General features: G+C 39.0%; 7 protein-coding genes and 4 non-coding genes across 18 annotated transcripts; 6 read left to right on the forward strand and 5 right to left on the reverse strand.

Moving 5' to 3' along the window:
- Nucleotides 1-26,916: 26,916 nt before the first annotated feature.
- armc1 (armadillo repeat containing 1) lies at nucleotides 26,917-34,672 on the reverse strand. 2 transcript variants are annotated; one of them, XM_053611655.1, is made up of 7 exons: nucleotides 34,519-34,672; nucleotides 33,602-33,809; nucleotides 30,629-30,720; nucleotides 29,992-30,181; nucleotides 29,771-29,887; nucleotides 29,607-29,681; nucleotides 26,917-28,580 (listed from the first exon to the last, which is right to left on the reverse strand). In XM_053611655.1, the coding sequence occupies exons 2-7, from the start codon at nucleotides 33,761-33,763 to the stop codon at nucleotides 28,389-28,391; spliced, it is 828 nt and encodes a 275-aa protein (XP_053467630.1). In that variant the 5' UTR covers nucleotides 33,764-33,809; nucleotides 34,519-34,672; the 3' UTR covers nucleotides 26,917-28,388. The 2 variants fall into 2 exon arrangements, with proteins under 2 accessions (XP_053467630.1, XP_053467629.1); XM_053611654.1 differs by having other exon boundaries at nucleotides 34,414-34,669.
- Nucleotides 34,673-34,792: 120 nt separating this feature from the next.
- mtfr1 (mitochondrial fission regulator 1) lies at nucleotides 34,793-44,665 on the forward strand. Its single transcript, XM_053611656.1, has 8 exons — nucleotides 34,793-35,064; nucleotides 35,944-36,047; nucleotides 36,182-36,280; nucleotides 40,886-41,004; nucleotides 41,188-41,405; nucleotides 41,515-41,770; nucleotides 42,265-42,439; nucleotides 43,002-44,665. The coding sequence occupies exons 2-8, from the start codon at nucleotides 36,012-36,014 to the stop codon at nucleotides 43,047-43,049; spliced, it is 951 nt and encodes a 316-aa protein (XP_053467631.1). The 5' UTR covers nucleotides 34,793-35,064; nucleotides 35,944-36,011; the 3' UTR covers nucleotides 43,050-44,665.
- Nucleotides 44,666-44,963: 298 nt separating this feature from the next.
- On the reverse strand, nucleotides 44,964-85,690 carry pde7a (phosphodiesterase 7A). 6 transcript variants are annotated; one of them, XM_053611282.1, is made up of 14 exons: nucleotides 84,195-85,690; nucleotides 59,544-59,604; nucleotides 56,862-56,894; nucleotides 56,152-56,238; nucleotides 54,542-54,693; nucleotides 53,732-53,795; nucleotides 52,820-52,915; nucleotides 51,939-52,039; nucleotides 51,679-51,810; nucleotides 49,952-50,043; nucleotides 49,720-49,864; nucleotides 49,512-49,608; nucleotides 49,344-49,424; nucleotides 44,964-48,256 (listed from the first exon to the last, which is right to left on the reverse strand). In XM_053611282.1, exons 1-14 carry the CDS (start codon nucleotides 84,330-84,332, stop codon nucleotides 48,066-48,068), a joined length of 1,470 nt encoding a protein of 489 aa, XP_053467257.1. In that variant the 5' UTR covers nucleotides 84,333-85,690; the 3' UTR covers nucleotides 44,964-48,065. The 6 variants fall into 6 exon arrangements, with proteins under 6 accessions (XP_053467257.1, XP_053467256.1, XP_053467260.1 ...); XM_053611281.1 differs by having other exon boundaries at nucleotides 56,152-56,241; nucleotides 84,195-85,689; XM_053611285.1 differs by lacking the exon at nucleotides 84,195-85,690 and adding an exon at nucleotides 64,924-65,005 and having other exon boundaries at nucleotides 56,152-56,241.
- A 5,790-nt stretch (nucleotides 85,691-91,480) lies between these two features.
- dnajc5b (DnaJ (Hsp40) homolog, subfamily C, member 5 beta) lies at nucleotides 91,481-96,395 on the forward strand. 2 transcript variants are annotated; one of them, XM_053611807.1, is made up of 4 exons: nucleotides 91,481-91,533; nucleotides 91,952-92,074; nucleotides 94,083-94,296; nucleotides 94,484-95,661. In XM_053611807.1, the coding sequence occupies exons 2-4, from the start codon at nucleotides 91,968-91,970 to the stop codon at nucleotides 94,787-94,789; spliced, it is 627 nt and encodes a 208-aa protein (XP_053467782.1). In that variant the 5' UTR covers nucleotides 91,481-91,533; nucleotides 91,952-91,967; the 3' UTR covers nucleotides 94,790-95,661. The 2 variants fall into 2 exon arrangements, with proteins under 2 accessions (XP_053467782.1, XP_053467783.1); XM_053611808.1 differs by adding an exon at nucleotides 96,217-96,395 and having other exon boundaries at nucleotides 91,513-92,074; nucleotides 94,484-94,658.
- A 502-nt stretch (nucleotides 96,396-96,897) lies between these two features.
- trnay-gua (transfer RNA tyrosine (anticodon GUA)) lies at nucleotides 96,898-96,983 on the reverse strand. The gene is given in 2 exon segments: nucleotides 96,898-96,933; nucleotides 96,947-96,983. It is a non-coding gene; the product is annotated as a tRNA-Tyr (tRNA).
- A 113-nt stretch (nucleotides 96,984-97,096) lies between these two features.
- On the forward strand, nucleotides 97,097-97,169 carry trnaa-agc (transfer RNA alanine (anticodon AGC)). Its single transcript has one exon. It is a non-coding gene; the product is annotated as a tRNA-Ala (tRNA).
- A 1,011-nt stretch (nucleotides 97,170-98,180) lies between these two features.
- trnay-gua (transfer RNA tyrosine (anticodon GUA)) lies at nucleotides 98,181-98,266 on the reverse strand. The gene is given in 2 exon segments: nucleotides 98,181-98,216; nucleotides 98,230-98,266. It is a non-coding gene; the product is annotated as a tRNA-Tyr (tRNA).
- A 453-nt stretch (nucleotides 98,267-98,719) lies between these two features.
- trim55b (tripartite motif containing 55b) lies at nucleotides 98,720-109,028 on the forward strand. Its single transcript, XM_053611806.1, has 8 exons — nucleotides 98,720-99,393; nucleotides 100,346-100,515; nucleotides 102,079-102,256; nucleotides 102,724-102,819; nucleotides 103,424-103,657; nucleotides 104,486-104,508; nucleotides 105,922-106,046; nucleotides 106,183-109,028. The coding sequence occupies exons 1-8, from the start codon at nucleotides 99,274-99,276 to the stop codon at nucleotides 106,338-106,340; spliced, it is 1,104 nt and encodes a 367-aa protein (XP_053467781.1). The 5' UTR covers nucleotides 98,720-99,273; the 3' UTR covers nucleotides 106,341-109,028.
- trnaa-agc (transfer RNA alanine (anticodon AGC)) lies at nucleotides 98,795-98,867 on the forward strand. Its single transcript has one exon. It is a non-coding gene; the product is annotated as a tRNA-Ala (tRNA).
- crhb (corticotropin releasing hormone b) lies at nucleotides 108,966-110,586 on the reverse strand. The gene is made up of 2 exons (XM_053611810.1): nucleotides 110,337-110,586; nucleotides 108,966-109,491 (listed from the first exon to the last, which is right to left on the reverse strand). The coding sequence occupies exon 2, from the start codon at nucleotides 109,476-109,478 to the stop codon at nucleotides 108,966-108,968; it is 513 nt and encodes a 170-aa protein (XP_053467785.1). The 5' UTR covers nucleotides 109,479-109,491; nucleotides 110,337-110,586.
- Nucleotides 110,587-138,504: 27,918 nt separating this feature from the next.
- On the forward strand, nucleotides 138,505-141,933 carry rrs1 (ribosome biogenesis regulator 1 homolog). Its single transcript, XM_053612071.1, has one exon. It carries the CDS (start codon nucleotides 138,623-138,625, stop codon nucleotides 139,667-139,669), a length of 1,047 nt encoding a protein of 348 aa, XP_053468046.1. The 5' UTR covers nucleotides 138,505-138,622; the 3' UTR covers nucleotides 139,670-141,933.
- Nucleotides 141,934-144,179: the final 2,246 nt, after the last annotated feature.

The following is a 144,179-nucleotide window of genomic DNA, read 5'->3' on the forward strand; positions in this document are numbered from 1 at the left end:
AAAGAACGCCAGCACTGTATAATAGATAGTAAAAAGGTTTTTTTGTTGTTGTTGTTGTTGCCTGAATCTAAATCTAAGATTACGGTTGCGACTCGATCCACAATGTGCGGAAAGTACAAAATGGAATCTGTCATAAATGTTTTGCGTAAATGTTTCCGTAGTTCAACTTAAAAATTCCTGCCAGATTTACACACTTTTCTGATTTCCATGGTAATCACACGAGTCTGTTGATAAATAAAAATCACCCATAAATTACCAAGCACGCTCACGACGCAGCTGATTCATGTTTAGCCACGCCCACAAAACTCCATAAAGGGCAACGCTCACAGTGACCACATGGCGATTAAGCGATGTAACAGTCAGTGTCACCAGTAATGCAGCTCAGCCACCGCAGCGCATCACCTACCACAGACACACACTAACTCTTCCTCCTTTTATGGGGTGCCATTACTTTTGTCCTAATTGTATGGCACACATGCCGATCAATCCTAATAGTTCAGAGCCATTACTACTGTGAAGTTGATTAGTTGCCAGTAACAGCATCTTTTATATCTCTTATACCACAACAGCGTGCAACATTAAACACGTTTTAATGCACTAATGAATGACATCATAGCTTTTATCCGTTTATAGTTGCATTTTAATGTTGTGAAAGATTCACGAGGCAAGTTAGTTCCTGTTAACACTTATAAACATGTGATCCATCACCAGAACATGTCCTCCATACCCAGGAGATGTTTGTAAGAGCCCAATGTTTATAGCAGGGACATTCAAAGGAGCAGAGTTAGGTTTTTTTAGGAAGTCTGATTGAACTGAAATTTGGTAGACTGCATCTTTGTGCTAATCTAATCTAATAAGTGAATGTCTGATGATGACTCTCAGCAGGCATTTTACAGGATCAGCATTGTGCTACTGTCACAAAAATCGAAGACTATTGTCATGAAACACCTGAGAGCACGGTACACAGCCTCCTGACTGTGTCCAGATTGTGTGTTTTGTGTTATGCCTAACATGACAACTTGTGGCGTTTTTGTGCTTTTTTCCCGGAAACCTACTCGAATCTGCAAAATCGCAATCGCACGTTATTGTTTTGCAATAAAGTTATTCTTTCGCAGTGATGTTTGTTGTTAAACAAGACCTGTTAGCTGTACTCATGTTCGACACACATGAATCGAAGAGCACTTCGGCTGAACGCGCATTGCAATGACGTCACACGACGCGTCTCGGCTCAAATCTGCAGAAAATCTGCTGTAATTTTGAAAAATTGCACTCCACCGAATATTACAGAGTTTGCTAGCTTTTGCATTCATTTCCTGTTTATCCGGGACTGGTTTCTATCTTATTATTCTATCTTATTAGTCTATATAATATTCATGGCCACTGTTTGTGAAAGGTGCTTGGACCCCAAAAATCACTTCTTGCAGGTATATTTTTGGATTGCTTTTTTTTTTCTTTCCAAATTTGTTAATATGAAATGACAGATTTTTTAAAAACAAAATTCATTCAATTTGTGTGTGTAATTGAAATGGATACTTATTAACATAATCCATATATAAAATTTGAGAATGATTTGAAACCGATCATTTGAGGTCCATGTAAATTTACACAAACTCAGGAGCTCTTATTGCTTATGAATGTTTTTTTTTAACTAACTGGATTTTATATGTGTGTGTGTGTGTGTGTGTGTGTGTGTGTGTGTGTGTGTGTGTGTGTGTGTGTGTAAATGCTCCTGTGAACAATTTTACAAATAAATTAGTCCTGATCCAGTTAGATAATCGTGCCTACGCTCACAAACAGTATGGCAGTTGTTCTTCAGACTGTGATCATGAAGTGGTTTTTATAGATCACACACCATACCAGCGGTCTTATACTGCTGGATTGACTGAGCAATTGTACGCTTTAGATTTCTCACCCAGCGCATTGATGATAGGAACTAAAAAGAAGGTGGCGTCAATAAAAGGAACAAACCTCCCTCCCGTCCTTGATTTTTTTGTGTGTGTGTTCTTTGATTAAAGAAGAACATTTGCCATTTGCATTTTAAACCTTGATGATCAAAAACAATTACCGCCCTTCCTGCGTGTTTCTTACAACAAATGAATTAGATTATAGGCTTTGGTGAGCGCCGGCGTTGTATATGCCTTGTTGCGCTGACAGTATTTGAAGTTTCCTGTGGTAACTTCATTACCCGTATTTTGTCCAGAATTAGTGGAGCGTGCTGGAAATTGCTAATGACAGATGTTTCTCCACTCTGTCACACTCCTTGTATCATTTGATTTGGAAAGCAACATACGGTGTTCTGCTCTATCAGTATGTCACAGACTGTCTGCAAACAGCTGGTCATAACTCAGTTCAGTGAAAACCATTACTTTCCAATGAAGTGCTGGAGCCAGTCCAAATTGTGTTTTGGCATGGCCTCGGCACCCGTAATGCGCTCGGCCGGATGCTGCAGGTACGCAGGAGCACACGGAGAGCCGGGTACAAACAAAGCACGTTGCCAGTGTGGAAAGGAGGAGGGGGTAAAAAGGCAAAAAAAAAACTGCTAATGACACAAAAAACAACTGTGACGGTTTATCAAAGGGATCGAGTGAACACTGGGACATTATTTACTGTCTCATTTTAAATAAACAGTGCAAAGACAACCGCTGTGCACTGCGCATTATCATAATCTGATCCATCAGCTATTATATACTGTCAGCTACAGTAGTCTAGTTGCTATAGCAACAACTTGTACAGGAACGAAATCTAAACCTAATAACAACTTTTTTTTAAATCTGTGTAATCATTGATATGAGGAAGTTTTGTGTTAGGGGGCTGTAAGGAGTCTCCAGCGTCAGTACGTTTTCCACCACAGAAAAGTTTTCAAGTAAGGGAAGACTGTTTATAGCTGTTATACCTTAAGTGAGAACAGGAACTAACTTCTTTTGCAGACGTTCCACAACATGAAATGTAACTATAAATGTATAAAAAGTATGACGTATTGTTCATATTGTTCACATATTGTGTGGTATAATCGCCGTGGTACAAGACAAACAAATCGCTTAAGTAAACAAGTAATGCTATCTTGTCGTACACTCTAGCTAGCATTGCAACAACTCCTAAAATAACATTTAGAACCCTTAAGATGTCTGCAGTTGTCCCTCTGGTGAAGGTCTTTCTACAACTTACTCTGCCGGGGAAAAAAAAACAAAAAACAATAGAAACCATCACAGAAATTCTAATGGTTTCCTCTACAAATACCATTACAAACCATCAGCTAACCATTAAAACCGTTACCGTTACCATTATTGGTCCGTAATGGTATCCATTAGATATATCATGCCACCAATAGAAGGCAACACATTACCAGTAGAGACACACAGGGACCATTAGAGTTTCCATTAAAATCAATACAATTCCCATTATAACCACTAAAACCATTACAAATTATATGAGGGCTTCAGTTGTTGTTGTTTTTTTCAGCAGGGTAGTGCTTTTCTATCAGAAAGGGTTCAATAGAAACCCCTTTAGGAACCTAAGAACCCTTAATTACCCAGTGAAACCTTAAGGAACCCACGAGGAACCTTTATTTCTAAGAGTGCATGTATTAACCATAGTAGAAACTCATTGGTTATTATTTACTTCATAATACATAGAACCTGTCAGGTGTTTAACATTGACATCAACTGTCTTGATAACTGGTTCTACAAGGGTTTTCTTAAGGGTTCATTGGATATTTAAGAGTTCTTAGCCTCTAGTAGATCTTATTCTCTAGTAACCTATAGTATAATAATGTAGGCACTATAGGGACTACACGTGATGCTGTAGCCAGGGTAATAACTACATGGCTGAATGCCATGTATACGGTAAACGACACTAATATAGAGTATAAACACAGCATAGCAGTAATGACAGTTTCACCAACAGCGATGCTTTATTATTAGGTAATTTACTGCTAGTAGTCTTTGCTGTTACATTATGTTACCTATTTGGACTCATCTTTATTATGAAGACACGCCAAACATGACCTTAAGTGCGTGGAACTGAGTGGCAGTTGGCGTACGGTTGGCAGCCTGCTGCTGGCAGCGAGACCCACAGCAGAAGTCGTCACTGCTTGAAGTTCTCGACAATGACAAGGTGGTAACGAGGAAGATGATTTCATTGCGGGCTGCGAGGAAAGAACACCACCGCACAAGCATACCAAGGAATCCTGCGTACGGTGGTGTGCAAAAGTTTGTGCACCCCAAGGACATAATCGACTTCAAACAAGTGCGTTAGGTTTCGAAGCTGCTCTTACATTGTGAAACGTTTGCATGTGGTATAAATATTCTATAATAAATGTACACCCAATGTTTTTCACAAGTTCTGAGCAACAAAATAAAGCGTTTTCAGTCAGCCCTTTATCCTGGTCAGAGTTCTGGACCCAGAGTCTATCCTAGGAACACTGGGTGAATGGTGGGAATACGCCCTGGATGAGACGCCAATCCAACACAGAGCCAGCTTCCTTTTGGCTAGTTTAAAACTATCACAATTGGGGGTTTTTTGGATTTTGGATTGTTCACGTTCTTTTTTTCATCCAGAAGCCCATCCATCCATCCCTCCATCCATTTTCCATACCACTTATCCAACACAGGGAGTCCATGAGGGTCTGGAGCCTATCCCTGGGAACTCGGGGGAACAAGGTAGGGGACACCTTGGATGGGGTGCCAGTCCATCTCAGGGCACAATCGCACACTACAGACAATTTTTGGAAACGCCAATCAGCCTACAACACATGTCTTTGGACTGGGGGTGGAAACCAGAGTACCCAGAGGAAACCCCCGAGGAAGCATAAGGAGAACATGTGAACTCCACACACACACAGAGTGGAGACAGGATTTGAACCCCCAACCCTGGAAGGCCGAGACAAATGTGCTTTGCTTTTGGTCTCTACGTAGAAATCGTGCTTATTCAAATACTGTATGTTATTGTTTCTATAGTAACACAGCCTTGTTATAGCACAGACTTGAACGGTGAACACTAACGTATGTGGTTTTTTAATTTTTTTTAATGTGAAATCGTTGATGTGGTGACATTTTCTGTGCTTTTTTTGAAGGAGTCTCCAGTGTCAGTGCTTTATAACAGTCAGAGATAAAGCTGTAACGTGAAGTTTTCCGACACGTGAAAGTCTCCAGGAGAGACGAGTACGCTTTGTGGTTTCTCGTTACCATGATGCCTTTAAGAACAAAAGAGAGGCTGCTGATGGAACAGCAGTTTATAGAAGAAATAACTTCAACGGTACTATATGTTCATTAATAGATTTAAAAATGAAAATAAAAAATTTGCTGCGTTACAACAGGATTCCCTCGACATTGTCAATTATCTTCCTATGACAGCATGCCCTCATGTCTTTCATTCCTGTACACATTTATTCTAATACCTCACACTGTCTCATCACCAGTAATCAGATTTGATAATGTCATCAGCTGCAATAAGTTTCATAATCATATTAAACTGAATGGTTTTTTTCCCCATCATACACTGTAATATCTTAATTAATAGTTTAAGTAATTATTATTAAACAAGCTTTAATTCCAGTTATTGACAGAAAACAGGTTATGAAAAAGATCCCAAAGTGGTGCTGATGCTCCGTTTTCCTCTTTGACCTCTTTGGTGTCTCGCTGCTTTATTAGATATAAAGCTCAGACGTTCATGCGTGGCAGGACTGTCTCGGTCTTGCCAATCAGCTCGGTACGCCTGAAGGATTTCCCTTATTTCACACCGAGGATCCTCCAGCAAACACAGCTGATCAGGAACAAAAGTCACATTTATCTCCGTAATTGCCAGCATCGCAGTATCCAAGTAGATAATGTGCTTGTTATTATCTTGTTCCTTTTTTTCTTCACCGCTTCACCCTTACTGTCTCCTTTCCCTTTCTTTCTTTTTTCTTCTTCTTAAAGAACGTGTCCGTGTCCGACTCAGAGACACGTAAGCACTCTGGAAAGGTAATTTAAAAGCGAGTTGAGCCATGACAAATGGGGACAGCTGGCCTAATTGAATCATTTGAGCTAAGACAGCTCAACTTGGTTATCCTCGGCGCGGCCCACAGTGATATTAGCGTGAGAATCATTAGCCATGAAATCACGTCTGCGCTATCCGACTGCATCCTTTTTTTTTTTATGACATGACAGCTAGCAAGGCGTTTTCATCCTCACACCAACGAGAGATTTTTCATTACGCTCCAAGAGCACACCCGACCTTTCTTCACCTTACGAAATGTTTTTTTTTTTAATCCCCATTCGTGTGCCCCATTCGAACGTTGTACAGTTCGCGTTTAACGTCGTACATTCAAGATTTCGATTTTAGCGAGAATGAATTTCATTCTCATCCGTTTATCGCGATGGCTCGCAGGAGCCGGGATGCGTGGCCTCTTTATAGTTTTGAGGCGGGAAAGGCAATCTCTGTTTTAGGCGTCGTCACACTCCAGAGCTCGTAATGAGCTGCAATTACACTCATTCCCGCAGAACGCTCGGCAGTAATGTAATCAGGTGCGCATGATGGGCTCCTTCATGGCGCTCAAGCGTCTGGGTGGCGGAGAAATTCAGCCGTTTCAGCCCCCTCACTATCCCCCCCCATACACACACTGCATCTCTAGCCGGCTCGGGAACGCAGCCACGGCGACTCCAACCGCCTCCACACACCTGCTGGAGGGACTGACGGGATAACAGACCGGGGTGTGAGGCTCTGATTGTGTGAGATGTCTGGGAGAAGTCAATCGACTGCGTTTGTGTGCAGATATTTAAGACGTTTTGACATCAGTTTGAAGATTTTCATCATTTCTTCCATCGACGCTCTAGTCTCCATGTCATACTACTACTGAACATCCAATAAATGACCCTGATGACTGAAAACCTACAAAAGCTGCTTGGTCATTTTGGCATTTTTCTGCCAACTCTGAGAGCATTGTAGAACAAGTTCAATATTATTTTTGACCAGCTTCTGATCTTCTACTTAATTTGTTTATTTATTTATTTATTTATTTATTTATTTGCTTGTACCTACATGTTGGGTACCCAGTTTGTCCATGTTTCTCAATATATTAACTAATATGTCGTTCCAGATGAATGATTTCACTTGGTCCACTTACTCTTAGGCTATACAGTAAGTCAGACTGTAATAATAATAATAATAACAATAATAATAATAATAATAATAATAATAATAATAATTCCTTAGATATATATAGTGCTTTTCTAGGCACTCAGAGCACTTTACATTGTGTGGGGGGAAATCTCCTCAACCAACACCAGTGTGAGGCGTCCACCTGGATGATGCGCCGTAGTGTGTAGGGTTTTTGTTTTTTGTTCAGCCTGCACATGTAGTTTGATGTTAGAAGTGTGATGGTTGAGGGTGTGATGGTTGGGAGTGTGATGGTTTTGGGCGTGATGGTTGGGGGTCTGACGGTTGTTGGTGTGATGGTTGGGAGTGTGATGGTTGGGAGTGTGATGGTTGAGGGTGTGATGGTTGGGAGTGTGATGGTTTTGGGTGTGATGGTTGGGGGTTTGACGGATGGGGGTGTGATGGTTGGGAGTGTGATGGTTAGGGTTGCGATGGTTCCGGTGTGATGGTTGGCGGTGCGATGGTTGGGAGTGTGATGGTTGGGAGTGTGATGGTTGGGAGTGTGATGGTTGAGGGTGTGATGGTGTGGGGTGCGATGGTTTGGGGTGCGATGGTTGGGAGTGTGATGGTTGGGGGTGTGATGGTTGGGGTGCGATGGTTGAGAGTGGGATGGTTGGGGGTGTGATGGGGTTAACCTGAGATCCTGCACTGTTTGCATTCATTTCACTTGCAGACATGCGCCATGAACCCGATGAGACGGCTGCTTTAGCTCGGTGGTGTTAAATGATGCCCCTGAGGCCCTGATCAGAGCCACATAAAGACTTCTATTCACTGGATGAACATGAGTAACACACACACACACACACACACCTTCAGGCCCTTAGTCAAATTTGACATGAGCAATTATTGAGACTTTTATGATGACAGGTCTATTCCAGGTCAGAGAAGAGAGAGGAGCTGACAATCTCCTCTCTCTCTCTCTCTCTCTCTCTCTCTCTTTCTCTCTCTCTCTCTCACTTTGTATCTCTCTCAGTTTCTCTCTCTATCTCTGTCTCTATATTTCTCTGTATCTTATTCTACCTACCCCCCCCCCCCCCCCCCCCGAGGCATGCCAAGTATGTTGCTCTGTGGATGTTTACACATCATTAATGGCCTCTTCCTGACACTCTTTAGGAAATATGGATGTGCATCAGGAGGAGGGATCGGGAGAAAGAGACAGTGGCGCTGAAGCGTGAGCGAGAAGGAAGCTAGTGCTGTAATATCAGATTAGCGGAGAGATGAAATGGTTCCGTGACGGCAAGGTGGGGAGACGCAGTGAGACAGAGACAGACAATGTCACAAGACCACAGCAGAGACGTTTTACACCAAAGACTTCATCTTATGACTCTTACAGCAGTTCAGGATAAAAGTCTGCTCTATTCTTAGATCATAATAAATAATCAAAGATTTACTGTAGTTAAGAAAATATTTTATATATATATATATATATATATATATATATATATATATATATATATATATATATTTCTTTTGAAATAGTGCTATTTATGAATATGTAAAGAGTTTTATGTGTTTTTTTAAATATATAAGGGTTTATATATATATATATACACACCCTGTCCAGGGTGTACCCCGCCTTGTGCCCGATGTTCCCTGGGATAGGCTCCAGGCTCCCCGCGACCCTGAAAAGGAGTAAGCGGTTGAAGATGGATGGATGGATGGGTATATATACGCAAAGTTTGCTGAGAAATTAGAAATTTCTACAAAGAAAGTATGCAAAAGGTTATTTTTATGAACATATACTCTGGTTGGTTTTTGCTGTTGTTGTTGTTTGTCTTGAATGTTTCCATGTGATACTGTTTATGTAGTTGCAAAACAGGAAGTGGCTCAGGTGATGTCGTTACCTGGTGAAGTTTGGTGGAGGAAGCGCGGTGAGACACGTGTGGTCTGCCACAGACATGTTAGATGACAGCGGCAATGAAGCATTGGCAGAAAGTGATAATTATTTTAATTAATGATAATGGTTTTAATGATTCAACATTTTGGCTAATTGATTATGATTGATTGCACGTTAACAAACAGGGAAAGTGAATCAGGGGATAATCAGAGAGCTGCCAGTGCGGGTCAACACTGCACCATGAGGGAGCTACACACTCTAATCACCACACACACACACACACACACACACACACACACACACACACACACAGACTGAGAGAGAGAGAGAGAGAGAGACTGTCTGTATATTCGTCTGTCCTTCTATCTCTCAGCCTGTGTATTTTTCAGTCTGTGCTTTTCTATCTCTGTCTGTCTGTCTGTCTCATTGACTATCTGTCATATTGCCTGTCTTGCTATCTGTCTGACACAGTGTCTGTCTATCTGTCTGTCTGTCATATTGTCTGTCTATCTGTTTCAATGTCTGTCTGTCATATTGCATGTCAGTCTGTCTGTCTCATTTCTATCTGTCATACTACCTGTCTGTCTTTCTGTCTGTCTGTCTGTTTCAGTGTCTGTCTGTCTGTTTCAAAGCTTGTCTGTCATATTGCCTGTCTGTCTGTCTGTTTCAATGTCTGTCTGGCATATTCCCTGTCAGTCTGCCTGTCTCATTTCTGTCTGTCATATTGTCTGTCTGTCATATTGCCTGTCTGTCTGTCTGTCTGTGTGTCTGTCATATTGCTTGTCTGTTTCAATGCCTGTCTGTCATAATGTCTGCCTGTCTGTCATATTGCCTGTCTGTTTCAATGTCTGTCTGTCATATTGCCTGTCTGTCTGCTGTCTCATTTTATATCTGTCATATTGCCAGTCTGTCTGTCTGCCTGCTTTTCTCACTGTGCATATTTGTCTCACTGTCTCCAGCTTTTGCTCTGTCTGTCTGCCTGTCTGTCTGTCTGCCTCATGAAAAGAGACCAGCACTATTATGAAGACACTAATGTAATAGTAAGTGAAGTGTGAAGTGTTGGATTAATTTTCTATAAAATATTTCCTCGCAGTGCGCAGGCCTCAAGCCGCCAGTGTTTAGCTGTTTGTTTATTTTTAGATTTTAACACGTCGGCTTTTGGAAATTTAGATTCTTGGAATGAAACAAATGCAGGCTGCTGCCAAATATCTTTACACAGTAATATCTGGAACATGTTTTATACCAAAATCAGAAAGAATTCTGGCCAATGCTCGGCTCAGTGTAGAACTGCACGCACACGCACACACACACACACACACACACACACACACAAACACACACACACACGATGACTTACTAACTTACAGAAAATTCACACAAGAGAAATGTACACTAGACACTTCATATGTTATATTTTCACACGTAATTTTATTTTTTATGTGATTTTTACACATGATTCAATCATTTTTTTATTTATATTTATTTTTCTGCATGTGATTGTTACACATTATTTTTTTATTTACACATATAATGTTTACATGATTCATTTATTTCCACGTGTGATTGTTACATATGATGTGATTTTTACACAATGATCCATTTAAGGTCACAGAGATTGTTATACGAGTCACTTATTTTCACATGACTTTTACACCTGACTCCTTTATTTTCGCATATGATTTTTACACATGATTCATTTATATTCTAAAGTGATTCTTATGATTCATTTATTTTCAAGTGATTCTTACATGATTCATTTATTTTCACGTGATTCTTACAATTCATTTTTTTCACGTGATTCTTACGATTAATTTATTTTCGCATGTGATTCTTATGATTCATTTAATTTCACATGATCTTTACACACGATTATTTTTTTACACCTGATTTTTACACCTGATTCATTTATATTCAAAAGTGATTCTTACACCTTATTCATTTATTTTCAAAAGGGATTGACACATTATTCATTTATTTTCACGCGATTCTTATATGTGATTCATTTATCTTCACGTGATTCTTACACATGATTCATTTATCTTCACATGTGATTCTTACACGATTCATTTATTTTCACGTAATTCCTAAACATGAATAGTTTCTTTTCACATGTGATTCTTACATGATTCATTTATTTTTCACATGCGATGGTGACACGAGTCATTCATTCGTTTAAGTTTTCAGATGTGGTTTGTCTCATATACAGTAAACATGTCACTTTCACATGTGATCACGTCTCATTCACACGTTTATTTGAGTGTATGTGTGCCATTTCAGAGGATAACACTGAATGCTGAATGCACAGCTTTGCATGCCTCACGTCGTCACAGCACTGTCAGAAATCCTTACGCACGTCGATCTCACACGCTCTTCACGTGAACACACGTGGAGAAACTCATGATCTCACGTGAAATGCGTGTGACTTTTTTTGTGTGATGTCATTCTCGTGATTCCATCTTGTACACTTTTCTGACTCGTGGCAGGAGAACTCTTCACGTTTACACACGCTCAGATGATTAAATCTGATACACCTGACCCGGGATCTAATCATCCGTTCGTCCTTCCTGCACTCACTCCGGTGTTCACGGTGCTGAGAGGACTCTTGTGTGGCAATGGCCGACCCCTAAAACCTCTAAAAACTCTCACATGCAAATGTCCTCTTGTCGTTCATTTCACTTTGGAGAGGCGATGAGTAAACCAGCGCTGCTCTTCTTCTCCCTCATCTCTCTGCCACTCATCCCACAGCGCTCTAGCTGTCGCTCCTCTTTTGGACTTAGAAATGTAATTAATGACATGTATGATAATGTGATTTCTTTAATACAATGATAGAATGACATCGACTAATGGTGTTGTCTTGATTATGATTAATACACCGCTTTACAATGTGAAAGCCTCCTGCCAAGAGCTTTCTATCTTTCGTGTGTGTGTGTGTGTGTGTGTGTGTGTGTGTGAAATCTCTAAGAGTTACTCAAAACTTTTCTTCCAGATTTTTCAGGGTCAACCCAAGGAGACATGCAAAGTGCTTTTGAGGTTGTTGGGTTTTTTTTTTGCAGGCGACCGCGCCAGAGCGTTTGTCACTCAGATACCAAGCGAATTCCATAATTAATACCGTAATTCGAAGTAAATCCACTCGGCGAGAGCCGTAATGAAAACTGATGTAGCTACTTAGCACATCGCGCATCACAGGTGGGCCCAAATTAACGCGCAAATAGAGCTAAATTGCCTGCGCTCAGTGTTTTCGTCAGCGTCGTTTCAGTTTGGGGGAGGCTTCCGTAATTAATTCTGATATAACAAAGCCGTAAATCTAAGGTTAAACGCGTGTGTTAAACCTTGGGGGTGGGGTGGCGGGGTTGGTGGGGAGATCTCATCGCAGCGTCCCAGCTGGGACTGAAATCTCGAGCGTTTTAGCGACACAGAGACACGACAACTGTTATAAATGCTGTCGACTTCATTTAAGAGACGGGAAAACACAGATAATGCAGCGGACGTCCACAACGCCGATCAAAATCTGTTAGCGTTCCTCTAAGCAGATTTGATTGCAAATGCAAAAAAAAAAAAACTAATCCCTAATTCAGGCGAGATCATGAAAATGCTCGTGTATATTTTGCATCGACTTGAAAGGATTTAGGGGGAGGGGGACGGGGACGGGAGGGGGGTGTACAAACTTTCAACACCGTGCTGTTTCCCGCCTCGCACTGTGCAACTCCACTTTCCTTTAATGAACACGGTGGTTGAGACCAAACCTCAGACAAATCAGAGAAAATAATCACACATTTATGAATATTTAATATCATAGTCACGGCAAATAAGGGGTGTAATTAGTGGTTTCCATAAATTTGCAAATTGTTATTTCATGTTAATGAAAGAGCTGCGGTTTTGCCTCATGAATTATTCATACGTCAACAACAAAAAACAAAAAAAGTTTGACTGAAAGAAGCGGAAAAGAGGTGCGAGACACCAAAACGACACACACAACTCCAGTGAAGTGGATGGATTTAAACACAAATACACAGCCACGTATCGGTTTATCCGCAGCTTGGATTCTTATCGCTTTTACAGTTTGTAGGAGAATAAAATACGTTATAAGTACATTTTTACGTCTTACGTTTTCATTTGAGACCTTTGCTTCAAAGCTCAAATCTTCGGCTAATATGTCCATGCATTTGATCTTTATATAGGCCTATTTATATCACAACACTGTTGGATTCTCAAATCTGATTGGTCAGCTGGCGTCGATGCTTTTTCTGTAACAGCAGCTTCGATCTATGATCGAATACAAAAATTAATGAGTTAAGAACAGACAGGCTGGTGAGGGCTACGACTGTACGTAGCCGCTATAACGTAATCGATAACAGGAACAGTCTACAACCTTAAGTGTAACCGTAAACGTATAAAAAGTACCATGTGTCGTTCTTTAATAGAAAAACAATTGCCAAATTACTGTTGTTTAAGAGGAAGAAAACATTTTATGGTAGCAACAGTGACTCCGGTTCATCACACCAGTCCGTCGTTGATTAATTTCCCGTAACGGAACACCCCCGAGGTGTTTTACCCTAGGAACAGGGTATATATTTGGTGGTATACTGTATGTTCGACCCAAAATCCATCTGAGAGATGGATAAAAGTGGGACCAGACGCCAAAAATGCAGTAGCTCAGTTCGAAACAGTGTGTAAAACCAAAATGGCAGAGGAGGGGGCTCGGGATCAGGGGTTAACATCTCGATGGAGGGGGTAAAGAGGCAGCGAGTCAGAAAACGGGGAACTAAACAAACCTGTGATCTGGAACTTCCTAAGCACCCACTCAGGAGGGATTAATGAGGAGTGCGCTGGTGTGAAATTACGTGCCCTTTCGAGTCTGGAAAATAGTCCTAGTGGTGCATGACCTTGAAATGAGGTGAAACAAACTTCACCTGATCCACAATTAACGACGTTACACGCCGAGAACGGGGAAGATGCAGGGACTGCGACGATAGATGATAGGTGAAGAATACGAGGTTGTAAATCAGTGATGTTTGTGACATCTATACCTACACACGATTTTTATTTTTTTTTTTAAAAGGGGGGGGATTACAGAAGAGGAAAACGCTCGCCCCCTTTGTCGTCTGGTGGCCGCATTCAATCTTTGTGTAAATTCTCCATCTGATGAAATGTGCTTAAAAAGATGAATTGGGATCGGAGGAGCTGTCCTGACATGATTATGAAGGATTCATCTGGAGCCATCTGCCATCGTTATGAAAGGAGGGGGGGTGAGGATGGGTTAGTCGTGAGAGCACACCGAGACAGCAGACCTTCTGTTCAGCAGCCATGCCACTAGCACACAATAGACATGCAGAATTAATAAACCCACCTCCAAATAAGCGTCGGAAACAGACATAAGATATATATAGATATATATATATACACACATACACACACATCTTCACTTCACTTCAAATTCACATTGCTTTACATTGATCGAAAAGATATCACGAGGAACGAATATATCAAATATACGTCGCATTCACACATCAGCTGGAGAAATGTCAGCAGCAGATGGGTGCCGTTGCTCATCAAAGCGTTCAGTTGTCATAAAAAGAAAAAAGGAAACCGGAAATGGAGCCGGATTGGTCTTGACACGGATTTCAGCATCATGATACAGATATCGGACATTGTTTTCCTTGCACAATGCTTTGTGTAGGTGGGAGTTTAGTTGCTTAGTGTAACTCAGGCCAAAATCATGTCATCATACCCAGGGATTATTGTATCAGAGGAACACATCATACAACAATTTTTTGCTCAATGGGGCATTTTCAGATTGCAGATTTTTAAATTTATTATTATTTTGGATTTGTTTGTTTAAACAGAAAGACAGGTTTTACTATGTAATAATGATATACTAATGCACCATATGGAATTTTTTTTAATATAGTTTTTATAGAAGTCAAATTTAGATAGATGTACCAAATTGCAGTCATTTTCTAATCAATGGGAAAAGTTAGTACCACATTAACTGGGGCAGTGTTGTCTTGATGGTTAAGGCTCTGGATTCAAGGTCAGGGGTTCAAGCTCCAGCACTGACAAGCTGCCACTGTTGGGCCCTTGAGCAAGGCTCTTAATCCTCTCTGCTCCAGGAGCGCTGTATCATGGCTGACCCTGCATTCTGACCCCAACTTCCTAACATGCTGCGGTATGAAGAAAAAAAATTCACTGTGCTCTAATGTATGTGTGACCAATAAAGGCTCATTATCATTAAATGTAAAACAAGTATCTATTTTGTCATCTGCATACAAATACAGAATTACAAGAATGTTAAAATTGAAACTTGGGCAGGACGATCCAGATATAAGTTCAAGTACAAGTTTTGCCCTGATGTCTGCAAATATTACATTAAACCTGAGATTCCAAGCACTGTATGAGAGGATAGTGAGGCAGGAAAATGGAGGGAAATAAGTTGTTATTGAATATTTATGTGTATAAAATGTGGTTTCTTTTAAACTAATAATATTTTTATTTACATACATCATTTGACTATCTTCTTGCTCTAAATTGAATTTGGGTCTTCTTCATTTTGTTCAAAGGGTATGTAAACTTTTATACTTGACTGTAAATGTCACTTTAAAGGAACAACAGTGGAATTGAGCGTCCAGTTATGTACCTTAGATGACCTTTTAAAGATACACTTTATTTCCACATTTGTTGAACATGTGAATTGTTCACATGATTCATTTCTCACCTGTGATTCTTACACACGAGTCATTTATTTTCACATGATTCTTACATACGATTAATTTATTTTCTCATGATTCTTACATACTATCCCTTTATTTTCTCGTGATTCTTACACACGATTAATTTATTTTTTCATGATTCTTACACACTATCCCTTTATTTTCACGTGATTCTTACACACGATTAATTTATTTTCACGTGATTGTTACACATGATGGGCACACACTTAGTGGTTAGCACGTTCGCCTCACACCTCCAGGGTCCGGGGTTCGATTCCCTCCGGGGCCGTGTGTGTGGAGTTTGCATGTTCTCCCCGTGTGGTGGGGGTTTCCTCCTCCAGTCCAAAGACATGCATGGTAGGCTGATTGGCGTGTCTTAAGTGCCCGTACTGTATGAATGAGTGTGTATCTGATTGTGCCCTGCGATGGACTGACACCCTGTCCAGGGTGTACTCCGCCTTCTGCCCAATGCTCCCTGGGATAGGCTCCAGGTTCCCCTGCGACCCTGAAGAAGGAGTAAGCGGTAGAAGATGGATGGATGTTACACACGATTCATTTATTTTCTCGTGATTCTTACACACTATCCATTTATTTTCCCGTGATTCTTACACACTATCCATTTATTTTCACGTGATTCTTACAAACAATTCATTTATTTTCACGTGACTCTTACACGCGATTCATTTATTTTCTCGTGATTCTTACACACTATCCATTTATTTTCCCGTGATTCTTACACACGATTGATTTATTTTTATGCGATTCTTACACACGATTCATTTATTTTCACGTGAATAGTACACGATTCATTTATTTTTACGCGATTCTTACACACGATTCATTTATTTTCACGCGATTCTTACACACGATTCATTTATTTTTACGTGATTCTTACACACGATTCATTTATTTTTCGAATGTGATTCTTGCAAAGGATTCATTTATTTTCAAGTGATTCTTACGATTCGTTTCTTTTCACATAATTCTTACACGCGACTCGTTTACTTAAACATGAATCTTACACACGATTCATTTATTTCCAAATGATTCTTACACACGATTCATTTATTTCCAAATGATTCTTACACACGATTCATTTCTTTTCAAGTGTGATTCTTACACAATTCAGTTATTTTAATGTAATTTGTTTCCACATATATGACGTGATCAAATAATGAAACATTGAAATGTAAAGGAGCTGTTCAAAACCTGACTAAAACGTGTCTCTTTTTGCTTTCCCATTCCTGAGCACATTTGTTCCTATCAGGTCATCACAGAGTTCTCAGAAATCATACTGGGCCGTATTTCGCCTCAGACAGTCGCTGTCTCCTGTGTCCGGTGCGATCAGCCAAGCAGCACGGTGATCCCCGTAACCTCCGAGCGAAGCGGTCAGAAATCGCAGCGCCGTTCCTAACATCTTTATGACAGGCCGTTACAAAGATAAACCTGGCGAGAGCTTGTGTAAAATAATCCCAGACGATCCGCGGAGGAACTCCCGTCGCCCCTGCCACTTCAACCCAGCGCCTGTTTCATTCCCCTCTATTACAATCCTGCCATCACTTCCCATTCCAGGTCAAAGTTATGGTGCTTAATTATATGCCGGCTGCTCTCGCCTTCTAATAACCTGTCATTTGGGGCAAATTTGAATGTCACACCATATTGTAGAGGCGTAATGGTGTCCGGCAGATCCACTGATGGGACATTTTAGGACAATTATAGCGGAATATTCAAATCGCAGGTGGGATATTGAGCTCCCTCTCTCACCTCCCTCCCTCTCTCTCATACACTCTCTATCACATCTTGACCCCTGCACTCGACGTTGACAAAATGAACGTCCCCGCTCACAGAAACAGTTTTAACTGTAGCTTGATCGTTTTTATTATCCTCTCTAATCCACATACCACATATTTCATCAGCGGCGGAAGATATGCACATCATGAATTATTTTGACACCGGGACCTTTTCATTTTCTCCGGCAATATTTCATCTTGCCAATCAGGGTCTGAGATGCTGCAGCAATGCGGCGGTGGTGTCGGATGAAGGCCTTATTGACCAGCACCAGCACCATATCCATCACTGCCACCTTCACCATCACCTTCATCACCACCACCACCACCATCACCACCATCATCTTCACCACCACCATCTTCACCACCACTTTTGACACCATCACCACCACCTTCACCACCACCACCCCTTTCCCCACCACCACCTTCACCACCACCACTTTCTGAGCCACCACCACCACCTTCACCTCCTTCATCACCACTTTCCCCACCACCACCAACACCACCTTCACTATCACCACCAACACTACCTTCACCACCTTTACCACCACCACCTTCAACACCACCACCACCACCTTCACCCCTTCACCTACAGCTTCACAACCACCAACACCACCTTCGCCAGCACCACCAACACCACCTTCAGCCCCTTCACCAACACCACCTTCACCCCCACCACCAACACCACCTCCTTCCCTTCATCACCACCACCACCTCCTTCACTTCACCACCACCATCCCACCCCCAATCCAGCACCACCATGCCTCCAAATCATGTGGGAGTTTTAATGAGGTAAAGTCACAATTACTCTCCGCTCTTGTGCTCACGCATTTCATTAACTCAGCTGTGGACTGCAACACACACAAAAGCACAGCATTTGGAAACAGCTTCCTGCATGAGTATTCAGCCCTCTTGAACATTTTCTAGTGCTCTCCAATAGGCAGGGTCATGGTTATTCCACATTCTTTCCATTTTTTTAAATAATGGATTTAACGTCACACTGTTGGATGTTTTAAATTTTGAATGCATTTGATAAACAAACCCTGATTGATACTTTTCCAAAACTTTGTCCTGGATTTGTTCTGATAGCTTGTTCTTCATCCTGCTGTTTGTTTAGGCACGATCTCTAGAAAACAGATGTATAATTCTTGAGATCACGTGACACTTTAATTACACACAGATTGACTGATGACACACAGTACTAACTAATTGCATCACTTCTGATAGCAACTGATTTAAGGGTTTCCCAATACACCCACCTCACCCCCAGCGTTCCGGGGACAAGTGGTTACCGAAGATGAATTAATGAACGAATGTTCATCAAATATATTATATTATATTATATTATATAGGCCCATTAAAATATTTTATCTGAAACCATTAAAACACACAATTAAATTAATTGATAAAGCACTTACTGAAGATGAAGGAACGACACTAAATCATACTAAACAGTATGATCACTTGTCACTGAAAAGCGCGTTATGGTTTCTTTTAAAATGCTCTTTAAACGCGATTTCCACATGGTGATGGAAGTTGAAGGGATTTTTCCAGTTCTCCAACAGTACACTTACATCCCAGGGATCGGTCAAAGGCAAGAATATCACGTTTCCAATGATGACAATTTGTCCCGTAGGTGCCAATACTTTTGACACAAATGTTTCGGCAAGAAAGCACCCATTTTCAAACACCGACGTCCTTATGAGAATTATTTTCTGGGCAGAACAAACTTCAGTTGTTCGGATTCATTTGTATTGTATGTAATACAGTGATGTATTTTATACAGTCATTTTAAAGGGTGCCAATAATTATAGACAGCACTCCAAGTACACATCATCAAAGCACTATATACTCCATATATATGTATATATATGTATATATATAATATTATATATATATATATATATATATATATATATATATATATATATATATATATATATATATAATATTATATAAAACGTCATGCATACACCCTAGCACACAGAATTGTTCATATTTAGCTGGTTTTAATCATGTTTGTCATGTCTCGACTCCACTATAGAGTTGCATCAGATTTGGTCTCCATGGCCTCCGACTTTCTCACGTCCCGGGAATCGACTCCACGTTCAGAGTGACTTAAAGACCCCGTCGCTCTCTACAAAACCTCCACCCCTCCCCAGAGCTCCATCATCCCAAACGATAAAGAAAAACGTTCCAATTAAACCTCTACCCGGCTCCGGCGCCGAAGACTCATTGCATCCGATCTTGCCACTTTTACGTCCTCGAAAGTTATTTGACGTAAATTACAGGTGTCACATCATTTCTCCGGCGCACACTGGATGTAATTTACTGGCTGAGAGTCACAGACTCGCAGGGACGCACCTTTCTCTCTCTCTCTATCTATCTCTCTATCTTCTATCAGCCCTGCAGATTAACCATGCAAATACACGTGACACTTTCACGCACAAACATGCGAGGCTGAGTGATATCTCCGAGAGCCAGACCAGGACATGGCTCTTTATCTGTTCTTCTGGAGTCAGGAGATGTGCACGATACAGTAACGCACTCCGTGTTGTGTTGTGCTGTTAAAGGAAAATAATCAACAAAAGGCTGGGGGTGGGGGTGTTGCGGAGGGGAGGGGCATTGATACTGGAGACTCCTTCCATAAATGTTTATTTGAAACAGAATAAACGTCTCCTTAGATAAAACTTCATTTCTCCGTTAAGGATCAGCACGTAAGCATTTATATGTGAGGCGTTTGCCGTACACATCGCTGTGAATGAGCTGTTGCCATAGAAACGGTAACATAGCCTAGTACAAAACATAACGAGCACATTAATATAAAGCTTGTAGCTACAATGGTGTAGGATTTAGAGGATGGTTTGTTTGTAAATGGTGTTCAGAGACTGTGGAGGACTGAGAACAGACGTGTGTAACGGGAGGACAGGGAATTTCCTAACGAGCGAGCCTTATGAACACTACAGTAGCTCTATTGTCAGCACTATTGTAAAGTGTATTGTTTATAACATTCCTTATTTGTTCCCTGGTGTCATAACTAAGCTGTATTCACACAGTCGAGTGCAAAAGTTTGTATTCCCAACTGGTTTTTCAACGGAAACAAGGAATAATTTATTTATTTATTTATTTATTTTAAAGTTTACTTGCAAAAGAATAGAAGTCCAAAATGGCAAAATTAAGAGAGGGAAAAAAAATGAAGGCAAAATCAAGAGAAAAAATATATTTTTTTAAATGGCTCCTGGCGTGTCATGACTCTTCCAGTCTCTGGAACTGATAAGTTATTAGAGAGTATTTATATCATATTCAAAAAGCAAGATTATTAATATCACCATTTCATATTTATGAATTAATCATTGTATAAATAAATCTAAAATATTATTTGATAAACTATTATACATTATATAAACTAGGGGTGCTCCGATCGATCGGCCGATAATCACGTTCTATGACTCTATCGGTAGTCTCTAAATTTGTCCAATCTCACGAACCGATGACGTAAAACACACGACGACGTTAAACTTCAGTGCTGCGGACTTCGCCTGTGTGGAATTATTACGAGGTCTCAAGAAACAATGAAAAATTTGACATTTTAAAATGTTCATTGTAAAATGAAGATTTGTTGTGCTTATTTCTTTGATTCCCAATTAAAACAACAATCTTCTAATAATCTAATAATCTAATCTAATAATATAAGCAAGGGAACATCTGTGGTATTAGTTTATCTGGAAAAAAAGGTTAACAGTGACAGTCACTTATATAAACCTCGAATGATCGGGATTGATGGATCATGATAACAAAAAAATCGGTAATCAGCATCGGCTGCAAAAATCCAGGTCGGAGAATCCCTAATATGAACATATTAACAAAATATTAATATATTAAAAATAATTTAATAATGACTTTTACTCATATATTAACAGTAAGATTTGCCCATAATTGCCACTTGTACTAATTAAATTTAATAACTTATGTTATTATTAATGAGTTCGGGTTTTTCTTCTTTTTTTTTTTTTTGCTTTTGGGTGTACATACTTTTGCACTGACTTTTATAGTGGGGTGTAATACTGAAAAATATCTCTAAATACTTTTATGAGACAAGAAATACGAGCAGAAGTATATAAATGTCTTATAATATAGTGTATATGTATATGCTAATATTTATGCATATTAATAATTTTCAATGAAATTAATGGCAAGGTGTGTTTCAGGTTTGACCTGCATGATTTTCTTTGATATATTTCAATGTTAAATATGAATTTTATATTTATTAATGTATTATTATTATTATTATTATTATTATTATTATTATTAAAGGAAGATTCAGGAATAGCACAGCTGACTCACGCCCCCTAGTGGTCTCTCCAGCCATCACCGACAGCAGGCCTCAGTCTGGCCCGGCGTTCCCCTCGCCTCTGTTGGCTCCTATGACACTAAACGCCATTCAGACACACACCTCTCCTACTGTACTGGGCATATGGACCCATGACTCCATATGGGCACAGCACTCAGGCCACTAGTGAAGGGTCTTCCAGGAGCAAAGCCCTACCGAAGAGGCTGACCTACTTCACCGGCTGCCGGAGGGGTGGAGGTGAAGGAGCAGCTCTACTGGACACCACGCTGTTCAGGCACGTTGGGAAGATTGATGGATTTCCCTCCAGCTGTCTGATCTCGGTCTGGTCTTGGAAGGATTTCCTCCTGCATGCTGCCAGCGGAGAGGTGAGGTGATGGGAGGAGTGCAGCTGGAGGTTTGTCAAAGACAGGAGGGGAAAATGTGATGTTAAATTAATAAAGTAATTATTCAACGTCAGTGCAGGATACCCGGGTCGGGTGAACTCTCAGGCTGAAATCCAGCCCCTAGCGGAAAAATGTTAAAGAATGGTTAAAGAAAATCACTGAAATGTAGTCAATCAGCCGAGATATGATCAGTGCCTGACAAGTTCGAGTTCAAATTCAGGTTTATTAAAAGTTTATTAGTGCATGAAACGAATGAAACAATGTTTTATACGATCAAAAAGATACTTAGTAAGAAAAGTCGAATAAATATTAAATCATTTAAATAAATATGAGTATGCAATGTCATTTATACGATATATATATTTTCATTATTATAAGAAATAAACTGTTAAAAATGTGATATTTGATAATTGATATTATTTAAAAGTCCAGTTAAAATGAGGAGTTAACTCTAACAAGTAATTATAATCACTCAATCCCGGTTCTGAATGTGGTTTAGGACCATTTTTTCCTTTAGTACATTTGGGTAGATCTCCACCCCCTAGGACCCACCCACCAAATAAATACATTTTAAATATTTTATTTTATACTATAACTACACACAGCTTTCGTTTATAATGCAAGAATTGTGTTGCTTTTTTTTTTTTTTTTTGGTTGTTATTGTTGTTTTTTTCATTTTTCAGGTCCAAGTGCAACATCTCTCTCTATCATCTGAAATTAATTGGTAGAGCAAGGTCAATTCTTTTGTTTTCGTATTTCTTCACAGCTCTCACAATGTTTCTGTCATCAACTGTCGTCGTTTTTCTTGGCAGACTGTTCAACATCTGGTGGTGTTACTGGTTCCTTTCTTTTTCAGGAATTCCAAATTGTCATATTGGCTATGCCCAATGCTTGAGCAATGGCTCTGATAGACTGACTTTCTTTTCTCAGATTCAAAATGGCTTGCTTTTCTCCCATAGACAGCTCTTTGATCTTCATGTTGGTTTATCCTTTTTAACAAAAAACGCAGTCTCACAGGCAAAACCCAGGGCTCAATTTCCCCAAGGAATGTATTTCCCCAAAACATAATGTTCAGTAGTTCATGTACTGATACACTCTTACATAACTATGATTCATTGCGAATGTTTACTTGTAAAGTACAGGGAAAGAATGCAGGATAAATTATAAGTCTAGTAAATGTCAGCGGAAAAACCTAGAGAGTTCTATCTATATCTCTCTCTCTCTCTCTCTCTCTCTCTCTCTCTCTCTCTCTCTCTCTATATATATATATATATATATATATATATATATAGAATCAGTTCATGGCTAGTGGACATGATGTATGAGCTGCAGTACAGAGGCTTCGTGTCATTTCGGGATTATGCAATCACAGTTCAGATAAAGCTGAGCAAAAAAGCTGAACGTCACCTGGTGTGGTTTAAAAATGGTTCAATCCTGCTGTAATTGTATAACCCGGCTAAATGTGTTCTCCAGTGACATGCCATAAGGCAGACGCAGACACACACACACACACACACACACACACACACACAGTCTGTCTGTTGATGTGGTCTATAAACATGTGGGCGTAGAAAAGTATACTGATGTTTACATTCATCACCATGAGGAAACGACAAAACTGTTTGGTCAGGATGTGACACAGTCTTTAGCACTAATTTCTGCTGAAAGTGTGTGTTCAGGATGTACAGTACACACTTCCAGCAGCAGAAATTACTGATAAAGACTGCAAATCAGACTCATACAGTAAATCCTGCTGAACATAGAACTCCAGTACGGTGAGTACATCGTCATAATGGGAACTTTTTTGAACTTTGACCCCTTAACTGTATATTTAAAAAAAAAAAAATTATAAATAATTTTTTAAATTCCACTGACCTCATCAATACAAATATGGGCTGGGCGATAGGACAAAAACATCAGATCACGATTCTCAAAGACATTTCTACCATACATATGCACAATATTTAGGTTTGCGAAGAAGCTGAAAGCGAAACAGCAGTGTTAAAAAAACAAACATTTTAAAAACTTATTTAATATCTACAAAAAATATATATTTTTTATTTTATTTTTTAAACTTTTTTATGTATTTATTAAAAAAAAGGAAATAAGGAGTAAAAGCTTTTAAAATTCTGTTAAAAGAAACTATCAAATCTATTTAAGAAGGTTTTAATATAATTTTAAATATGAAGTAACATCAAATTAGCTGCTTGTGGTCAGTTTTTTTTTTAAATTTTAAATTCATAAAAATATATCACGATATCCACATCATCTCAGAAAAATGTATTGTAACATAACTGATCAGAGTATCAATAGATTTCCATCACATTGCTCAGCAGTGGTACAGAAATCTTTTTTGTGAACGTTATAAAACTATTCAAACATAAAAAGCTTACATTTCTCCAGTAAAATTCTGACTGTTTAGAGGAAGTTTTTCCTTTCTTTTAAATTCCTGAACTTTCCAACAACAGAACACATTAGATCCAATTTGACATTTGATTAAGGTTTGGATTGAACCCATTCATTTCCAGGCTAATCTCTAGAAACGATCAATTATAAATAAAAACAGCTTTGATACTCGTGGATTGTGATGTCCAGAACTGTAAAGAAATCTATCAAAGTTCTCCTGGCTACACTTCATGGACCCAATTCTGAGTTTAAAAACGCCAGGATTAAATATACAGAATTTAATCATGGATTTTTAAAGATTTCCCACAAAACAAAAACCTCACATTTTTCCATGTAGAGCGATCGCTCCTTTAAATAAAACTTCAGTTTAGCGGATAATCCCATGTTTGACTTCAGTTTTTCCTCGCCTTTAGGAACTTTTGGGGTGAAATGGGTCTTACATAAGAAACTAAGCCAAAATCTCTCCCCAGCCCCCCTGCTGTTTACAATGACAGCCAAGCCAATGTGTTTGGGTCTGTAAACATTAATTAAGAAATTTCTCTGGACAAATTCTGAGAAATTTTAATGCAACACACCACGTAAGTTTTCACACGAGGACGACCCGTGGAGTAGTTTATCGGCAGAACTGAAATAGTTTCGCAAACAATTTAAATAAATTAAATAACTCTTTCCTCCAAAGTCACGTTGTTGTCGAATAATCTGACGCTCATTATTATTGTGATTATAATCGTTATAACTATCTGAAAAAGAGCGAAGTCCTGTGCCTTTTTAAGTGAATTAGCAGCGATTTAACCTTACGTTTATGACTTCTAGAACTCTAACTACCTCCAAAAATGTCCAAAGCCAGTTTTACTAAAGTTTCTTTAAGCTTTTAGCTTCTGCTACTGTTTGCTAAAATACCTGTTCAGCTGATAAAATGTTTGTAAACTGCTGTTACTAGCCACAGGATTAGCTAGCATCACTGCCTCAGCAGCAGCAGCAGCTATAGTGAAGTGTAGCTTTTCATGAAAGCTAGCTAGCGTTAGCATGATGAGAAAGCAGTTCGTCCTCAAATGCGAACATGCAGATTTATAGCAAAAGTATGTGCACTATGACGATTTTTCAGAGACATATGACGCCATTTTATAGTAATATATAGCACTTTTCTGGAAATTCTTTACATGCAAACTTCTAGAAGGTCGTAAGAAGGTATACATTGCGAAGTATGTTAAAGATCTAATGTAAGTAACTGGTGAATACACTGTAAATCTATCCACAAATTCTCTGCAAAATCCAAAAGATATTACATTAAACAAGTAAGATCGGGTAACGTCAGGTAAACTGGGCCGTTTTGTAGCATGCCATTTTCTTCACCCGTCTCCAAATAAGGTCGCGCCACGCCCACTTTTGACCAAATGAAATCCTTTGTTCCGTGTCAGATAACGTTATGGCAATAGTATACGCAGCAACCGGCTTTGAAAATTCTTTGGCAAAACATCCAACACTTCAGAATTAGTGCATCTGCTTTACGTTACCTGACTTATCATCCTGTTCAAAAGTTTACACCCCCCTCGGCTCTTAACGTATCGTGTTGCCTTCATGAGCGTCAGTGAATGTTTGCACCTTTTATGATAGTTGTATACGAGTCCCTCGGTTGTCCTCAGTGTGAAAAGATGGATCTTGACATCATATAGTGACTGTTGGAAAGGGCTCGAATATGAAGATGATGCTGGAAAAGCAAAGAATGTGCAGGACCCTGGAGGATTTTTCAGAAGAACTAAATAAAAAACAACATTCAACATCAAGTACTAAATTAAAAAAAAAAAAAACAACAACATGCAATTTTAATGATCCCTGTCATATATAAATTATTAACATGATGCAGATTCTGCAAGGCGCATGTAAACTTATGACCTCAACTGTTTCCAAACACCTAGTACCAGGTCTGAGGGAAACGACAAGACGCAAAAATTTACCAGAGAAGATCCTCAGACTTTCTTTTCCCTTTTGAAGACTTAAGCTGTTGTGTTTCTCTAAACTAGAAAAAAAAAACTACTTCCTTACAAAGACAGTCAGATATAAACACATCAAATCACATCAAACAATCTGCTGTAGAAGTAATTTCTTACTTTATCTGTTTCTCAGATGTGAACTCATTTTAGAGATCGGATTTGAAAGGAAATCAAAAGGACAAACCCACATCTCAGATTACACCGACGTGTAGCTTTCGCTTTCGAAGCGTAATGAAATTGCAGGAGGACTGAACACCCATCATCACTGTTCGTCAGAAATTAAGCTCTGAAGAAAAAGAAATGAAAACACGATGGACACGTTGTAGTGTTTAATATATTTAATAATGTCGTTACTGTGAACAGGCAATAACTCCATGGTCTGAAATTCTTTACACACGTAACAGCGGACGTATTCTGTACAGGAGAAGCTTCTACATCTACACATGTGCTACGGTCTCGAACGGCCTTCCTGATGTCACGGACGTTACCTGGGGTCAGTCTAAAAACTAATCGGTTCACTCGACAAACTAACATCATTTAAATGCTTTTAAAAAAAAGAAAAAAAAAAAAAGAGAAAATCACTCAAGCACAACAGTACAAGAGATATTCAGCGATTATTCCGTGGATCTGATGCTGCATTTAAAATAACACTGTTGGTGATTTTTCCCCTTGTCTTTTTGTTCATATACTCGAGACATTACTCTATTATCACGCAGGAGTAACAGGCACTGATTGTGCGTTTTTTGTTTTTTTTGGCGATCACATCGGGCTCAAACGAAGCCCGATGAAATTTCCGACTATACCGCTTTAATAACCGGAGTAATCGAAACCGCTAATACGCATGTTACAGTCAGTCGATGATAAAGAAAAAGTACACGCAAGAAAACGAAAGCTCCCAAACGAACCTAGCCTTCCGACTCGAATCCAGTCATCAGGTCTATAGCATTAATCTTCAGAGCGCTTACGACAGCGGTTGGCACGTAGCATGAGAAACTGTTAGTAGTCCGAGTAGCAATAGCGGGGGGGGTATTTTTTCCCTTATTTCCTGCATGCATCGATGACTCGTCAATGACTCTACAGCAGCCATCGCTGGTGTTTCTCCTGTTCCCTTAACCGTCTATACGGTGGTATATGCCAATATATGAATAAGGATGTGGTTTCATCAGAAGTTGAGATGAGAACAAGAAAACGCACTGCAAAGTCACACACACACGCGCTTGCTAAAGAAGATGGAAAAGGCATCGAGTAAAGCAGAAAATTTCGAGTGGTTTTCTTCAAATTAGCAAAGAGCGAGTACGGCGGTAAAACACACGAGAAGTGAGACACGAAGGCAAAACACAGGAAAAAGACTGGAAACCAAGCACTCAAACTTCATGCAGGAGAAAAAGTTCCTTCGTACAAAACTGAAAATCCATTGCCAGGATGATTATGCAACCTGGCAGAGCACTGAGTGTCCTAAAAAAATAAAATAAAAAGAAATACACAAATACCCAATGCTGTTTGGTATCACACATGGACCCATGAGGAGAAACTGGACCAAACTGTCTTTTTTAAAAAAAACCATCTTCTGGCTGAAGGGAAAACTGAACGAGCGAGTAAGTGAGAGAGAGAGAGAGAGAGAGAGAGAGAGAGAGCGCAGCTACGGAGGAGACGTTCGTCGTGAAAGCCGTCTTTGCTGTTCTATGGCTTGATGTCTCGTGGGTGCTAACGTGAGCTTTAGGTGGACTGGAGTTAGTTTGCAGCAGCCTGCGGTAGTGTTCTGCACTCGGTGCGGAGGGGTGACAGCGCGGGGTCACCAGTAGAACGAGCGGGACAGGAAGTTAGCGGCCGTGTTCAGCCAGCCCATACCGTCCTGTATGGAGCCTAGGCGAGACACGGCCTTGTGCTGCTCCTGAGCCGGACTCTCGTCCTCGGGGAGGTACTCCGGCAAGTCCATGTTCTGCTCCACCTCCACGTCCGAATCCTCCTGCAACGGGATTACCATCTACACGAGACACAGATAAACAAATCACTGCAATTCACCGTGACTGCACAGAGACGGACAACGAAGCAGCTCAGGTTTCATTTAATCGTAGTTTCCAGACACACTAGATAGAAAAAGACTAAATAAATAAATAAATAAATAAATGAAAGGGGAACTATTATGCAAAATTAATTTTTAAATGGTGTTTGAACATAAACATGTTTCGGAAGAGTGTGTACACATCCACCCTACAATGGTAAAAATCCAGTCACTCGTATTTATATATATATATTCCCAATAAATCATGAACAGTGTTTCAAAATGAGCCATTTTCATTTTCGCACTAAGGTGATGTCACCTTGGAACAAGCCCCACCCATAGACTGCCCTATTAGCATAGCACCTCCCCCTGAGTGAGTATCCAAAAGCATGAGCTGTGGAGAAAGGGGGCAGGGATCAGCAGCTCATTTGCATTTAAAGAGACACACACCAAAACATCGTGTTTTTGCTTCCACACAAAAAAGGGGCATTTACAGCATGACTGTCCATAAATGACCCGTGGGGTATTTTGAGCCGAGACTTCACAGACACATTCTGGGGACACCTGAGACTTATATTACATCTTGTAAAAAGGCTTAAAATATGTCTCCTTTAAATCAACGGGAAAGGAATACAACGTGAACCGTAACGCCACCTGCTGTACGGCAGAGGAACGGCGGAACAGGCTATTATAGGTCATGAGTGTGTAGCTGCAAGTAAAGAACACCCTTCCAATTCTGGGAGAGAGGTCATGTCTCTTAATCAGCACACACGACCTGTTTAACCGCATGCTGTGTGTGTGTACACAGACTCCCAACATTAAAACATGTGTCTGGGGTAGAATTGAACAGATCTGGGAAAGTGGTGTGTTTTTATTGTGTGTGTGTATTGAGTGTTAGAAAGAGAGAGAGAGAGAGAGAAAGAGAAAGAGAGAGAGAGAGAGTGCGCCAGAACCATTCAGGGCTTATTTTAATGTAAGTAAATGGTTCAGTGTGTCACGTTTGCTCACCTCACTACCGTCTTCTCCCTTCACCACTTGCTGCGCTTTCATCACTTTGGTGGACGCGATGGCTGTTCCCAGAGCCTGCAGATAAAAACTTGAGCTGTTTGTATAAAAAAAAAAACGACTACAATCTCATTCAAAGAGGTTCTCTCATATTTTACAAGCCTCACCTCGGCCTTCAGGTCGGAGCGGATCCTGACCACACACCTCTTAACGGCCATCTGGAAGGTGAAGCTGATGACGCCACGGATTTTCAGCAAAGCCTCCTCACACAGGCTCCTCCGGGTCTGATACGCACCCAGAACAGGACGACAAAAATAACAGCAACGAATTCAAGACTTCAATCAACATGCCAGATACTGGATAAAGACTCTGGGAAACGTGTCCTCACCGGGTCGTCCAAGCCATCGATCTGCAGCACCACGGTCTTGGCCCGCTTGTTGGTGGAACCCAGGAAGAACTGAGCCTTACGGCGACACGAGGCGGCCGCTTCGGCCTGTTCGGCCTCAGCGTTGCTCGCGTTCTGCAGGATCTCATAGATTTCCGAAGCCAACAGTTTGGTCTCTCCGGGGGATGTGCTCCTGAACACATAAATATCAGAACGATCAGACATGGCATTATATTAAACACACACACACACACATTAGACAGGCTAGAAATACAGCTCAGTGTAACTGGGGCTTTCATATTTAAAAACAATCTTCAATATGAAGATTGAGATGAAAGAGCTAAAAATGGATAATTTCATAACAAACAGAAAGTGAAGCAACAGAATTCTACTCAAAATTCTTAAACGGCACAAAACATAAAAAAAAAAAAAACAAGCCCCTTGTAAACATAAAACACTTATAACACAGCTTTAAAGTACATTTCTGGCTCTTGATTTGATTTTCACCGGCTCTAACCCTCAAGAACGCCGATGCTTATCCAAAGCACAAGTTTTAATCGGTGATTAATTGGCGCCCCCTAGTGCCCATAGTGTGTGTGGCGGGGGCAAAATTATCTCGAGGGCGATTTGAGAGACTCACTTCTGCATGACGTTCTGCAGACTCAGCATCATTCCCAGAACGCCCTTCAGCTTCTCCCTGTTGGCTCGACATTCTGCCAGGTAGCGCACGGCCTGATGGGACCCACACACACACACACACACACACACAAAGGTCATTTAAAGATCACTGCCTTGCAAGGTACTGCTGTGTTTACATATGCATGAAAAGAACAGAAGCACTTAACGGCTGCACACACCTGATTACTGCCAGGTGTGCCAATACTTTTAATCCTGAGTGAAAACAAAAAGTTCGGATTCGAATTCAGAGTTCGATGGAGTAGGACGCGAAGTTGGAGGCTCCTGCTGATTTCGATTAAAATTGTAATTAATTAGCGCTTTTCGGTCATACAATAGATTTCGACTCTACTCCGTTTCATTGTTTGCACTTTTAACTTTGTGGTACGTTAAAATGTCTGGAAAGAACACGAAAATCCGTGTTAGCATTCAGACACGACTGAGGCCAAGTGTGCGCGCTGCAAGCAAGTCTCCTTCTTCCCCTGAATCCGCACCGCCGAGCGGTGACTTTGACTTCGCCGCACTCCAGTTTGAGTTGCTGGCTTTATTGAGGAAGGATATTGCCAATACTTTTGAAAAGGAGCCCCAGGAGATTCTCAGGGATGCGCTGTCTATTATCCAGCTTGACCTGTAGGTTGTGAAAATATAGCTGGCTAGTGATAAAGTTGCTACCGAGGTTACCATGTCAACACTGAAAGGTACTGTTGTGGAAATGGAGTATGTTTTCTCTGGTTGCACCGATGACATAGCTCACATGAAGATTACTATCGAGTCTCTCATTGCGACCGTGACTCAATTAGAGAATAAATGTGAGGATTTGGAGTCGAGGTCACGGCGCAATAACGTTAGGATAGTGGGAGTTCCAGAGGGCCCTGAAACATGTATAACTGCTGCTGTAGCGGTCTTGTTAAAGGAGGCGTTTGATCTGGAGAAGGAGCCGGTTTTGGACCGGTCCCACCGGACCCTTCAGCCGAAGCCCAAGCCTGGTGAACGATCACGAGCTATTGTATGCAGATTCCACTATCACAGTGACTGTGTTGACATTTTGTGCCGTGCGAGAGAGCTCCAGCGGATTAAAGTGTGGGATTTGATCATCTCCGTTTTCCCTGACTACACAGCCAAGACAGCCCGGGCCCGGGCCGCATTTAACGAGGTTCGGAGTCAACTTCGTGGTATTGAGGGCGCTCGCTATGGAATACTTCACCCAGCTCGGCTTCGCATTACATATAACGGTGTTTAGAAGGACTTTATTTCAGCGGAGCAAGCAGGAGACTATGTTAAACTCTTGATATCGGGGTGAACTGTATCACCTACACAGCGGCGTCTTTTTCGCTCTTCTTTTATTTTTTGCACTCGGCCTTCCAGCTCTACAGTATTTGGATTGGTATTGAAGATATCGTCGTTGCATTACTTCGCCTAGATTTTGTGGACTTACTCCTCTTAAATCTACTTCAGTATTAATGTGCTTCTCTGTTTTGATGCTCTGACCGGGTTAGAGTTTCTGTTTATTTAATTTTATTAGTGTTTTTTCCTCGGCTTTACATCCTATACTGTTATATTATTTGTTACAAGTCTTTAAAAGTTAAGGACATTATATTTGTTATTGTGCGCAAACTGTTTATCAGACTTGAAGTCAGTAGGGGCTTTTTCTCTTACTGGAACTTTTTGTCTTGGTAATTTTTTTGGTTAGTTCAGCTTACTCTCCGAGTTGTTTTCATATTGTGGACAACTTTTGGTTATTGTGGGAAACACTGCTGTCTCATTTGTTTTATGCAGACTTTGGGTGTGTGTGTGGGGGGGGGGGGGATTGTGAGAGTAAACAAAACATGCCAATGCTTTGAAGGATGTGAACTGGAACAGAGTAATGTTAGTCAATTGCGAATCTGTTTTTAGAGGATTTAAACCTAATATGGTGAACAAATTACATTATAGAATTCAGGCAATTTTATTGGGGTTATCTCATATAGTGTGGCAAGTAATAATCTGGAAAGGCCTTTGTAATATCACAGACTAAAACTGGATTTAAAGAGAAGCGAATCAGTAAATGAATCACATGTAAATGAATCACATGTAAATGAATCATATGAAAATGAATAAATAAATTAAGAGAAAATAAGTTCTTGACATTGTGCGTAAAAACTTTGGTAATATGTCTAATGGAAACACAATAATGAATGTAAAAATACACAGTACGCAACAGAAAAGACTGTACACACCTTTAGGCAAAAATATTGGCACCCCTTAACTGTTTCTTTGGTGCATCTAGCTAAGCTTGAAATGAGTTTACTCTCATTAAGTCTTAACTGATTATTCATGAGTGAAGTAAGTTTACGATGAAAGCAGAAATTTAAATAAAATTTGAAGACATCTACTGACCAGTATCGCAGAAAATTCTAACTTCGGCCCCACGTTCGTTCGCTATAAACTGGTATACGCTATTAAAATGTGAATGTTATTAATGTTTAAAAGACATTTTTGTCTCTTCTCTTCCCCTTTAAAAAAAAAAAAAAAACACACACTCCTCTTCTGTTAAACGCGGTGGTTCTGCATTGTAATCTTTTGAAAAAAAAGACGTACACTGGTCCGAAATGAAGCGTAGAAAATTCTGATACGAGATCAAATCCCAAACAAACAATTAGGAAAATATTAACGTCGTATTAACAAAAATCTGGTGGGAAAACGTGCAAGTGAAGTGGTGTGGTGTAAGGGCAACAGCAGATTTAGAACGTGCAAGTACGTGAGACGGTCATGTGACACAGAAACGCTCCTCCTGAATCCTGACCTACTCGAGAGGTTATATCAGTTGCCAAGCAACCGCTGATGAGGAGTGCACGGCGTCACCTTGAGGACCACCTCCGTCTAGGAGACCCGAGCGGTCGGGTCCACTAACTCCACCCCACGTGGCACCCTGCGTCTATCTGATCTACGAGGATCTCACCAGCAGTGCCGAGTAGACGACTTGCGGGTTGTGGTGATCGAGGAAGAGGATGAGGCCTGGCAGGCAGCCCTGATCTTCGACGATAGCGCGCCTGTTCAACGGGTCAGCGGCTAAATCTCGGAGCTGGTTGACCACAGCCAAGGCGTCCGGCTCGCCACTCATGGTGCAGCCGCATGTAGTGCCATGTACACCGGAGGACCTTCCTGAGCTGTGGATGAAATAAACACAAACACACACACACACAAACATACACCTCAATCTACACTCCTCCTCAAAACACTTCTTTGAAATGCTTGCAAATCTAATCAGACACAAAAACTGGTTATCAGGGACATCATCAGCCATGAAGCGCGGGCAGTAATGGCGTTACAAGCTATTAGACCTTGTAATAATTCTATACAGACGTGGAGGCCTGTCTTGGCACGCTAACAACAATTTAGCCATCTTTTTTCACTCTTCACTGCCTTTAGCTTACAAGCTAGCAAGCTGTTTGCATAGTTAGCTAGCTAGCTGTTGTTATTGATTCTGGATTATTGGCGTGTCATGTTCACTTGGCTATCTTTTTTTCCCTAAATAGTAATCAACAACAACAATGTCGCGCAAATAAAACGTCATCAATTTAGCTACGTGTAACATTAACATTACTGCCAAAAAGTACTATTTGAGCATGTCTGTGCTGTAGTTAACCTTGACCACTGTGCCACTTTTGTGGCACTGACTGCTGTCCACGCATAACCTTACAAAACACAGGCAGGGTAGCTAAGCTAACTTGCTAAGCTAAGCTACGTCTTGCTAGCTAACTGGGTCGTTACCTCGCACAAGACGGTCTTGACGTCCTCCAGAAATCCAAATAATCGTTTTTTAAAGGTCTATATAAGTGGGTGGGTTTATGACCGTGATAAAACACGCATAACTACCTTATAACTTAGCTACTAAGGGGAACGTTCACTTGACCATTTTCTAGTTCCTTGTCCATGAAACACAGAGCAGCACGCCCTGGATTTCCTCACGCTGATTGGACAATAAGCCTGGTGGCCCAGCCAATAGGAAAGGCTCTTATTAGAAAGGAAACCCGCCGTTTAAAGTGTGGTTGTTATGTATTATGGACACATTTTTAAAAAATATATATTATATTATATTAAAATAAGCGTGTATGCGTTTAATATGTTCTGGTAATTCACATCACGGCGCAAGGAAAGTATATACTTAATTTTATTGGCCCATTGAGCTGCTCGTCAGTCTTTGTGGTACAATAGTCAAATAATATTTTATGTTCCCGCCCTATATCTCGAAGCCTATTGGATGTTGGGTGACGCTTCCGTCCAGTTTAAGGAAACAGTTCTTCGTTAGCAATAAGAGGTGTTGTTGAGTTACCGAACTGAACGAAAACAAAATCGGCGTAGATGAAGCTAAACCGAGTGTAGCAGATCGACTCCGAGTCAGTTCGAAGATTAGACGAGTTTGTAAGTCAAACTTAATTCCATATTTACGCAGTTAATACTAACTTTTACAGTTAGCTTAGCTACCCGGCGGGATGGTAGGTTACGGCAGGCACGCGTTCCAAACGGATCTATACTGCCTACATAGGTGCACTTTGTTGGTATGGAACACACAGCTGATGTAGTGCACTATGGGTCTATTAGGGAGGCGTTTGGTATCGAGTCAGAGTGAGTTGGATTGAGAAAGGTGTCAGTGAGGGGATTTTGGCCTCAGGCAGCTGGTGGAGAGGAGAGAAGTTAAAATAGTCCATTTTTAATCTTATAAATATTACACTGAGCAAATGTGTAGGAAGTTAAACTGAGACGGAGCAAACTGCTAACGGTTTGGTCAGAGGTCAAGTGTCCAAGGTGGCTAGCAAGGAAAATTTTTCATTTTTAATAACTTAATAAGTTTGTCTTAGTTATTTTTATTTTGTAATAATTTACTTATTTAGTTGTTGTTTTTTTACTTCTTGCCTTCACCTTCCCTTTCTCTTTCCTTTGCCTGCACTTCATATTTCCTTTTCAATTTTCTTTCCTTCATCTTCACCAATTTCCTCCGTCCCCTCCTTCCGTCTCCTTCGTCCTCCTTTTTTTGGTCCTCGCTTCTCATCTCCTTCATCCTCTCATGTAGTTTCCTTCTTCCTTCCTTTTCATCATCCTTCCCTTGTATATTATTTATCTTGTTTTCCCTTCCTCTCCCCTTATTATGTTTCCTTCATATTTTTTCTTCCTCCCTTTTTAAATCATTGTCCTACTCTTCTTTTTTTATATGTATATAATCTGTGTATCATTTCTTGTTTATAACGCAGTAATGCCCACTAACAGTGTCCTCTGTGTGTGTGCGCGTGTGTGTGCATGCAGGTGATTTAAGGTGAGGCACTCAGCATGGCAGAATATCCCTAAGCAGTTTTCAGCGACTGGGTCTGACGATGAGCAGGAAGGATGCGAGGATAGAAATGGACCTGGTCTGTTCATGTCATCAGTCGTCTGTAACGCATCAGTCATGGCTGTGTGATCCGATCCGATCTGATCTGTTTTCCTGCCTGTAGATTTTTGCTGTGTTTGCTGAATTGCTTGCTCACGGCTCTTCACTCTGCAGGCTTACGGATCAGCGAAACCGTACGGGTCGTCTCGCAGCATCGTCAGAAGGATCGGCTCGACCCTCCCTCTCGCGCCATGCCCTCGGGTCCGCTTTCAGGTACCTGTGTGTGTGTGTGTGTGTGTGTGTGTGTGTGCTGTGACTTTCAGTTTCCCCTTACTCTGAGTGTGTTTACACTGTAAATAAACAGGATTTGTCATTGCTGCACGTGTGGAGGATTTTAGCAGGTCATACACGTTTACCTTCCGTATCAGATTAGAATTAAAGCTCAAATCGTCCGGGATAAAAAAATCTCAGAAACTAACTTCAAGAATTCTTCGGGGGGAAAACTACATAATTTCCAAGAGAAGCTGTAGATTTACAATAAGAAGCCGACGAAAAGAAATCATCCAGAGATTCAAATCTATTCACTTCTATTCCTTGTGTATCTGTGGCGTGTACGTGTGTACAGTTATAATGTTCTGCACACGTGATCCACTCGTCAGCGCAAAGGGGGCTCTAGAGACTACAGTTTTCTACACACACACCCAAAAAAAATAGTCAAGAGTGAACACTAGATACGTAGCTAAAGTTAGCTAGCAACACGCGCAAAGTATAAAACCTATTAGTTATTATTTCAAATGACAGAGCGTGACAGAAACTGAATTTCCAACCGGAACAGGAAGTCAGGGTAGGACAAATCGAGTGGCTCCTCCCTCTTTTTAATTAGCAAATCTTCAGCAATGTGATTTTTATGTATTTATTTATTTTAAATAACGTTGTGGGCAGGCCACTTCAGGTTCTAGAGAGCGAATTGCAAAATGATGTCATCAAAACTGTTGATCCGTATGGTTGGTAGAGCGAGACGGTACGTTTTGAATGTATATATCTATTAAATGTGAATTTTGTCACTGTTTTGGAGCGCACTAGCTTATAGAGAACAATTATAGCGAAGGCTGACATAGTCGTTCTAAAAGCCACAAAACATCAATTTTGATTTCATGGGGATTTCATGACCCCCAGCAGTGACACCAGGTAGGTGTTTATATTGTTCATACAGTTGAAAGCAGTTTAAAGTGTAAATAAATGCATAATTATTAAATAAATACAGTTAGAAGTAGGGCTGGGTGATATATCGGTATAGTATCGATATCGTGATAAATGATTTTCTGAAATATCGTTGGTATGGTGATGTATTTTTTACTTTTTCAATAAATACAAATTAAATTCTACCGAATGGATGCCATTGATTTGAATGCTTATTTATATATATATATATATATATATATATATATATATATATATATATATATATATATATATATATAATATATAATATATAAAATATAAATTGAATTTTATATAAAATACGTGTGGTAGACTGGGGGAAATACACCAAGTGTAAAAGCAACTTGACATTTAAACGAGTGTTTTGTCTTTAGACGTAAGGTCGATGATCAAACGGTGACCCGTCGGCAAGGGTTGTGTGTAGCGAGAGCACGTGATTGAGTCAGTAAACGTTGTGTTTTGGGACTTGTGTGTGCTGACAATTTTATTTTAACCTTCAGGACGTAGGCAGATGTGAGTCATGCTAAAATAACCCTCTGTGAGTAAGCTGTGTGTGTGTGTGTGTGTGTGTGTGTGTGTACAAGGCATGGAAAATCATTTCTGAAAAAATAGTGAATGCATACGTTTCCACCCAGTGCAGTGCTGTGAAGCAGGTTTAGACATACAGTTTACAGAAATGCCTGTCTCATATATATATATATATATATATATATATATATATATATATATATATATATATATATATATATATATACACACTACTGGTCAAAAGTTTACACACATTCTTTATTTAAATTTTTTCCCCCCACATTTTAGAATAATAATAAAGTCATCAAAACTCTGGAGTAACACAAATGGAACTATGGGAATTATGTTGTGATAAAAAATCCAAAATAAATCAAAATAATTGAGTATTTTAGCATCTTCAAAGTAGACACCCTTTTTGCCTAGAATTTCCAGAAATGTATTTGTGGCGTTTTCTCACCAGATTTCGTGAGGAATTTTCCTGAGATGCTTTTTAAACAGTATTAAAGGAGTTCCCACTGACGCTGCAAATCGGCTGGTTTTCGGAATATTTCGCTCCGAGTTGTCCGTTAAAAAAAAAAAAAGGATATTTTTTGTAAATAAAATGTTAGTTTTCTAATGAAAGAAACGAATACGTCGGCACGATTATATTTTTGTCCATGACACCAATTTCACACGTTTAATCACACACCTTCAGATCAAAAGGGTTTTACGACCACGAGAAACATTTCAGTTGAGCATCCACAAACTTTTGACCGGTTGTATGTATTTGTGTGTGTGTGTATATGTGTGTGTGTGTGTGTATATATATATATATATATATATATATATATATATATATATATATATATATATATATATATATATATATATATAATATCTCCAGTGGTTTGTGCTTATCATAAACAAGTGAATCATTGCATTCCAGGACGATCCTGACCAACTCTCTTTTTGTGAAATGTAACATTTAACAAGAAATAAATGTATAATGGCACTCTCTGTTTTTTTTTTTCTCTCTCTCTTTGTCCTTCCTCCTTTTCCAGCTGTCCCCTTTAAGGAATGCAGCTTGTCTGCTTTAGGTTAGTTTATTGCCTACCTGTCTGAAACATTTCCTCAGGTAACTCGACGCTGCAAGATGTTTAACGGCTTAATTACAGAATGAGTTCTGAACATAAGCACCAGTAGCGAATGGGCTAACGAGACTTTGCGTTCACATACATTCTCAAGAAACACTTTGCGTTCCTTTAACTCGAACAAACCACGAACATCAGCGTTAATACACCGTCAGAAACATTTACTAACGTAACTGTAATAATAAAGCATATCCTCTCAGTGTGTGTGTGTGTATATATATATATATATATATATATATATATATAAATTAGAGCACAGTTGAATTATCGAATCCGATTGGTCAGGAGGTGTGTGTTATTATACAGTCGTTCCAGGTGTGATATTAAAGGGGCGGTCACGCTCAACTTTCAGCATGCGAAATTTAATTTTTGTTTCAATGTTCAAAGATATAAATGCTCAAAGGTATTACAAAGTTGTAATCCTTGGAAATTTGCTGTGAGATAAGCGGAATAACGCACTAACCGCACAGTCTGGTACGTGTTTATACCGTATTCGTTAACATTACTCATGATTTATTAATGCTGAAGTTTATTCATGCAGGAAATATTGTTATTTAAGGGAACCTCAGTGATACCTTAAAGCGTTACCCTTTTCATGTCGACACAAAACAGCTTCTCGATGTCATTTCCCTTCACTAATCTGACAGAACTATCCAAGAACATGTAATCCTGTAACACATTCCTAGCAGGTGAGTTTCTCTGACAAATTGTTGCACAAGAGCGTTTCGGCCGACTCGCCTCTCCACCTGGAACCTCAGTGTTTAGGGTGGAGTTCATTATTCCTGTCCTGAGCACATCCTGACACGAGTCTGTTTTTTTTTCTCCTCCACCTCAAATATGTTGAATATACTCTTCAGCATGCTGTTTAAACAATAACGCAGGGGTGAACAAATCCGCACGCCTGAGACGAACAGACGTCATGTCTGGGTTAGCAGGGATTTTGGGTTTTTGCTTAATAGACAAGTAGGTTTAATAACCAGAGAGAAAGAAAGTGAATTATACTCCGTATTGACTTTTGCAAAATGAACCCCACAGCCTATATCTAATAGGTCATTTAAAAAAGAAAAAAACATCCTCCACCCAGAAATTTCCCTACTCCTCCTTAGGTTCAAACTTAACTAGCTTAACGTATGTCGGTTGATTTATTATGCTAGCTGCTAGAGTTCGACCGTGGATTTTACCAATACCGCTGACTAAGTTGGTCAGTACCTGCCGATTCATAAACCGATAGTTTTAAAGATTGATACAGAATGAAAACGTAACATTCAGAGTCAAATATCACTGCAGTTTTATTTGTAAAAATAAACAGTACTGACTGTACAACGAGAATGTACCGTACTTTAAAAAAAAAAAAAGTGAAACAATATATGAACTATTAATAAATATTAAACGCGTCCAAAATGAATCAAAAAACGACAAAATTTGTCAGTGATAGTTTTTATTTCGCCACTAGAGGCCGCTCTCGTAGCGTATAACGACGGTGGACCCTTCTCAGCCGCTCCGGCAACCTGGAAAAACTATCGGTGTGGAGCTTTGCCGATAACCAATGGTTCCAACAATCGGTGCCAATTAATCGGCACAACCGATCAATCAGTCGACCTCTAGCAGCTCCAAAATTTTTGCCTGGTCAGTTATGTTTTCAGGCCAAAACATGGGACTGGACAGCGCACTACACATTCACTTTATCATTTGTCCACCTCTAACACGTAACTGCTTTCATTTAGAGACTTATCAACTCATTCACTAACATCGCACAGCAGGAACGTTCCAATAGTAAGGCATAAAATCTTCGTAAAAATGCTGATAGATCATGCGTATTACAGGTTTCGAGTGTATATTTATATACATTTAAATTTTTTTCCTCTGCTTGACCTCATGCTTTGCTAACTTGAGGTTAAATTAACGGCATGCTTTGCTTTTTATAGTTTCCATCTAGTGCGTGTTCACGTGGTCCTTCTTTGTCATATACACTAAACGATTGTTCTGTTCGGATGCGTAGCTCGAGACGTTCACCGCAGGAGGCGTGGGCGGTTCAGGAGGACACGGCGGGGTTGTAGCATCACTAGCTGACGTAGGGTGGATCGAGCAAGAGGAGAACGATGTCTCTGGGAGACGGCAGTAAGTGTGGGGTTAACGTCATGAAATAATCATGATGAAGCAGGTGACTCATGATTAATCATTCATAATGCACCAAAATAACACATTAAGCACCAGCCCGAGGCCATTTTAGGGTCAAACATGTTTGTTTAAAAAAAAAACAGCAGCGATAGATTTTATTAAAAGTATTTGATGTCTCTCCAGGTTGGAGGCAGACTCGGGGCTGGCGTTTCGCGCTCAGCAGCGCCCACCTCTCAGACGCCAGCGCTCTTTACCCAGCATGCACCAGGCCGTGCTCGCTCCGCAGAGCCAGACACTCGTCAGCGAGCAGGCCATTCAAAAGATCAGCGCTCTGGAGAACGAGCTGGCTAAACTGCGAGCACAGATAGCTCAGATTGTACAGGCCCAGGAGCAGTCTGCAGGTAAACACATCACATCGGACGCGCTTGAAATACTTCCTGTGTCTGAAATAACTCCAAGCTTACGTTACTTACATTAATAATGCACGCTTTTTTATTTAAATGTCATCAGCTCCTGCTCCAGGTGGTCCTCCTCCTCCACCCTCAGCACCTCCTCTTGCGCCTCCTCCTCCTCCTCCACCACCGCCACCTCCTCCAGGCCCAGGCATGCAGAGGAGCGTTTCTGCTATTGACCTCATCAGAGAGCGGCGTAGTAAAAAGTCCGATCAGCACACGGTGTTGGAGTCGGGGCCTAAACAGCCCGAGGTGCCGAACATGTTAGACGTGTTGAAAGATATGGGCAAAGTGAAGTTACGCTCCGTTAAAAAGTGCGTATGGCTGTCGTGTAGCACTTTTTGTTTTTTGTTTTTAAATGATAAAAGTAGCATGCTAAACCTGCTATAAATAAGGTACTGGGAGATAACATGTTGCAGTTTACCCTAAAGCTAACTAACATGACTGGCCATAAAGTGGAACTTCATACAGAAATGAAATGCACATAGTTTTATTATTAGAATTGTTAGGGGTCCAAGCAGAACGGATGACCAACTGTAAGCCATGGAGATGTGTAACTTGGTCAATAGATAGTACTCTCTCCTGCTACTCAAGCGAGCGAGATGGGCACGGTCAGCCTTATGGTGGCGCTGTAACACCGTGTTTTATGCTTTGGCCCATATTTCATGAACCAGAGCAAATTTTGGAGCAAAGACAGACATCTACTGTTTAAAAGTAAATTCAGCTGATTGTGCTTAGAAGGTGCAACAGGTTTAGTTGCAGCTTCCTGTCTAATCAAGTGTACACACTCGCACTTTCCCACTTGCAGTCGTCTTGAGGAAGATCACAGCAAGACTAAAGCCGGCGAACCCACAGACCCCGCTGCTCTCATCGCCGAAGCTCTGAAGCGCAAGTTCGCCCATCGCTACCGCAACGACAGCGAGAACGAGAGCAGCTTCAGTCTCCCTGCTCGAGAATCGAAACCGCACTCGGAGACGCCTGCAGTAAGATCCACCTTCCTATTAGATCCTCCCGTTTTCCGGCTGTTTACTTTACTTACCTGAATCATCTCACACGTTTACGTTTATTTCAGTGCGACTTAATAATACGACTGAACACAAACGTAGAGCTGTTTCAACCAAGTGACCAGAAACCGCTCAGTTCAGTAGAAAGAGCTGTCGTTCAATAATAATTATAAATAAAATAAATGTAATCATTGGCAAATTGCTGTGGAATAAGAGGAATAAAGCGCTTCGGGACATCGTTAACGTGTTGGAACGAGCGCATTTAATATAAACCAGTTATAGAAAATTAATCAACACTCTGACCAATCAGAATCGAGAATTCAACAGCACTGTGGTGTAAACTGGTCAATTTCTACCACTGATATTAATATGTGTGTGTATGTGTGTATATATATATATATATATATATATATATATATATATATATATATATATATATATATAATGTATGTGTGTGTGTGTGTGTGTGTGTATATATATTATATATTTTATATATATATAAAATGTCCTATTTTGTGTTTGTGTTCTTGTGGCTCTGCAGTTCGGACAGCACATGTTGAAATCAACAGGAATAAGAAAACTCGTGTGACGGCGGATCTGTGAGCTGAACGTCGAGCTCGCGTACACAGGAACAGACACGTAGCTGCAAGGACGCTAAGCGCTCAGTCTGGTTTCCTGCACCCGCAGCGTCGCAGCCTGTTTTTATGCCTCGTTTATGTAAAGTTCACGTCACGTCGGAATTACAGTAACGCAAACACAACTCGTTGAGAATTTTTTTTTCCCTCTCGGTCTCTTCGGACTCGAGAAATCATTTCTGTGGCAATTTGCACAACATCGAAAAGGACACACGCTAGCGAGGAATTAGCCAAACTACATTTCCATGTTTCATTACGCAGTAAACACTCAAAAGCTCGGTTTGTTCATGTTTGTCGAGACGTTTAAAAAACGAGATCTTATTTTCTGAACTCTGACGTGACGTGAGCGATGAATCAAGAGCGTTGGAATTTTTTATTTGAAAAAAACAAACATGTTTAACATGTTCTTGTTTTATTATTCTTCCTTTCTTAAAATTTAATTAAGGTCTATCAAAAAAGCGTGCTGATAAATGTTCCTGTTCTATAAAAACACACACACACACACGCATTACTATTAAACCTGGTTCCTCTCAGTTCAGTGTTACGTGACAGAAACACGATTATATACGTGACATGAGCACTTTCTATAAATTCTCCTAAGTTCCTGTTAGTGTTAATTTATAAAGTGTGTGTAGGGGGGGTATTTATGACTGATTTTAGATATTAATAATTTAGTCTTGTTAATAGGATGTCGTTTGAATTATGTTAGTTGCTGCTGGTTAAAATACACACTACAGATCTTTCTCTTTTTTTTCCCTCATTGTTGATGTCGAACGCAGCTCGGCTTGCTAGGAGGTTTGTGTTAGCTTTTCAGTAGCTACACCTACACGCATACATTGCAGTGTTGTTTAAGATAATACTTTATTAATCCCCAGATGGAGAAATTAGGAATTTAATTTTATTCCTTATGTCTTGTTGCCAAGACGACAAATCCAGAAACTCAAACGTTCTCAGAGCGGCTTATTTAAGGTAAACAAGATTAGAGCATTTATAACTAAATAAATCACTTGATTAACTAAATCGGCATAATGTATACGCTAGAGCGAGTCTTTAAATTATTATTATTTTTTTAATTGTCCTCGTTTAAAAAATTTAAATAAGCTCACACCTGGAGTTCATGAGTCTCTGTTGCTTAAGTTTAATAACAACCCCATGTTAGGAGTGTTGCGGAACAACAATAAATTTACACAGTACACTTTTTTGGACCAGCATTATTACTCAGTAACATGTAGCTAATTAGATATATACATTTCCACACTAGTTTTTCACACCCTTTTTCTTTTTTTTTTTTCAATACAGTTTTTTCATCTTTGTTTTTGCGATATGGTCCATCCATGTTCCACTATTTAGAACACTAATACAGTTCATTACACTCTGACTGAAGCACTTTGATGAAGTAAAAGGTATATAGTATAAAGTACGCTCGGAGCTCAACATCCAAGTATTAAAGGGAATCAGGATGAAACATTTCCGTTGTTTAAAACACACTAGAGGAACATTCCCGTTATTGTAATACCTTATCAAATCAACTGGAATAAAGAGTTTCATCAATAAAATGTTTAAATTCTCATTTGTGGATGGTGACATTTTTTCAATCTGCAAGTTTTATTAAAACTATAATACCACATCCTGCTGTTATTTTTACTATTGGAGAATCATTACACTACTGGAGAATCATTGCACTATTGGAGATGTCATTACACTACTCCGAAATTATTTCCACTGTTGTACAATCAATCGTTACAACTACTGGAAAATTATTTTCTCTATTGGAGAATCATTACGCTACCAGAGAAATGATTCTCCAATAGAGTCATTTCCACTATTGGAGAATCATTACTCTGGTAGAGAGTCATTTCCACTATTGGAGAATCATTTCTCTGGTAGAGAGTCATTTCACTATTAACGAATCATTATACTGTTGAATCATTTCCTCTAGTGGAGAATAATTAGAGAATCATTTTCAGTAATGGAGAATCGTTTCCACTAGTACAGAATAATTGTCACTATTGGAGAAAATGGGCTCCCATGCATGCATAAATAAAAACAATTTTAATAAATCAAATGAGAAACTGACTCAAAATGTATTCATGAACATGTATTCCTGTTCAATCTAGAGACGTTTTACCGTTTACTTTTACATAGCTGTATCAATATTATACAGGAAAGAGCATACCAAGATCCGATGGAACGGCTCATCAGGAGCTGTTTTAGTTCAGTGTTATGTGTAGTGTTGATACTTTACCAGTAGCGTAACTTGACCTGTAGATCGCTCAATAACTACAGTCCAATTCATGTCCAATCCTTAGGAACGACCTAAATCTTGGAACACAGGTCAGCTAACCATAAATGAAAATGTTAAGAAAATGTAGGATATTCATGTCTGGTCTGAGGAATGTGTATTGGGAATGTGACGTCATACTTTATACAAAACAAACAGTCGTTATTTCAAAAGACCAACGTGAACCCGAGCTGGATGCTCTGGAAGGTAATTTGGGGGTTTTGTCTTACTAAAGAAGCTTGTTTCATTAAGCATTAGTATTTTCCTCTAAGCAAGTAGTGGCAGGTTGTCTTCTCAATGACCTTCATCAGCCTGCAGGGGGCGATATCCAACAGCAGCTACAGGGAGAAAGAAAGAAAATCTAACGGACCCGAAATCTCATCATTATGTACCATGAAACATCATGTCAACAATTTTTATTCATCAAAAATGCAACTGCAACAAGCATGTATCAAAAAGTCTGTACGACAAAGCCTTTACAAAATGGCTTGACATGTAAGTCTTCTCCCCAAAATGGCTGTTACAACAAATTGTAAACAGTTTTTTTGAAACAGTCTTACAGCACTTACAACAAAAATACAAATCAGCTAAAATAAGACCAAAAAAAAAAAAAAAAAAAAAGCACCTGCTCTCTTTCGAACTGGAAAGAGACGCACCAAAAAAAACACAACTGCACGATCTGTACAGAGTAAAATAAACAAAAATGGAATGTTCAATGTTTAAAAAAAAAACGACAAATTATTGAATCAATTTATCCACCATATATTAATTTTTTTTTTTTTTTTTTAATTCTCCCATGAAAGAAGGCAAAGGGCTGGACGAGAATGAAACGGACGTGATGATGCGCTTTAATGTAAATACAAGCTGGTTTGGTCACTTAGCTTTGTGCATAGTTTTAAGGCATCATTTTGAAGCAGTCTTCCGGATGGAGAGCTCGACTGTGGCTGAGACACATTCTGAAAGGGAGTCTAGATCTACATGTGTCGTCTGCAGTTACCAGACGGCGGGGGAGAGGACAGCGACCTATAAAAGGCACCTTTCGCTTCCTCTTTCTTTCCAGCGGCATGATGAGCAGGTTTGCGAGACCCTGAGCGAGATCCGTGGAGATTCCAGTCAGCTACATGTCCTGTGCGGCACGAGGCTCGATCCAGGGCTCAGGAGGATAAGTGGGTGGAGTGACTGAGGAGAAAGGAAGGGACAGAGGGCGGAGTGATAGAGGGGAAAGGGAGTGACAGAGGGCGGAGTAACAGGGGAAAGGGAGTGACAGAGGGCGGAGTGATGGGAGGAAAGGGAGGGTCAGAGGGCGGAGTTAAGGGGGGGGAAAGGGAGGGTCAGAGGGCAGAGCGACAGAGGGAAAGGGAGGGTCAGAGGGTGGAGTGATAGAAGAGGAAGAGAGGATCAATGGTGAGGTGGTGGAGTGACAGGGAACAGGGAGTGACGGGAGAAAGGTAGGGTCAGAGTGTGGAATGACGTAGGGGAAAAGGGAAGACGAGTGGGTGGGGTGATTGAGGGGAAAGTGAGGGTCAGAGGGTGGAGTGATGGAGGGGAAATAGAGAGTCACTGGGCAAGTAAAGCAGGGGAAATGGAGGACAGACAGGGCGGAGTAATGAAAGTGAAAGGGAGGATGAGTAGAAATGGAGGATCGGTGGCAATAAGAAAGAGGGGAATAGAGGATGAATGAGTGGAGTGCTGGAAAGGAAAGGCAAGATCAGGAGGGAAGGGAAGAAAGCTGGTCCCTGGTCTTCTCACAGCAGAAGCAGCTGCATGTCCGAATCATGTGGCACCAGAATCAGGAGTGCAGGGAGAAAATTTCACAACAGAGCACAAGGCGCTTGTATGGCATCTGGCGTTTCAGACTGACTCAAGTGCAGTCCCTTGGATGGGTTTTTTTTTCCGTTTTCTTTTTTTGTTTTTTGTTCAGTACATCAGCAGTAACACAACAGTTCAAAACATGTAAAAGTGGTTCTTCACATCTGTGCTTAAAAGCAAAAGAAAAAAGAAAAAAAAAAATCACAGAACCAACATGATTCATTTATAACAATGACAACAAAAAAAGACAATCTGTAAACAGTCTTCATAGAGGCAGCAAATGACTGGGCTCTTCACATTTGTCTTTTTTTTCTCTTTCAGTTTTGTACACAAGAAGGAAGATTCGTTTGCAGAATGCACCGACACATGCACACTTACACACACTCTCTCTCACACACACACACACACACACACACACACACACAAACACACCGTCGCTTGGCGCAGTCGTTTAAAAACTTGTCGCGTGAATACTCTCGGTGTTTGAGTGATTCGATAAGGGGTGGGGAAAAAAATGGCACTTTTGACCCAGCAGAAGGGATCCGTCAGGTTCAGCGTTTTGCCAGTCCCCAGCCGAGTTCGATTAGCAGTTAGCAATGCTCCCCCGGGATGAAAACAAAACAGGAAAAAAAACCTCAAAAATTTAAATAAATAAAATATGACATTTAAAAAAAAAAAAAAACTAAAAAAAAAAAAACTAAAAAAAGTGTAAGGATGAAAATCGCAGCAGTAGCTGAATGAGGTATCCATGTATTGCTCTATGTCAAAGTGAAAAATAAAAGGCTGTTAAAATTAAATAAATTAAATAAATCAGTGGTTGGTTTGAGGTGAGCAAATCAGAAGTGATTGAAGCTTGAGGCCGGGGCAGGGCGAGGCAGTGTCAGGACTCAACGCTTCCCTGAGGTAAGGCTCTGGAGCCGCCGTCCTGCTCAAACTCGGCCTCCTCGGGCTGCAGGGCCTTCCAGCTGGCTTTGTTCAGGCACAGGTGACCCAGCATGGTCTGAGAGAGCCGCGTGTCCGAGAAACGAGCCCACTCGGCGAACAGCGGCTCCACGACGTACGTCATGAAACCTGCACGGTTACAAAGAGAGAGAAATCAAGATAGTCACAACGCACCATGTAGATTCACCTCATCAATATCATCAATATTCACAAAAGTTTGTGAAGCACACACTAATATATACACACTAATATATATATATATATATATATATTATATACACATACATACATACATACATACACACACACACACACACACACACACACACACGTGTGTGTGTTTTTAAATAATGGTTATGAAATAAATCCATACTGTGAGGGTCTGTGGAATTTATTTTAGACTTAAAGCACTCTATTTAAGTGCTATGCATGTTTCAGTGTTATAATTAAATGTAATAAAACGTAAACATGGCCACAGGGGACAATCGCTGTTTGGACAGACGAAGAAACTTTCTCGATTTAAATAATGAAAATCACTGATCCTGAGAGAGATGAAGTGCATACTGTAGATTTTTACATTTACGCCCTTATCCAGAGCGACTTACATTTATCTCGTTTATACAACCGAGCAGTTGAGGGTTAAGGGCCTTGCTCAAGGGCCTGACAGTGACAGCGCTGGGATTTGAACGCATGACCTTCTGATGCAACGTCTTAACCACCGCCGAGATGGACACGAGCAACGTTAATTTTGTCCATTACACGGCTGTTTTGTCTCTTCTCTTTGTGTACACATATGTTAAAAAAACCCCATCTGGTTAGATGATAAGCTCGCCGTCCTTCATCGGGGTGAAAAAGCGTCCCTGACGTCCGAGCCCGAGGTCGTGTTTATTAAGCTAATCGTATTTTATTTCAATCACAGACATAAACCGAGTGCCATCTCCTGATGATGTCAAGAGAACGACACACTATCTCCTCGCCCTCCTCTTACATATCGCCTCAGACGTCTGCGATTGGTCTTGGGCTGGAAAATATAATATAATATATATATATATATATATATATATATATATATATATATATATATATATATATATATATATATATATATATATATATATATATATACACACACACACACACACACACACACACACACACACACACATATACACACACACGTATCCTAGTGTCGTCATGTTCATGCTGGCGTTCTTACCTATCTGAACATCAGCTATGGAGTTCATGCTGCTGTCACACAGTGGGCTCACTTCAAGTTTGTGCTTTTTCTCGATATCTCCTAAAAAGAGGGGAAAGAAGGTGTCACATGACCACGCGAAAGGAAACGACGGGCAGTTTATATCATGGTGAAAGTGTGTGGAAATACCTTGGTGGAAGAATTCTTCAGTCACCTTTTCACTCCACTGCTTGCTGAGTTCCCAAGGCCTACACGGGTTACAGATGTCTGCACACTTCAGGGCCATCTGTATACACACACACACACACACAGACAATTCCATGAACTTAGCCCTTTACTCTACACTTTGTTTTTGTACATCGTCGTCTTTTGCGCTTCTCTTTCTGGCCTTGCTCACCTGCAGGATGAAGTGGCGGTGAGAGGCGTTTCCCAGACACAGCTCCTCCTGGTCCAGGTGTGTCCTGAACCTGGCCAGGTATTCGTTCTGCCTGCTGATATCTGTGGCCAGAATCAGAGACCCCAACTGCCTCTCCATGTTCACACTGAGCAGAGAGATCACCGCATCAGCCGCTGGTTATACTGCTTATGAAGCGCAGCAGCATAATATGCGCATGTAGGCGGATACTGACCTGTCCTCTGCGGGAAGATGCGAGAAGAGCTCGGTCTCTCGTAGCAAACCCACTGCCGACCTCCAGTGATGGTTCTCCAGAACTGAGGTATTCTACACAACCCCACACACACACACACGGTTAGGACAGCGATGGATTAAGACTAACGATATGAGGCAGCTTTAAGTTTCCTTTACCATCACTTAGCAGACATAGTTATCCAGTAGTGCTTGTAGTCTCAAAAATGTCTCCTCATAAATAATAATAATTCATAAGATTTATATAGTGCTTTTCTAGGCACTCAAAGCACTTTACGTTGTATGGGGGAAATCTCCTCAACCACCACTAGTGTATAGCATCCACCTGGATGATGCGACAGAACACCCAACACACGCCAGATATTAGTGGAGACGAGAGGAGAGTGATGTAGACAATTCAGGGATGGGGGTTATTGGGGGTCAGGATGGATTAGGGCCAATGGGGGATTTTCGCCAGTTCACCGGGGTTATACCCCAACTCTTTTACGATAAGTGTCCTGGGATTTTTAATGACCACAGAGAGTCAGGACCTCGGTTTAACGTCTCAACCGAAAGACGGTGCTGTTTTTACAGTCTAATGTCCCCGTCACTATACTGGGGCAGTAGAACCCACACAGACCACATGGTGAGCGCCCCCTGCTGGCCTCAATAATACCACTTCCAGCAGCAACCATAAGCCACTTTTACACTGCACGGTGCGGCTCGACTCGCTTTTCTTTTCTGAGCTTGCTTTTCCACTGCAGTTTAGTGTTGCCTCAACGTGGGTGCCATCTTCTACTCACCTTCATGCAGGAATAACGTTGTATTATCAAAGTCTTGTACAAATACACAGTATACAAAGTATGTATTAAAAGAGACACATTTATTCAGGCACAATACAGAACCACTCATTAAGGAGAATCCTTACTCCTTCAGTGCGTGGTTCACATTTAGTATCGGCTCAGCTCGCATGGAACCTCGCATGGAGGTGGTACTAGAAAAAGTACCGGGTACCAGGTACAATCGTCAGTGGAAAACACCTAGAAAGCGAGCAGTCGAGTCGAGCCGTACCGTGCAGTGGAAAAGCATCATTAGTTTTCCTCAGGAGGTCTCCCATTCAGGTACCGGCCAGGCTCAACCCTGCTTAGCTTCAGTGGGAAACCAGGTGAGAACTGCAGGGTGATACGGCTCTTTGAACTGGAGGAGGAAACTGGAGAACCCGGAGGAAGCAACCAGAACACAGAGAGAACATGCACACACAAGGTGAAAGCGGGATTCGAACCCCCAACCCCAGACGTGCAAGGAAAACCTCTTGGTGAAGAGGTAAGAGCTGAATAACTGGTTTAAAGTCTATGGGCAGTTCTTGAGTCAATAAATAGTTATGGGGGAAAAAAACACATATTTGCAAATAAAGTTCTAAATCTGTGGTACAGGAATTAGATATGGACTGATTTACCGAGACCTTCTCTCATGCCTGTCTCGCTCAAATGCATTTATTGTTAGAGTGCTTCTATAGTCGTGCTCAGTTTGCATTACAAAGTCCCTTAGACCTCCGTTATATCCGAGGATGGAGTAAACAGGTTTTCTGTTCTTTTCTCAATACAGGGAAATGTTTGTCGTAATCTCTCTCTCTCTCTCTCTCTCACACACACACACACAGATGTAGTAGATAGATATTAAACTGTACAAGAATAGAGTATTCCATTAAAGCTGCTCGTGTGTTGCTCTCACCCTGTACAAAGAGGCTAAGTAATGGTTGGTTTTGATGAGGAAAGGCTGATTGACCCCAGGGTGGTCCAGGTCATGAGTGGCTGCTGCCAGCAAGCCCAAGAGGATATCACAGGAAGTAAGGGACTTGGCAAGCTGCAGAGTGGAGACACACACACACACACACACACACACACACACACACACAAAATGTAAAATCATTCAGAGAGCATTTGTGAAGTCATACAAGTTTAATTTCCTCCAGTTCTCCTGCAGTCATATACCTTGGGCTCCTTCAGGTAACAGTGCATGGCCTGGGTCACGTCAGCAGCATGGACCGAGTTATGGTACGGGTTATGATTGTGATAATCCTCCTGAACCAGAACTGAGAGGAGCAGAAACGCACAGGAACATGAATTCAGGCAAAGATCTGCATTGTGTGACTTCTCTTTATAAACAACGTGTCACCTAGTCGATTCATTTCAAGATAGAGGACCCAGAGTTATGAAAAAACCTTCTTCTGGTAGTCGTGTTAACAATCATGAAAATTTAAACAGCGCCACCTGCAGTACCGGAGCACTCGTCTGCGACTGTCCATACGAAACCGCAAAGAGTATACGAGCTTGTATGCGTACGAAAAAACATCTCCGGAGTAAGTATGTAAAGAATTGCATTTAGAACGAATTCTTTATGTTCAAGAATAAATAACTACAGTGTCATTTAGTTGAAAATGTTCAATATTCTAAAAACAATTCACTGGATAACATACAAACAAAGATGCCATTGTGAGAATGAAAAAACCAGCAACGAAAAAATTTAATAAATAAAATAACATTAAATCTACACACTTCACTATTAACTGCTACTTTCTTTGCTCTTTATCTATTTTTTTTTTCCATTTGTGTCAATAAAATGGATTTATTTCAATATTAAATCCTCACGGTAGGCTGGAAAACAAACCAACGCCCTTTTTTTTTTGTCCTTCACCCCTTTTAACCGATTTATGATTATGATTTATTAAATCAGGAAGTGAAACGACTTCCACACATTAAACACATCCTTTTGTTTCATTCTAAACACAATCCGACACAGGGCTAAAGTACACCACAGGGGAAATTTTATTTTATCTACTACCACTTAGTTCCTTTTACGTCTATATACTCACCTAAAAAGCGTCGTACTTTAACCACGTCTAACTGGAAGAGCTCAATTAAGCCGTAATGATTTAGCAGATATAAGGTCAAGTAGATGAGACTGTTTCCTGGAAATCCAGAGGGAAAGAGCAACATGACGGTTAATGTTATGGCGGCTAGAAGGCAGAGTTATGAGCATTTCATCACTAATATAAAAGAATATTCAGTCAGAGGACTGAAACGGTTTGCATTGGACAGTTCAAACAAAGCTTAACATATTTTACATAGCATATTATACCGTGGAATACAGTCGAGTACAAAAGATTAAATTACAAACCTTTAGGACAAACTGAAGAATACTAATTTAATTTAGAGCAACAATACATGCAGCATTTGGACCAATTTAAAAAATATATATATTCCTCTGTCTATTTCGCGTCGTTTTTAATTGTTGCCTTGTTAATAATATTTTTGTTTAAAGTACAATCTGTCCGATTGTTTAAATTATTCACGAGTTGCATTTCCTTTTTTTTTTAACCCCCACTCGAATGCAAACTTTTGCCCTCGAGTGTATAGTTATAATAAAAAACAGTAACCCACATGCAGAAGATCTAGTAGAAGTAGAAAAATCTACGTAAAGCACGTTAAAGACCTCTGTAATGTCAATACGATTAACGTAGTACTGTAATACGAACAACAGTGTTTATTTATACGCATTTACGTGCAACTGAACGTTAAAAGCTGGAAAGAACCGATGCGCTTGTGCACATATTCGCACACGTTTAACATTCACGTGTGTTATCTGGCCAGCAGATGGAAGCGTTGATCAAATACACAGAGTTGAACGTCTGTCACAACGCACTGGGGCTCTTCAGAGGCGAATACCGGCATGATTCACACATGCATGCACACACACACGGATGCTCTTAAAGCAAAGCACTCACCGTTCGTCAGCCTGTCGAACAGGAAAATATCAAAATTCCAGCTTCCAACCTTTTCTAACATACACTGCAAAAAAATAAAAATAAATAAAAACACGAGCAGGAAATTAAAATCAACAAACAATAAACATGCATTGTATATGCTGTATAGAACTGTACCTGAGTTATTACATCACTGCAACAGGACATGAGCAGATATTTTTGAAAGATTACCACATAGCTTTATAATATACTGTACATATGACATCATTCTGATTTACTCATTCTTTCAAGCGATTACTATTGAACTTTTTCCGAAAAGGACGTCTGAGCATGTTAATGATTGATGTACAAGTTTAAAGAAATAAAGAAATAAAAAAGAAAGAAAGAAAAAAGGAGAGTGAACGGTAAAGAAGGTCATGCAGTACCGGCTCGTTATCTCTTAAAATGCAAAGCGTCTCTTTGAATACGCTGGCGAGCTCGAGATTTGCATGACGTTTACACACGCAGAACGAGTCTGTGAGTCTATTGTATTCTGGTGTGCTGCACGGCAGTCACGACGAATCCCACTGTTACTAATCTCACACACATACACGCACAGAGAGAGAGAGAGAAAAAAACACTAATATCATGGAAGTTTGAATGTTAAACATCTCACGTCGATGTCGGATTATCTCGTGTTAGATATCTGGCTCACAAACTGAACGCAAACGACTTTCTATCAACTTCCGACAGCTATTATCATTACGCTCAAGTTTCACTAAATGTCTACGCACATGCGTGTGTGTGTGTGTGTGTGTGTGAGAGCTGTGATGCGTGTATCTGAAAACACACCCTGGCTTGTCCGCAGTAATCTTCATCCAGGATGTGCAGGGGGTTCTGGTGCGGAACGCCCCGCAATAACCGAGATGACAGGAGGTGACGCTGGAAACTGAAAAGCCTACGGATCCTCCGGGCTGGAATCGATCCCGCAGACTCGGCACGGGCTGAAAACACACACACACAGTAATGAAATTACCGTAGACTTTGACACTTTCCCTGTACTCAGAAAATCGTTTATTCCAAACTCGCTTATAATGGAAGTGAGGGAAGTTGTTGAATTCTGTTTGAGCATTGTTCAGTGTTTGTAAATGAAGCTCTAAATCTTCATCATTCATTCTTTCTGACTGACCTGGAACCTCCTCCCCCCGACATAGTGTCAGTTTAAAACACCGGAGCTACTTATTTCCCCCTATACTGCTCCGGTGTTGGAGAATTGGTTAAAACTCAATAAGAAGAGCTTCACAAACACTTTCTCATGTCACACGTCTGTCTCATCCTACAACGTTCACATATCAAGTGTAAAGGGTGTAGCTTTGCATTTGTACTCTAAAGTCACATATTTAAAAGTTTATTATTAAGCAAATAATAAACCGTTTTGGGGTTTTTGTTCCAGAAAACAGGAAGCGTGTTGAGATCCTTGCCCGTAATACGGACACGTGTGCTACAGATGTAGTGCGTCAAGATGAAACTGAAGTGAAACCACTGAAGTATTCCTTTCATTTATAGACATTAACAGACTGTCTGAAGCAGAGCGGGTCCAAAATTGTCAGTAATGCTCGGAGATGTTCTTCCTCTCGTTCCACCGTGACGAATCTGATGTTGTTCACACGCCCGAGGTATAAAGTTTCTCACGAAGACATGCAGCAGGTCACAAAACGTTGTTATGGTAAATAACCTGAGGCAGCCACGTGTGCTTTGTGATTTAAAGCGAATGAAGGCGGTGATTGATTAACGCCACATTGTTATGCAGGCAGAAATGTGCTCGGCGTTGCCAGAGGGCACGAAGGGGCCAAGCGCTGACGCAGCGACTCGCTCGAAACTGTCGCTGCCAGGCACGAAAAGCTGAACACGGCCATGCTCAGATATAAAATATTACAAATCCAGCGAATATATCATGGATTATATATAGTGGTTTAGTGTGTAACAGAACGTGTAAACTCTTAGGTTTTAATCGTGGAAGATTTCCTATAACACATATCACCTATCACTGAGGAACTAACGAGTGCATGAAAGAGAACTACACAGTTCCCGGACAGGTTTCCGATTTGCATTTGCACCACACTGGACCATTATGCAAAATTACAGAAGTAACCGTCACCGTTAAATATTTTTCAGGCCAAAGAAAAGTTAAAAACCTGAAGTGATGATCACTTGATAACGTGGACATAGGATGAGGTGGAAATGCACCTATCGTGTTTAAAAGTACCCTTAACTAAAGCTTCCTTTAGTTTAATGTAGAACTAAGTGTTTTCTAGTATACAGTATCGAAAACAACAGCTTATATAATGGTGTCCTCTTAAAGACACCCCTTAAAGAGGGCACGCGAAGTCATGTAATATTTGGGTGTGTATGGATACGTGTAGTAGAATATACAGTAGTGCTCTTCAATGTCTGGAACTTACAGTGTAAGGTGCGGAAATCGACACCCAGGTATGGGTGCGAGCCTCTTCGTTCGGGTTCAAATCCTACCTGGCTCCTCACTCTCACATCTCCTAGAAGGCATCAACACAAAGTCCCTCAAGAGGTTTGTTAGCACACAGATCAAGACCTAGCCTGGTGCTGGACACAAAGTACACACACACACACGCATGCATACACACGCACGCACAGCCAAAACGTGGGAAGGAGGGCAAGGAGAGAGAGAGAGAGAGAGAGAGAGCAAGCAAGCATGCAGCTCCATGCCGGGAGGAGAAAGGCATTAGTATTCAGACTGGCACAAGCGAGGTAAACGCGAGGAAAGAAAGGCAAGCTTGTGCCTCAGCCCAAGTCAGAATGGAGAGGGGGAAAAAAGTCAGAGGGACTTCAATGAGGTTGGCCAAAGCTCTCGAGTCACATCTGTTAAATTCTCATTCAATAGGCCTTTTCATGAGACTGTGTGTTGGGGACAGGAGGGAGGAAAAAAAACAACATAAAGGAAAATATAATAATAATAATAATAATAATAATAATAATAATAATAATAAAAGCTTGCATAGAATTCTATTGAGTAATGGCAGCCTCCAACAGTTCAAGTCACTAGTGATTGGTGTACATGTGCATTAAATAAGTGAATAAGTCAATAGGTAAATAAAGTAAATAAAAAGGACAGCCTCCCACCAGTATATTTACTTACTTGAAAACAGCTGTTTGAATATTACACAAGCCCCTATCAAAATACCAAAACTTTGAATTACAATTACATAAAGAACACTATAGGTTTTTTTAATTTAAAAAAAAGAAAAGAAAGAAAATCATTATTCAAATAAAGGCAGACAAAATTTTTTAAACAAGCATTCAAAAGATCTGACAGAAAAAGGAAAAAAAAAAAAAATGTACAAAAGTGTAGTAGCACACGTCACGCATGCAAACAGGAAGTACCACACACAAGAAATAAACCGAAGGACCGCGAGCATGCAGGATGAGGGGAAGCCGCTAAGGTGGAGAAGCGAGGGACTGGATGGATGGAGGGGATTTGGGGGGGGGGGGCGGCATCCCCATTACGCAACCACAGCAGCCTTTTTTTTTTCTACCACAAAATTCCCCGGTTTGGTTAGCAGCATGACCTTTGACCTCTACGGCTCGGCTCCGTGAGCCTCTCGGCGCATCTGCGATTATTAACAGCGTTATGTGAGAATGCCACCGGCTGCTTCTCGAGTGCCGATGCCTACTGCGTGCTTCAGCTGGATGAAGGAGTTCCTCAGGGTGGGGGGGAATAAGCGGACGCTCTTGTTTACTCTCACGACAAGACTGTTTGGACTGTTTTATCGGTCACGGCTCGAAATAAAAGTAGCAGGTCAGGGTGAGGGTGCTGTTTTTCTTGGCTCGGGGCTTCGGAAAGTACCGTTTATCAAAGCTTTAAAAAATTTCCCTACACATTTACACAACCTTCAGCGGCGAGGTTTGTGTAGCTGAGAATCTTTTCAATTTATGAGCAAAGAACACTGCATGTGATGAAACTTAAATACATTTAACAAGCGGGAAAGAAAGAAAAAAAAAAACAACAACAACAACAACAACAACTCCTCCATGAGCATGCTCATTAAAGACGAGACAAAAGACATCTAGATATGCAACTGTGAATAAAATCAGTTCAACGCATTTTATTAATAAGCTTAACGGAATACACCAGACTTTTCTACCTAATCTCCATCTACCACATCTGTAGTGTGTGTGTGAGAGAGAGATTACCACAGACAAGAATTATTAATAATTAATAATTCTTAAGTGTTTTCCTGCATTGAGAAAAGAACACTTTACTCCCAACTCGTATGTAATGTAAGTTTAAGTTCAATTAAATTCCATCAATAAACATTTAAACTACATGTTTTGGGTTTTTTTTTGTAGATCGCTTTCATGAACTGTTCAGTTAAAACCATTTGTTTGTCATTATGCCAAAGATACCATCATAAAAAAAATATTGTATTAGGGCTGGGCGGTATGACAAAAATATCGTATCGTGAGAGTTAAGGACATTTCTACGAAATAGTATCACGATACATCATTTAGCTAACAAACTGTCCGCAAAACAGTCAAATACACACAACAGAGTTTGACGAAACTTTACCTTCTTTGTCTTTGCAGGCATTAAAGTTGTTGTTTTTAATTATGTCAAATCAACAGCATCCATTCAGTACCATTTCATTTGTAATTATTAAAAAAGTTGTTTTAAAAAAAAAAATATTGCACCACCATACCAACGATATCTCAGAAAAATGTATCGTGAAATCGTTTATCACGATGTCGATATTATATCAATATATATCGCCCGGCCCTATACTGTCTGTAAAAAAGCATAAATGACTAGATTTAAGGATGTAACTGAATAAGAATACTTTCATCTTCAGTATAAAAGGCTCCCGGCTGAGACTAGAGGAGTGCATCGGGACCAGGATGGCGTGGGATGCAAATAAATAAATAAACAAATAATCACACGAGCGGGAGGATTGTACGTTCACGCGGGTGTAAGCAAGCCGTCTGACATGAAGCTTCCAAATGAAACTCAAACGAAGGTATAAAATAAAAACGATCACGGGCGGGAATTTAAAATGAAAAAATTAAATAAATAAAAATCCCGTGCACCTCTCTAGTTCAGACGAATTATGATTATAGAAAAAGAAAAAATATATATATATTCCAGTGTTTCCAGGGACAATTAAGGATTTTTTTTGTGTTTTACGCCACACCCGCTGCTCTACACTTAAACCCAAATACAGATACGGATCCTTGGAGCACTAAACAGATACAGTCATTGCATTACACCCCTAATGATTAATATCAAATTCATGCTAACACAAACACACACACTGTATAGTCGCATTCTTTGAGAATCCAACACCTGCCCACACACCTGGATCGCCAGTCTAAGTAAGTTTGGCGTAAACAGGACTTAAGTGGAGTTAACATGTTTTGGGGGGAAAAACACAACGTGTTGAAATTCTTCTCTGTGGTAATCACACATAACGTTTACAACTCCGGTGAGGTCGATAAATGCAGAAGTGCTCCTTTAACGTCACCATGTAACAGGAAACACGAGCCGTTCCGTGTTCCCACCATCGAGCCGTTGTAAGAGGTCAAAAGGTCACGGAAAATCTGGGTAGTAGCTGCGTTAATCAAATCCATTGTAATCAAATCAAATCAAATTTCAAAAGGCGAGATCCCGAGTGGCTTTAAACCCTTCTCCTGATGAGATTATCTGAGGCGGTGTGATTGACTGGGCAGGTATCCAGTACACGGTGAATGGTGTGATCAGGGACAGAGTTACAGTGTTTGCTGGTTTGTTTTAGGGTGTGTGTGTATTAGTACAAATGTTGCTTACCTAGCATACGAATATACAGAGCAGTTTGATCAGAACTGTCGTAGGAGATTGCGCCACGTCTCTGTGGGGAGGAAAAAAAAAAAAAAAACACAATGAAATGAAATTAAATGAAATGCAATTTTATGATTAAAATGGTCTCAATGTGCATTAACAGGTATAATCAGCAATCTTAGTTGGAGCTACTTTGAAATGCATAATGCAAAAATTATAATGTTCTGTCAATTTACACGGTGAATATTCTCAGTGACAGACTATAACATAGCTAGCGTAGCGATGCAGAGTCTGCGACATAACATTTTTATGAACAACCAAACTGTCAATCTGTAAAAAATTTCATCCTGGATGGGGGTTAAAAGAGCTTGAGGAGGTTTTTTTTTTTTTTTTGGGTGACGTCACAAACTATGCTCACACTTAGCCCTGCCTCTGAATTAGTTTCATACAAATTCCTGAGAAAATCTTCAGAAATGTTTTTGTGTAGTGTAAATAATCTATAAAATTCATAAACATTCCTCTAAGACAATTTAACCATTTAAAACTGCTTTTTTATTTAATTTAATTAATTTTTTTTTTTTTTTTACAAGTGTTAGTTCAAGAATATAAAAAAAAAAAAAACACTGACTCAAACTTTAAAGTCGTACTCAGCGATTCTGATAGAGTTTAGCTGAAGCATGAGGTTTTACAGCTCAAAGTTGAAACAAATACAGCCCTGAAAAGATTTTCCTGAAAAGCCACGCCTAGAATGCCTTAATGCTACACACAAATAAAGACAAGTCCTAATTGGCTGGATGTTGGTTTTTTTTCCTCTCAACACAAATCCACAGAAATTGAGAGTTTTAAATTACATCGAATTGGACCATGACGCAAGAAGAATGAAAAAAATGTTATACAAGTGTTTTTTTAAAATAAATAAACAAACACTGACTGCACCTTTAATAAAGACCACAATAAATATATATATATATAAAAAAAGGACACACAAGCCAGTCTTTAACTTCTAAGCAACTTCATACGGTGTATAATCAGTACACAGTTGATGTTGTCCTCCGACCAGACTGTATGTCATTTGACAGACGCAGCCAGACGACAGAACGTAAACAAACACGCAACGTTTTCCTTAAGTATCTCTGAGGCACCGTCTGTAAGCGTGTGTTTTTCTCACATGGCCGGCTGTACTCCTATAGAGGTTTGTTAAACAGCCATAGACTGGTTTAACACTGATCCAGCACGCACACACGCGCACGCTAACTTCAGGTCCAGGAGGACACAAGGTTCTGAATTAAGCATGCCTCATCTCTCCTGTTTAATCTTCTCGTCCATTTCCTGCCCTGCTACACTAAGCCACTGGTTGATTAACACACAAACACAAACTCACACCTCTCGTGACGTGATTGTCTTACAAAAGCGCTGGCTATTAAACCTTAGCAAACCTTCCTGTCCAAAATGATCCCTAATGGTTATACGTAAACACCTAATAGCACCAATGTGTCAAAACCACATTAGTTATTTGGAATAGTTTCAAAGACCAACAAGAAAAAATTAACTCTGAAATGGATCATATCTCTCCGTTGAATCGATGAACAAAAAATATATATATCAAAAAAAAATTTAATTTAAAAAATTCTGATATGCATTGTAAATCATTTGTGAGTTCTCTCTTGATTCGATGCACAATTTTGTAGGAACAAATTCCGAGACGCATCCTACCTCTCTCAGAGTTCTCTGCTGAATCAAGGACAAAGAATAATAATAATAATGTTTCAGAGAACCAGAAGAAAAAAAAAAAACAAATGGAGATACAAAATGTAAATCTCTTGAACGTTTCTCTTTTGCAAAAATAAATAAAAACACAAATAAACTAAATTGAGATGTATCCTAACCGATATTCCCCCAAACAAAAAAATTGAGACGTATCGTAATGCTTTCTTGAATATTTATTTGCCAAAAGAAAACAATAAAGATTCTAAATAAATAACAATAATGAAATATAGTAGTAGTAGTAATAGTAGTAATATTGATAACAATAATAATAATAATAATAATAAAGTAGTAGTAGTAGCAATAATAGAACCAATAAAGATTCTAAATAATAATAATAATAATAATAATAATAATAAAGTAGTAGTAGTAGCAATAATAAAGATTCTAAATAATAATAAAGTAGTAGTAGCAATAATAATAACAATAATAATAATAAAAAGATTCAGAGATACATCCTCTGAATTCTGAATAAATGCATGATTTTTATTGCCTAAAACATCAACAGTACTTTCACTACAAACTGTAATGAAAATGTTAAAATTATACATTAAAAGCAGCTAATGGACATATTGAAAAAAACTAACAAAAACAGAAAAAACACCATCGCACATTTACAGAACTCAAAAACATCAAGAAACATCAAGTACAAAAGAATTGGCACACTGAATCATAATCAAATGTGAATAAAATAATAAATAGGTAGACAATACGGCCAAAAAAAAAAAAAAAAAAAGAAAGAAGATATTTGATGGTTATTAAGTTATGCAGGCCTTTATAAAACGATAAATTCTCTAGCGATTTAACAATTTGCCTTCTACACTTTGCACAGTTTGGTGTGCCTGAAACCATCTGACAAATGACTAAGTGTAAATGTAACAGTAATTTCAAAGAATTGTTAAAGAAGGGGGGGAAAAAAAAGAGGGAAAAAAACCCCTACAAAATACTCAGAAATCTTTCTGCACGATGGAGCAGGAGGGAAGGAGACGAGGCTGAAAAGCTAAAGACCTGGCTCGTCTTGTGCTGGCTTTTCTTCTCTCTCTCACACACACACACACACACACACACACAAGCGCAGCTTTTAGATGGCTGGACGTGGTGTCCCCAGATGGCACACAATTCAGCGTTTGACGTCAATGGACAAGTATTTGCATACTTGATTTTTAGCCATTATCAGTCCTGCTCTCCCTTCAGACTCCTCAAATGCAATTATGAAATAATTTCAGGTAAGTAAGGCATGTTTTTTTTTTCTGCCAAAAGGAAAAACAAAACCAAGAAAAAAGTACAGAAATGATTTTAGCACAATATTTATTTAAAAAAATAATAAATACTACATCCTACATGCATCATGTAGCGGAAACCAAACCGTGACAGAGGAGCAGGTTTTGCAGTTTGATTTCAGTGTGTTTGTCTGCATCTCTGGTTAATTACCACTAGGAAAGATAAAGATGACGGTTTGAGGTGTGTCCACTTGAACCAAGCACCCTGCAATAACGGCGTGTGACTTGCTAGGGGACATGACAACACGCTTGCAACAAGCAGACTTCAAGTGACGAGCACGCTGCCTGTTGAGTCATTTCGCCGTCCACAAGCGCCGTGTTTACACACATCACGCGGCATCCGGTGTGTGAGTAATCACAAGCAGGGAGTGTTGAGAGGAGCGTGCCCATATGGCACGGGTGTTACCGAGGGCTGGTATAACCCCGAGGAGAGCAGAATAACGGCACCTGCTTTAGCACGTAAACTCTCCGTTTCACAGCCATCGACGCGTGAGGACACACCTGTGACTTTCAGGGGATTTTGGAGAACAATATATATTTCCTCTTTTTTGGCACAACTATAAATATGCGAATCTCAAAAACAAAAAGATAAGAAAAGAGCAGTACAAAAAGCATGATTAGAACCCTTTATAAACTTCATGAGGAATTTCAGCCCTGCTTTGAGGACTCTATCTGAGCAGGTTAGTTCGGCGCTGAATTGCAGAGCCGCATGCCAACTGCTACACAACAGCGAGGTGTGAACCAAGTTAAAGGCTCTTGTGAGTTTGCACGGACAAGCCGGAGCCAAAAGACAAAAAAGCACAGACGCCCAGCCTGCACATCTGCTACATTACAGACAGCAAAAACAAAAAAAACAAACACACAAAAAAGCCACTCAGTGTTGTGCTTGTATAAGATAATAATCAGCAATGGCGTTGTTTAATGTAGCGGAGTTAAATGTTAACGCCCTGTTATTTTACTCCTAACAAATCCCTTCCTAATACGTTATGATTAGATCATTACAGTCTGTAGAACTTCGCTTGTGTGTAACGTCTTCAAGGAATGTCACCATGCAAAAATGCCATTTTCTTTTACTTTTTTCCCCCCCAGTTAGCCTTTAAGAACACCTTTGACAAAAGAAGAAGGTACTGAAATCATTCTCGTGGCTGGATCAGGAAGATGTCACAAGGTTACCACAGACTTTAACAGGAAACATGGCGAGCACGTCACACGCAGGACACTGTTGCCCAACTTTTTAAAAGAATTCAAAAAATCTGGAACTGGTTACGTACCAACCGAGAACAAAACGGATGTCCACGAACATCCACTGACGAAGGCACAACCCACGTGGTGCTGGCAAAAAAACACAGTCCCCGATCTACTCTATGGAGACTTTTGAGACACCCTGTAGTTACAAGATGCATGAAATGTGCAAAGTAGGTGTAGATAAGTAGTTGGACAGGAAGTAGAACTTCATCAAATTAATTATCGTTTGCATGACATCATTGGGAAAAACTCCAAAATTCACAATTTAGCAGCCAATCGTGTACGTAATAAAAACACTTCGGGAAAATAATCGGCGAGGTTATAGTGTGATGAAGTGGAGTTAATTTTAGTGCAAAGTTAAAGTACCCCTTTAACAGCAAATCTGGAAAGGTGTTATTCCCGTAAATGCCATAGGCTTAGATTATGTGAAGTGAGCTGTTACTATAGAAACCATAACATATCAATATAAACCTGATTTGCAGCCGTACCACTGCCAGAAATTACATTTCATTTCTTCGACACCTAAATAATCAGCTAACTGTTATACACATCTCATCAATTAAAAAAAAAAATAAAAATTATCCCTTGTTTTAGTCCGATTTACATTTCAACCTGTCCGATCTATTCGTGCCGTTTTCTTTAGACTTGTGGATGACTACTTTTGGAACATAGGCCGTATTTCTAAGTCGTAATCGAAGAATCCTTCAAGATGGATCAGACTTCGATGACTGCAGACCCGACTCTAAGATGCGTCTTTTAGGCCAAATTTGGAAAAACACCAGATCACCAGTTGATCAGTACACATTCCCAACATTCGTGTTGTCTGCCTGCACGAAGGCAACGGTATTCGCTCGTCCAAGCACACACACTCACACGTGCCGGTATTACGCTCCGTGGCGAGAGGAATCTTGTCTGATCAGCTGTGCTGACCGAATCCTTGAGTAGAAAAGTTCCAAACGAGGACCGAGTCATGCAGATGTTAAGCACACTATTAGGACTTGCTAGATGTATTATTGTTGACTGCTGTCAGAGGCAGTACGTTTGTAAAATCTTTTTCCCCTGAAGAGGTGCTAAAAGCTACAGCACGCCCCGAAACCTACCTTGGAGAAAATCCATCTGATGAGAAAGGCAATAACAGACCAGATTAGAGCTATTCCCATTGGACCATTAGGATACAGATGATCATAGTCTCGGTCTATGTTTTTAAGTATGGGTGTGTGTTATACTGTGCGTGTCAGAGTGTGGGCGTACGTGTCAGAGACTCAAGCTTAAAGCCAGGACATCGTACTGAGTGCTGAGCTTAGTGCAGCTGTCTTAGCTGTGCTGCCGTCACCTGACCACACAATCATGGGACAGGCACCATGGAGAGACACAGACATACACAAACCAGCTGTCCATGACTGCCATGAACGCCTCTCGTAAACTCCACCTCCCTCATGCACCCCCACACAACCCCTGCAGCTTCCAAGCGACAGCAAATCAGAGAATCAGGTCCATTGACGCATGCAGGAGGAGGGGCTTAAAGGGACCGAGCACACTCCTGTCTCCTTATCAGCGCAGCTCGAGTGCACACTGTACACTCCATTAACTAAATAAAACGCTGCCCAAACCTCCACCACGCTAATGAAAGATTAACGTGGTGGAGCCCCCCCCAGACGGTTTTTGCCATGAAAACGACAGGAAGTGATTACATTTTGTCCTAAAATAAATAAGCAGTTCTTAGAGAAATGGGGGGGGGACTTGATCAACTTTCGCTTTGTAGCAGGAAGACTTATTTCTAGCTGCTTCTTCTTCAAGCTCTTTTTCAGGCCATTTTGAATGTGTAATTGTCACGTCCACGAAGACAGCTGTGTCTTACGTCTAAAAATCGCATAGTTGTGATGAAAAACAAGCATTTTTTAATAAGTGAAGCTGCTTCTACTTAGAAAGATAGCCTGTGAGGAAAGACAGATGTGTGCTGATTGGCCGGCGTGAACCAATCACAATGAAATATTCAGATGAGTTCCTGTGTGGCACTATTGCTATGTCATTTCAGCAACTGACCAATCACAACGAATTATTCAAATGAGTCTCCTGTGGAAAAGATTAGGTGAATTTGAAACAGAGAGTAAAATGAGGGAGAGTTTTTCCCTGACAAAATAAAAAACATACAGATTTCACATTTTCACAATATTGCTGAAACTTCTTATGGTCTGAAACCAAAAGAGTTCAATTTATCTGGGGGAAAAAAAAAAAAAAAAAAACAACTTTGGATGATAATGTGATACTTTTTGTGCCACAGAGCCAGCGTGCTAAGCTAGTTAGCTAGCTAAACTAGCTAACATTAGCTACGAACAAATCATGGCTATTGTATAAATCCTTGAGAACATGGCTATGGAAACTGAGAATGTATGTATTTGTTCATAAATCCTGGCTTATTTTGTTTCATCAGAGTTGAAGTGTGAAGATGTTCCTTCACAATTTTGTTGAGCATAAAGTAATGAATAAAACAACGGGGTATGTTCTAGAAAAGAATCAATGACAGGGTGGTGCAATGCAGCACAAAATGTTTTATTTCACAGCAAACAGTTTATATATATATATATATATATATATATATATATATATATATATATATATATATATATATATATATATATATATATATTTATATTTTTTTTTTCTCATTTACTAAAGAAGGACATTAAAAATTTTTATCCATTGATAGTTACATTTAATGTCTATAAAGCAAGTTAATTATTAAGCTGTTATCTCGATCATGGAGATGTGGAAGACGTACTGACTGTTACAAAGTGCTCACACTGGAGACTCCTTCTATAAATTTTAAATAAACATCTTAGAGAAAACTTAACCATATCAACAATTAGATGTTTTCTTTGTTAAATAATGACCCTGATTTAATCATATGAAACATACCCATGTTTTAGAAAACATGCATTATAAATAATGTATTTGGTTATGATTGTGAAAAATATATTTCCATGCCTCGGACATACTTTTTTTTTTTTTTACCAAGGAAATATATTCACTATCTATACCATAGAATGGAGGCAAATATTTGAAATTGTTCTAAGATTATCTGCAAATATATGGCCAAACAATATTGCCAAAAGTATGCGGACACGTAACCCTAATACCCCAATGCATCATTCTTCCTTAAATTGCTGCCACAAAGTTGGAAGCACACAATTGTCGAGAATGTGTTTTTTATGCTATAGAATTATAATTTCCCTTCACTGGAACCAAGAGGCCCAAAGCTGTTACAGCATGACGATGCCCAGTTGCACAAAGCGCTCTCCATGAAGACATGGTTTGTTAAAGTTGGAGTGGAAGAACTTGAGTGTCCTGCACAGAGCCCTGACCTCAACCCCACTGAACACCTTTGGGATGAACTAGAACACCGATTTTGCTCCAGGTCTCCTTGTCCAACATCAGTGTCTGACCTCACTAACGCGCTTGTAGCTGAATGAACACAAATCCCCACAGCCATGCTCCAAAATTTAGTAGAAAACCTTCCCAGAAGAGTGGAGCTTATTATAACAGGAAAGTGGAGCAAGTCAATAATAATGGTCATGGATTTGGAATTGGATATTCAACATTCAGGTGTCCACATAATTTTGGCCATAGTGTATATTGGGAAATATATTGCTTTTCAATTAGGTAAAACGAAATGTGACCACTGCCAAATGATGAAGGTTTGGGTTTTTTTTTTGCAATGGCGTCATTTTTGGTGTGGTTTTCAGGCAAAACTATGGTATCGTGACAGCCGTGAGTTTAAATAAAATGTGTCCATTGTTAACCAAGTATGCGTCATGTTCGAATCCAATTCCTAGTCACAGCCTTGGCCTCGAAACACCTCGTTTTCAGAACAGGTGTGCAATCAAACGCTCTCCCACAGCCCAAATTAGGCCCGTCGTAGCATTGACATCACCACATATGTCTGTGGAGGAGAGTTTCCACAAATAGACTCGCAGCACGTTAGGCGAACTGAACACCGCACCACGGGTGCTACGACACACACACACACAAGACTTCTCGCTGTTTCTCACATGACTTTCCACACGATACGGACTTATTTAAAGGGTGCGATTTTAACTGTGACTTCTACTGTCTGGAAATAATCTACACATGAGCCCTGAGCTTGAATACACACCCACACGAGCTCCTACTCTGACTCTATCTTGGTTCAATATGCAAACCCATCTCTGTATGTTCACAGGGTCATAAATCGAACCACACACACACACACACACACACACACACACACACACAATAAGGAGCCTGAGATGTGGGTGGGCAAGAGTCCTGCGGTTTGAGGATCGAGAGACGAAGCATGCAACTGCTCATTCCCAAACCAAACACAGGAAATGTGAAGATGTTGCGTGTGACCACGCGTCCCCCAGGATAAGGGAGGAAATGCAAACGACAGTCACACTTCCGTTATGATTGTTTCATCAGTCACAAGATATCTGCATGCTGCTCGATAAGCCAATCATGAGCTTTATCTTGGGGACTGACTGCAGCTGCGTCACTGGCCACACCCACTGCAATTTAACATCATGATCTATGGCTGTTAATTAAGGGATAAAACACTTGGTCTTACAGGAAAATAATCAATGACAGGGTGTTGTGATGATGTAGGGTTATTTTTTACCACCATGAAGGTGATAATGGTCCAATAACAGCACTAGGGTTTTATTACTCTTACACAACAGCAATTTTCCAGTGCTAGCATTTTTTTATTCATTAAAGAATGACAACATACTTTTATCCATTTATAGCTACATTTAGTGTTGTGGAGCATCCTTGAAACAAGTTATTACTTATATTATAGCGGCTATGTAGCAACAGTCATTGCTGCACTTTCTCTTGATGTTACCAAGGGAAAAAAAAAAGAAAACAGTAAAAAATAAATAAATAAATAAATAAACACGTCACTTGTTACCATGAAACCACAAACCGAAACGTCTTCTGACTTCTGATGAATGAAAACGGAACGTTACAGATTTACGTCTGACTGTTACAAAGCGCTGACACTGTAGACTCCTTCCACATACATTTTAAATTTATTAAATAAAAACATTTTATAATTAGTCTTGGATATCTGGAACGTCTGCTACAGAATTCGTTGTTACTATAGAAACGATAACGTACTAGAATGTGTACGACAATATAAACCCATGATTACAGTCAGAGCTGCTGTTCTAGAAAATGAATCAAACTTCCTGTCCAATCAGAAGAAATAATAATTCAACAGAACCTTGGTATCAAGGCATTTTTTCATGAGGTGTTTCATCATTACAGAATGTAAAAGGAAAGGTTTTAAATCAAACCAAAGCACTTTAGTTTTAACTTGATGACTAAAATACGAAGAAAAAAAAAAAAAAAAGAAAAAAAAAGAAAAAACCTATATCTGTGTACTCCCTCACCAGAATTTTTCCTCTAGGCGTGCACAGGGACCGATGTAAAAAAAAAAATAAATTTTTTTTTAAATCACGGAGCAGTTGCTTACTTCACTTCTGGTGCAAAATAGGCCTCCTTGACTTTAACAGTTTCTAAGAATATTTATTGGTCTTTCTAATCACTAATTATTACGTGCAATAAAAGTAGTAATAATTGGGGGGGACCTTAAAAACGTACAATTGCAAATCTTTCAAATTACTGAAAAATTCGAGTTCCATGAAGGTCATAGCAATGCTGATCCCACCCCCCCAAACAATTATTTTTAAAAATAGACTTTTATCTGCCATGACATGACCTCAGAGCTCCTGTCTAATCATATCTCAAAGATTTTTTTAAAAAATAAAAACCATTAAAATGTCCGGTGGTCAAATTCAGCTACCAGAATACAGAGCAACTTCCTTTCTACAAACTTCATCACAGATGTCTGTGTGTTTTGTTTTGTTTTTTACACTTACACTCCTCCCCCCCCTCCAACCACCGTCTCCAGGAAGTTAGCCTCACTTCTTCACTGTGAAGTGTCCCAGTGCCATACTGAGGTCGCCTCGCTCAGAAGGGGTCATGTCCCTTCCTTCACACATGTACAGACCGTTCTGTTTTCTTTCCCCTCAGCGCAATAACTGTCAGTTTATCAGCACTTCATACTTCCTTATACTATCAACTGTATGCACGTGCACAAAAAAACCCCAAAATAACCACAAAGAGCACGCAAAAGAGGACGCCTTGCCAATTCCCGTTCACCCTCGGCCTGACTCGGATTAAAGGAACGGTGCTCGGGTTCATAAATTCAGAGCTCCTTTATGAGTTATAGCATGCCGCTGTGAGACGCTGCATGACTGCACTGTACATTCCTGTAAGAGCCGGGCCATAAACCAGACGAGACTTTTACAGCACGGCTAATGAAGCTGAGCAGTCCCTCGCACAAACTGAATCGGCGTAACAAAAAAAACTTTTTCTTTTAAATGAAACACGGTTAAAGTTTAAAGAAGTCAATAAACACATCCTGCTGTAAGAAATTGAAGGATGCTATGGTCTGAAACATTTTGCTAGTTTAATAATTGACATAGTCAGTTAAGATTGAGGTGTTAACTGTGGCAGCCAATGAAATTAGAGAAGAGGTGTGGCCTCATCATCAGTTAAATAAATAATCCGGTTTTGTTAAATTTTCAGAAATGAACTGAAACTGTTCGACTTTCGCCGTTACTACTGTTTAATGAGCTTTCCATGTAATTAATATTTCAATCGAAGTTTTTCAAAATAAGTTTAGCATATATTAAAGATTCAATAAGAAATAACGCATCGATGCGTGTCTTTAATTCATTTCATTATTCAGCACAGCAAAGCGATCCCTTTTTTCTCGTACAGTCTGCTTTTTTTTGACAAAGCAAAATATACAAAGCATTTATCTACTGTGAGCAATTATGTAATTATATGAAGAACAAGCTCAATGAGAAGCAGTAAACAAACAGACATACACACTGTCCAAATCACACCAAAGCATCATGAATGAATAACTTACATTATCCAGTGCTACTTGGATGGGGGAACAATGTATTTCATCAAAAAACTACTTTTTATACACCGTTTCATATCAAAAGTGTGTCATGTGATTTTTACTTCATTCAACACTTAAATTCACATCGTGTTCCTTTATAAATGTTACTTTATACGCATCTCTCCATGGCACTATGAAGGTCAGCCGAAAATACACGCCGGCTGTTGCAAGTAGGGCTGCAACAATTCATCGATAAAATTGATCATCGATAATTAAAATATTCGGAAACGGATTTCATTATGGATTAGTCGGGTCCGTGACGTCACTGTGTCTAACCCCAGTCAGTGACATGTCTTCACGACGGTGAAAAACGCATTTCTATTAATAAAACGCATCTAGAAAACAGCGGAGGTCACAGAGCGAGCTGCTGCGGGAAAAGTGCACGACCCGGGTCGTCCAAAACATGAGAATGTTTTATATTAAGCGCATCAAACAAACGCGCAAGTATTAACGTGGCTTGTCGTGTCGGATTCTTCGACAGATGCGTGTGATGTTTAATGTGTTCCAGACATGTTTTCTTAAGCGCGGAAATGACATTTTTACCTTTATATCCTTATCTGTAAATGTTAGAATTCATATTTCCATTTTACATAAAGGCTCGTCCTGACAGCGAGCGAGTCTCCGTTAAACTTCACTGAACGAGCGCGAGTCCACGCCTATGCGTCAATCAAACAGCACGCGATAGAAAGGAAGCGCAATAACTCATTTTGATCAAATATGTTGTTTGATGCTATATTTAGAAACAAAAGTAACTTTTTTTATGAGAGCGGTAACTGTAATGGGGTTATAACATGTCATTGTATATAAATATATAAGAAGTGTCATACATTTACAGAATGAAGTAACATGTTACTGCATTCAAATGTGTGAATGTGTGTGTTACTGCAGAACATTCAACCTCTCAGCACTTAACACTTAGTTTGTGCTTTGGTGTTTTTTCTTTTTTTTTAGTGTTTAATATGGTGATTTAACTTCTGCTTTAAAGCTGGTGGACAAGCAGTTTTTTTTTTCTGTTTTCAAAATGTAATGTTAACATTTTTAAAAATCCTTTGCACAATGTATAGCCTAGCCCACATAGATACATTTAATTGAATACCTTTTTCATAGTCTTCAATTTCCACTATGTTTGAAGGATAAGGTCGGGCAGAATGTGAAACAACGTGTTTTTTTGGGAAAATACAGAAAAGAAAAATCGGCCGTTTAATCCAACTAATCGATTAATCGAAGAAATAATCGACAGATTAATCGATTATCAAAATAATCGTTAGTTGCAGACCTAGTTGTAAGTATGTAAGAACATACAGTATACAATTGGGAAATAAGCAATGGTGGAGCAATAGGAGTGATTCAGCAAAGCATGAGGTAATGATGACATACGGAAGAAGAACGCGAGTATGTGAGAAGCTAAAACCATAATACTGCCCATATTCCTGCAACTTTTTTCGGAGTGAGAAAAACAGCATATAAATTGTTCTGGGCTTTTCAGGTCACGCTGACCTTTAAATCAATTAATATTTGCAAGTTTGGAAGAACAAATCTCCTTTTATCCTTTAAAGGCATTGTTTATGCGTCAGAATAAGAACATAAGTGGGATACTGCTGAAAACACAAGATACACAACAAGGGAAGGAATTCATATTCTCAAAATGGTCGATATATATAAAAAAAAAATGATAGCACGGTTTATAGTAAGAAATATATATTTTTTTTAAACATACTGTTGTAGGAATAAAAATCAACATCGGGGTGGTGTCATGAAGCGGAGTTACTGTTATCACTCTTAATTGAAGAATTTCCTTTAACAGCACATGCTGAAGTGTTATAGTTCTCTTACACCAAAGCAATTTGCCAACGATTACAATTTTTATTTATTAAAAGTACGACACATCGTATATATTATCCATTTATAGAGATATTTAATGTTGTGGAACGTCCACGAAACAGGTTAGGTCCACTACAAAGACTCGTTCCCTCACCCACCGCTCTGCTTTCTCATTTGAAGCTAACGAGATGAAGACACTGATTTTTAAACACTGCATGTTCGTAAGAAATGGTAAATTTGTAGCTGCACTACTGTAGAAAAGGAACACTTTCTGACCAATCAGAAAGCTGAATAAAACACTTGCTGTTATTGGTAAATCATCAACGACATAGTGGTGCAATAGTGCGCAAAGTGGAACTTTAACTGTGAAATGTAATGGAAAGAGCTAGTCACTCAGTGTAGTTTATCGCAACTAGCACACAGCCAACACACACAAGCTGAAAAAAAAGCATTTTGCATGCACGGCATTTTGCGTGCATGTGTGGGTGGAAAATTGAATATTCAAATACTATTCGCATAATGCTTTGAGAAAATTCGAATAATAATATTGTCCGTGATGCCCATCCCTATACACAATGGTCTCAAGTCATAAGCTAGCTGCCTGTCAGGATTAATTTACACATGTGAACGTATGGTACATGTGAAATATTATGTACAGGCTGTGTAGGATGAAAAGTCATGCTTACTGCCAAAATATCACCATTTGCATTGTGTGTTAAAGAAATCTTGATTACCAGACAATCTAGCGAGCTCATTTTTGCGTCACACGGAACTTCTCGCCCAATGTCTGACCAGAATTTCGCATGCACGAAACATTCTAGCAAAGTCTAACAAATGCAAAAAAAATTCACGGGATGCATAAAGCAAACGAAAACGTTCAAAAGACAAAGCAAGTTATAAAAAGGTACATGATATCTGATACTACAAAAATGAATTTAAAATAAAACACACTAATATCAGGAAGATTAGTGAGTAGCAGACTTAGAAATAGAGGTTGCATGCACATGCACACATGCGCGTGCGCGCACACACATACAAAAACAACAACAACTTGTGAAACACTGAACAGCTCATTCAGCATTCTTACCACATCCTGAAACTACGTCAATCCAACGGCTCTGCATGAAACCCTTATCGCCTCACTGAAGATAAACAAATTCAAGAAGAAACAGTCTCCAAACACGAGCAAGGAGGCCTCCAATGAAAACTCGCGGCACAGCCGACAGCTAATCTCTCACATTTCAGACTCCCTACCAATACCATGATACAGGCTGGTTTTGGATTTCAGGTTACACATGATCAAGCTAACGATAGGAACTAGAAGAACGAATAAACTGAGGTTGACGCTGCAGAGCTGCACGCGTACCGGGGGCGCAATGTGAAATTCATAACACCACTGACGACCTACCATTACAAAACACTAAAGCACTATTGTGATGGAAATTCAGTGAATTTATTTCCTGGTGCATCTTAAATGAAAATTCACTGTAATTTATACCGCAACCATTTTCTCAAACAAGTGATATAAGGCCACCGTTACCTCTTCAAGCCAGATTTACTCAAAAAGGGGTCAAATTGGTGCCAGGAGCATAATATGATGACTTTATTTGTACGTGTAGCAAACTTACATGAGAGAGCAATCAAGAGGAGGCTTCACCAGAGTGAATACAGAGGTTTTACCACAAGATGTAAACAATTGGTAAGCCACAAAAACAGGAAGAACAGATTAGAGTTTGGCAAAAACATCTGAAAAAACCTGTACAGTTCTGGAACAGCATCCAACGGACGAATGAGACGAAGAACAACGTGTACCAGAATGACGGGAAGTGAAGAGTACGGAGAAGGGAAGGAACCAATCATGATCAGAAGCACAGCACCTCATCTTATGGCGTATGCGTGTATAGCTGCCAATGGAACTGGTTCCTTGGTATTCATTGATGATGTGACTGCTGACAAAAGCAGCAGGATGAATACTGAAATGTACAGGGCCAATCAGCCAAATGATTCAAAACTCACTGGACAGCGCTTCACAGTACAGATGGATAATGACCCGAAGTATACAAGAAAGCAACCCAAATTATTTTTAAGACAAAGAAGTGGAATATTCTGCGATGACCAGGTCAATTGCCTGATCTGAACACCTGACAGAACATCGCCAGGGAAGAAACCCAGCGCTCTGGTGATGTTTACGAGTTAAAGACTTCAGGATTGCATCCAAAATGATATGTTTATGTTAGTTTGTACAATTGTTTTTACATATTCAAAGAAAAGTGCTGTAATTTGTACGTCATTATTTAATATAGAATATTGTTATATATTTAATATACAATAACTTTGTCGGTGTCCAAATATTTATGGACCTGAAAAAAAATTTTCCCCCTAATGAGATTCCGAAGCTTGTGGATGGAAAAGTGTACGAAAAATCCAATAAAGTACGTTATAATTAAAAAATATTTCGGCATAGCACAAAAACTTTTGAACTCCACCTACTTAAACATCAAATCACAGGCATGTTTTTCCATAAATGAACCACGTCGGCACAATTTCATCAATTCTTGCAATAACAATTTCAGACGGTGAAAATGAAGTGATTTCGTGCAGTCTCATAACCCAGACCTCTGGTATTTTGGTGCTAAAGATGGCTAAGAAGCATCAACTTTGACAGGAAGAGGCAATTTTACTGACATGGCAGACAACCAACCGCAGACTTTTCCTGTAATGAGTCAGCCTGTTTTTATTTTTATTTTATTCCACTGACTATAATATGCGCACAATGGGTCTCATTTATCAATCTGAATGCAAAGAAATTTAGTCGTAATTTTTTTTTTCACAGAAATGCGCTTTGAAAACCAAGTTCGTTATGGAAAAACGTTTGTAACCAAAGACAGCTCCCGAGTCTGAAAGTCCACATTACTGTAGGACACTCACTAAAAGGCTTTAAATCCTATAATTGGTGATGAGTTACTGCGATTTTAACTACGCATTACGACGTCAAGGTTGAATCACTTATTATTATTATTATTATTATTATTATTATTATTTCATTTGCACACACCAACCGAATGAACCTTTTGTGACGTTCATATTAACGACTTGAAAGAAAAGAAACCAAAACAAAGCCATAAATTGAGAAAATAAATCTAGCCATTCAACTACGACAAAAGTAATGGTACAGTAACTGATGTGCTGCAGTGGCCGAGCTGCATTACTGGAAGATTTACAGCAAGGCACTCTTTCACTGTTTAGTCATTTTAAGCTTTTTCACCTTTCATGGAGATTTGTGGGCACCACACCATGTAACGTGCGCTGTAATTCATCAACATAAGCGGTATGAAGAAAATAAGCAAATCTGGCAGGAATTATTAATTCGGTGTGGCCTACAAAAACCATTTACGCACACCTTTAGTAAACATTGATAAATAAGGCACCGTGAATGTGTTACGGTTTAAAATGTTGTTTTCTTGTAGGAGGCTGGTTAACCAATCAGATGGCAACCTTCAGGATTCCGCCGCTCGTGGCAGGAAAAGTGTACAAACGATAGACACTCTGTGGCATACTGTACGTGGTCACGTCAAATTGCGTGATCTGATCTCCTGAGCATGTTTGAGCTTGCGGTCTTGGGAAAAAATCGCGGATCGTATCAAATCCATTTAACTCGGTGATCCCTGTATGATGAATGGATTTTAAATTTCACACACACCGAGGTCCCATTCATCCGCTATCATTACAGAATACAATGAGGTTTCACCTATAAACTTTTGGTATGCTGAAAGTGAGGCGGTAGGAAGTATTGTCTTGCTAAAAACTATGATTCAAGAACATGACGTCGGAAACTGTTACCGAGTCCAATCAGACACAGCAGGATGTTTTCAGGGCGTGTGACGACACAAACCAGCCCCACCAGAGCACCAGCACCAACACTGTAAACTCCCAGAGTGAGCTGACATCACATTGATCAACCAGAGAGTCCGTATGACTAATAGTGGAAATCTATCAAGAGCCCAGCTGAGAGCCTGCTCTAAATACAGCAGCATCTCCAAATGAGACATCATCTTTTTCTTTTCTTTTTCCTCCCCTTGTTAGTATTTATGGTGGTACAGAGAATCACAACAACAACAACAACAAGAGAGGAAAAAAACAACATTTAGTGAGAAACAAATAAATAGCAACACCATTGAACGGTATTTGTTGCCATGGCCCTTTTCATCAAAACTTGTTACATCATCACTTGATACGTTTGACGTCTTGTACGTCTCGAATAAGCTGCGTCCCAACTATTTACAAAGCGAAATGTTCAATGTAAGAAATGATAAAAGTTACAGATCATGTCTTTGTTCCATCCCCCGCCCCCACACACTTTTTTTTTAAATGCTGCATTTATGGAAACGATCAAAAACTTACAAGTGACAAAACATTAACAACATATTCATCATAGGTTATTTGGCTAGAGAGGTAAATTTGTCTAAACCTAGTGCTAGCTAGCTAATAAAGGTAAACGTTAACATAACTACAGAGTTTGCTTGTTATGGTGTCACAGTTTCACGGAAATGAGGTTTGAATGGTAATTTTTTTATTTTTAAACAACAATAACGACATTCTTTTATTTAAAAAAATAATAATTAATAAATAAATACGGGCCAGATTACTAGCTACGTTCCAATTACGTGAACTTCAAAACTTTAATCCTACTCGTCCATCGTTTGTAACTCCTCACAGATACTTTGTTTCAAAGACTTTTTTTTGTTTGTTTATTTTGTAACGTTAATATGCGGGTACTTCATATTTCTGAGGACCGTTTCCAAAAATCCCAATGCTTCAATTCTGGTCAAGGTTTTACTTTATTAATTTTGCCGTATGCTGCTTTAAAGCTGTGTGATTGATGCAAAACATTTAAATGACAAAAAAAAGAAAAAGAAAAAAAAAGTATCTTATTTACCGAATATAAATCAATAAATATGTTTTTATATTATAGCTGGCCTCTTTTTAATTCTCACTTGCCATCACTCCATGAGGAATTTATTTAAGCCATCTGCTGCCTTCATTAATTCATTTGTAGCCTATGGCAATCGCTATAATGATCATTAAGAATACGTTTTGGTAAATTGCAGTTGGTTTTCAAATTTGTACGATATGCAGACGTAAGTGTAAATATTAGGATCGCCAAGTTGCCTACTTTATCCGCTTCCCAAAGGAATGATCGTTGTACAACAAGGAATAACACAGATCACGTGCTACTCATCACTGATCATTTTTTTTCTTCAACTTTCTAACATTAAATACTCTTTGGCGCTAGAGATGGCCATTTTGAGAACCTGAGACATAAAATTATTGTTCTTTACCCGCCAGATATCTGCTTTTTTTGTGACGGATATCATTGCACAACCCAAGTGACGATTAAAATCACGTCGTTTTGGTGAGCAAAGGCCTTTAACATCATCACATTTTGCAGTTCCATCCCGGTGGATGCGTCCGAGCTTTGCACTGACACACAAAGCTTTTGGTTTAGCGTACACTCTCCGGAACATGTGAGAAGACGCCTTCTTCCACAAAAACGCGCCTGTTTGAGAGGAACAAGAGTGGGTGAGTGGACTGATGGGGGATGGAGTGATAGTAGTGAAACAGTGCAAAGAATGCAGAGAGAAAGTGTGAAAAGATTTTTTTTTTTTTTAAAAGAGAATGAAAGAGAAAGAAAGAGAGCGAGAGAGAGAGCGTGCATTGTGGCCATCTGCGAAGTTGGAAAGCAGCCAAACCTCTGCCCCTAAAGCCCGAGCACATGTTTAACCGCTTCAGTCGGTAACATAGCTCACCTCGGTCCTCACAAACACAGCAGCATGGAATAACCCTACACACACACACAGCAACAGTCTCACCCTTTTATGACTGCATGCACGCGCATGCACACACAGCACTGCAAGAGTCACTCACGTTTTATGACTGCAAAGAAACAATGTTTTCAAAAAGCTAACTGCTCTTCGCAGCTTGTGAAATATCTAGCACAGACTTCGTTTAGACACAAATAAAATCCTCCCTTATTGAACTGCCGAGATTTACACACATCGTTGTCACTAAAATGACCGCACTTGTGTACGACTGTGGTTCAAATTTAGTTTCACGCAACCCGGGATTCATGTAAACATCCTCAACTCGTCGTGGAACAGCAAGACTTCCTCTTCGCTAGCGATATCAATTAACGGAATCCATTCATGACGGAACGTTGTAGTCCGGCTGAATGAAACTAATCAGCTCTCGAAAACCATGTTGCCTATCGGTGTCATCGAAGGTGACGCATCACAGATAGGCAACATGTCATTGGAAATCATTTTACACATTCAGTTCAGTTATTCCTTCTGCCTTTTGAGCTCCAGTCGTTTTCCCCAGGCTAAAATGAAGGTTATTGTTGGTTGTGCGGTTTCATATCCTTGTCACGGAAGCTGCTGGATGCACCTTGTCAAACAGTATATCATGGTGCTCGGTGTTGTATTGTATTTTAAAACACAATCACGATGTTTGCAATTAACATTAATCGCCATTTCAATTTCAATGATCACAAATGTAACTATGGCATGCTGGCTTAAATTTTTCCTTGTGTGTCTGTTGCACGTGTTTTTACGCATGATGACCTTGCTTAAATCGACCATCGATATGCTGTTGTAGTTTGACATGTTGGGTGTTCTGAGACACTTTTCAGCTCACCATGGTTGTAAAGAGTAGTTATGTCCATTTAACCTTGGCTCTCATTCACTTGCTCAGATGAAGCACTGGTCTTTTTGCTGCTGTATATTTGGTGCTTCTTCACCTAATAGTACTGCTTTTTCATGCACAGTACATGCGGTGTTTGCCAGCTTCTGATTGGATATCTACATGCAGGTCACACACGCTTTTTTTTTATTTGGCGCAGTTGAATTCTTGCCATTAGTTTCACAAACTGATCCTAGTTTTATAGTCTATGCGACCCACTAAATATGATCAATTCTGTGCATCCAGACCGGCTTCGTTTGTCCATCCCATCTCACCATGAAACGTGAAGTCAGCCCAAACGTGCTTACGAAAGCACACAAACACAAGCGTCTTCGTCACAACAATTCCCGCCCATAGACAGGTTTACATATGACAAGCGCACAAAGGCTTGTGCAAGTCTAGGCTTGGACTCAAGGCTCCGTCCCACATTCCACACACACATGAAATTCTAACCAAAAGCCCTGGAGGCATTCCGATTTTAAAGGCCAGAAAGTACCACGTCACACATTTGACCGATATTTCAATAGATTCTCGAACAGTACGAAAGCTGATGTTTGATCGCTTTTTTTGCTTTTAAAGTCCATTTGTGATTATTTGGATGAAGGGACCCGTAATCCCACTCCGACACATGATAAATGGACTGCTATAGCTAAAAAAAAAAAAAGGCTACAACGCTCACTCAAGTTCAATATAGAACTGCAAGATGCATTTAATCAGCTCTGTTAGACAACATAGTAAAAATACCAGAATACTTAAGTATCCACGAGCAGTAAAAGCCAACATCAAAAGCACCAATAAAGAAATTCTAACATTAAGTTTCTCACAACCCATCAGCTCAAACTTGATATTGCTTTCAGCAGAACTACTTTCCGTACACCCCCGTCTGTTCCCACCTTACAACTAACATTAGTTTAAAACCACTGGCTTAAAAATGGGCTACATTTACATTGACATATTTGTAATAATACTTCATTTAGCTCTAGATCTAGCACCTTCGAGCAATTCCGCTGCTCTATCGATGCCAAGTAACAAGTAAAAAGTTTGAAACAACTGTTACAGGCCATATAACTTCGGATCTTTAAGGGCACTGCATTTGTTTTTCCAGCTCCAATAGAAACAGACGAGAAGTAAACACATCTGTGACGCCGCTCAATTTATATTATTTACAAACTTGCAGCTGAAGATAAGAGACCAGGCAGACAGTAAAGATTACAGCCGAAGAGCACACAGAGACGAAAGATAGAAGACAAAACCGCAGCACAGACCAAAGAGTATAAACACAGAGCGTAACAGAGTATAAACCTTACATTATGAAGATCAGAGTGTAAACCCTAAAATATACACACTGCCAGACTATACCCACACAGTATAAAACACATTGGTATTAAAACCTTCTAGTATACGCCCACATTTTAAATACCAAGTATGACCGTTATATGAAGCCCAAAGTTTAAAAAATAGTAAGGTTAAACCCCAGAATCCGAACTCCAGTAGTATAAACCACAAGTATTGAACTCTTGTAGTATATTCCCAAAGGTTATAGTGCTGATTATATCCATTATACGAACCTCAAGAATAAAATTTAGTAAAAGTATAAGCCATATGAATATTAAACCCTTCTAACAGTATACACTCCAAGTTTATAGCACCGAGTATAACCATTATACGAACCCCAAAGTTTAAAAAATAGTAAGGTTAAACCCCAGAATCTGAATCCCTTTAGTATAAAGCACACTTGTACTAAACCTCCTAGTATTAACCCCCCTGTAATATAAGCCATAGCTGAAACTCCAGAACACAAAACAAGGTCCAAACCCCAAAAGAATAAAACCAAAAAATACAAGACAGGATAAGCCTAGTGGTAAAAGATTGAAGTATAAACCACATGAGTATTAAATGGATGTAGTATTAAACTCCTGCAATGGCCTATATATACAGATTTAAAGACTATAACCACATTAGTATTAAAACCCCATAGTAATACACAAACTTCTGTAGTATAAAACCCACAGTAAAAAGCTGTAGTAGAAACTCCAGCTCACAAACAGGTTATGAACCCCAGGAGAATAAGACTTAAAAAATACAAAACCCAGTAGTAAAAGTCTCAAGTATAAACCATGAGTATTAAACCCTTGTAGTATTCAAGTCTTTCTATAATCTTTATCGTGTATATTGTATTGTGTAAAACTACAAAATGAAGTGCTATAACCTCTAAGTACAAACCTTAAAATAGAAACCGACATTAGTATTAAACCATTCTAGTATTAAACCCTTGTAGTATATACTCAGATTGTACAACACAAGAATATAACTTTCATCAAATAAACCCATAACTATAAAAAGTACTCGAAACTTCATAATAAAAAAACTAAACCTAATATAATCTCCATATAGAAACCCCAGCGTGGACACTAGAAATATAAACCTTTCACCATTCCAGTACTAAACTCCTGTAGTATACTCTGAGCTGTAAACATGACATCATAAAATTTATATAAAGTATAAGAAACCATTGTACATATTCCGGGAAGCAAACCTAATTTAACTGTACATGTATAAACCCCAGTGTGTGAACCCAAGAAGTAGTACAAAATATAAGTATTGAAGCATTCTAGTACTAAACATCTGTAGTATAAGTGCAGTAACTACCGTTACCAGTATTAAACCATTCTTTAATTAAACTATGTTATACTCATAAGTGAATAACAGAGTACAACCTTCATCAAATAAACCCTAAAGCCACTATGTGTGCTACAGTGTAAACACTGCAAGTAAAAACCTTAAGTACAAAACAAGTATTCTAGCATGTCTTGTAGTATATATATGTTTAGAGTTTTATAAACACTATTATATAACCCCAAATTATAAAATCTTATAGAAAGTCCAGAATACAAACCTAATATAAACTCGGTGTATAAACACCCGAGTGTGAACCCTAGAAGTTTAGATGGAGTGCAAAACACCATTATACACTCTTAAAAATAAAGGCTCCAATTAGAACCAAGAAAGGTTTTTCAGCCTGATGCTATAGGAGAACCCTTTTAAGGTACACAAAGAATCCTTTATTTTTGAGAGTGTAGTACTAATTTCCTGTAGTAGAACCTTCACTGTGTAAACCCCAAAATAAATTCCAGAATACAAACAAGGGACAAACCCCAGCTGTTATAAAAAAAAAAAAAAAAAAAAAAAAAAAGAGAACAGAACTAGTCATAAAATCCTGAAGTATAAACACTGTAGTGGCTATACACTCAACAGTGTATAACACAAAAGTATATAACCTTCTTCATATAAATTACAAACCTAATATAAACACGGTATATAAACGCTAGTGTGAACCCATGAAATATCAAATAATTCTAGTATTAAAGTACAAAACAAAACTATTACACCATTCTAAAAAGGTACAACCCCTTAAATTCACACATTTAAAATCTGTATCCCGTGTTTATATATTTCTGTAAAGCTGCTTTAAGACAACGACCATTGTAAAACTCTCTATACAAATAAAATTGAATTGTATAAACCCCAAAGTATAAAAAGCCGTAGTCAAAGTTCCAAAATACAAACATGGGATAAATCCCAGCTGTATAAACCCAACGATTTAAAAAAAAAAAAAAAAAGACAAAACTAGTTGTAAAAATCTCAAGTATAAACCCTGTTGAGCTATACACTCAACAGTATATAACACAAGAGTATATAACCATCATCATATAGACAATGGATCCAATTTAAACAGTGTATAAATGCCAGTGTGAACTGGGGGAGCATCAAACAATTCTATTAGTAAACTCTTAGAGAAAAACCTACGGAGTTTACAGTAGATACAAGAATAGAATATAACCTTAGAAGTATAAAGTTTGAGTACAAAAAAGTATTCTAGAAACCAAACCTAGCTGACGAAACCTAACTGTAAACCTACTTTAAACCCAAAGTAAAAAAAGAAACAAACTAGTAGTAGAAATCTCAAGTATAAACTCTGTAGTAGCTATACATTCAACAGTATATAACCTTCATGATATAAACTACAAACCAAATATATACTCAAGGTATAAACCCCAGTGTGAATGCTAGAAGCATCAAACAATTCTAGTATTACGTACAAAAAAAAGGCATCAAACCAGATATATAAAACCCCAAAGAATAAAAAGCCATAGTCAAAAGTCCATAAAGTTTATGTACAAAAAAGTATTCTAGAAACCAAACCTAGCTGACGAAACCTAACCGTATAAACCCAAAGTAAAAAAAAGAAACAAACTTGTAGTACAAATCTCATGTATAAACCCTGTAGTAGCTATACACTCAACAGTGTATAAAACAAGCGTATATATATAACCTTCATCATATAAACTACAAACCCATTATGAACTCTGTGTATAAACCCCAGTGTGAACGCTAGAAGTTTTAAACAATTCCATCATTAAACTCCTGTACAGTTTAGAGCAGATACAAAAGTAGCATATAACCCTAGAGGTAGGCTATAAATCTTCAGTACAAAACAAAAGTGTGTATACAAAACAGTGAATAACTGTTAATAAACTCTATAGTTTTTTAACTGCAAACACTACAGACCTAATATAGACTTGGGGTATAAACCCCAGTGTGAACACTAGGAGTATCAAACAATTCTAGTAGCTATTAAGTACAAAACAAGACAAAAGTATCACACCATTCTAGATGTAGACTATAACTGTATAAACCCCAAATTATAGAATACAGTACTGTTAAATTTGGAACATAAACACGGATTAATGGTAATGTGAACGCACAAGTGAAATTAATGATTTAATGGGATTTTACCTGCGCCAGCTGCCGCGGATCCGGAGCGCCGAACAGAGAGGAGCTGGAGCTGAAGCTGATCGCTCCTCTCCGGCTCAGCACATGTTTGGGAACCGGCCTGTCCAGAGGCAACACCGGTAACTGATAACATACTTCCATTGAACAATATGAACGCTGGATCCGGATCAAAAAAAGATTCAATTAAAAAAGAAGGAAAAAAACAGATCATTAAAACAAAACTCAGGGGGTTGGCACGGAATGGCGTCTTGAAACCAAACAAAAAAAAATGGGTTTATTATTATTATTTGTTTTTCTTGAAACACAATAAACCGACGTTCAAGTGTCGAAGTGCTTCATTTTGTTCGGTTCGATGGGGAAACTCGCGCGTGCGCGCGCGCACACACACACACCGGCGTCGTTGTTGGTGCTGTCCGTGTTCGCCCGTACGCGTGGTCCATTTTTCCCTTTCTTTCTTTCTTGCTTTATTCGGTTTTTACTCCATTCCTCTTTTTCTCAGGCAAACCGGGCCCTACTAACGACGAGGCCTGGATCTTTTCAGTATCTTTTAAAAAATGCTTCCTCATTTTTAAACTCCTCTGTGTGTGTGTGTGTGTGTGTGTGTCAGAGAGAGAGAGAAAGAGAGAATTAGTCGAGCCTCATCGTGAAATGGCTCCGCGCAACGTTTCCAAATAAAAAGACAAAAGGCATGACCAAAAAAATAATAAATAAATAAATAAATAAATAAAGCACGAAGAGGAATGCACGCGCGATTTAAAAAAAAAAAAAGGAAGGAAGGAATCCAGCAGGAAATGAAAGGAGAGGAGAGGTGCAGCGACTACTTTTCGTCAGGGGGTTCCGACGGGTTTTCATTCAAGATCAGCGCCGCATTTTTATTCGACCTTTTTTTTTTTTTTTTTTTTAATTCCGTCCCTTTTTCGTTTTCTTTTTTTCCCCCTCCCTCAATGCAGATAGATGAGAGCAGACCTCACAGCTCACTCAATGCACCAGTGTGTGGCTTGGCCACAAAAAACAACACAATAATTCAAAAAATAAATAAGTAAATAATGAAGCATTTCCAGCGCAGGTATTTTGCTTCTTCGTTCATTTCATTCATTTGGCGCTCTCTTCTTGAAATGAATTTTTAAAAATAAACAATAAGGGGGGAAAAAAACACGCACAACCAGTTAGCTCCACAGGCTTCTTCTTCTTTTCTTTTCTTTTCTTTTCTTTTCTTTTTCCCCCCCCCCTTTGCTTTTCCCCAAAACACTGCAAGCTGCTTCCGAACATGCAGACAGGAGGCTGTCGAAAAGCGCCTCTTAGAAAACAAATCCCAGCCAATACCCGCGCGGCTGCTCGTGTAAACCCGGATCTGATTGGACGAAGTCGAAACGCGATTTCAATATGGGCGTTCTGATTGGCTAGACGACCTGGGCGACTCCGCGACTGATTGATATGCGGTCGTGCGCCGACTGTATGGACCTCAGCGAGGGTATTCCACACGCCGGGGTTTGCCCTACATCACCACCTGTGATTACCTTCACTGGCATGAGTCACTCAGTGAACACACATTCTCACTTAAAGTAGCCCTGAAATCAAAATAGGTGTTTCACAGCTTGTCCCTTACTGTTATGGACGCCAATATGATAGCATTTCTAGGGGGAAACGTGTTAGTATGTCCCAGTACTTGCGTACTCTTTTGTTACGCACTCAAAAGTATGTACTTTTTCTTCACGAAAAGAGCGAATACTTTTAGCGCATGGAGTAAGAAGGCAAATTGGGATGCAGCAAACCTGTACTGGTCTTGTGTTCATCCAGTTAACATGCTAGACACAACAGCATGACGGGAACGTCTAAGGGTTGTTGTTTTTTCATCCTCACGATAAAGTCATAGTGTAGGGCTATTGTTAGCTTCATTTCTAGTAATAGGTATTTTCTTAACTTCATAGTTGTTTATGTATGACGAAGCATACACTCTGGGGCCTTTCTTCAACTTACTATATACGTATGATGAACATTGTTGACGTTCATTTTTGGGAGATAATGCAGACACCAGGTTTAAAATGGCACCTTTGCCATTATAGTGGACAAGCCGGAAATCAGAAGTAGAATAACGTGGAAGTGTTTGTGCAAGTAACCCACTGCTCTCTAGAATGTATATGCTCAGGCCCTGGGGCTTTAACTAGCTACAAGGTACACAATGCATCATTGCACGTCATATTGATTTCAATTTAAACCAAACAAGCAAGAAAAATGTGTATTAATGCCTGTGTATACTTAGCATGCTTTAGTATCCCTGAGTCATAGGCAAATGTTGACCCACATTTAACACTTCATATGGGTCATATACCACCATGGAATGACAGCGATGAACTCATCCAAATCCGACTGCCAGAACACGGCCACAACTCAACCTTGATGACAGGAACACTGTACAGCAGGGGGAAGACAGGAATGACTTCAATGGCCCCCCAGAAGGCAAGGAGCTCCCCGAAAATCCACGGCTGAGAAGGCCTTGTTTATTAACCTGTCAACATTCAGGTTGTTAAGAAGCATTATAATTATGATTTTATTTCCTATGAGACTTAGGTTGATGGTTTCCATTAAACGCTTTCCCAACATGATCTCTTTTCGGCTTATAGTTAATCCAGGATATATCCGGCATGTAATAGTATGTAAAAGTAAGGAATAAATCATTTGGGGGTGTACTGCTATGGAAAAATAATCATCAACCATGTGGTGTGGTGTGGTGTGATGCAGCCTGATACAAAGTTGATTAATTTCCAATAACAACATGTCCCAAAGATGCTCTTATACCACAGCAATTTATACCAACACTAGTAAATGATATTTTTTATTTATCAAAGAATGATACATCATCCACTTATAGTTATATTTAATGTTGTGGAACATCTGTGAAACAAGTTAGCTCCTATTGTCACTTACATTACAGAAGCTATCACAGTTGTGTCCTCAACTGTCTCTTTTTTTTTTCTCTTACTTAAGAAAAAAAACCCCAGTCGTGTTACCAAGAAACCAGAAAGCGTAAACGCTTCTGTCCCGAAGACTTTCGGCATGTTATAAAACTTTCTGACTATTACAAAGCTCTGACACTGAAGACTCCTTCCATAAACATTCAATAAACTTCTCCTTACTTAACATTTTTACTTAACATTTTTCATCATCTTATACTTGCAAATTTATAACAGTTACAACACAAGACTCAATTCACAGGACAAGACACAAAAGTTAAAGTTAAAGCTAAAGGTGCAGTTAATGTTCATGAACAGAATGATTGGAAACCATTTTATTTGGCCATTCTTATCTGGCCCATAAGTTCCCTCATACATGCATTCATCAACTGTTTATTTATCCAGAACACTTTCTTATTTGAACATTTATAGAAATAGTAATAGCTATAAACGCATCGGCTGGGTTAACTACTACGCCAACAATACATATGACCGCTGAAGGGTGTAGGAAAGTCATGGCATTTGTAGATTATCTCTACCCATTCATACATTAATTAGCAGATATTAGCACAGCAATTATTTGGATTTCTTCACCTCCACTTTTTTTTAAATGCTTGGTTTCTTGTCTTGGTGTAAACTGAGTATGCTATTCAAGTCTCTAATCCCCTGAAATTCCAGGAACGATGGTAAACAGCCAATAACACTACACATTTCACAGTGCATCACATCCAGGATTACGCATCACATCCGACACTATAAGAAAACTCATCACTTTTAGGCCTGAGCTTGATTCATTTTAGTCTCGAGGACAAACCTGTGGTTGTAAAAGAATTAGAGATAAGATGTTTTTGCTTTAGAGCGTTTGAATGTTTTAACTTGAATTGCAGGAGGCCGAGGGGACAATAGAGTGCCATGCCATGGCAACAATCAGGCTGTATGCCAATAGTGGGTACAATGACTTGCTCCCACCTCCTCCCTAGCAGCGTAGAATACAATTCAGCACAGCCCAACCCCCTGCCATGAAGCCCTGAGCCTCTTCCGGCTAGATCAATTTCACACTCCTGAAGTACAAACCTGGACCAGAATGTACAGTAATTTTACTAAATATGCATCCTGGATATGTAGTAAACTGTGCTTGTAGACAAATATATAGGAAAAAAGCATTTAACTTCTTTAGACCAAGCACAATTAAGATGATAATCATTCAAAATCATTAACTGGAATATTGTTATGATGTTTAAAATCCGGCTATACAACAATAAATATGTCCAAAAAATTCATTTTTCTGTTGTTTTTTTATTTTTCCTGGTCATGTTTTTCAATGGAACACCTCTGCCTGGTTACACGGTTGCCTTAAATGACCAATCAGACACCCGGATCTTGTATTTTACATTGTAATAAAAATGCATTAAGCTGTATGCCTTAAAGATTAGAAAATTACAGAATTATGAAGATTACAAAATGACAAATGCGGGTTGTAATTGTTATCTCAATGTATAAACAATGAAAGTAAAAATATATATTTTTAAATTCCCCTATGTGAGTATGTACAATCCTGAAATAAATCATAACCCATCAATATCGTATGCACATGTAGTTGTTGCAGTCATGTATTACATTGAAAACGTCAAAAAGTTTGCATCCACCATGTGTTACTTTACAATTTATCTACAATAAATAAATCAGTCAGATTTCCAAAATGCTTTTGTATGGGAAAAGGCAAGGGATGTTCATATATCCATATATCACTGTTCATTCTAGGGTGTCACTGGTGGTTACTCCTTAGTTACACCCATTATTTTTTTTTTAGCAGGAGTTCCTTCACTGCTACACTACAGCTGGATGTTAGCTGTTTACATTGTTAATGTATGTGCTGTAATGGTGATTGGAATAATATAATGCACGCATTGAGTTGCTTAACCAAAGCAGTGATGGACAGCATGCAATGTGCTACAGTCTCCATGCACAGCTCATCAGGGACTTTCCTCATTCCCTAACTAGGAGGAAACCATTTAGCAATGATTTGTTTCTAAAACACTGTTTGTGGTACACAGTGTTCATGCGCCTGCATCAGCTTCACCGAAGGCCCCAGGGGAAGTGTGCTGTGATGAGAGGAGGGAAGCGGCGCACCTGTTAATTCCCCCTGAGACGCTGCCCGAGAGGCTCTGAATCCGGTGTACGTTTTGCCCCAGTCATCAGAACACACACACACACTGCATAATTGACATGGTTTGTTTATGTCAGGCATGGCGCAGGGCCCAGTCCTGATACCGCTTTTATCCACTTCCCTTCACTACTTCCACTTGGAAGGATCCGTCACGTATTCGGGGGGGTCAACGAAGTCTCTTCCTAACAAAATCCATTTCATTGCACATCCACCTCTTGCATAGCTTTCTTAAAACGACTTAAACCCCAGTTTTATTTGATCTCAACATCTTATCTAACTTATACATAACAAAAGAATCCCTTTTCAACAAATGTCAACAAATTGAACACCCCTGCGTCTTGGACTTGTCCAACTTAAACCGAGTAGCGGTTTAATGACAGGCGTTTGTATGTAATGTTAGCCGTTTAAAAAAAAAGGACTTTAATACAAGCTTTTAGTAAGAAAAACGACGCCATTTTGAAAAGAAGATGATTTGTATTCAAATAAGTGTCGAATGACTTTGTTTCTGTTGTCGCTTTGACGTTTGCTTTACCTTTTAATTGCAATTACAAACATTAGCTTATAGCCTACACGAGCGCCTAAGAATATAAATGTTGGAATGATATTGGTATTTATGTGTGGAAAGCATTAAAATAAATAAATAGCGAGAGAGAGATTTTCTAGTGCCTTGTGAGAGTAATCAGTATCCTCAGCCGCCATCTTGTGGCTGTGTGAGTGAAACACAGAAATTATGGACAAAATTTGTGATAAGCCCATTAAGCAAAATGAAAACAATACATAACACGCTAAACAAAATAGTCTTTAACAACATTTAATCAGCCAAAGCAAAAGTAACAAGATTTGCGCAACTTAATATGCTAAATACCCATTGATGTAACCCATTGCGCTTATATACAGGGTTTTACGGTAACCTCCAGGCATTTTGAGGGGAGGAAGGCTGCCTCTTGTCTTGTTTTTAGCTCATATGTAGACACAAGAAAAGTTTACAATCACACTTTCTTATTATTTCTGCTCATAAAATATTCTGCCTCGAACAGTATGTTTGTTTTGTACCAATCTGTTCAGCAAAAATAGTCCTTTTTTTAACGTAAATACGCTATAATATACAAAATGGTTAAAATGGCAGTTCTCCCATTTACAATAACTAGATAAAAACACAATTTACTAATGGTGAGATGACTACTCCATTGTTCTTTAATATGAAATCAGTTTACTGTGACAGTTTTGAAAAATATGGAAGAAAAATGAAAGAACATCATCAAAGAAATAGTGAAATAGTGTTTTCAGTTTCGAGGCTGACATAAGTTACAATAAGCAGGCAAAATAATACATGATATATTCTTCCTCCTCCTTTACTATAAAGTCATTTTACTGTGCCATTTTATAGAAATATTTAAGCAAACCTGGAAGAAATAAAGAAAATTTTGTTTTGTACATAATTAAAAAAATATATTTAACTCAACAAAATGAAACAGTCGAACTGGAGACAGAACAGCTTTTAGAAGAATGTAAGAATAATATAATAGAAAGATAAATGGTACGTATTAATATATTAAAGGAGCCATTTGTATTATGTGGATCCCTCTGCTGCCTGTGAAGGAAATTGAAATGAAAACATTGACAAACATTTAATTTCCCAAACTAATCATGTCCAGAACAGTGTGCGACACTTTTTAAGCTACTAATGGCATTATGTATACCCTTAAGTGGCTTATGGGTGTTTTCTGTCCTTAAGGGTACATTTGTACCCTTGCCCTGGAAAAGTTTGGGAACCCCTGCTCTATAGTAACAACTAACAGGGATTGTACTCAAACACCACAAAAATAGACCACAAGATGGCGCACTGACATACTTCTACTAAGCACAGAAGATTAACGTATTCAGGCGTACCTGTATGATTTTAGATATAAGTACATAAATGAAATCTGGATGTGTATCTTTCCAACTCTTTCATTTCATCATCAGTTGCATCCCTGCATCCATCCATACATCCATCCATCCATCCAACCATCCATCCCAGAGTCCTCCCATCGTTCACCAAACACACACACACTGAAACCCAATCAAGCTTGTGGCAGTTACCTGAACTCATGACTCAGTCCATGTAAAATTAATTTGCTCAGTGATCCACTCACTTATAGAGAAGCAACCTGACTCCAGTGACCCGTCTGCAAAACCTCAGAGAGGATCGACACTTACAGCATCACAAAGTTGGGTTTTACAGGTAGGTAAGATAATGGCATTCTTTCTGTATCATTTCTGATGTTGTGATTACAGTCAGATAATATGTTTTGGTCATATTTTGGCCTTCTAGCATTCAAAATGTCTCAAAAAACATCACGGTTGTGTAATTTTGCATACTATTAAATATTCAGTACAGGCTCGGTATCAGGGATGGAATAATTCAGGCAGATGATACCTAAAAATATACAGGTGTGTGTTGAAGCTTTATTATTTGTACAGTACGTATTACAATTGTCCAGGCTACAGGAAGTAAATGTTTATTCAACACCAGGTCAGTGACTACATATTATAGGCCTACCAATTCAAGCCTGCTTTTAAAATGGAAAGTTGACCCTTGCTGCCTTGATGAATACCTGTCGTTCTGCAGACATTTTATTTATAGTATATGTGATGTGAAGGTAATGCTCAGGGAACATGAGTGAACAAAGACAGCGAGCCCTGTCCACGTCAGGTGAGGCTCTGTACCAGGTGCTCGGCCTTGACAAGAGCTGCACTCACGATGACATCAAGAAATCATACAGGTGGGTTCAGAGGTCTTTTGCTGTTTATGCTTTTTCTGAATAGCTACACAACTTCTGAAAATGAGATCTTCCGGTGTCTCTGTTGGCAAACATCTAGCAACTCAAATGGCTGTTTGTTCCTGGATGTACTTGTGTAAAGAGACTTTAATCTGGTGGAACGGACAAGCAGGCAAACTTAAGAAATGGATCGAGAGAAGAAAAGTTTATTTTTTTTAATTATTACTATCTATTTTAAGCTTTGGTTTCAGAATAGCTGTCAATTTTTATTTTATTATTTTTTTTATAAAAATTGAAATTGTAATATTGTTGGGATTTCAGGATTAAATTGAATAGAAACTGCTTGGCTCTTGCAGTGGGGAAACACTATCTGTCTATGGTTAGGAATATCATAATGACTATAATGACTCCAGAAGCTCTTTTATTTCATTCACAAATACTACAGATATTACAATAGACACAAAAACAAGGAATTCCGAAATCATTTTACCTTCATGTTGCACTCAGGGACCCCTGCACTCACAACATCTATAAATATCACGAGAAAGAAAACACTAATGCAACAAATGGGACAATTCCACGAGATTAGTTCATGTCAAAACTGGAGCGGTGCTCCAACAATTACAGACACTTAAGTGCACTAATTCGTGCTGCCTTTAAGGGCCATTTAGATGCTAAAGCATTTTAACAGCACTTGCTTGTGCTTAATGAATATGTCATCGTAGCAACTCTTTCTGAGGCCGTCAGCTTAATCAAAAATTAACGAGCTTGTGTGGTTGGAGCATTATAAAATGTTGATGAGAAATGACAAATTTAAGTGCAGCGCTGAAAAGTAAATTATATAAACAGAGCTATGTATATTTAAAGCTTTTATAGTGCTTAATGTATGGACAGTGGATGAACATAAACCGTCTCCTTTTAAATAAAGCTCATTCTGTTTTAGCGATCTCTCTCCTGATGATCCGGAAGAATTTGTTTCACAGGACCTTCTCAGTTGATTTCAGTTCCCAATAGGGAAACTGGAAAATAGTTCAGAAGAAAGGTACTCAACTTGCACACTCTTTTAGAGGGTGTGTAAACTTAGTAAGAATAGCACATGAAAATTCTACTAGGGGAAAGTTTGGTGACGCACTGTTAACACAACATCTGAACACAGTTTACACACACTAATCTGGTATGTGTAAGAGTCAGGTGTAAAAAAACAAAAAAGAAAAAAAACACATCTGTCTAATGCTGAGATCCAATGCTGACATCACATGATGAAACACAAATCCTTTTCTTTCAGTGCAACTTTTCTACTTTTCCTTCTCGTTTTGATATATAACAGTGTAAAGCAAACTGATACGGCCGAGTACAAAAGTTCTCATTCCCTTAAGACTGTGAGGAAGGCAAAGACAAATAATTTACACCAGGACACGAAGAGTGTTAGGTTTCTCAGATGTTCCTTTATTATCACAAGTAATAAAAAGTTGGGAACAAACCCCCACCTAAATAAACCTTCAAAGGATTACGTCTTCCTTTCTAAATGTGATATGAATCTTCTTTAACGACATCTTTTGCTTTTGTGACTGCTTCCAACTGCTTCTGGATCCTCTGAACAGCTTGTGGATCCAAAAGCTGCAATATTCACCTCATAGAGTTCTAGCTCTAACCTTGCCAGATCTCACACAGTGGCTTCTTCGAATTAAATCTGGAGGCTGAAACAGTCACGACAAATCCGTCTTCTTTCTTTTGGTCCTTTTCAATATTTTTCTGTTGATCTTCCTATGAGTTTCAGATTGCTGATTCACTGTTTATTTCCTATTCTGGAAATCGTTTTTGTTTCTTTTTAAGATAAACTAAAATATCCTTTATTCATCCACAAACTGTAGGGGGTGCAAATTTTTGCACTGAACCAAATCACTAGTTTTTACTCGTTTCCATAATCCTGTAGCTTCATTTTGGAGAAATTGTGTATTTGATGAGAGGCCCATTTCGTTTTTTTGTTGTTGTTGTTGTTGTTGTTTTACAGGAAGCTCGCTTTGAAACATCACCCAGACAAGAACCCGGACAACCCTGATGCTGCTGAGAAGTTCAAGGAGCTCAACAATGCTCACTCTGTGCTCTCGGACATCACAAAACGGAACATTTATGACAAATATGGTTCATTGGGGCTCTATGTGGCCCAGCAGTTTGGAGAGGAGAACGTGAACACTTATTTTATGCTCTCCAGTTGGTGGGCCAAGGTGAGATTTCCAGCACCGCACACAGGGTCGTATTTAATTACTGTTCATTGTCATACTGTGCAACATGTGCATGTTGTACCATAATCTACTTTTTACTTCTTCTTAGGTTTAAGGAAATAATCTATATGTGCATGTGTGTGTGTGTGTGTGTGTGTGTGTGTGTATGCATGTATACACTCGTCTACAGGGTCTGTTTGCCATCTGTGGCTTGCTGACAGGCTGCTATTTCTGCTGCTGTTTGTGCTGCTGTTTCAACTGCTGCTGTGGGAAGTGTAAGCCCCGCACTCCTGGAGAGGAAGACCAAGAGTGCTACGTGTCTCCTGAAGACCTGGAAGAGCAGATTCGCACTGACTCAGAGAGGGGTGAGCACACACTCTATCTCTATCTCTCTCTCTCTCTCACACACACACACACACATTTTAGAATATTCATGCTACTCAGGACCTTAATTAGCACAATCAGATATGATGAAGTGAAGTTTATTTTCCTATAGCAGGACTTCCCTAAGTGTTTTATTCCTGTTATAGCACAGTATTTACATTTTTTTTTTTAAATTAAAGAACAACACATATAGCAATTATCACTGCTATAAACAGCCATTCCCTTAATAGCTCTAATGAATTCTCGTTTCGGATTGGTTGGAAGGTGTTGATTCATTTCGTTTCATTCATTATTTATTTATTTGTTTGTTTGTTTGTTTTTACATAACAGCAGCTATTACAATTGTGTAGCTTTAATAGTTTCTGTAGTAATGACTTACTTAGGGAGGCTCCACAAAAAAACAGGCTTATGTTTTCTGTTTATTTAGCTTTTAATGAAAGAGTCTCCAAAGTAAAGTTGTAACTTCTAGGCATTTTAGTAGTTTTGAAAGTAAGTGTGTGTAATATTAATGCATTACTCTTTTTAAAAATGTGAAAGTGTAGCCAGATATCATGGAAAACTATATTTAAAAAAAAAACTGTGATTGAATGACTGACTTTTTCATACTGTACACAAACCTTTCACATATTAGCTTGATGTCTGGTATTAAATCCAGTACACATTGCACTGAAGAAAAACAAATCTTAATACATTTTCGGTGCGTTTTCTCTGCAGAAGCCTTTCATATCAGGGGCCGAAACATAGTGCTTAAAATACACAATTTGTCCAACACCCACCCTGTTACTGACAATAAATAGCCTACATACTTCTGAGCCAGATGTTTGGATATAAACCGTTGTCTTTGCGCCAGTTCACAGTAGGAGGTTTTTCAAGGCCCTCACAAAGCTGATAATTACTGCCTCTGAGTCATTTCTCCGAGCGAGTTTGCATACCGGTTATTTTTACTTATCACGCAATAATAAGAGGCAATGTGTTTGTTCCTGGCCTTTGGGAAAATATCAGGCGTATCAGTAGGCACAGAACCTTTATATGTCTTCACTTTAATGTCTGCTGAGTTCCTTCTGACAAAAAACACACAAGTCTGGTGATTCAGAGGTGTAGGAATAGGTAGAGATTGTTAATAATAGTTTGTTTTCTTTTTAAAAACAGAAGGGGAGAATACCACATGTATGTTTTGATTTACTTAAAAACTCGTGTCATGGTGCGAGACTCAAAACTTTCTGGGTGATGAGGATTTAGTAATCTCACCAGGCTGCCCTTCAAACTGGGATAAGGGAACGAGTGCTCTGAAGTCCTTGAACAGGATGGAAAACACATTTTTGCAGCAGGAAGCCCAGTTACAGTCCATGTTCTGATGTGACCCTGTGTGAGAAGCAGTACTCATTTTGCTTGATGATGATTGTCCTCACTTGTGTGTGTGTGTGTGTGTGTGTGTGTGTGTGTGTGTGTGTGTGTGTGTGTGTGTGTGTGTGTGTGTGTGTGTGTGTGTGTGTGTGTGTGTGTGTGTGTGTGTGTGTGTGTGTTTGTTTGTTTGGCCAGATGGAGACACTCCTGTAATGCATCAGCCAACTAATGCGAGTGAGAAGACCCAGCTGATTGGGGACGGACACCGGACATACACCTGAGGGAGAGTGTCTTTATAAACAGCACTTTCTGATATTCTTCTGCTGTTGAATAACTAGCTATATATTTATGTGTCTTAATCATGGACATTTTTCAACCAGTGCTGTATGTACATAACTATAATTAACTATTAACTATATATATATATATATATATTCTGCAGATCTTATTATAATGTAATGTGACTCTGTTGTCTAGTATATTACAAATAAAAGAACGTTTTCACAGAAGTAGGACATTTCAGACACAATAATTGAAGAAAATGACAACGTGGCCACATTTTGTGGCATTATTATTATTATTATTATTATTATTATTATTTACACACAACATGTCACTGATATATCTGATTAACTTATACCATCACCACACACACCAAAACACTACCATGTCAATATCATGCTGTACTGGGAATAAACCACCACACAAATAAATATCTGTTCAGTGGTGATCATATACACCTAATCATCACACCATTATGTGCGTGAACATCCCAATCTAGATTTCGGCCCCCTTTACTCTTATAATAAGCTCCATTCTTCTGGGAAAGGTTCCCAATAGTTTTTGGAACATGGCATGAAAGAAAAAATATTTGACTCCTTCGAGCCGGATTCGAACCAGCGACCTAAGGATCACTGTGTAACCGCTACAGTCCTCCGCTCTACCAACTGAGCTATCGAAGGGTCAAATAACGCCCCTTTCATAGCATATTACTAGCATTATTAGCATAATTACATAGCATAATTGCACTCTGCTGCATAAATGTGCATGATATGAAGCTGAAACATGTTAAAAAGGGGAATTAGCTCAAATGGTAGAGCGCTCGCTTAGCATGCGAGAGGTAGCGGGATCGATGCCCGCATTCTCCAAAAGTTGCATTTTCCTTTCTTCTGTTGGCGCATAATTGTATTTAGAACCTGTAGTTCATCACAAATAATCCATACACAATGTACTTGTTACATAAACCTCTTTAGATTCTGTAACAGACCTCTACTAAGATTATTCACCACCATGTAAACAAGCATCAAATCCCACCAGGTAAGGAGCAGTGACTTCAGGTAGCAGTTTCAGATGTCCCTCCTGCAAGCAAGAGACTGTTCTGGACCACCACATGATGGTGGAACATCAGTCATGTTCAAGTGGTGAGCATTGGGATGGTTGGATCTTCAGAGAAAGATTATCCTTTCCTCATTTGGTGAATAGTCTTATTTAGAACCTTATTAATTAGAAATTATCTCACACAGTTCATTCATGCAGCCCTATTGATATACCTGTAAATAAATCTCTCAGCAGTGATGTACTGACACAACTCCTCACTATGTAAATCCATACAACCTGAAGATCAGTGACTTTCCATCAGGTGGTGGAAAACATTGATGAAGTCCATGTATCGAAGACCAATCAAACGACAAATTAAATTTTACATCAACCAATCACAGGTTTCAAAAACCAATCAAATGTTGAATTCCATGTTTCATAATCCAATAATCCAAGTGCTAAGTACAGGTGTGAACAAGGTCTAATGTGCCTCGAAGACTCATTGTGATCTGCTCAATCAAACCACATTTGTAGGGTTTGGTACGTACATTTGATCCGCATATGACCACATAGTATTTGTAGTGTGAATGCGAAACTATCCTAATGCAGCAATGCAGCAAACTCTAGCATTTTTGCCATCAACAATCACAAAAACTGTTTGAAATCCTGTATGGACAGGCGTAATAAATGTGCATGAGACTTTGCCTCGGGGAAACGAGGTATGAAATCTAATCAAGTGGTCACTAGAGACGCATTTATAATACTAGGTGTAAACGGCTGTGTGCACTTGTGAGATCAATCGAAACATACAAAGTGCGAACAGAACCAAAAAGTATTCTCACTCCTTCGAGCCGGATTCGAACCAGCGACCTAAGGATCACTGTGTAACCGCTACAGTCCTCCGCTCTACCAACTGAGCTATCGAAGGGCCTGACACAATTCGTTTATGTTTTAACATAGATTTAAGTAAATCAGCATTTACTTAAGGACATACAGCGAGTATGGTCCTCAATTTGGTGTAGTTAATTAAAATTATGCCGCTTTTCCACAGCAGGAACTTTCCCCAGGAACTATGGACTTTTGGAGGTACACGGTGTGTTTCCACCGCAGGGACCAGGATCGGGTAAAAAATATTTAGCCCTCGCAAAGTCCCTACTCGGTAGGTGGTACTTTTTCAAAAGCCAGGAACTTTGGGGGTGGGACTTGAGCGCTGAACATGCTGATTGGTTGAGTACACGTAAAAAAATGTTACGTATACTCAACCAGTGAGCATGTTGAGCGCCCAAGTCCCACCCCCAAAGTTCCTGGCTTTTTAAAAAAGCGTACAGTAAGTAAGTAAGTTAGTTACGTTTACCGGAGAGCGTTTACCCGTGAGCGTTTATTAGCCAGTTCGTAAGACATTAAAAGGTGCAGTAGGAGTATGATTATAAACAGGAAGCGTAAGCAAGCACTCGAAGGGGAATTAGCTCAAATGGTAGAGCGCTCGCTTAGCATGCGAGAGGTAGCGGGATCGATGCCCGCATTCTCCATAGTAAGCTTTTCTTTTCTGATTTGAAACTGGATTGCATTTGCATTGTTTATAATACGTAAAACAATCCAGACATGATGTACTAGTAGATAATTCTACGAATCTGTCTATAAATTGCGCCATTTTGCATCACCTCCATGTCCTGTCTTTCTAATTCCGAAGTCTTTGCTCAACAGCCCAACTTCCCCTGGCATGCATATATGGTGAAGTAAACATGGCAACTGACGTGAGTGTTTCTAAAAACGGCTCCGGGTGACAGTCACAGGTCTGTGTGTGGGGTCAGAAACACACAGTGAGGAAACCACGCCACCATACACAGTGTGATCACTTATAATCACTGTGCTGAAAAGATCACAGTTTATAGATTACTTCTGATCTTTTATTTATTTATTATTGTTTTTTTTACCATGGACATTTTGGAGAAGCAGCTGATTTGTCCAATTTGCCTGGAAATCTTTACAAAACCTGTAGTGATTCTGCCATGTCAACACAACCTCTGCCGGAAATGTGCAAATGACATATTCCAGGTACTATCTATCTATCTGTCTGTCTGTCTGTTTGTTTATCTGTCTGTCTGTTTATTTATCTGTCTGTTTATTTTGTTTGTCTGATTTTTCTCCAGAAGCTGGCCTGGAAAAAATAGTCTGAGGTTTTATCATGTTTTTTGTTGTTGTTTTTTTTAAGTATTTATTTTATGACATTTTGAATTAAATATTAACCATTAATCATTTGGTTATTACTCATACCTCTTATAACAGCAGGCTTCTAGTGGACTGTAAATAATAAGTTTTGTTGTATTCACTCATTTACCCTTGACTTTTGATTTGACTTAATCGGTTACATATTTGAGAAGGTCACTTTTAATATAGATTTCAATATTAAATGTTCCGTATAAAATATTCAATTTTAGCCATTCTCTGATGACCTGATAAAACCTCTGTTCCCTAAACGATCACAGGATATATGCAGGCCACAAACAAAAATGACTTATAAAAACTTTCCTAAAATTATATCAAAGATAATGGACTGTTTTGAATTTAAGAATTCTGTAAAATAAATAAATAAATAAATAAATAAATAAAAATTGTAGTAATGCATTTTTATCAAATTTACAGTTTTCGGAGACTAATTATTAAAATATAAAACTAATAAAAACACAAAAAGAATAAAATTGAGTGTCAGTCTGATGAGTCAGATCAGATCCAGTGTCACCACCTTGTTTTTCCATATTTTATTTATTTCTGTAATCACAGACCAAAGAGGCAAATAATGAATCTATAATCCCGATCCAACTGATTATTAATGATCTATTAATTATTATTCAGTCCATGCAGTTGCATCAGATGTGTTGTGAGTAGAGAGAGAGAGAGAGAGAGCAGAGAACCTCTGTTCTAATACAAGAATGTGTTTTTGACAACATGAAGAACATGAGATTGTGTAATACTTATTTACTGACACAACTCCTCACCACGCAAACAGGCATCAAATCCATACCTTTCCACCAGAGGAGGATCAGTGAGTTCAGGCGGCCGTTTCAGATGCCCATCCTGCAGGCACGAGGTTGTTCTAGACCGCCATGGGGTTTATGGACTGCAGAGGAATCTTTTGGTGGAAAACATCATTGATATGTACAAGCAGGAGTCCACCAGGTGAGCATGATTAAGTGATGGAAGCCAGAACAAGATCCGTACATTACGATCAATATGAACAAATATATGTAGCATTTTGATGCCTCTGTATTTATCCACTAGAAATAAATTATATACTGAATAATATTTTCAGAGTTCTCTGACTTTGGATTTTTTATTTATTTGATTGCTAAATTAGACTGAACATAGACGTACATTAAATTAAATTGTATTGCTGTCAATTTCTATTTAGATTTGGCTGATGTCACTTTTAATGCAAAGTTTAAAAGAATGTATTTCCTGCTCTCACTTTAAACACTTTGCTTTTAAGAACAGAAATCCCCTGGGCTGTACATTTTAGCCCAACGTCACTCTTTCATTGTTCTCCACAGTTAACCGTTTTCACATTATTTATGAGTCAAACTCCTTTCTAGTTCAAACAGAGAAGATGTTTGCATTTGAAGAGGTTGTGCTGTGCAGGAAGTTGTCACGGAGCTTGCGTTCCCGGTGGCCCCATGAGCTCTGTGACCGACAAATTACATTAAATTTCTTTTTCTGAGACACTGGAAAATTTGATATGAGTAATTAAGTATATTCACATGAGTATACAATTGAGTATATTCTCTTTCCTGTTGTCCTTGGCAGGGGTCGACACGTCAGAAATTCATTAGCTAGTCCCTCGGGTTAATATAAGCTGCAGTGTGCTTACTCATGTCCCCAAATAGCTTGACTAAAAAGCAGCAATTCACGTAACTCAAAGGTGTGATGAGCTGAAAATGTCTCATGATGAAGCATTATGTATGCACCCTCACATACATTAACGCATGTGACTGCATCGAGGTCTTTTGCACCACTGAAAAATACACTATGTAGCCCAAAGTATGTGGACGCCTGAGTATTGAATATCACGGTCCAGAACCATGGGAATTAATACTGAGTTGTTCCCCCTTTGCTGTTATTATAAGCTCCATTCTTCTGGGAAGGCTTTCCACTAGATTTTGGAGCGTAGCTGTGGGGATTTGTGTTCATTCATTCAACTACAAGAATGTTAATGAGGTCAGGCACTGATGTCAGGTGAGGAGGTCTGGGGTGCAGTCGGTGTTGCAGTTCATCCCAAAGGTGTTCAGTGGGGTTGATGTCAGGGCGCTGTGCAGGACACTCAAGTTCTTCCAGTCCAACCTTAACACACCGTGTTTGCCATACAGGTACTGTATGACCAGCCATTCATACAAGCATTATATATTTATTTCTTTAAAGATATTCATAATCTCGACTCCCTCCACCCCCTCTGTCTAAGAAAGAATATCAATATTTTTTTTCTCACAGTGGGTCAGAAGGCTAAAGGTCTAAAGAGCTGCCTTCTGTGGCCAAGACCTATGAGCTTCCTGGCATCACGCAACCCATACTCCTCACACGATTATTCCTTTAATTATGTCGTGACTAATGCTCCCGTTCTTTTGCGATGTTGAGGGAATTTTCACACACGGACGATTTCACACCAGGGTGTGCAAGCTGTGCATTTTTTATTAAGAAGTTCACCTTTTGACATACGGGTTCAATAAGTGCCTCGGTGCTATTCCACAGCAGCAGGCCTACTCCAGAGAGGAGAGATGACCAGCCCGTGTGTGAGGTGCATGAGGATGAGAAGATCAACATCTACTGCTTGACCTGCAGTATCCCTACCTGCTCCATGTGCAAGGTGTTCGGCTCTCACCAGGACTGTGAAGTGGCACCTCTCACAAGTGTATATCAAGTTCAGAAGGTACAAGAGTTTGCATTAGACACTGTTAGACGGCAGTGTAGTTCCACGGTTTGTGATCCTATAGCAAGCGCTTAATAAAAATAATGCTTAAAGTTGAAGAATTGTACATTTTTGGTATTTTTGTGCATGTAACCTGGCACAGTGCAATGGTTTGAGGATTTGGTTAGAAATGCTGACAAACCTGCATTCCTACATTCTTTTTTTTTTTTTATAAACTAGTGAAGGCTAATAATGACCTTTGCCAGTCAAAAATATTCTGAAAGCTCTCTTGAAAAAACATAACATGTACACTACTGCTGCACTGTTGTATACTATTTAATATCATGATCATCAAAAACAAAAAAATTGCAAATATAAACTATGGTGTATTAAAAACCGATATTGGGTTGTAGTTATCATTGTGAATTTTCCATATATTTATCTAAATGTTTATGCATGTGATTGCTCATGTGTGCCATAATTTTCAGACAGAGCTGACAGACAGCATAGCAATGATGGTGGGCAACAACGACAGGATCCAAGGCATCATTTGTCAGTTGGAGGAGACCTGCCGGGCCATAGAGGTGAGTTGCACTGTGTGTGTTCCAGTGCCCTGACAAAAGTACTGAGTTTCGCCAGGTTATTGATGTTGAAAATGAGAACAGACCCTCTCAAATACTCATATTTGAGTTAATGAGACGGGCAGACAGGATACTGGACTGCTTCCAGCCTCTCATCGCCATATCCTTGGAGCCTTTATGACTTACAAGGTAACCAAAGAGAGTTTGTTTTTTTCTCGAGCGTGCATATGGCTGACCGCAAATCCTGCGTGAAAGAGAAAGTAGATGGCAAGTAGGACGGAGGCAGCATTTCTGATTAGACTTTTGATGACCTAGGCAGTGTAGACTTTTCTGTGATGGAAAGCTTGACCATTACTAGTGTTGACACGAGAGACTCTTTCCAAAAATTTTGTATAAACTTCTCCTTACTGCAGACTTCACAGTATCAACGATATTTGGGAATTTTGTTGTTGTTTTGACCTTAGATTGTGTGGAGCATCTGGCATGCGACAATGTGAATGTGCTGTTACTATAGTTACAGAAAATGAATCAACATCTTCTGAGAAATTCGATTCAAGAATTCAATAGTGGTATAAATCGTTTTCATCATTTCACATTGGTCTTGCAGGAGAATGGCGGGAGGCAAAAGTCGCAGGTGTGTGAGAAGTTTGACCATCTCTATGCCATCTTGGAGGACAGAAAAAGCGAGATGAGTCTCAAAGTGACAGCCATGCAGGAGGAGAAGCTGAACTACATCCGTGGACTCAAGAGGAAGTACGAAGATCACCTGGAGAGTGCGACTAAGATTGTGGAGTCGGGGATCCAAACGATGGAGGAACCAGAGATGGCTGTTTTCTTACAGGTAAGTGAAATGACACTTTAGTTCATTTTACATTGTAATTTTCATGTTCTAAACTATCACTGGCTAATTAAGGGCGATTTCACACTGATCGGAATATTCAAATATGTACCCAGGAACAATTTAGGTATCGTCTCGAGAGGACGTGTTTATCCCAAGTTTGCTTTCACTCAGACGAATTAAGACAGCAGCTTGACGCACTGTTTAATGTCACTTGCAAAACACCAAGATTATAGGCGCATTTGTTTCTGGTCCTTAGTAATGTTTATTTAATTGATTTAATTATTGTTGCTGTACTTTGTCACGACGCTGATTAACCATTCATGATATGAATATATTTCTTCTCCTCCACAAAATGTATTTCTCTGCTTTTGTGAAACAAGTTCATTCATTCATTCATTCATTCATCTTCAGTAACTGCTTTATCCTGGTCAGACATGTCGATTCAGTGCCCAGCCCCGGGAACTGAACCCCAGACCAGTGTTGAGATTGACCTAAGACTACCTATACCTACTTATGGTGAACAACATAAAAACAGCTGAATAGTGAAGCCAAAATGTGCCTGAAATTATCACCTGGCTGGCTTTACTACAAAGACTCTTACACCAATTTTCATCTATCACACACATGAGATGCTGATTTTCATTTTGGCCAGCTTTCAAATTGAAACACCTGGACCGTACCTGGGTTCAGAAACAGCATTTGCCCTCGGCCAGATGTGCACAGAATTGGGTTTGGGAAAAAATGTGAAAATGCCCTAACAATAAAGTATTTTGATTTTATGATGAATTGATCATTAGCACTGATATTATTCTGTATTTGGCTTTTCAGACTGCGAAACCTTTGTTACAAAAGTAAGTACACCCATTCACATGTAAAAAAAAAACAAACAAAAAAAAAACATTTTTTTTACATTTACATAACAATATATCACTTTCAACTATTCTGATAGCTAGTATTTATTGTTATATGATATTTACAGTTGTATGACAAAATTTGGGCACCCATTTTAAAGTAGAAGTAAACACAACTGCTGTAGCAAACTATTATCAAAACATGTTCTGCATATGTTAATGCAAAGTTACTTACTATTTGAATCAGTTAAAAAATAGAGGAAAAAATAAATAAAATAGCGACTGTGGCATGCGCAAATGTTTGGACACCCTTCCAACCCAACCATGGACTCCTCTAAACAACTGATTGAGGATCTGAAAATTACGCTAATTGACGCCTACAAAGCAGAGAAAGGCAATAAAAAGACATCACACCTCTTCCGGGTCACATTTTTCACTTTCAGTTAAAGACAGTTATGGGGAACTGTGGAAATCAAGGCAAGATATGGAAGACCAAGAAAACTTTCAAATTGAACTGCTTGTAAGAAGGAAGGATTCTGCTCTACAGCTTTCTTTTCACAAACATGATCTGCATGGAAGAGTCATCAGAAGGAAACCTTACTTGCTGATGTACTGTATGCAAAGCAACATCTAAATAAGCCAGAGGCATTTTGGAAACAAGTGCTGTGGACTGATGAAGTAAAAATGGAACTCTTTGACCACAACCACCAAAGGTACAGTATGTTTGGAGAAAAAAAGAAGCAGCATTTAATGAAAAGAACATATCGAAAACTATTAAACCATGGGATCGGCTCTGTTAAGCTTTGGGATTGCGTGACAGCCAGTGGCACAGGAAACATTGAACAGATAGATGGGAGGATGGATTTCAGTAAATATCAGCAGATTCTGGAAGCTAAAGTGACACCGTCAATCAAGAAACTGAAGCTGAAAAAAGACCAAGATCCAAAATGTACTTCAAAATCTACCATGAAGTACTTTGAGAAATGCAAGCTGAACTCTTGGAATGGTCATCACAGTCCCTTGACTTGAACATTATTGAAAATATGTTGGTGGCTCTGAAACATACTGTGCATGTGCTGTGTATGCCCAAGAATATCTCAGAACCAGAAGCATTCTGCAAGGAAGAGTGGGTGAGAATTCATTTAAGAAGAATAGAAAGACCCGTGGCTGGCTACAAAAGGCATTTGCAAGCTGTGATGTCTGCCAAAGTGGATGTTACTAACTACTGATTTTGCACATGGCAAAAAAAAAAAGTATTTTTCTATTTTTTAAGCTAATCAAAAATATAAGGAGTTGTACATTAATATTTGCAGAAAATGATATTTTTTTAATCGTTTGCTTCAGTGGTTGTATTCACTTCTTTTCACTCCAAAAAAAAATTCAAAACGATTGGTTTGTTTCCGAATCGGCCAGGATGGGCGAAGCAACAAATACATCCCACTTGGAAAAAGTGGAACATGGCTACGAGAACATGGACTATTACTCTGTTGACTTCAAGAAAGAACGTGGAGCTCTAAGTTCTATAAACTTCATCACAGGTAATAATGTGTTCTGTATCTTTAGCTTATGTCCAGTAACATTGGATCAGCTGATGGAGTTAGAAGATCATACTATAAGCGTGGCAGCTTTAAAGTTGGTGTCTGCACTGTTTTTTTTCCCACAATCTTTCTGCAGATGAGGACGAGGAAGAGGAAGATGGAGATGTAGCGGGAGCAGAGACGGACGACCATAAAGAACAAGCTACTTCAGGAGGAGCAAATACACTGTTGCTGAGCAGCCAACCTGCTCCACTTCCTCTGCCTCCAAATTTTGTCAAAAACACCAGCTCATAGCTCTTCAACTTCAGAATTTATCACAGTTTACGAATCTCAGTTTGTATGGAAAGTAACAAAAGCTACTGTAAGTTGATGATTAGGGGTGGGGTTAACGTTTGTCTTTTTTTTTTTTTTTTTACGTATTCAATCCACTTCGCTAGTACAGATACATCCATCAAAAGCTTGATGCGGTGTCTTATTGTGTAAATGTTCAGGCACCTATAACCTAATGATTTATGGATAGTGATGAAGCTTAAAATATGCAGACGTGACAACATCTATGGCCATAGCATCGACAATGTTTTTGTAGATTGTTGCTACGGTGATACAGAAGCAAACTACCTTTAAAAAAATACAGTCAGAATAAATGTGAATGAAATTAATCCAAGACAAAAGACAATTCACTGAAGGGGAAAGGACACAGGATTCGAAAGACATGAATTGCTTGAGCGCCGATTTTATCTTGGTGAACTTGATCAATGAATTCACAAGCTTTGGTCTTGTGAGCCAATCAAAAATAAGAAAGCAGGACAGTGGAGGAGCCTCTTATTATTGACTCGCTCTAACACCGGACTTACCTGGGGGCTTTTTTTTTATTTCTTGTTAGCACTTCTGAAAATAGTATGCTTCACAAATAGCTGATTTCCCCCTTTTTTATTAACTGAAAAGTTTAATAAATCTTAGTTATTTGGGAAAGCTCATATAAGATGTTTTTTGTGTTATTTTTATTTATTTATTTTTTACTCAAATTGGCACCATCAGACTGTTTATTTTATAAGTGACAAGATCTCATCTTAACACACACTCTGTCTCATTTGCAATGCCATTGATGTAGAAGATAACATGTTTCAGTAATTCACGCTAATTACTAAGTACGTAGTTATCTCTCTCTGCACTCTAGGGATGTGTTGAGCACACTTTTATTCTCATCATGTCACCACACATGTAGCTCTACTCATTGTTTGGAGACTTCACACTCCACGGGTTGATGTGGAAGTAATCTTCACTCGACCTTTAGTTTCTTTGTAAGAGCTGTTGCTGATGTGGCTTAACTCTAAGGAAGTGGTAGTTCATGTGCTTGAACTGAAAACAATGAGCTGTTGCATAATCTATCCATTATGAAATGGGTGAAATGATGGAATGGGCTTTCTGTATAATCTTTAACGCTGATTGGAATGAGGTCCAGAGATCTCATGTCCCTGTGTTCTGATGTTTATTAGCACTACTAACCTTTGTCAATCCTGGTATGAATATAAATGTTTGAGTGATGATATGCTTTGTCCTGGTTTGTCTAACTGGACTGGAATAGATTCACGAGAACTCATGCAAACTATAGTTTAATGCTTGTGCCAGTTGCTTCGTAGAGCGTAATGAATCACACCAGCTAATTTGATTATGCTGACTTGAGGTAACCTGCCCAGCTTGAACATATAGTAATTACAATAGCATTTATTTAGTAGTCATGAAGGATGTTCAGAAACGCAGAGGATGTTTTTATTTTCCCTCAGAAAAATGGAAGGAATTTTGGTTCTATAGTCCACCGTGACAGTTCTGTCAGGAACAGGATGCCCTGAAATGACAGATGATGATGTGAGACGTCGTTACACAAATCCAGATGTGATTTATCGGGACTGAAATTCAGTGCTTTGTATATAGCAGCAATTCAATTTTTCCCCCCAAAGATTTTCTTTCTCCTGCATGTATTGTGCATGGATATGCTCACAAAGGACTTGTCTGTGATTTTGAAGTGTGAGGTGTTAAAATGACCCATACAGCGAAGACTTAGGAATGATTTAGGACATGATTTCCTAAAAGTAAATATATACTAAAATATCCCATTTATATGCAAGTATTTCTATTTACTGGTCCATTTATTTAACGTCTTACCTTCAAATGAAAGTCTAAATGCATAAAATGATGTGGGTTGTGTATCTGCTTATCTTTCTGATGTGTCAAGTGTGTATTCACACACTCAGGACTGAGTCACGTTGTTTTGCTCTTGTCATCCATGTAATGTCTTGGACAAGAGCAGCCAAGAGAATATTTCATAATATTTCAGTATCTCAGAGTCTTTAAAGCACTAGGAAGAATGAGCTGGGGAATTTCTTTTTTTTTTTTTTTTTTTTTTTGCAATTGTATTAATGTTTATTAACAACTATGGTCATACATCAAAAATCTAGACAAGAAGTGAAAAAATGTCTTTTAATGTTTTATTGAAAAATATAAAAATAAGAACATTCTCTTGCACAACAGAAAATTACTGTTTGCTCATTAGTTTATTAACAAACTTACAGTGTATTTTATAAGGTACAATGAAACTGGATGTCTATCCAGATAAAATCAACTTCTCAGTACAGTACTCTGAAAATATTTCCTTTTGTTTTATTTATTTATTTATTTATTTTTAAAGAAAAGTAACGTACCGTCGTTTTTATGCTACAGTTTTGATTTAGCATTTGCACAGCAATTATGGAACGTGACACCAGTGTCCATGTTCATTCTCCTATTTCTTTCTACAAATAAATAATACAATATATAAATACATTAGGATGGAAAAGCAGCACTGTGGTACAGGATGTTATGGTTTGTGCTAAATGTAAAATAAAATAATTTTAAAAAAAATCCTGTTTGTCAGATTTTAGGCTACTTGCCGAAAATCTCCATCATTTTCCGGTTGCTGTGCGCCTGCTGCGCCATCTGCTCAGCCTTCGCCATCTCCAGCACCTCCCGCAGCAGGTGGAAGGTCAGGTCCAGGGAGATGGGCGGCTCCTCGGCGCGGCGCGGTCTCTCCGCTGGGGCGTCGCGCAACCCGCGGGCCGCTTCAGCGACCTCGTGGTCTTGGCGGAGCAGGTGCTGCGTGAGCCTGAGCTGCAGAGCGCGCTTGAAGACCGCTGACGCCGGTTCGGGGCGCGTCTCAGGTTCGGATTCACGTTCGCGCTGATTTCTGTTGCCCACCCGGATGAAGTATTCCTCTCCCAGCCGTGCCCAAATGGGCCGTGTGCGCCTCTGGTCTTCCTCCTCTTCGAGCGCGTTGGCGGAGGGGGAGGAGAGCGAGGCTCGCCGGTCGGGACCGTCCACTGCTCGGCACTCGTTCATACGTGGTGGGAAGGCAACGAGCAGAGCTGCGGCGGTCGTGACGAGAAAGTGGAGCTTCATTGCCGAGGGGATTCTGCAGGAGGAAAAACGATGACAATTACGCGCACGCTTATGGTCAAATGCGCGCTGCGGTTTGACGTGGAATTTTTTGATTTGCTAAAAAAAAAGTTGAGGAAAGTTAATGAGCATGGTGTGACAGTTTTGGTGCTAGTTTGTACCTTATCTCTGGGATGGTACCCTTATACACCGTGTACCTCGTACACCGTTTGTATCTTTAGAATGTGCATGTGGTGTACCTTTAACGTTTTATTCTAAAAGGTAATTACCGACCCACTATCTACCTTTAATCTTTTTTTAACGGTACAATATATCCAAGTGAAATATACATATTAGGAAAGGTGCCTCTGGATGGACGAGCTGAAAAATAATTTACCTCCATTACTAGTAAACATTCACGACCAGGAACGATTCTTCAGTTAATTGTGACATGAACAAAAACAGTTAGACAATATATATATATATATATATATATATATATATATATATATATATATATATATATATATCTATATATATATATATATATCCTTTATTTAACTAAAAATGGTCAAATTTGGCCACATTTATACTTAATTTAGGAGTCTGGACTGCGTCCTGGCCGCATACTACAGTACTCTGTAGTATGTCAGAATAATACTGTACATCTCACATACTCACCTTTGATGTACTTTAGTGTACAATTTAGGACGCAGCCATCCTTAACAGTTTTACGCACTAACTTCGGCACCTTTACAGACTATTCATTACTCAAAAAAGCGCCAAAATCTCGTCATCCTATTATCTTCATACATTTTACACAAGAATAATAAACTAACAACATTTTTTTAAAAAGAGTTTGCTGAATAAAAAAATGCGTACCTTGTTTGCGCAAATGATATATCCTCTGGAAGATTTGTCTTTTTAAACTTTTTAAACGCGATCTACACTACTCTTCACCCCCCAGTTATTGTCTTCAAGATATTCAAGTTTAGAGTTTGGTGACTTCTTCAGAGGAGGGACTGGAGTTTGGGTTTATATAGTCTTTGCGCATGCGCACTGGAGAACGAGTGGACCTGAATGAACGTAAGAGAGCAGTTTGCTTGCAATCTGAATGAGTCATCGAGGTGCGTGTGTGTGTGTGTGTGTGTGTGTGTGTGTGTGTGTGTGTGTGTGTGTGTGTGCATCCTTATCTCATTAAGTAGTATAGAAAAGTTCAAGTAAGAATCAATGTCTTTTTCAATTTCACACCTTCCCATGCATTAAAGCTCTATTTTCCTGCCCTCTATTTCTGGAATTCGTTTTATTTTTACTACTGAATATGAATTGGATTATAACATTTAAAGGCTTTATTGAGTCCATATATCTGCATTTGTGCCATGAATCTAGCATCTTAAAGGGAACCCCGACTACGAAGACTTGTATGGATTATTAGATTAATGCTGACATCCGCTATATAAATCCGCTATACAAAAACACTCTAGATGTCAGTTAAAAAAATAATAATAATAAAAAGCCTTGAACTCGTAGGCCGCCATTGCTGTTTATGTCGCAATGTATTCTGGGTAGTGATGTCAAATGGTTGCAACGGTCTTGAGCTCCAGCAACGCTATGGCGATATAAACATGTCTTCAGCCTTTTCAGTTTGAACCTGAGCATAAAATAAGCGAGGAGGCTATAACATAGACGACATTACTCAAAATGTACATCGAAATGAAGACGGTCCGAGAGGTGATGAGGGGAGAGTGGGGCAAAGTCGAAAGTGTCCGTGCAGAAACGTCTTTGCACGTCTATGCCAACCGAAAGCGTTTGTTGTTCAAGGTAAGAATATGGATTAAACTATTGGTTCATGATGAAACGTATTCTAATATCAATAATTTGAGAGATTATCAGTCATCTTGCCGTCATATACTTTATCCTATTAAAATTCCGACGGCCCGCCAGTGTGCTGTCGCCATGTTATGAGCAAATCTATGCTATCTACACAGCGTCCATGTGTATGAAGGTACTCATATCTTTGGAACGCTAAGATTCTTGTGATTCGATTGATATAAACTGTTTTGAGATACAATCAGCAGCTACAATCAATGTTTCTGTCAGACCACCGACATACAAACAAACATTTACGAAATGGAGACAACTCACCTCATATGAAGCCTCATATTCATTCACTGATCTTATTAGTCTTATTGCACTGGCAAAGGTTCAAACTATCTAATTATGTAAAAATATTAAGTCCAGCTTTCAAAAGGGACCAAAACCATTCATGTACTCCAAATGGTTCAAGAACAGCTTTAATTTTATTTTGGGTATGCTAGGCGTTTAAGGCTAATTTTACAGAAGCTTTACGTTAAGAGAATATACAGAAAAAATGTACTAACAAGATGCTTATGGGTTTGATTATATTTACAGATATCTCCTGTATCACAGCACACAAGAACTAGAAAATTACAGCCAAAAGCACGACAGTATGGGATTCTTTTCCTGCTGTGGGGGCTAGTAGCTAATTCTTTTGAGTGCTCAAGTGCAAACATTTTACGTCATCGACTCAGAGAGCACAGTGCATGTCACGTAATGCTGGCCTCTGTAGGTTAAAATATGTATTAAATATGAAGGACTTTTAAACTCATGTGTTTCTCACAACGTATTTAGTAAGAGAGGGCAATGATTACGTGTTAAGGCCTACAAGTCTTCATTGTCTGGGTTCTTTTTAATTGGAATCTCTTATGCAAACCCTGAATGAATATGCATCACTCTTTATAAAACACGTTTTAATTGGATTTAATTGGAGCAATTAATTCCTTGAAACAAAGTGAAGATTTATTAGTATCTGATCTAAGTCAGACAGCCTAATTAAGTGTTTTTAAATTGAAGATGTGTGACACCCTCTTAGAAGATGCTTTTGTCTGTATATAGTTTGTCAGATTAATAGGCATATTTCTCTTACATTACAGAATGAACTGGCCAGATTAATATAACTCATCTAGAGCTCTTTACTTCTATACAAACCCCACTTCTTCATTAAGGTCATCTAGATTTTACCCGTATGGCTGTCAAGTTCTTAAGTGTCACGCCAATTAGTTCAGAGGAGTTTCTACACATGGTTTCCACATGTCCATGTGGGTTTCATCCGAGTTCTCAGATTTCCTCCCACTGCCCAAAAACATGCTGGTACATGGATTGACTACAAATAAATTGCCCCTAGGTGTGAATCAGTGTGTGAATAGGGGTGTATGTGCATGGACTGGTGTCGCATCCAGGGTGAATTCTCCTGTCTTGTGTTTGGTTTAAAGGGATCCACAGCGACCCTGACCAGAATAAAACATTACTAAAGATGAATGAATGAATGGATGGATGAACTTCCATAGCACCTCAGTGAAATATCATCTATATCCAGTTTCAAATCACAAATCTAAAAAGCTTTTTTTCCCCATCACTGCTATAACGCTCTGATCTATAACTAAGAGGATCTGATCTTTTCTGTACACTACAGTGATCTCTTGAATTATTTCAATTACTTCTTTTGTGTTCATTATGGTGATGGATAATGAAGGAGTTTTACAATATTGCAACCTCATATTTGGTCAAAAGCAACTAGACATTTAAAGCAAATTTGAAACATGTTTAGGAGGGTCACATGCCGCAAAACTATTCATTTTATACAATCCTTTTGCCCACTCTCTTAAAGGGTGCCAGTAATTCTGAAGTTGACCATAGCTCGCTCTCTATTTACGTCACTCGCAGTCTTGCTGTGTAAGTGTTTGATGTGTTTGGCTTCACGACATTGTTGGAAATTAAGTGACCTCAATTTTGAGAAAGGCACTATATAAATAAAACATTATTACTATTAATAGTTCAGTGACGGTGCTTGTTACTAGTTTATGGGTCGAGTTCAAGGTTAAGGTTAGAGATTAGGATCAAAATTTAGGCGTGTTTTTCTTGCACACAGGAGAACAAAGTAATTCATGCTATATTAATTCTGCAGAACAAGTGTTCACTGATGGAGGTTATAAATTATTCAAGTCACTTAAGGCTTGACTATACTGAAAGAGCACTTATCAACATTGGAATGGAAAGTCTTGGCAAACTTTGCAGCTTGTCAGTCATTGAGTGAGAGAACAGCCTGGGCCGCTGAGATTCATTACAGATGCAGAGGAGCAGGACGACGTCATTGCTGTGTTCCGCCGCTGTCTTTCTCTTGCGTGTTCATTCAGTCTGGTCGAGGAAGGAGGCATGAAGATGGAGCATCTTGACCTGAGCTGCCTCATAAATGCCCTCAGAATGTCAACCGGGTGTTCCTGGGCCTCCACCCAGCTTCCCAGACTTGCCTGATGAAAGGAATAAATCATGGAATGTATTAATTGTTTTCCCCTTTTTCAGTGGAAGGCTGTCTTTGTAATAGCACGCAACCTATTGTGCGTAAATGCCACACGCATTTTGTTCCTAGGAACACTTCCACTCACAACTTAGCAATTACACGAGACAAGTCTGATGCAAGATCTTTCTTTATTGTTCTGCAGGATAAAAAAAGAAGAAGTTATTGCCGTGAAAGTAAGGTAAAGGTAAAAGGTAATTACTCTTTAGTTTTGTGGAAGAACCCTAGGGATAATAGAGCCAAACAACAAGAAAAAAAGTGAATTCATCTTGAGAATGATGTTATTAAGGATAATGACCGCATCCATCTCAAGCCAGCGCTGACAGGTGCAGAAGGCAGCAGCCATCTTAGTTCTATTTATGGATGTTTAGCAGAGCTAGTCTGTCAAAAAAGTTTTGAGTTAATTCGCTCAAACTTACCCCCAGTGATTCACTCCAGTAAATTAATTATTAATTTTTTCAACGCCTAGAATGCAGCCTCCCGTTGTTTCCTTTTGAGCCCAAAAGGAAATTTAACGCCCCTCCACATCCATTGGAAATATATTTATATGTCAGATTTATTGCTTTTAGCCATGTGTGGGAGAGTTCATTTTGATTTATTGCATGGAGGCTCAAAAAGCAAGCAGCGGGGTCAAAAGCTTAAGTGTTCCAAAACAGTCAAGCAATTTTTTTTTCTTCAGCGTCGAGGTTCTGATGTGAGACGGTGAAGCTTTGTAGTACAGAAACACACAACAGCACTAAACTATCAGGTCAGTTTGCTGTTGGTCATCGATGTCACGGTGGTTTCAAATCAATGTCCTTATGTGGATGCAACACCAGGAAAGATTCATTAGAGGTCCAGGATGCTGCGCTGAATGGCTTATTATACATCAGGTCTTTAGCATCACAAGTTCATGTCTTAACAAGGTTTAAACACAGAAAAGAAACCTGATTCAAATTGAAAAATCCAGAAAGTAATGCGCTTTAAAACACTATTGATAGTCAGTGAAATACTGGGGGTTTTTTTCCCCCCTTCTATTCACTTCCTCATTCTGCTCCCAGCTTGGCCACTTTATCCTCAGGTAATTGCATTGGATTAAACAGGTACATTGTTAAAGAATACTCTGTCTTTTGGTCAACTGAGGTTGAAGATCAATAAACCTCATTGACATTATAAATGCGATTTTAAAAAGGCTTGTGAGTCCTGTTAATCTTTCTGGTTCTTATACATGTCTCTCTGACTCAACTGAAGGGCTCATCTGTGAGCTCAATGGGCTGCGAGGTCATATGGACTGAAACGGCTAACTGAATCTGTAGTACTCACAATATTGGATTTACGCTTGCATTCGATAAAGCTTTAAATGTGTACAGAACCCTGTACAGAACGACAGCACCAGTAACTGTTGTTCAGCGCAATAGCTAATAAATCTGTTTATGATTTAGGGGTTGCAATATATTCTGTTGTCTTTATGTGACGGCAAGGGCATAAATCCTCACCATCGCATAAAGACAACAGAATATATTGCTAAAGATGAATATTCCAGTGCATTTTCACTTAACCAGTAGCTCATACGTGGTTACCACATGCTAACATGCTTCCTTATAGTGAGAAAAGAACAGAAAACCTGTTGACTACAAACTGTAGTGGCGGCTCATCCATAGGGGCCAGTTTACACCAAATTTAGCTGGGTTTAAAATATCTCATGGCTGCCAAGATCTTGTCTTGTAGCAAACAATTATTAATTCTTAAGAATGAAATATAATGAATTTCTGCAAATAAAGTGCAAATGTAAGTGCCTACAGTGTGTTTATGATGTACAGAATCATTTCTATTAGATGTATTGTTAAGATTAAGAGAGGTAAAAGATGAAATTAATCACAAACGGGATACTTATAACCAAAACAGCACTTCTGCTTTCCGGCTTTTCCACTATAATGGTAGTGGTGCTATTTTACACCTGGTGTCTGCATTATCTCCCAAAAATGAAGCCTACAATATTGACCATATGTGTAAAAACACTTGGAAAGCTCCTTTTAGTACGTTGGAGAAAGGTATCAGACTGTATGCTTCGACGTACATAAACAACTATGAAGGTAAAAAGTACTTTTGAAAAAAAATGCTGTACTGCTAAATGTGTACAGTGCTACTAGAGATGTGAGATTTCAAGATGGAAATACGTCAAAGCCCTGAGTTGCCTGTTCCTGCCACCATAGAACAGCTAAGAGTGGACACCATGTTCACTAAACTATACAACTAGGGGGCACTACAAATATCCTGTGATGCTATGCAGGCTCATAAATGTTTCAAGGTTTCAAGGGACTGGTCACACCTTGCTGTCATCTTTCTCACTGACGTACTCCCTTCTTTAGGTATCACCACTATACTGATGATCACCGACAGGTTTTCTAAGGCATGCTAACTTTCTCTCCCGAAATTACCCGCTCCTTCAGAGGCAGCTGATGCACTATTTAATCATGTTTTCAGACTGTAAGGATTACCTGAAGGCATTGCTTCTGATTGGGGTCTACAGTTCACGTCCTTCATGTGGAAATCATTCTGCAAACTGTTAAACATCGATGTCAGTTTAACTTCTGGATGCTGCCCCCAATCCAATCAGGAATTAGAGTGATTAGAGTGATTTCTACGCTTACACTGCATCTTATTTGTGGAATGACTGCTACCTGGACGGAATAAGCTCAGAACTCGTTAACCAGTACTTGGACAGGATTGACCTCTTTTCAGAGCATTTTAGGATATCTCCCACTATTTTCCCCCTGGTCTATGGAACCTTCATATGTCTTTGCTGTGGATGATTGGATGAAACGAAGACATTTCTGGAAGACATTTTGTGTGTATGTGTGTGTGTGTGTGTATGAGAGAGCAGTAAAGGTCAAAGGTGATCAGCCAGGTTAGTGATCCCACTTCAGTCTGAAGCCAAGATGCCACTCCAACTCTCTGAAACCTACTGAGATACTGAAGCCATGTGCACCATAAAAACACATGACAATCACAAGCACTGTTTCCCAGGCCTTATTCATCACCATCATTCATCATCCTGCTGAGCTTAAATCCCATTTTCATCTCAGCAGATGCATTAGTTAACACAGCCTCGCAACTTCCTGTTAGACTTCTTTGCAACTGAAGATTCCTTGCAGCTGAAAATAAACCTGATTGGGGACACTTCATTTGAATTGCAAAAATATTGCATTAGTACAAAGGATTCTCCAAAATAAACAGTGTACTTGTTTATGAGACCATGTGTGGAAGGTAGGTACAAAGATTTAACTGATAAGCCTATAAGAGTCTTGCACAAATGTGTGCTACCCCTTTTTTTCTTTGATAATGAAATATAAAATATCGTGTAAGGTTATCATTATACACACAGTGAACGCGTTTGCAATGATTCCTAAAACCTTACAAAGAGTCTAAATAAAAACTTTTTTCTTTAATGTTCTGGGTCTTTTATATCAGAAAATCTTAAAAATAGCTTCTAAAACAGACATGTGGATTATTGCTTGGAGACTTGGAGAAGGGGGAAAATACACCCATATGCTATATTTGTAAAGAGTAAAACATGACAAGGTGTGCTGTTATAGGAAAATAATCAGCGACCGGGTGGGGTGATGTGCCTGATGCAAAACTGACTTATCCTTACCATATTGATCATTTCCCTATAACAGCACATACAAGAAATAATGTTTTTTTATTCCTTGTACACCACAGCACACTTTTTGTACCAATGCAGCAATTTTTGCTTATTAAAGAATGACACACTGTACATTTTATCTGTTTATAGTTACATTTAATATTGAGGAACATCCGTCAAACTAGTTCCTTTTATCACTTACATTCTGGTTCCCACCATTTTCTTCCTCTCTCTCTCTCTCTTGTAAAGTTAATAAGACAAAACAAAATACGGCTAATGTTACCAAAAATCTACAACGCCTCTGTTCTGAAGACTTTCCCATGATCGCAAACTTACGTGCTTTATGTCCGACTGTTACAAAGTGTTGACACTGGAGACTCCTTCCATAAAAGTTAAATAAACATCTCCTTACAACAAACTGTTACACATCATTACACTATTATCAATTATTATGTCGGACAAAATATACAAGCCATGCAAGTCCCAGTGTTACAACAATGTTTTATATTATATCGAAAATTAATCAACACAGACAGAATCAGAGTCAACAATGCAACAGCTCTGTGGTAAATAATGTAATAGTAATGATATATTTTGCTTATATCGTGTGAATAAATGTTATTGGTGTCTGTTTATACATCCACCATAACCACAAAAACAGAAATAGTGGTCAGTATGTTGCACAGTTGTATATTGTGATATATTTGTATTGTACAAGGAGTTGAAAAGTGCACACCAAGAGTAAGCTACAAATTTATTTCTGAATGATTTTCATTCGAGCAATTGCCACTCAATCTGGGCCACAATCATCGTTCTGACAATAAGAATTGTCATCATGTGTTGGTGGAGTATTAAAAACGTTTGCAGTGGTCACTCAAATACCCACATGTCTGTTTGTGTGACCTTTACTGAGCTCAGATTGGCAAAGCCAACAGTTCTGCACACTCATTCATATGTGGGCCAGATTAGAATGATGCAGAACTACAGCTGACCCATATATAGTATACAGAAATGTAGTCATAACGTCTGTTTTAAAATTTTTTAAATCATCATTGCATCTTAGGTTTGTATTCATTCATAGTTAGGCTGGATGTTTGTTATACTAGATTTCCATTTCCTCAAGGAAATACACGGAAGAGAAAGAACAAAAAAGACATGAGAAAGAAGAGTAGAGAATGAAGGAGAGAAAGTAAGTTTAGAGGTGAAGCTGTTGATTAGTTGGCTCCAAAAACATTAGGAAAAACATCATGATGAGTTTGATCAAAATTCGAGATAATTTTTTTTTAAATTTTCACTGAAAAGACACAGTTTGAACAGAGCCTGTATATTCAAGAATCCGTTCTCAAAAAGTTTTACGAAGAAGAAAAAGAAAAAAGTGCAAAATGAACTAATTGTGTTGTCATGAATACCCTGAAAAAAAGAAACCTTTGTTGAAAGTAAAAAAAAAATGCGGCAGCTTGTTTAGTTTTTCTCAACTGAAAAAAGTCTTACAACATATAAAACCTTTTTTTTTTTCAGTGATTGTGATTTGGTCTCAGATCGCTGATTGTAGAACATATACAGTAGTAGCTCTAATGATATTTGATAGGACACATGACCTTGAATGTTTTCTTGCATTTATACAACAGTTTACAAAATATAGAAAAAGTAACACAAAGAAATGAAGTACATTGTTTCAAATAGCTAACTTTATCGGCCATTTCCTCTACTACATGAAACTAGTTTCACCACAAGTGGCTTGTTGCTATGCAACAATGTATTATAATATATACGGTATAGATATTGTAGAAGAGTGAAACTTTTTGTAGAGCCTATAAACTAGTCTGGGAGCTAATTAACTAACAGCTCAAAAACATCAGAGTTGACCAAAGTGCTTCACAACCAGAAAATTAAGTTATCATGCTAGAGGGGGGCATGGTGGCTTGGTGGTTAGCGTTGCTGCTTCAGGGTTGGGGGTTTGAATCCCGTCTCCACCCTGTGTGCGTGGAGTTTGCATGTTCTGCATCCCCATGCTTCGGGGGCTTCCTCTGGGTACTTTGGTTTCCTCTCCCCGTTAATACAAAGACATGTATTGTGGGCTGATTGGCATTTCCAAATTGTGTGAATGGGTCTGTGAATGTGTGTGTGATTATGCCATGTGATGGGTTGCTATCCCATCCAGGGTGTCCTCTGGCCTATGCCCTGAGTTCCCTGGGATAGGCTATAGGCTCCACATGTAGGGTAAGCAGTACAGAAAATGGATGGATGTTTGGTAGAAAAAGGCCAATTGATATTATTTTCTGCCTTCTGTGTAAATTTAATGCAGGTTCCCACTATCATGTTGCTGTCATCACATTTTTATCTATTAATTTATTATTATTATAATTTTTTTAAAAACGGGGGGGGGGGGGGGGTGTTTATGCCTAAAACAACTTCTTTAGGTTCTTGAATTGAATTGAAATGTTTTTCCATGCATACACTGCTTAGGATAAAAGCATAATGGAAATAAAATTAGCATTGACTGAATTCCCCAGCCCGGCATTTGACTATAAAAACAGCTGGATAACAAAACATCTCTAACTAACTAGTCAGGTACTAGCCTTCACGAATTTGTCATCTGGCTGCTCCTCAATCGGGTCTGTGTGACACGCAATCAATGTTTTGTGGCCTTTTGCAGCATGAGCAAGCACGAAGAGTGCAGCTGGGTCCTGTCACTGACTGTCCCCTCCCACACACACACACACACACTCATACACACACACACACACAGTGTCTCTCCAAGTGATAAAGGGCATGAAATACACTTGGCTCTCTTGTTCCCCTGCATATTTCATCAGTTTTTGCAGCCTCCCTGTTTTAAACAATTATGTGTCCTCTCTCAATTCTCTTTATGAGCATGACTGAGGGACTGGTCGATCTAGACGGAAAAATCACATACATTCCACATGTGATTGTGATTGCATGTTTTTCACATGTGATTAGGTGCGTAATGTGCATTTCAACATGCTATGACTTGAAATAACCACGTGACATCTAGTGAATAATATGTGATAAATAATACCACATGTTCTACGTGTGAAACATCAAGAAATGAATCATGTGTAAAATATTAATGCGGAAAAATAAATGAATCAGGCCTAAAAATCACATGTGACAATAAAGGAATTGTGTTTAAAAAAATAAATAAAAAATGAAACTGAATGGAAAAGAAAAAAAAAAGTCATGTGAAAGTAAATAAACCATGTGATTATTCACCTGTGAAGTTTGTGATTTTTCTATAATGGACCCCAAAAATTTATTCCCCTAAAAAATGAGCACACTTAGTATGCAGACTTTAAACTTTGGCAATTATTGTCAGTGATGTGTGTTTGTCTCACTGTCCAAAAATCTTTTTGTTTGATTTTTCGCATTTTGAAATGTAAAATGATGACAAAATATTACAGCTAAACAAATATTTAACATTAAATATCTCGTACAAGAGTTGCAATATAACATCAGTCAACATAAAAGGTTCAAATGTGTAAAACCTCAAACTTATTTTGATATAAAGTTTTGCTGTTGGCAGAAATCATTCTTTCAGAGTCGACGTCGAAATAGCAGGCGATTTGTGGCAATAACAACTGTATTGTGGGCCAAAATAAAATGCTTCGATTGTTAGCAGGAACGTTTCAATCTCCGCTGAATGTGGTGTAAAATATTAAACTGTTTTTATAATGCCACACAGCAACGTAGATAAAAAAAAAAGAAAGAAAAATAAACAAGATAGAAAGAAGATAGAAACACTGTTCAAACACTGAGAATGGAATCACCTGAGAACTGTCTTGGATGATGGGCATGGGGGAATATTTTAATGAGATTGCTTGATTGACAGTGCACTCACCAAAAATCCCAAACACAACAACAAAAGCAGCACAAATCAGGAGTGTCCAACCCAACATGGACCAACCTAGCTAATTATAGAGTTAGCAGAGTGAAATTTAACTAGGTTAAATTTCACTTCATATACTTTATAGATTTCTCTCACTAGATTGCTTTAATTTGCTAGATAGCTTTTGCTTACTAGATTCACTTTCTCTTGCAAGATTAGTTTTTGCTTTTTGCTTGCTAGTTTGTTTTCTCTCTTTAGGTTGCTTTGTTTTGCCAGTTTGCTTTCTCTTGCTAGATTGCTTTTTTTCTTGCTAGGTTCCTTTTTGTCACTAAGGTTAATTTCTCTTGCTAGCGTGCTTTTGCTCACTAGGTTGCTTTCTCTTGCTAGGTTTTTTTTTGTGCTAGGTTGCTTTTTTTCCTCACTAGGTTCCTTTCTCTTGCTAGGTTGCTTTTTTTCCTCACTAGGTTGCTTTCTCTTGCTACGCTGCTTTCTCTTGTACTTGTGGATTTCGGATACCTGGGGCTTTAGGCAGAGGCAACATTTGTGTATGGGAAGGGCGTGGGAGATGCCGCACCTTGGCTGCTAGATCAGCATGTAATAATAAATGATAACGTTAAAGATGTCTTATTGATGTTTTAAACTAGCTGCTTTAATGGCTGCTGCAGTGTCAGGAATGAGAATTTCGGAGGGGTCATGTAATGTCAACAGCCAACGCACAGCCTGGGACTGATGAATATACAATTAACAGAAAGTGGTTTTGCTCATCTTCATATTCTGTGCCTAAGGATGCCAGTGACATGCTGCGAAGTTCATTTTCCTCAAGGTCGACCTCTTGTTCACTCTTCCGACTGACTCTTCCTTTAGGAATTTTCAAAAACTTTCCTTTTTAGTTCGGACTCCTTTTGCTTACGTGTCATACTCTCAAACTGTTGATATGTTTGATGTTACTAAACAGTGTGCCCCCTGAAGGGTGTGGCCCTTGTCTGTAGCCCTGGTGGAACCCCATTGGTTTAAGACAGCCCTGGAGGTAAAAGTTGAGGTCTCCTAAATTTACTACCCCGTGAGTTTTAGTAATCTGATGATCCCGCTGGTTTTAAAGCTTTCACGGCATTTGGACCATGGCCCAAAACCTGCCCAAATGCATCCTGCCATATCTAATGCATGCGCAGCATTTAAATATTGGGCTGAAAACAGACCAGCTGTAATGTCAGTATCGTGGCTGGCATGATATCAAGACAAAGTTGTGGCTGTGTTCTGGAAAGCAGATTTGGATGAGTTTTTTTGCCATTATTCCACGAAACAGAACACGTTTGCTATCTGAGAAAGTGAGGAATTCACAGAAGACAGCTTGAGAAAACACCATGACAAACATTCTTAGTCTTGAGTATTAATTAAAAAAAAAACCTGTTGAGTTTCGCGAGGAGTCACAGGACAGCGATACCGATGCAATCTCTGCTGTGTATAATTAGCTCATGTGCAAGTTTCAGAACAGTGGAAATTATTCTTAGTAGTGTGCCATTAAAGAGTTGCATAATTGGAATGCGAAAGGGTCCCCTTGGTCTCCTCCATCTACATCATTATGCGGCTCCTTTGGCAACTAGTCATACTTCATCAGGTGCTGCTGATTGTGAAGCTAAATAAAGGCCTTCCTGTCTCATCTTCCACTCTATTTGGTGTTCATTATCCTCAGGACGGATATCTTTGGTTCTTTTTATGACTTTCTGGCTTAAGTGAATCCTGGCCAAGAGTGTGATTAACACAATTAACGATCAGATGTGCTAAATGGATTAAGATCATTTAGATCTTGTCTTTGTCAAATGATTCTTTTTATGTCAAAATACATCACTGTACTTCTGAGGAAAATGTGTAATTGTTTTATTGTTATTAATCGAAGGACATATATTTCAATTCACTTCAGTTCAGTTACATTTTATTTGTATAGCAGTTTTAACACAATTTTAGAGATATCTGGATATAGAATTAGATCACACGAGGACGAGGAAAAGAAACCAGACTCAAAAGGGAAAACTTTCTGTTCTGGGTGACACTGGAGAGTGGGATTGTAAATCATTACAGTATACAGGCATCAAAGAGTAAATGCAAACATGTTTGTAGCAGATTAAGAGTGAAAAGAGTCATGGGATTAGCACAGGGCAGACTTTATGATTACAGCAGCAACTCTTAGGTACACATCTACAGTGTCCAGGTGAGATTATCCTCGGAAGCATGGCTGAGATTTGGGTATAAACTGATTTTTAGGAGATGCAAATCTGTAAGTGAATATGATATGACTACACACAACACCTATAAATAAGTATGTGAGGAACGCAAAAAACACACATGCATCCATCACTTACTAAATTTATTTGATAAATTTCTTAATGGTTAGAAACTCCTCCGGGGTTTGGGCTTCCGATACTGCCTCCACCCTGTATGCATGTTTGCATGTTCTCTCCGTACTTCGTGGGCTTCCTCCTCCAGTCCAAAGACATGCTCTGTAGGCTGATTGGATTTTCCAAATTGTCCATGGTGTGTGAATGGGTGTGTGAATGTGTGTGCGATTGTGCCCTGCGATGGGTTGGCACCCTGTCCAAGGTGTCGCCTGCCTTGTGCCCCAAGTTCACTGGGACAGGCTCCAGGCTCCCCACAACCCTGTGTAGGATAAGCGGTATGGAAAATGGATGGCTGGTGGATGGATTTCTGAAGGTTCATTAGTGAGTTTTGCTGGTTCTCCACTTCACTCCAGTCACACCCCCACCCCCCTCCCACCAGTGCCAAATTTCTGTTAGGTGTGAATGAGTGTTTGGATGTGTGTCCATGGTGTCTTCCTTACACCCTTGTGTTCCCACAAACCTGACCAGTATACAGCGCTTACAGAAGATGAATGAATTAATAAAAAAGGAATCTTTAGAGAACATGGACATAGAGTCATTCAAACTGGCAAAATTAAACTAATATAGCTTCACACACACAGTGGTGATATGAGTATAAATCTAAGAGACTGAAGCAAACTAAAATGCTCTCACGCTGACTGGTGGATGTTTCGATGTTTCACGATCCTCTCATCAAATTAAGTGGACTGTTTATTTTTCACTTGCAAGAAGTCATCACCGTAAGTGACTTGCGTACATGATGCTGACATCTCGTTCTGGACCTCACAAGACACCCATCAATTAATGGAAATGTCTAAGCCAGTGCCTTCTTCTCAGGTTTTATGTATGATTTAGAGACCTCTGCACTCATAAGATGAGTCAGTCCTTCCCAACAGAGCCGGACGCATACCTTTACAGCTTATGAGGATTTCTCCCTTGAGCTTTCTATCACTTTTAACACCACAAGACGAAACAGTTTTATTTAAAATCAGAGTAGTATATACGCTCCTGAGTTAATAAGAGGGACTGCTCACTTACAAGGAACCGCTCCAGTCTGAGAAAATGAAGGAAATAAATACTGAGGATTGAATTTTCTCTCTGTGCCACATATGTTCCGTGAAAATGAAAAAGAATCACTGAATCTTAGCAATTGATATCCTCTGGCATCTTTTATTTTCTTTTGCAGAACACACTAATATTGCCTGTGCCACCTCAGACTACCAGTTTGTTAGAGCCACAAAAGCAAGTGGGTCTATTTTTGTTGGTACACACTATGCATTAGTAATACATTAGAGCCGTTAATCAAATGTTCTTTATTGAGTGTACCATAAACATGTCACAAAAGACAGTAACAAGTAATTTAGCCTGCTCAGCACATTATGTGTCAAGTGTGGTACTAATTATAGTCTTCTCTTAAAAGACTGATTAGACATTAAAGTACACCTATTATGGTTTTTCAAATATTATCTTTCATGTAGTGTTTTATAGAGCTTATTTGTGAATGTAAAAAGTCTGCAAAGTTTCAAAAATCAAAGCGCACGACAAACGGAGTTATCGACTCCCAAAAGAAGAAACCGACTCTGAACAGCTGAATCGAGTTATTAGTAATTCCAGACTTACTTCCTGTACTAACCTACGTAGGTTCATAACAAGAAGCCCCGCCTATCGTTTTCATCAGCTGCTCGCTGACAGAAGGAGCTGAAACTCGTTATGGTAGTGGGCGTTTCCTTTTAGATACACACTGACAGCGGTAGACCAATCACGACAGACTGGGACATCTGACCAATCAGAGCAGAGTATGTTCTCTGAAAGGACGAGTTTAGAATGAATCCTTTAGAACGGATCATTTAACGAGTCGTTTGTGACGCTGGGGATAAAAGTTAATGCTGTAATTTAAATTATGAGCACATTAAAGTTTTTTTTTGACCTTGGATGCATGTAAATCTATTGTATGGGAGCTTTAAAACAAAATTAGGCACGTTTCAAAACCGTAATAGGTGCACTTTAATGAGACCACCACTACCCTGACTGTACTTTCAATCAGACACAAGTATGTATAAAGCACATAGGATTTTTAAAAAACTTTATACATGACAAAGCAAACAGGAAGAAACAATTTAAGATGGTCATATCATTTTTTTTTCTACCCTATAATCTAATTAATTGCTTGGAGTTTTTTCCTAACATTCACAAGGACATCGTCTGTGAAGTATCCATCTGTCGTCTCACCTTGTGAGAAGTGTATCTGCAACATCAACCCTCATATAGAAGCTTGGAATTGAATCCTTCCTGAGATATATTCCTAAACAGAAGTAGTGGTGGTCCATCTGAAAGATTATTAATGCCATTACAATTTAATGTACATCATCTGAAACATCTCTTTTATTAAGGAATACATCAGGTACAGTGGTGCTTGAAAGTTTGTGAACCCTTTAGAATTTTCTATATGTCTGCATAAATATGATCTAAAACATCAACATATTTTCCACACAAGTCCTAAACATAAACAAAGAGAACCCAATTAAACAAACAAGATAAAAATTACTTATTGATGAAAGCGATCCAATATTGCGTATCTGTGAGTGGCAAAAGTATGTAAGCCAAAATTAATGTACTGTAAAATGTAAAAGGAATTTATACTTCATAGAATATGTCTCAAAGTTTCCTGAATGTGATGTTGATGCAAACAAACTAATAACAAAAATCAAACATCTTAATAATGCAAAATCATTTTTTCCCCTTCTTTCGTCTGATTTTCATATAGTGAAAAAAATTACATACTATCTAAATCCTCATAGTTTTTGACATAACTGAAGCTCCAATGGAGTGATAATAAAAAGTTACCACATTTCCTTTCTCCATCCATCCATCTTCTATACCACTTAATCCTTTTCAGGGTCACGGGATTTCCTTTCTGTTCTTCATTATAATCCCCTACTTACATCTCTGAACTTACAAAAGTCATAACCTTTCCAGGTAAAAACTATTCTATTTTTTTCCTCAGGAGCCATATTAAAGTTTCACACTGAATCCTCTCTTATGGCGTGAATGAAGTTCGAGGGTCCACAGTAATTAAAGAGCAGGTTGTCGATTTCTCCGCATTTCTCCACTGCAGTTCATTGGACTGTGCTGTGCACTCCTTTCACCACTGTGATGAAGGATGAGCAGTCCGAAAGGCCAAGCCATGACTCACGGCCAAGAAAATTTATCACACCCATTTCACCAAACTTCGTTTTATTGTGGGTTTTGGTCAGTATATGTTGTGTTAGTTCGTTTTTGTGTTTTCCTCTTCGGGCACTCATCTCAAAACGTCCATAAGCAGCACCCTGTTCTGAGAGATTGATAATAAATACTGCACATAAATAAACAGAATAAGGTTCCAGAAAACACATCTTAACCAGATAATAATAGCATATAGATCGGCCTACACGACCATCAGGTTGGCTCTGTCCATGAATATTTTAATTCTAGACGTACTACTTTCTCTAGACGGAAATAAAATTAAACTGAGTTGACTTCTTTTCCCATTTTCATTTCAAAGGGAAAAATGGATGAATGCAGTGTACACAAATCAGGTTTATATCTTGAGTTTTTATATGGGAGACCTACTTCCCAAATGTTAAAATCCTTCCTCTAATCCTGTCTAAATTTGGCATCATTTGTTGCTATGAATCTTTGATAAAATGACAGAAGAAACAGCACATTGGAATTGTTTGGGAGTCTGTTGTTTCATGGATGGTGGCATTTAGCCCACAACGCAAACAAGAGACTGAGAATCTGCACAGAAAATGTGTATGTACTGCCATCTCTGCCAAGAAATTCAGGAGCCTTGAGACAATGGAAGTCAGCGTCCAATTCTAAGCTGCTCTTGAGGGTTCGGAATGACAACTGTAAAGTGGAAACAGAGTTGGCATGCAGTGTTTCTTAACACTCTTCAAAGCAATGAGTCATAGGCTTTTATTTATAGTAGGGATGCAAATGAGGTGCCTCAGCCGGCCGCACCATCTCTGCTGCACCTTTGACGGTGACTGTGGGGAAATTCATTGCCGTGTCGTCAAAACATCACCAGGGTGGATACTGGTGACACTTGTAAAAGAACTTTAACTTCCGAGCAAGGCCATGAGTCAGAAATGGGAGATGTAAGCATTTGTTTTTGGATTTTTGCTTTAGAAATATCATGTCAAACACACGATACACTTGCTGTTCAAGTGGTGAAATTCATAAGAACGTTGTTGCTAGGCAACCCAGAAATATGTAAACTAACTTAACTAACTCCTGACTAAGGTGATCGATTTAGCTACCTTAGTAGCGTCTTCTATGTAGACAAAGTAAAGGCATAGTGACAGTGAAAATGAGACAGAACTGTCAGGAATATCAAAATTTTCCTCAAATATGTTGGTTAATTACTGAGAAAAAACTCCATGCAAAGAAAATTACACTATAATTATTACACTTAGCATCAACTGCTAACATGGGTTCTGCCATACTGAGAAACGCGGTTGAAAATGAAAATGTGACAGAACTGTCAGGAATATCAACATTTACCTTAAATCTGTTGGTTAATTTCTTAAAATAAAAAAAATTAATAAAAAAACCATAAGACTAAAATGACACTTTATTAACAAAATGCTAACTGAACCTACATGGGTTCCAGCATACTGGGTGGCCATTTGCACTTGGGTGAAAATACTGGCTTTATTTACTTAATATAATAGTAAGATTAGCTAATAGGCTACCTAAAAAAAAAAGCACTGTGCTAGCATAAACTACCTCACTAGCTTACCTGTCATGTGTATGAGCCTCTGATGTCTGGAGGTCTGAGAGTTACCAAACGTTGCTAGTGTTTTTTTGTTTGTTTGTTTGTTTGGTTGGTTTTTTAACACAATATAACAACTAGCCTATTAATATTTACTTGTTAGCAAACCTGCTCTTGGTTAGCACAATATAATATCTAGCTTAAAGTTAGCATACTTCCTTGCTAACAAATAGCTACTGCTGGAAAGGTAACATTAGCTAAGCTAAATACTTAGATGTCATTGGCAAAATGTTGAGTGTTGAGGTAGCTGGCTAGTTTAATTGACATGAAATAAGGATGCACACACTGTTACACATTCATACTTCTATTTTTGTGGTGTTTAAAGGTGTCACAAGAAACTGCCTTATTTTATTTTTCAACTGATGTCTCTTAGTAAAGTAACACTTTCAGGAAGAGGCAAATCTGCAGTCTATCTGATGTCCTTTTTGTCCCATTAAGCCTGAAGCAAATAAATAAATAAACAAATCAATAAATAAATAAAAACCCAACATATTAAAACCCACTCAGAATTATTAAGCAGACTTCCCCTCGTTTCTGCAACGGCTTCCTTAAAGTTAGATAACTCGTCCATCTCCCTTTTTCACAAGGAAGTTTATGAAATCATGGAACTTCCCCTGCAGTAATTGTGGGGGTGTTAGCTACCTTTTGAAGCATACAGCATGGAGCTTGAACTACTGGAGCATCACATTTGTTTTCTGGGATGCTGGCAGAGAAAGAGAACGAGAGAGATCAAGGACATAACTAAATATTTGCTAAAGAGCAAGCCATGATGTCATCATGCCACGATATGTTAAATAGCACTGATACTAATAAATCCCACGCCGAATTCAGTGTCCACAATGACCCCAAAGTGCTCTTTATCATGCCCAGCTGATGACCCGAGTACTTTTATTCATGCGTGTAACTTCGGAAAAGCAGGCAGTCATCTGGATAACAAAAAAAAACATGTTTTGTGCAGCAACGATAGTTATTTTGCACATGCATGTAAATCTGAATTATTTATTGTCACCCAGAATGGCACTGGATTTTACGCAGTTACGCATCTGTCACGTTCAACCAAGTGATAGTTTAGTGAGCGGGGCCTGCAATTAGCAAATGTTGCAGCTGTCAGAGCCGAGGTCATCGTGCCTCACATCCATCATAGCCAGGCATTGATCAGCGATACTCGGGGTGCCAGAATCAAAGGCCAGGTGACGCAGGACTATAAACTGAACATTTATTCAGAGTAGCCTGTCTGCATCCACAGGGGAGATAATTGCCCTGTTCTGCGATCGCTCTCACCTCTGGATTGTGCTTCAACTCATACTAATTGATGCCTATCTTTGCATTTGGTCTGCATGTGTGCAACCAAATGTGAGAGTTTAAATACTCTGAGAATACTCTGTCTTGAGTCTACAGCTGGCTATGACACAGATCCAGAAGAAATATACATTATAAGTCAAAATGTGTGTGTGTATGTGTGTGTGTATGTGTGTGTGTGTGTGTGTGTGTGTGTGTGTGTGTGTGTGTGTGTAGCAGGTAACAGGTAACATTACATTACAAAAGCTAGGGTGACCATATTCTGGTTTTCCAAAAACAAGGGTTGGGGGGTCTTAATAGTGTTCAAAACAGTTTTCTTTTGAATGTCCATGGAATATAATAAAACATCAGAAGCCACGAGTGAACCTTCTGCCATAATTTACACATTTGAATGACCATGTAATAGGAAGCAATGTGATAACATGAAATTAAAAATGACCTTATATGGCCATGGGCGCTGTTTCGACTCAGGACAGCTGTCAGTTGCTGCTATTGTCAAGAAACTGTTTGAAGCCATACACAACAACGCTTCACCTTCGAGCGGTCATTGAGACTTGTCTAACGTTTGAGAGGCAGGAATTTGGCCTAGAGTTGCTGAGAGCCTTATAATCGACCAATTAGTGTGCGAGAAGGTGGGAATTGCAGAGAGGGGTTAAAGCGATGCAAGCAACCACACACATGATGCAGTATTAGACCATAAGCACATCAAAATGAAACTAAAGCAGAATCCTGTATATTTTCTCGAAGTTAGAAAGCTATTTTAAGCTCCGAAAAAGAGGACGTCCGGGAAAAAGAGGACGTATGGTCACCCTGACAAAAGCATTTCAGAGAACAATTTGTGTTCATTTCTACCAAACTAACTTTTAAAATTTATTTGCACATGCACCAAGAGGTTGCTCATGTGAGCTACGAGAGAACCAGAACTATAATGATGCAGCTGTCTATATTGTGTTATATTATAATATTAATTTATTTAGTTTTAAATGAAAAAACTTGTAATCCTGATAGTATTCCCATATTTTACTAAATGTACCTGTAATCTGATTACTTTGTTTTTTGACGTAACTGTAACGGATTACAGCTACCAGTTATTTGTACTCCGTTACTCCCCAAGCCTGTTGTCCAGTGTTCCTGTGATTGGCTCTGGATCCTTCCCAGTGCTCTCTAGGATAACGCACTCACTGATGAAGAAAGAATGAGTCTCATGAGCTTTATCGTAAGCTTTAATAAACATAAATAATAAAAAATATTTGATTTTGAATAATTGATAGCGTCTGATAATGTGATATTTCCAGATCTTAGGGCGTATTATCCAGTAAAGACATGGAAAACAATGCAAAATACTTAAGTAAGTACTATATTGTAAGATAAAGAGGTGCATCCATGATTTCTTGCTGTTTTGGAGGTTATTCTACATGTCAATAAACCTGTTGCGTTGGTCATTTTTTATGTCAGAACACTTTGTAATATTTGTCAAAGTTCTCCTTCAGTAAAATAGTAGGAATGGGAGTGGAGGGGAGGGGGGGCAAATAATGTGTACCACATTCTGAGCACAAATGTGCACACTCCTTTGTTATTGAAGTTTTCCGTCTGGAATTTCTCTCAATTACCATCAAAAGGAAATCCAGACATGCTTTTAAATATTCTTAATTTGTAAGCTTTTTAATTAATTATCTCTGAGCATTCATTTTATGAGCAGTCTCCGTTGATATCTGATGCATAGCCACACTGCATGTGGCTGTGCTAAAGGGCTTGGCCCTGGGTGACTGCCCCTTTCAGACAGGGCTGATCTGAGAGCAAACATTAAGATGTTTTATGATTCGTTCATCTTCAGTAAGTGCTTTATTGTGCTCAGGATCTGGAGCTGTGAATACACCCTGGATGCCAGTCCATCACAGAGCACACTTAATCAAACATAGGGGAAATTTAGAGTTGGCAATCCACTATCGACATGGAACCTACATGGACACAGGGAGAACACCAAAGTAACCCAACACCCTGGAGACGCTACCTGCTGTTCCACCATGATTCCGCATGTTTAACATGTACCACTTAAATAAACTGTGGGATCCCCAGGCAGAAACACATATTCCTCTCTCATAAATGGTTAAGAAAATGTTAACCCCTGAGCTATTCTAGAACTGAAATTCCTTTCTCGGCTGCTCAACCCATGTCTTTTTCTGAGAACAAATTGCTAACAAATAGCTACTGCTGGAAATGTAACATTAGCTAAGCTAAGCTAAGCTAAGCTCAGCTTAGCTGAGTTCTCTTACAAGTAACTTTCACACAAATTATCAGACAAAAAGTCTTGACTCTCTAAACCTTCCTACATTAACTATAGCTGATGAGCGTCTGTGACAACACATGAATGACTTAATGAAGCAAAAATAAGATCGTCTCCAGTGTTTCATTTTGCTCTGCCCCCGGTTAAACGTCTGCATATGGAGTAAAGGGGGTTTTAAACATCAGCGACGGACTGGCCCTTCGGGATGTTCGAATCTTCATAATAGCCCCAGCATATTTCCCTAACGGGCTGGTTTGTCACTTGTCAAATGCAGATTTGGTGAAAAGTAAGTTGTTTGACTTGGGCTGATTCCCTGCGGTCTGCCCCTGTCACTTCTGACTGCATCAGATAAGCGTGCGTCAAGGATTGATTTGATGTTAAAAGCTCCCATCTTCCCAATCTGTCACCTTGAAGAAGTCGTCACTCAGCACAAATAAACACTCATTAATGGGACAACGCAGTCAGTGAGAAACTTACATTACAGTCTGTTAACTTACATCTGTGAACTAGTGTCTGTCTTCAATGATATCTGTTGAAAATTCAGCATTCAGTTGACTTAGATAACATTTTGACGGGTTGACAGCATCATGATGTGTCTGTGCATTCCTAAATTTATTGGCATAATGTCTGGTTTACTGGGCATCGATTCTGAAACTACAATTCTACAATTTTAGGCTATATCCTAAATGTGTAAGAGTTGAGATATTCACATGCTATTAGCTAATGTGATAATAATGTAAGCGATAAAGAACTAATTTCATGGAAGTTCAGCAAAATTAAATGTTACAATACATATTATGAAACATACTTTTCATATTTTGACAAACAAAAGTGTGACTTGTCGTTTATTAACGAATAAAAAGTTTAACGTTGTAGAATTGCTGTGGTATAAGAAGAATAAAACACTTTGGGACATGCATGCTGATTGGAAAATGCCTTGATAGTTGCATGCTTATATGATGAAGAATCATTCGACAACTTATTTTCTCACACTTATCTGATTACAGGTTGACTGAATCAATGCACTCCTTGTCTAAAGATCTAAATATAGCCTCTAAGAGAGTTTTGTTCCTAATTTCAGGAAGGCATTGGCAAAGGTTAGTGGATGACCATCTTTCTTCCAGTTATGCTTAAAGTGGTTCATGTTTTACACGTGAGCGAAACACGTGGATATGTGAACCTGGGGATGCATTGCCGAGGTTACAAGGTTGGCTGCAATTCCACAGACACAAACACTGCATATTTACATACTTGTTATTGACCTGTTTTGTTCTGGATTTGATTTTGAGTGACGTAAGGATGTAAGGAGCATGCAGCCCAATGGTTTGAGTAATAATAATTACAGGTTGCATCATTAGCTTTAGTGACACTGTGGATTGGATTGTAGTTCGTGTCAGATATGTGAGCTTTATAAACAGCAGGGGGTGAAACCGTGGCTGAGGGCTTCCCTTAGTGAGTAGTGGCACTAGATTTGGTGCAATGCCCAGCACGCTACTCGGGTGAGGGATGACCTCCGTTAGGGCTTATTGCCATTTCTGTTATAGTCTTTCCACACCACAGCTTGAACCGCACGGCTGCTGCTGAAGCATGAAGGAAAAAAAAGGCGAAAAAACGCACTTTGGAATATCACTTCAAGGACTCTGGCTCACATGCTGGGCCTTTTCTAGGAACGTGTCCAGCCAGTGTGGCTGCTCTCCTCCCACTCTCTGCCTAGACGTCCTCTCCTCGGTGCCTGCCACATCTCCCAGAACATCCACCACGCTTTAGCTGTGTTGTATAAACCTAGAGATGAAAAGTACCCTTCACTCCACTGCTCGGGTTTTCTTGGTTTATAACCATTTCAACAGAGCACTACTATTACCAATTCTGCATCAACCCTCACTATTTGGATGAAGAAAATTCAGACTTGGGTCAGAATTGCTTATAGTGGGTGTGTACAAATGACATTCCTGAGAAAAGTCTAAACACACCTCATCCTTCTTCAGTTTTGTCCAAATATAGCCACCTTTGTCTCATTACGTCAGAATTTCTTTGGGATGAAAGGAATATCAGAGGAAATAAAATTTAACGGTGGTATGTTTTCAGGTGTTTTTTAGTACTATTGCATGACTGTGCTGATTAGCACCAGCCAGATTCGACTCTGCTTTCTTCCTGGGTAAGAACGTAAAGGAAAACTCCAGCTTTTTATAACTTAATCTCTGACCACAGCATCTGTAGCGTATGTGTGATTAGTACAGGCAACAATGTTCCTTGCAAGGAGAGAAGAACAGAAATTCTGTTTACCTACAAACTCACTTATAGTCTAGGGAGAAGTCTAGGGATGGCTGTTGAATTCTGTTAATAACCTTTTAAGGCACTGTATATAAAGTGAATTTGAACCTACAACTTGTTTTAGGTGAGGTTTGACAGGTGAGACAGACATGAAGGAGCATCCTACTGAATCTCTCCCTGTGGAATTTTATCTTTCAGCTTTCCAACAACACCGGAGCAATACAGAAAAAATAAAATCCATACAAAATCCAATACACCACAAATACCTCCCTCAGAACAAGTAACTACATGTATGAACGCATGAATTTTACAGATATAGAGCTTCATTTTCAATACAATCGACTGAAGTATTCATGAAAGCGTCTACAAAATTGAACAACTGCCCTTCCCTTATAAGTACATTTTTAGTAAACAGGTTTTCGGGGGGGGTTTTTCTCATTACAATGGATCTTATTGAAATTCTCATCTGTAGTAATTACACATGCGCTTCAGATGCTTTGGATAGAGATTAGGACTATTCCTTTAAAACATATGGAACTGAGACCAGGATTTGTGTGCATTCCTGAAAGGGTGTGTGCAGGTGGGGTTTTTTTTCCTACGAAAAATTTGATAAATCACCACATTCAATGTCATCTTTAAAGATATGTGCTTCTATTTCTTCAGCTCGTCTTGCCTCCAATTACTGATCTTCTTACCTCCTTTCAAAATTTTAGGCTTATGATATTTCTCAAGGTTGATTGCTCTGCTGGAAAATCCAAACAATTTCAACATTAGCTCATCATCTCTTTAGACTTGCTAACACTCACACCCTGGAGGTTTTCCTTATTTGGGGAGAGGCTCTCACGTTTATACAGCACACGACTATAAATACACGTAGGCAACACATCTGTTATCAGATATGTCACTTTTGATTCAGTCTGATTAGACATGTTGAACTCATTTTTCTCCGAGTTGCTCCTAGGTTTTTCCACCTAATAAAAAAGGAAAAGAAATCAGGGTTAGGGAATCAGGGACAGTGTTTCGTCCAGTTAAAGGAAAACTCCACGCTGAACAACTTGCATATTAATCTTTATAATTAACAGCCACCAAAGATTTATTTTGCAGTTGAATTCTGAGTTTTATTTGGTTAACGGCTTCCTACGTTACCGATAAACTACCTGCTGAAAGTAGTGCAGTGGGATTTAGCCCTTGCTTCAGCTCTACTTAAGAGCGATGCAGCGGTGCTTTGATGCTTTAATCTCTCCAGCTTTCTCACCTTCTCATCTGTACAAGCTGCTCAAACAGATCAGCTTCCAAAGCTTGAACTTTCATCCTAATACAGCATCACACTCGTCATCTTATAGATCACTAACTAGCCAAACCGAGCTCCGTCATGACTCGGTGCAACCGTTTCGTATGGCTGCATTGCATTCTGGTACTTTGAGTCTGCACTAACTAGTATATCTGCTACTTCTACAATGGATCTCAGATTAAAATTAATCTGAACGATGCTGGAAAATAGTGAGCGAGAAAATACGTTTTGTTTTTGGAAACCTGATCATTATCACTCATGTGTGAGATGAGCTGCCCTTTAAGCAATGTGACATCACATCGAGGTTAATGATTATTGGATCACGGTAATCCATGCTCATTGAACATGTTACAGTGGGATCCTCTGGAATACTGATTATCCCATAATCCACACTCGGACAGTGTGACCTTCACTGGGATACATGTATTCCCAAGGCTAATTTGTGACATGTGACGTCACGACTCACCAGCTCTAAGGTAATGTTAGTGTCTATAACCAGGGGAGATGTTAGATAATAAACATACATGGTAGATATCATGCCTGGAGTGACAGTTATACAATGTCAGGAAGTAAAGGTGTGTGCACATCTGAATGTAATGCAATCATGAATGTGAGAAGTCATCATACCATTAGAGCTTGGTGTTGTCATCTTTAGGCTATTATTAGTCTTTTTTGTGAGGTATGTGCCCTCCTGCCATGCAAAATATGCCTAAGACCATGTAAAGCAATCACTCTACAGGACAAAAAAGAAGGAGCTTTTGTTTGAGGAAATGCGCTCGTTCAGTTCTTATTAAGATTCTCACCATCGCCATACCTGCAGGTGTGTGGTGCAGCGTCATTCCTGCTCTCATTTCCATAGCCATCAGGCACCTCACTTTCACGGCAAGACTTAATATTACCTTTAATTAGCAGGGCTCAAAATAAAACAATGCCATTCACAAATACATAGACATTTCCTAAATGCAAAATCACAGCTTGGCTTCTCTGCTAGGCCTAGCTGTGAGTCAACGAATGTTTGACTTTTTTCTGCATCGCAAATTGAACTCCATGAACGTTCAAGTGGACTCATATAAGGAACACGTGACATTGACGTCTTATTTACATCATGCGCCGTACGGAGTAGACAACATTCAGTCGCTTTGCATTGCCATGAACTGAAGTGATCCATCACGCATTGAAGCAGAAATCAAAGGGTTTCTGGGTTAAATGTTTTGAAAGTTCACAAAGGATATCCTTAAATCTGCTAAATTCCTGTCATTATGAATTCAAATCATAAAGTGGTGGGTTATATATATATATATATATATATATATATATATATATATATATATATATATATATATATATATATGTATGTATATATAATCCTTGCTACGACACGAACCTGCTGTAAATATGTCTATACAACAAATGAAAGCATGGATGCAATTTGCAATTTATTATGAATACCAACACGTGCATGCATTTCAGACATACTGAAGCACTCCTAGTGCTTTTCTAAGGCATAAATCTTGTATATCTTGTACAGTGTTATGTAATTACACTAGTAATCAGTTATTCAACACACACATGGAAATCAAGATACACAAACCTCTTCAGGTTTATGAACGATTTGATATAATGTACAACTACCTCAAAATGCAGGTTTAATTCCAATCCAGCATTCATATCTACAAATCGGGAAGAAATTCTTCTCTCTAAACCCTTCATTGACTTTGATTATGCCACATTCTGATTACCAGTTTGAGGTACAGCATTGCACTACGCTGTCTTTTGGACAGGGACAATTAGGAACCTTGCAACTCTAATCATTTAAAATCAGTGGAAATTTATATTCAGCAGAACTTACTGTTGCCCTCTGACTCTATGGGGAGAAACCAGTCAAAAGGTTCACTATTCTAGTTAGAGAAGAAAATGGACCCCATACTAATGAGGTAGAAGAGAGGAGGGAGCTTGCAGAGAAACAAAGGAGGATCTGCTTCCTTCTACCACCAAGTTCACAAAACGTCCATCTCCCTCTGTGTGAGCTCCCCAGGGACGGGGGCGAGGCTTCAAAGTGTCTGGCTGGGACTGAAATAATTAGGCCTAGACCTGAAATGTAGGAGTAGGGCTGTTTTTTAACGAGGAAGACGGGTGATAGACTAGTGCACAAGCTTCCTGTCCATTCAGGAGTTTAAAAAAAATGCAAGCATTCTGTCCATACATGGGTCTTTAATGATTCAAAGGCTCGAAAAACACTACAGTCCTTCATTGTTTTGGGTGAAAGGGGTGTTCCTTGTTCTATAATTCACTTTCCCATTAAATCCATTTAATATTTTTTAGCATGTTGTCATTGTGAGTTTCTCAATTAGCCTATAGGCCTGTAGACCCCAAATTCATTTATTTTTAAATAGATAAATGTCTAAATCTATTGCTCAGTATCGATTTGTTGCTATAAAGATGATGAGAATGTAATAGTATTTAGTTTTCCTTAAAGTAAGCGAAACTATTATTCTGATATCCAAATCCTTTGACTGCCCCAAGCATGTTAGGTGTAAAAATTATCCAGCACCCCCACCTAGCGGTTAAAGTCAGAAATGCACCAGATACACTGTATGGCCAAAAGTATGTGGACACCTGACCACCATATGAGAGAATTAGGTTACAAATAAAAAAAATATATCAAATCTAGCACTACAAAGGATAATGAAGGACAATACAGGGAGAGGTAATGAGTGTCGAGTAATGGAGAATGGTAGAGAATGGATTATTGCAATGCAATCAATATTAGACTCAAGTTTAAACTTTTTTTTTAAGAAATCGAGAAGTTTAATTTTATGGGGAGTAGAGGGTTTTTTTTCTTCAAGACAAACATGGTTTTGAAGATATCTTTTTTTAAAAAATGACATTTGCACTGTAGTCCAGCAGGGGGCAACAATAAACCTTTCAGATGGCCGTCAACCGCCTCAAGTTAAAAGAAGAAGCGCACGTGGGAATCTTGTATTCAAGATGGCGGCGTGCCGTATAGAAGACGTGCTCGCTGAAGCCGAAAAAGACGAGGCAGAAAGGCTGAAAAATATCATGGTACATAAAGAATTAGACCTCGAGTTTGATATCGGAAACTTGCTGGCGTTCGACAAGAACTCGATAAACACTCGGGAGTTTAAACAGCAAAATAAAGACGAGTTTTTCCGCTCACTGGCCCGGGATAACACTCAACTCCTCATTAATGAGATCTGGAAACATCCAAGCGAGAAAGTAGAGGAGGTGATCGTGGTCAAGCTGCCGGATCCAGTCACCAAGTTACCCCGAGAAAAACCCGCTCCCAAGCCGAGACCTCCGACCAAATGGGAGCAGTTCGCCAAACTCAAAGGTATCCAGAAGAAAAAGAAGACCAATCTGGTGTGGGATGAAGTGCACAAGGAGTGGAAAAGGCGTTGGGGCTATAAACGAGCCAAAGATGACACGAAGGAATGGCTGATAGAGGTGCCCGAAAACGCGGATCCAAATGAGGACCTGTTCGCCAAAAGGAACCAGGCCAAGAAAGAGCGAGTGGCCAAGAACGAGTTTAACCGCCTGAAGAACATCGCCAGAGCGCAGAAGTTGGAAGTGCCCGGTGTGGGACTCGCTCCAAGCGCCCAGCAGTCCAAAGCAGAGCTGGTCAAAGCTGTGCATGTGGCCAAAAGCTCCACAGCTTCAGTGGGGAAGTTCCAGGAGCGACTTCCTAAAGAGAAACCCCAGAGAAACACAGGCAAGAAGAGACAGTTCCAGCCTCTGATCGGTGACTTCGCCGGAGAGAAGCAGAAGCAACTGGAGATGCTCAAGTTGATGGAGAGCAAGAGTCCTCGCCTGGACATCACCAAAGCGGTGAATAAGCAGATGAGGGAGGAAGACAGTGAAGCTTCAGAAAGGAGGAGGGGGAAGAAGGGACGGAGAGGGACTGCACCTGGAAAAGGGAGGCGAAGCGCTCAGAGTGGGAAAGGAAAGGGGAAAGGGAAAGGAGGACCTTCCAAAGGCAAAGGACGAAAACCTGCAATGAGACAGGGCAAACGTTAAAATAAACTTCTAAAGCTGTAGTGACATCTGGGACTTTCTATTTTGAACCTCACACACACCTGAGCCTGTTCATGAGCATGAGCATTCCTTGTCACTAGGGTGCTCTCAAGTATACATCTTTAGTACCATTAATATGTACATTTTACTTGGAAAGGTGCATCAGTGGTCCTTAAGGATACATTATGTTCCCTTTTGGGGTTTTTTGTAAAGGTAAAGCATGCATACTAAAGGTACAAAAGATATCCCTCTGATGGAAAGGCTCAGTTTGATGCCTTTATTTCTGAGCATGTGCACACCGATATGATGATGATGATGATGATGATGATGATATTGCAATAACACTTGGGGAGAATTTTGTGGGTGTTGTCTGCAGTTCTAAGAGAATAACCAGTAATAATTGTTTTTTTCTTGTTTTTTGAATGGGGAAAAAATGCCTTTGTCTGACCGTTTGTTAGCAAATCATAGCATTTGGAAAGACTGTAATGTATATCAAATCATGAGAACAACTTCAAATATAATGATATTGTGGAATTTTTTTTTTTTTTTGCTCTGGTGTAGTTGAAGCTGGAACAAAATAATAAAAAAAAAAAAATTGGACTGGAACCAAAATATTGCAATCCTGTCCTGTATAATTTAATGCTAATTTATTATTGGCCAGACCTTTAACAGCATCTGGATTTTAAAACCAGATGTAGGAAGTTTTCTGCATGGTTGATCCTCTTCTTAAACAACTGTGCATCACTGCCTGAAAAGTTGAGTTTATTGATTAAGATTCTGGGATATTGGATGTGCATTACTTCTCATGACATGACTCGAAGTGCCTCGTCATGTAGGGATGAGTGATATGGCAAAAATAGTTACTTGAAGGTGCCATCACAATACTCGTGTATGTCTTACAATATTTAGCTTTGCTAACAAAGAACCCAAAAAAAGCATTGTTGCTGTAGTGGCTTTTAGTGTTTACGTAAAGATAACAGAAAAATTGTGAGAGTTGGTAACTAATTAAAAAGGTGAAATATTTCTCTGCCAGTAAAATGGTGTTTTAAAAGCGCTGACATTCTCACTCTCAGGAAAGGTTCATTTTAATATTAACATATTACAATATTGATATCTTCCAGCCCTATTGACCAGTTGTCTGAAATGAAAATCTGAAAAGATTTACTTTTTCTTCTTTTTTTTTTTTTCTTTTTTACAGTGTTATTGGAAATCTCAAATATATTTTTGTTTCTATAATTACTCGAGATGCATATTAAACTGTTTTATGTGTCATACTTGTAATTGTTATCCGGCATGAGAAAACCGGAGGACTGTTCGCTGTTGGTGCCTCAGATTCTGCCATGTCTGTGAACACTGATTTTGCTTTTCACAAATGTTTTTCAATAAATATAACTCTTATCAACATCGTGTCTATTGGGACTGCTTTATACCAGGCCACACGGTTCCATCTAATTACAACAGTTTGACACAGCACCTTAACAATTAACTGTCATTCATCATCACTTTTAGTATCTCAATTTTACATTTTGTTTTCACTGAACTGGATATTTTTGGAAATAAATAAATAAAAATACCTTATAAAAAGTATTCTATGTTCTTTGCTAGACGTAATAACATAATATAATCTGATTTATAATTTATAACCCGATTGGATAAAGATTTAGTAGAAGTGGAACGTTTAAATAAAAATAAAAACAATCAAGTAAATAATATATGGCTCTGGTTCCCCCTTGTGGTTATTTTGTGGTATTGCATCTAATGCTGTAACATTGGTGATATATTGATTATCACTATATATTCATACTTTTCTCTTTTTTCCACATTAAATGCTTTTTTATTAAATAAAATAAATGTTATTAAATAATTATTAATTTAAAAATATTTCAGCTACACTGTTTAGTTAGCAAAATCCTCAGATTGTTTACTTTGATATTTGATTATAATGTTTTGGGTTTTTTTTTTTTGCTTTAATTTTTGTAACATGATGTATATCTTTAAAAATTGTTTATATTTCTCTTTGACATCTTAAGTAGAAAATGTCTCCTAAATACTTATTCATCCCAGTTGGAATGGAGAAAGCTGTCTGAAATACTGTAGCAGAGAAAATGAATCTTTACTCACTAAGTAATTAATTACTCAGACAGATTTTAATTTGCCTGTGTTAATGCTAATTATTTGCCCGTTTATAAACACATGTCCACATGAATCCTCTGGAGCTGCTGGGTCTTTCTAAATGACAGCATAAATCCATTCTTCGTTTAGTTGATGGATGTTGTTTGACCGCTCACACAAGTGCTTAGGGGAGGGGGGAGGGGGGTGGGGGCTAACCATCTGTTGACTGCTGTAAAAACAATCAAAACATTACCATTGTACCTCGGAGGACAGGAATATACAGGGACGCTCACAATCAAAATCAATCAGACTCACTGAGTTGACAGCAGTCTCTGAGGATCTCAAATGTGCACTGAGCCAGACGGAGAAAGGGCGAAGGTCAAAGAGATATTAGCACTGGGAGGGGTTCATTTGAAGAATATTGCATTTTTACAATGATTAAAAGAAATAAATAGTATCATATAATAGGCCCAATCACAACAAGGTTCCCACATGAAATCCCACTTTTAAAATAAATTTTACAGCCATGTTTATATGACATGTTTTTTTAAAAAAAAAAAAAAATTTTTACTCCTAAATCCATGTGGTCAGAATTTCTGTGCATTACTATATTTCATCAGGAGATTTTACATTTAATCATATAGGCTTGGTAATGTGTCAGTGAAGTGAGTCAGCTGTGTTACAGCAAGAAAACACTCAAATACAAAGTTTAGAGGGACCCCAGGGTCAGGATTGTAAATCATGAGGAAAATGATCACTTAGCTTATCATACTTAACTTTCACATAGCAAGTGAAAATATCTTATAGTATATGGTCAAATCTATAAAGTATTTCCTAGTAAAAGATAAAAATAAACCAGACATCCTTCCATTTTATATACTGCTTATCCTTGCTAGGTCGCAGGGAACCTGAGCCCATCACAGGGGGCATCGGGCACAAGGCGGGGTACACCCTGGACGGGGTGCCAATCTATCGCAGGGCACAATCACACACACATTGATACACTATACGGACACTTTTTTGGAAATGCCAATCAGTCTACAGTGTATGTCTTTGGACTGGGGGAGGAAACCGGAGTACCCGGAGGAAACCACTGAAGTGCAGGGAGAACAAGCAAACTCCGCACACACAGGGCTACAACGGGAATCAAACCCTCAACCCTAGAGGTGTGAGGCAAACATGCTAACCACTAAGCCACTTAATATCACTTATTGTCTATATTGCTTTATTGATTTTTAATTTAACATGTGAGATCAAATTTTATTTTGTGTTTGTACTGTCTTTACTCGACTATTGTTTGTTTGCAGTTTGTACTAGTGTGAATAGTGTAATAGGTGGTTGTTAACCGTACGAGTGATATAGGTTACGGCTTTAACCCAGAAATTTGAAGTCTTTAAAACAGCTTATCTTCTCCATTGATTGTCCTGGTGCCATTTCTTTAAGCCTTCCTGAACTCAAAAAAATGATTTGCTCCTCTTGGCCAAAAATTATTCCTGATTTTCTGGTTTTTGGATGAAATTTTTCCCATCCCTAAATTTACAAGACTTTTTTTCAGGACTTAATTGTGTATACAATTTAATTAGACAGAGTTACTATACATATGAGCTCACTCTCCCTGTCTTTGAATTCATTCTGCATGATAAGCAAATGATTAGTGGTGATGAATTCTCACATTTACGTTGGTTAATGTTATATTATTATAATAGTGTTATATTTTGACAGATTTAGCTAATATTAAGTACATTGTTGACAATATGACAGTCGCTCAGATACAAAAGATGAGACACGAATACAATCTAGAATACTTTTTATTAATTAATTATTTGCAACATTAAGGACCTTTCAGTGAGGGCGTTTATATATATATAGATCCTGGTATATTCAATAAGGAAAAGGTGTAGACATGGTGCTAGGCCAGAGTTCTAGTGCTTAATGGTTTGAAATTGCATGTTCACTTGAACGTTTCGTTAAATGCTATGTATCCACTAGGTGGTGGTAGCACACAGTTATGTCCCTCAGTGGCCAGGGGAAGTGGAACTCACTCATGGTGATATCCTCCAAGTTTTTTCCAAACAGGACGAATCAAGGTGGTTTGGGCAGCTGCAGAACGGACAGTGGGGCTACTTGTCATTGAGCTGAGTCATAACACACACCGTGTACATGAAGGTAATTTGAGCCAAACATTCAAGCCCAATAGCAAAATAGCATTTATAGGATTAAACATTTGTTTTAATAATGATTTATTTTAGTGTCCTGTTATACACTTAAGTACAGCAGTTCACATCCTTTATGGTTTTTGAGTGGACAGTAGAAAAGGATATATCTTTATTTCACAATTTAACTATGAAAATTAAATTCCCAGAAGCTGGAAATGTGTTCTGCAAGAAAACAACAATCCAGC

This window comes from Ictalurus furcatus, chromosome 23 (genome assembly GCF_023375685.1).
Source record: "Ictalurus furcatus strain D&B chromosome 23, Billie_1.0, whole genome shotgun sequence".
NCBI classification, from domain to species: Eukaryota; Metazoa; Chordata; class Actinopteri; order Siluriformes; family Ictaluridae; genus Ictalurus; species Ictalurus furcatus.

What these genes read in the sequence shown, in the direction of transcription:
- crhb (XM_053611810.1), bottom strand. Translation starts at nt 109,478, where the DNA reads ATGAAGCTCCACTTTCTCGTCACGACCGCCGCAGCTCTGCTCGTTGCC.
- mtfr1 (XM_053611656.1), top strand. Translation starts at nt 36,012, where the DNA reads ATGAGCAGGAAGGATGCGAGGATAGAAATGGACCTG. An exon ending in GATGTCTCTGGGAGACGGCA is followed by an intron (nt 41,005 to 41,187) that starts GTAAGTGTGGGG and finishes ATGTCTCTCCAG; the next exon opens with GTTGGAGGCAGACTCGGGGC. An exon ending in GGCCCAGGAGCAGTCTGCAG is followed by an intron (nt 41,406 to 41,514) that starts GTAAACACATCA and finishes AAATGTCATCAG; the next exon opens with CTCCTGCTCCAGGTGGTCCT.
- rrs1 (XM_053612071.1), top strand. Translation starts at nt 138,623, where the DNA reads ATGGCGGCGTGCCGTATAGAAGACGTGCTCGCTGAAGCCGAAAAAGAC.
- trim55b (XM_053611806.1), top strand. Translation starts at nt 99,274, where the DNA reads ATGGACATTTTGGAGAAGCAGCTGATTTGTCCAATTTGCCTGGAAATC. An exon ending in TACAAGCAGGAGTCCACCAG is followed by an intron (nt 100,516 to 102,078) that starts GTGAGCATGATT and finishes GCTATTCCACAG; the next exon opens with CAGCAGGCCTACTCCAGAGA. An exon ending in GTGTATATCAAGTTCAGAAG is followed by an intron (nt 102,257 to 102,723) that starts GTACAAGAGTTT and finishes CATAATTTTCAG; the next exon opens with ACAGAGCTGACAGACAGCAT.
- armc1 (XM_053611655.1), bottom strand. Translation starts at nt 33,763, where the DNA reads ATGAGTGGCGAGCCGGACGCCTTGGCTGTGGTCAACCAGCTCCGAGAT. An exon ending in TCGTCTACTCGGCACTGCTG is followed by an intron (nt 30,721 to 33,601) that starts GTGAGATCCTCG and finishes GGGTCCCATCAG; the next exon opens with GCCGTGCGCTACCTGGCAGA. An exon ending in TCGATGGCTTGGACGACCCG is followed by an intron (nt 29,888 to 29,991) that starts GTGAGGACACGT and finishes GGTGCGTATCAG; the next exon opens with ACCCGGAGGAGCCTGTGTGA.
- dnajc5b (XM_053611807.1), top strand. Translation starts at nt 91,968, where the DNA reads ATGAGTGAACAAAGACAGCGAGCCCTGTCCACGTCAGGTGAGGCTCTG. An exon ending in GACATCAAGAAATCATACAG is followed by an intron (nt 92,075 to 94,082) that starts GTGGGTTCAGAG and finishes GTTGTTTTACAG; the next exon opens with GAAGCTCGCTTTGAAACATC. An exon ending in TCTCCAGTTGGTGGGCCAAG is followed by an intron (nt 94,297 to 94,483) that starts GTGAGATTTCCA and finishes ACTCGTCTACAG; the next exon opens with GGTCTGTTTGCCATCTGTGG.
- pde7a (XM_053611281.1), bottom strand. Translation starts at nt 84,332, where the DNA reads ATGGAAGTATGTTATCAGTTACCGGTGTTGCCTCTGGACAGGCCGGTT. An exon ending in ATTCAAACAGCTGTTTTCAA is followed by an intron (nt 56,242 to 56,861) that starts GTAAGTAAATAT and finishes GATGCCTTCTAG; the next exon opens with GAGATGTGAGAGTGAGGAGC. An exon ending in ACCGCCACTTCATCCTGCAG is followed by an intron (nt 49,609 to 49,719) that starts GTGAGCAAGGCC and finishes GTGTGTATACAG; the next exon opens with ATGGCCCTGAAGTGTGCAGA.